At 41.3% G+C, this 144,179-nt stretch overlaps 1 protein-coding gene across 2 annotated transcripts; it reads left to right on the forward strand.

Annotated features, from left to right (window-relative positions):
- Positions 1-20,098: 20,098 nt before the first annotated feature.
- On the forward strand, positions 20,099-105,178 carry TFEC (transcription factor EC). 2 transcript variants are annotated; one of them, XM_088456287.1, is made up of 9 exons: positions 20,099-20,131; positions 20,983-21,234; positions 25,349-25,444; positions 66,495-66,615; positions 74,103-74,105; positions 97,132-97,182; positions 98,346-98,421; positions 100,208-100,355; positions 104,592-105,178. In XM_088456287.1, the coding sequence occupies exons 1-9, from the start codon at positions 20,099-20,101 to the stop codon at positions 104,946-104,948; spliced, it is 1,137 nt and encodes a 378-aa protein (XP_088312413.1). In that variant the 3' UTR covers positions 104,949-105,178. The 2 variants fall into 2 exon arrangements, with proteins under 2 accessions (XP_088312413.1, XP_088312405.1); XM_088456279.1 differs by lacking the exon at positions 74,103-74,105 and having other exon boundaries at positions 97,126-97,182.
- The last annotated feature ends 39,001 nt before the right edge of the window (positions 105,179-144,179 follow it).

The raw sequence follows: 144,179 nt of genomic DNA on the forward strand, positions 1-144,179 counted from the left end.
TGAACGGAAAAACGTTTTATTTACAGATCTGGCGTTGTTTTTTTTTTATCAAGCATTAGCTGTACTTCGGTTATTTTTACATCATATACCTAACATTCATGTCTATTATTATAATGATTTACTTAACATTTTTAGTGTTCTGAATTATTTATGCCAAATGCATTTTAACGTGTACTCCTTCTTTATACACATAAGATGGCTCCATTTTATATACTTACAACTCTGCATTGTCCTCAATGAACCTAAAGGATCTCAGAGATGCCAGTGCTATATTTATTGATATATACTGTATGAAGAAGATAACCCATATCCCATCCAAGTTAATAGTCATCCAAACTGTTTGTGGCTGTCTAGTTCAAAGGAGAGACATTAGTTTAATATATCTAGGCTACCTTGTTGAATAAAGATACAGCATCACAGAAAGGTGTGAACATTACAAAGATTAATATTTTATTCAACCAACCTTCAGTCACAGTGAAACCTTGATAACAATTAGTGTGTGTCATTGTCATAGCTATAGAGGATGCAGGGGGTGTAATTGTTATGGGGCCAGAGGCTTATATAATATAGTTGCATACCAATTTCCCGGATTTGCCTCTTAAACAATTTAGTCTGACCCATTGCCCAGCTTAAATGGGGAGACATTCCATTTTCAGTGGCAGTGTGTGTAGTGGATGTTATAAAGGTGAAATGGCACTATAATTTGTCATAATGTGAATTGAGCACTGTAATGTGGCATAATTTGACCTGCTCATATTGCAATGCAGTCAGGGCTATTTTCCAGGAAAAATAGGTTCCGGAACTGTGGGTGAAGCAACTATGGGGGAGGTATAGAAAAACAATAATATATATATATATATATATATATATATATTTATATTATTTATAAAAGAAGGCACTCGGAAGGGATTTTAAAAATAAAACTTATCTTATGTAAAATACATTTTGGACCAGGACTTTACATCAAAGTTAATGAAAGGTTTAGGAACTGAGTTACTGCTTGTTCCTGCTCAAAAATACCACTGAATGTGGCATAATGTGAACTGGAGGGCACAATAAGGATACATAATATGAACTGGGGCACTCTAATGTGGCACAATAGGAAGTGGAGACACTATAGTGTAAGATTATATGAACTGGGGACACTGTATGTCATTATGTGAATCAGGGTACTGTGTGGCATAATGTATACTGGCAACCCTACAATGTGACATAATGTGGATTAGGAAACTTTTATGGTTCATAAAATAAACTGCAGTAGTGCACCACTGTGGGGCATACCATTAACTAGGGCACTACTACAGTCCAGAAAATGAACTATGGCACTGTTATGGGGCATAAAAAGAACAACTGTTGTTGAGAAGTGTCTCTCTTGAAATATTAGGACAGGGGCACCTTCAATATGTTGCTATAGGGCGCACAAATTTTGGGCTACGACCCTGCTGTTTGTCAAAATACATACATTTTTGTGTATGTATGTAATTTTTCCCCCACCTTATTTCTAACTTTTCTTGCATTTTAAAATGTTCCTTGGTGTGTAAAGCAATCCTGACTAAAAGCTCATTCTATTAAACACTGCAGAAATAAGAATTAAGTTCAGCTTAAAATTAATTTCTAGTTAAGACATTGTCTCAACAACTGAACTACCTGGTAGATAAAAGACATTCTTTTAGATGTGAAATGCCGGTGACAAGGATTTAGACTAATTCAAAATTTCAATGATATGGGATGACTGGACAGCCTGAGACAGCTAATTTACTGCCCACACTTGAAACAAAAGAATGTTAGAAATGTAGTTTCTAGACAGAGTTTCTTTATATAAGAATGAGGTCTAAACTTTTGATGTGACAACTTCTCTTTTTTACAATAATTATGTATCTATTCTTGTATATATTTGTTTATTTTTACTTAATCCTGTAACTTTTTGGATGTTATTACCTTTAAACAATTGGAACTGTTTTATTGTACTACTATTCATTATAAATTGTTTAAATCCATTCATATGAAGATATTCCATCTATGAATATAAAACAGATTAACCCAGTGCAAAATGTCAAGATAAGCAGGGTCTATATGTCATTAATGGAAAGCCAACTATTCTTCTAGTAAGACAGAGGGGTAAATAATAGAAATGGTAATTGCTCAACTTTAATTATTCAGAATGTAAGCCATGGTTGTTTTTTGTCACATGAGGTCCCCATCTGCAAACTAGACTAAAGGTAGGCTTACTATACTATCCCTTTAAACCGGGACACTCATGAATTACAGAGATTCTGTGGCTGGCTGACTTCAAGTCTGCATTTCACCTGTTTTAATCAGCTACATAACCTGTGTAATTCATGAGTGTCCCAGTTTAAAGGGATAGTATGGTAAGCCTACTAAAGGTACCCTCACTTGTCCAAAAACATAATCCCTTTATATGGCCCTGGGATCAAATCTACATTGGCTGTGACCTGTTTCCCAATGTAGTGTTCACTGTCACCACATGATTAACTGGCAATCTATACTGAGGCAAGAAAGGTTTTTGAAGATACATGTAAAGGATATTAAAATATTTTCTCATTCAGGATAACTTCAGACTCCAAAAATGTAAAACACTCTGAGCCAGATGGAGGTAGAAAAACTTACCAACACATCTGGTAAACCTGGTTAGTTATCAAGGTACTTAGCAGATACTTTAAATACTTGTCATTAAGTTGGTCATAGGACCCATGTTCTTAAAGTAGAACAGACAGGGTAGACTAAGAACGCTCTCAATAAGACAACTGTTCTGTAGATATTTGAACACAGGAATTCAAAAGTTCCACCTCATATAGTACTGATCCAACAAGAGGCAGAACAGTTAATCGCCAGGCCCCAGATCAAAAGTAGGATATATCTGCTCTCGGTATAGAGCTTGTGGCCACTGTGCATGCACAAGACAGATGAGGCTCTTTGGTCTTTTTAAAGCAGAGTGAGGGCCTGAACCAGCAACCTGGGGTATCAGCCAGGGAGCAGGGAACATTGAGGAAGATAGTGACTCACCATTGCTGAGTCCCTCTCCCCCTGTTAAACCAGATAGTTAATTCACTGTATCCTCCTGCTCATTTATGTGTACTTCACTTTTCCTAGTACTGCTCCTAGTACTGTACTTATTCTAGTACTCCTTAAACATTGTTTCTAAGGAGTTATTTAGAAATGCACACTAGGTAGAGGTGGGATTTACAGTAATGTTTTGCTAGAGGGGTATTTATGTATCAAAATATTTTAACTAAACACTTTATACCCAACTTTAGTAATTCATTTTACAGCAAATAATATGAATATAAATTAGTGAAGTCATATTATACAAGTACTAATATACAGTGCATCTGGAAAGTATTCACAGTGCTTAATTTTTTCCACATTTTGTTATGTTACAGCCTTATTCCATAATGGAATAAATTCATTTTTGTCCTCAAAATTCTACACACAATACCCCATAATGACAACATGTAAAAAGTTTTTTTTGAGATTTTTGCAAATGAAATAAAAAAATAAATAAATAAGAAATCACATGTACATAAATATTTAGAGTCTTTGCCATGAAGCTCAAAATTGAGCTCAGGTGTATCCTGTTTTCACTGATCATCCTTGAGATATTCCTACAGCTTAATTGGAGTCTACCTGTGGTAAATTCAGTTGATTGGATATGATTTTGAAAGGCATACACCTGTCTATATAAGGCCCCACATTTGACAGTGCATGTCAGAGCACAAAACAAGCATGAAGTCCAAGGAATTGTCAGTAGACCCACGAGACAGGATGATCTCGAGGCACAAATCTGGGGAAGGGTACAGAAAAATATCTGCTGCTTTGAAGGTCCAAATGAGCACAGTGGCCTCCACCATCCGTAAATGGAAGAAGTTCAGAACCACCAGGACTCTCCCTAGAGTTGGCCGGCCATTTAAACTGAGCGATTGGGGGAGAAGGGCCCTAGTCAGGGAGGTGACCAAGAGCCCGATGGTCACTCTATCAGAGCTACAGATTTCCTCTGTGGAGAGAGGAGAACCTTCCAGAAGCACAACCATCTCTGCAGCAATCCACCAAACAGGCCTGTATGGTAGAGTGGCCAGACGGAAACCACTCCTTAGTGAAAATCACATGGCAGTCCAACTGGAGATTGGCAAAATGCACCTGAAGGACTCTCAGACCATGAGAAATAAAATTCTCTGGTCTGATGAGACAAAGATTGAACTCTTTGGTGTGAATGCCAGGTGTTATGTTTGGAGGAAAACAGGCACCAATCATCACCAGGCCAATACCATCCCTACAGTGCAGCATGGTGGTGGCAACATCATGCTGTGGGCATGTTTTTCAGTGGCAGGAACTGGGAGCCTAGTCAGGATAGAGGGAAAGAAGAATGCAGCAATGTACAGAGACATTCTGGATGAAAACCTGCTCCAGGAAGCTCTTGACCTCAGACTGGGGCGACGGTTCATTTTTCAGCAGCACAACGACCCTAAGCACACAGCCAAGATATCAAAGGAGTGGCTTCAGGACAACTCTGTGAATGTCCTTGACTGGCCCAGCCAGAGCCCAGACTTGAATCCGATTGAACATCTCTGGAGAGATGTGAAAATGGCTGTACATCGACGCTTCCCATCCAACCTGATGGAGCTTGAGAGGTGCTGCAAAGAGGAATGGGCAAAACTGCCCAAAGATAGGTGTGCCAAGCTTGTGGCATCATATTCAAAAAGACTTGAGGCTGTAATTGCTGCCAAAGGTGCATCAACAAAGTATTGAGCAAAGGCTGTGAATACTTATATACATGTGATTTCGTAGTTTTTTTTTTAATTAAGTTTGTTTTACCAACACTTGAACTTCTTTTTGGAATCAAAAGCTGGTAATTATACTCTGGTTTCTTTATTTAGGGATAACATATTGCACATGTGGCTCATACTTGTATTATATTATGCATAAGATAAATGTTTATAAATTCCCAAGAATAAAACTGGTAGCTATTTGAAAATCAGTATTAGAAGACTGTAAAATATTACTTGTGTAAGCTTGGATGCCATGTGCAAGAACTTTGTTCACTTATATTTTTATATTATACATGTAAAACTAGGTATCTAGGTCCTATGTAACAAAAGAAAGTAACTTGTCCTCGCCCTATTGCATACATATTCTGCTGTCAGTAGCACACCATGTACTCTTGAGGCTCCTACATTGACAACTGAAAGAGATTATGTAGACATAATCTGAATTGTCAGCAGTCGGTGCTGCAGAGGTCTGAGAACCTGACTAAGCAAGACAGGACTCATTATATTTATCACACTATTGTCTTGCAGACTCAGCTTTATCAGTGCTACTATGTAGAAACACAGTTGTCCTAACTGTTAGAACACTTTCACAAGACCTGACAGTGAAAGTTCTTTATATTGATTTGAGTGTAATATAATCTGTTGCTATGATATAATTGCTTTCAAGATTTAAGTAGATTGTTATTTGTTTTTAGACTTTGTTTAAATATATAGTTCACTGCAAAATTAAATATTATCAAGAAAAATTAATTTATCCTCATTTAATAAAAAAAAATCTAACTGGTATAGAAAACTGCAAAGCATACATATGATTGGAGAAATTATGGCTCAAATCCTTTAAAATCTGTGTAAGTGGCACATTTGTTGGAATTATATTTGCTAAAAGATGAATAATAGAATAATAAAGCATTGCCTACAGTATAAGTAAACATAGGTAATAAACTTTGATTCATGGATATTCATGAATACTAACCGATCTTTGTTTTATATATTTGCTGCAAAGTTAAAGGAAACACAAGGTTAGATGCATGCTTTGTGTGGTTGGTGGAAGTTATGCTATGCTATCCACTTCATGTTCAGGAAGTGCTCTATCTGCCATGTTTGTTATGCAGTCCTTTAAATAAAAACACATTTTATGCAGCTCTCTGATGTCCTGGCGTATCATACCCAGAGAACTTTACATGGTGTCAGATTGAAGTTGGCAGTAATGGTCCAGGGCCCCAGATGCATTCAGGAAGGAATGGCACATGTACTGCTGTGCCGGGCTGTCTGATATATTGAAAAAGATACAGACTTGCACTATTTTAAACCTTGCTGTAGTGGAGGCAGTCGATAAGTCTGATACATTTGTCTATGCAGTAGGAAAGGATAATGAGGATCTAAAGACATTTATTTGATGAGATATGCTTACCCTTAAAAACCTCTTTATGAACAGGAATACTTTCAGCTCTGCAGAGAGCATTCAATTTTATGCTGCCAGCCTTAAATTGTTAGCCAAGAAATGTGATTATGATGCTCTCACAAGTGAGTTCATCAGAGACAGGATTGTTTGTGGGACATACAGTGATGCAACAAGCGCTCACCTACTGCATGAGACGTGTTTAACACTAGAGACTACCATACATATCTGCATGCTGCATGAACAGTCTGACAAAAGTATCCAAGACTTTGAAAGAGATTCTGATGATGCACCCTCCAGCATCAGACTCAGCAACTGGTGTGCTGTGCAAAATGTAGTGGTTGCCATTCTTTTGAGTGTCATAAATAAAAGGCTGCATTTCTTGTGGCAAATGAACCACATTGCCCACGGTGCAGGTCAAAGCTTAGAAATGGAAACAGGCAGTCTCATGTCACCATGGGATGCAGTTTATCTACCAGCGTCCAGAATGCCGGACATCGGAATCCTGACACTGGAAGCTCGACTCTATACTAAAGATAGGCGTCTAAATAGCAACACCTATCTTTAGCCAGATGCAGAAATCCTGATGCCTGGCATCCCAAACCACAGTAAGCAGGGACTGTTAGCTGTTAGCCACAGGGGGGAGGATTAGTTTTAGGCACCCCCAGGGGGACTTAGGGTTAGGCACCCCCTGGGGAGGGTTTTGGTCAGGCTAGAGGAAGGGGGTGTTAGGGTTAGGCACTCCCCCTGGGAGGGTTAAGATTAGGATGCAGGAAGGGGGGTTTAGGGTTAGGCATCACCGGAGGGAGGTTAAGGTTAGGCACCACCAGGGGAAGGTTAGGGTTAGGCACCACTGAGGGAGGGTTAGGGGGGGGAGGGGAGGGTTGGGGTACTACCCAGCCCCAGTCGGGATCCTGATGGTTCAGGCTTCCAGCGTTGGTATTTAGACCGCCGGCAATACATCCAGCGGCATTACATACTGATTCTGTCACCACACAGAGTCCAATAGAGCAGTTCTTCGAGGGGTACCTATGTGAAATCATTGTGGATAATATGCTGATCTGGGTGCATGATATTCACCTCAGAAAAGTGTAAGGGCCTGATTCTGAGTTTCATGCAAGTTGCAATGTGCATGGATCTTGCAGATGGTGGCATACTGCACACAAGAAATAAATCAGCTCGGCTCAGATCCAGCAATTTATGCTCAAACTCCGGAGGTACCACATTGACGTGGTGTACAAATATGGTAAGGAGATCCATGTTTCTTATGCACTCTCCCATGATCAACTTCCCAATTCTGGGGCTCCTGATGATGATGACATCAATGTTGTGGAGTTTTATGTTCTGTCATCCAGTCATTTGGAGGAGCCTAATGATGTACTGTGCCAACTCCTATCTCATTTTGTCCTGACTAGCTGGCCTTTCTCTTCCATGGATTTATCTTGTGATCTGAAATAGTTCTTGGTAATGCTCACCTTCTCTGATGTAGTTATACGTATTGGTCAATGGTTTGTTATTCGTCATCCCTTCCAAGTTTTATTTTCTGTGTTCTGGCCCTCTATGTCTGCTGATATTGAGTGTGCTGTTACTACTTGTTCCCCTTGTAATGATATCTAGGTCCACCATGCCTACCCCTTAGCCTGTATGATGTGTCTGCTCTTCCCTGATCTATAGTGGCCACTGACATTTTCAATTGGAGGAGGAAAGAGCAGTTGGTAATTGTTTACTCAATCTCTGGGTGTTACTAAATGCACTATAAATCCAATCTCACAAGTACCACAGTCATCAACAAGATGCAGCAGCCCTTGCTTCCCCCAATGCAATGATAGAGCAGGTCATTTTGCAAAACACATCTTAGAAAAATGTTCCAGAGATGAATCTGATGTGTTCATGGTGCTTCTCAATTTAAGAAACACTCCAAGGGATGGGCTACCTTCTTCTACACCAGAGGTTCCCAAACTCAGTCCTCAAGGCACCCTAACAGTCCAGGCTTTAAGGATATCCATGCATGATCACAAATGACCTACTTAGTACCTCAGTAAATTTGATTTAACCACCTGTGCTTAAACATGGATTTGTAAAACCTGAAGTGTTTCGGTGCCTTGAGGACCTCATTTGGGAATCGCTGACCTACACGATGCCTCCATTCAAGGTATACTTGCACCATAATCCATACCAGCATACCCAAGCTCAAGCCACATTTTAGCACCAATTTACAGAATACTGTATGCTACAGAATTCCAGGTTGAATCATAAATCCAGTTATAACAGGTTAGAACACAGGATCTCATTCAGAGCCGGTCGCACAGAGCGTGCAGTCGGTCTGAATGAGGGGAGGACCTCTTGAATTTTCAAGACGTCCTCCTTTGCGGTGGTAAGGCTGTGGGTTAACACCCACAGCCTTATGACTGCCTAAGGTGATGGTCACGATGGTCAAGACCATCGCGACCATCGGGGCTTACGACGAGACCCTAGGGTAGGGTCTCCCTTGTCGTAAGCCCCGGAGAGCTTTCGGCTCTGTCTGAGCCAGAAGCTCTTCACTGACATCACTAGTGATGTCAGTGGGGCCACCCCCAAATGGTAGGTGTTCCCATGGGAATGCCCCCATTTGGGCTGCCACCCACCCGGCCCGCCTTCCAAACGGGGCGAGCTGTCAGTCAACATCGACAGCTCGCCCCCTTTGGATTGAGACCCGCTACGACCCGTGCTGTTGGTCATGCGGGTCTCACGCATGTGCACAACGGTGCCAGCGCCGTCGTGCGCATGCTCTGTGGGGGCCCATCGACCCGGTCCAAGCGCATCAGCGCTAACAACCGGGTCTGAATGACCCCCACAGTTTGAGTCCTCTGGGCAAACAATTTACATCCAGACCCCAGTCGGATTTGACAAAGTAGGAACTGTGCAGAGACTTGCCAATAAGCCCAACCGCCCAACTGCAATGTTGTGGAAGCAGACAGGGTTTTGTATGACAGTAACAGAAATAGTCTATTGGGGGTGTTGCAATCTTCTAATCCACAATTCTCAACACCCTTTGATAGTGCAGGAGCACCCACTGTCATGGATAGAGACTTTGTTGAGAGATCAACTTTCTGAGCCCAGGTCACTCCTCTGTCCAATAGTTAGCTATCTCAAGAGGAGCTCACACCAAATGTTGCTTTCTTCATCACTGCTGCAGATATGGTAGAATTAGCAAAGCAAATCCCAAATTCCTAGACTTTGGTAATGTCATGCCATCCACTTCATGTCTAGGAAGTACCTTGTTGGACATGTTCATTATACAGCTCTTCATGTAATGCATCTTTCTAGTATCCTGTCATATATCACACACAGAACACTTTACAATATGTTTGGGATGTTTGTTGCTGGATGATCTGCAGGTTGTGGCCCTTTGTGTTGCTCCATGGTGTGACAAGCTGGTGATTTGCCTCAAAAGACCTTACAATCGATATTCCTTATCACATGGAAACACATATACACTTCAGGCCTGGAAACATCAGTTGTGATCTGATTTTAGAAAAATTGTATTATATATTATATCAAAAGAAGTTTAGAAAGATCTTAGGCATGTGGTGGTTTTAAGTGATTCAAGTAGGATACTGTATTCCAGATATGATGAGCTCTGTAAGGGATGAAGTTGAGCCAAATTGTTTATTCATCTTAGCGAAGTAATTGCTGTACACAGACTGCAGAGTTATGCTGGGTACACACTGACAGATACATTGGGCGGTCAATTGATCGGCCAATATATCTGTTGCGAGTCGGCCAGTGTGTACCTGCGATATGTCTGTGAACATTGTCGTTCACCGACATACCGCATTGGCTGTGCTGCATAGCCGATGGACAGATATGTCTACCAGACATATCTGTCCATCGTCAGGTGTGTACGGGCGGTTGGCAGACCACCTGTACACACACAGCAGTAGCTGCGAGGAGGGGACGGGACATGCCACCGGGCCCCGAGGGCACAAGCAGATGATGGCCGTTTAGTGTGTATTAACGACCATCATCTGCAGATATATCTGTCAGTTGTGTACCCACCTTAAGGTCAGTTCTAATATTTGGATCATTTGTCAAAAAATATTTTGAGGAATAAGCCTGCAGTTCTTTCTATAAGCATGATTCAGATGTGGATGCAGTGCCAATATTCATGCAGTAGAGCGATTATTGGACGACTGCGCATGTTATAAGGTCACACTGCGCATGCACCAAGGTACTTTGTGATTTTGCTCACAGTAAGGATTTAATGGTAGAGAGCGATTAATATTCAGGAACCATTTGGGGAGTGGAGACAAAAATGCATGCATGTCATGGCCATGTTCATGGCACTTACCTGCGATCCTGTATGTGGAAAATATGGCACCAGCATGTCAGTTCCATCATCCATTCTGCATGACCATAGAGTTACTCAGATGATCCATTATCAAAGGATCTGTGATGGCTGCTGCATATTTCTACGCAGGTGCATGGATCTGCAGAGCTGCTGGTGGGCGTCTCAATACATTTCCAGGTGGCTGCACTCATTAACATATTTTCACACACCAACTGCATATGGGACAGCAGCTGCGATTGCATTAGTGTCCACAGCTGAATCAGAACCAATGTGAGAGACAACCTAGATCTGATAACATGTGATTTTTTGTAGTCACACACAAGTATAAAGTTCATCATTGATATCAAGGTAGATTTTAGAAGGCTCTACCATAAAATACAATTCTGAAGGATTTGTTTATATGGACCACACCCAGTTTGTAATACATTTTGGATGTCAGACTGTCTATATACAAATCAAATGAAAGGCAAGAATCAAGTCAAAAATCTAAATATTTAGATTTGGACCCTGTGTTACATTAGCATAGGAGTTTGTTGTAATTAGTAAATTAAGTTTAATACAATTTGCAAGTATAGCCTTTGTCTTAGTCTGGCAAGATCAAGATAAGGGTGCCAACTCCTAGAGTAAATCTTTGCACTTGTCATGCAGCAGCCAAGTAGTAGTACATCAGTCCAGGGCCTTGGTATTACTATCTGCAGCTAGTTTTATTAGCAGCACAAATAAACAAACATAAAATTAAATCCTGGCCTGTCTGGCTCTGACTAAACAAAATGATTCACTCTCTCAGAGTGGAGGGACCAAACATCCATCTTACAAAATAGAAATCTTTAGCACAGCACTTACGTTAAGTAATCACAGTGTACAGTATTTCAACAGGCCTCTGACCTGTTCCCCAGGCAGTGAGGGAGTAACTGCAAAGACTGACACAACATTTATCAGCCTCTCACAGGTGGTCTGGCAATCAAGGCTGCTAAATTGCTTCATGCTACCAAACAGAAACTAAAAGCCTGGGACATATATATCTGCTCTTGACAACCTTTACAGGGATAACAGGAGTAATGTTTTTTACAGTGTTGAACCTGCATTAAATCAGACTGAAAAACCTTTTTATGCTCAGAAATATTTGAGCTGTGTGTGTGGGTTGGGTATGGGATGTCAGCGCTCAGGATCCCAGCAGTCAAAATACCGACACTGGTATCCCGACAGGGTTAGGATCCCTAACTCTTCTTCTCTCTCTATCTCTAAACCTCCCTCCCCGGTGCCTAAACCTAACCTCCCCCATAGTGTCTAAACCTCCCCCTCCCCACACACTAAACCTAACCCTCCCCCCTATTGCCTAACCATCCCCCTAGAGCCTAGCCCTATCCCCTAACTCTAACCCTCCCCCTAACCCCACTACTTACCTTCAAGATGCTGGCAGTTGGGATGCAGGCACCAGGATTCTGACAGGTATCAGGATTCTGGCACCAGTATTCTAAGATCCGGCATCCCACTTGCTGGGATTATGACCACATGCTGGGTGTGTATTACAGCAGATCTGTGTACATATGTATACAAAGTGATTTTCAGACAGAGGGTAGTATCTGATTTTTTCTTCATTCAGCTTTTTCAGCAACATTTTTATTTATTTGCTTAAAATCCACCAAACTTCGGATAATGATTACAATTTGATAGGGAAACATGACCACCTTACTTCAATGAACCACTTGCTCTATGATGGAATTATAATTTGTATAATTTTAATGAATTCTTAAACATGAAGTTGTGAGTCTAACACAATTTAGCCCTTTCATAAGTTTATGAGATGTCTATAATCTATATAATTAGCGAGAAAGTGTGTCTGTCAGTCAGGTTTTTTGTCCTTTATGCACGACCAGAGTTTTGGACCTAGCTCTTCCAAAATTGACATGGTGGTGTAACTTGACCAGGATTAGGGTTTTGCCTAGGTTTGAACTTTGTCAGAGTCACACACAGGGCCTGATTCAGAGCCGGACGCTCTTTCAGAGCACTCACTCTGAATAAGTGCCCGCCTATTGTATGTTTAGAGCGGCCTCCTGGCCACTCGCAAAGCTGTGGGCGACCACCCACAGGTAGTGCAAGCAGTCAGGATCATGGTCACGATGGTCAAGACCATCGCGACCATCGGACTTGCGATGAGACCCTTGTGGTAGGGTCTCATTGCCGCAAGTCCCATTGGACATCTTGCTCTTACAGAGCAAAAAGTCCACCCACTGCATCTGGTCAGAGCGTTCAGCTCTGAATCAGGCCCTTAAATCCTAATGTTGGCAATTGTTGGTATAACATATTGGTTAGCCATCAATGTCACTAACTCTTCTCATTTTCAATAGAAACTACATGAAAGCAAAGTTGTAACCATTCTGTGTTCACTCATAACCATATTGGGTTCAGTGTTGCATTGTTTAGATGATTATTCTAAATTTGTCCATTAAGAACCCTCCTAGGTCACAATGTTACAGTAATTAAAGCAAACATATAAATTAGTATAAGGGTTCATTTTTCCAAACCTGTATATTTTTTTAATAGATTTGACTTTTAGACATTTCATATGCTTAAGGACATCATTTTTTTTCTATCCATACTCATAATTATTGTATGCATTTGCACTACATTGTATTTGGACTGCCTGTGTTTGCCAACTAAGCATAGGTCAAGTTTGGTGATTTGGTCACTTTTATTGGGAAATGCCATATATATATATATATATATATATATATATACATATAAAACAACTTTATGTCAGAGGTCAAAGGTATATATAGTTTCTGTGAATTTCTTAGTGGTAAACCAGCTAGTCTATATATATATGATACATGAGTGGTCTAAAACAGTAACAGTGGCATAACTACAGGGTGGCTAGACTGGAAAATATCCAGGGGTCCACAAGGTCAAGGGGGCCCACCGCAATGCATCCTGCAGGCTGTACAGTCACTCTGAGAATCCTTAGGACACTTGGAACTGTGCAGTAATGATCCGGAGTCGGTAGTCCCCAAACTCACCTGGGAATGTGCACCCGACACTCACTACACACCTGCTGCTGTGAGTGACCAGAATGCAATAGTGCACACCGCTGCTGGGAACACACTGGGACAAGCAGTGTGCACAGAGAGAGGTGATTGGCCAGCCGCCGCATGCTTGGCAAAGTGAGGAGGAGATGAGCCCAGACATGCAGGGCGCTGCTGCTACTGCTGCTGACCATTCCTGTCACAACTGCCGGTGCAGAGCATTCTTTTTCAAAGCATCAAATCATAAAAAACTATCTGAGAAGCACCATGAGTCAGGAAAGATTGAAAGGTTTAGCAGTTCTAGCCTTTGAGCAGTATGTGGCTGGATTTTGAACAAGTTATATATAGCTTTGCTGAAGTCAAAGCCAGAAGGAAGGAAGGAAGGAAGTATGAAAAAGCTAAATAGTAATAAAATGTAACAAGTAATCAGTTCTGAATATTATTTATTTTGCATATACAGTAAAACTCCTATGTCCTTGGCTGAATGGGTTTACATATATTGGGGCCCATTTATCAGTGTGTTTTTATCATACGCAACAAGTTTTAAAACTATTTGCATATGATAATGGTGCTCCAGCCAACCAGCTCCTGTCATATGTTTGAAAATACAGTTGGGAGATGATTGGCTTGAGCACCATTTATCAAATGCAATGAGTTTTAAAACTTTTTGCATATGATAGCTGATAAATAGGCCCCATTGTGTTGAATGTGAATTGGATTTCCACTGTGAATTATATTTAGAGTTGTTACATATTTCTAATATGAAGTTATTCGAATATGGTAATACATGTAGACCTAAGGGCTTATAGAAAGCAAATAGGAGGCCCACTTTGAGAGTTTGGCAGGCAGTGCAAAGAATAATATTGGCATTTTAATTCTTTGGCTGCCAGTGGGGTACGAGAAAATGTGTTTATTTGCTTAAAAGACATGAAGCCACATAAGAAATATAAAACCATTTATATTCTCCACCAATTTCCCCAAAGGTTACCAAACAAAATTGTGTTTACAGCTTTCAGATTTCTATTTTATAAACTCCTTGTTGGCTGATGTCAGCCTACTTTTCCCTGACAGTTGACAAACATAAACTTATCTAAAATAATGAATCAGGCAAACATTGGTAGGGATAAGGATCATCTTTATTTAATTTTAAATTGCTTTTACTTAACTTGGAATAGTATGGTGGTGAAGAAAGAATGGCCGTACTCACAGCATAACCATCTGCACACCAGGCCTAGATGGTGGGCCTTCTACCATCGCATCATACTATATTTAAGGTAACCAACTCCCCTCCCAATGACACAAACCCATAGGGCTCTTCTGGACCAGTGGTGCCACTAATCAAGGTAGGATAGAATCAGCTTCACCCATGTATTGGCGTAGAGAGCACCTCAAGATCTTTAGGTTCTTAAACATAAGCCTCTGCCATACAAGATCCAATTCCACAAACTAAATATTCTAAAAATGAAAATGTGTCCTCCAGAGTAAGGTGGATCCCATGAGGCCTGAACAAATGAACATTCCTGAACAGGATCATTGGGTGACTCACCACAGTACCACCTAATGACTCCATGCATGGACTTACTACCACATTAAGTCTCCCCCAAGCCATATCTAAGCCACCATACTGTGGTGACATCATCACACAAATTGAGGAATCACATGAGACCAATTCAGTGTACAAGAGACAAACTAGCTATGTCTTTTGTAACTGCTTGTTGCAAATCCAGAGAAGTTCGGTCTGCCACATTATTTCCACCTAAATAAAAGAATCAACAATGGGAAAAACAAAATTCTTCATGGAACCCCACCAAAAGTGCAGAGTAGCTAAGTCTCAAGTTAGGACACTAGGGCTAGCAAAATCTAATTTATCATTTGTAGACATCAGATTTCTAGTGACTTTTGTCTTTGAGGCTGACAAACCCACCAAAGCTACACCAATTTGGAAGCAATGGGTGCCAAAATCCTCCAGAGATAGGCCTAAGACGATGATAGGCCTAAGAAGATGATTCATTGTTCAAAGATTCAATTGAACTGGTATTTGGTGATCGGGGAGCCATCTGCATGAATCCTCCAAGCTTTATTGACCTGAGGTTGATTTTAGACCAGCGCAACCGGACATATTGTGACATCAACACAAACAGCTAGAGATACCCAATGTCCTTTACCTAATTGTTCTATCTTGCAACAAGGAGTCCTACATTATAGTAAACAAGTGCTAAACATAACATTATAAAAGGCAAAGAAGGAGAAGCCTTCTTTGCAGGGGGGCAATAACTCACAAAAAAATTACCTTTCCACATGATACAGCCAGGGTAATCATGAAACCCTGCCTTAAAAAATACCAACTGCCCTATCAGGATACCAGGACAACCAATTGTCCTTGGCATCCACCCAGACTGCAGTAGGTGCTCTATTTAGAGCTTCTGGATGGAAGTGTTCGAGCTCCCGATCCACCTCCTACATTTCTGCCTGAGAGTCAACCACAGGCCTTGGCTAGGGCAGCTCTGGGTTTGCAAAATAATTAGTGTCAGGAAGATGTTATGGAGTTTATTTTTTTTATAAAAGAAAGGAGCTTATTTACCCTGTGAACTGTCTAACGAATATTAGTGGCAAGTGGTAAATATATATCAGCCATTTACCTATAGGTCCACCAGCTACGATAATCATGTCTCTGTCACCTAGAATAAACAGTTTCTTAAACTTATTTCATTCTGTTGCTAGCGCTGGCAGATGATGTTGAAGCCATTTTTGTCTCCTAATGTCAAAATTGTCAACATTGCACCTTTTTAATCCCCAAATGCCTCTCTGCCATCCATGTAAATATTCAGTCTAATTCTTAGACCAATATACATATAACGCTGACAATTTGTATGAGACAAATCCTCCTTTTTTTATTAGTAATAACACATAAGCATAATCAGAACACAGATGCCCCGATAGAGCACATGTAACATGCAAAATCTCTCCCAATAAAATCTAATTGCAAACTCTCCAGAGGAGGATGATTGCTAGCTTTCATCAAGCAAAATAAACAACCAATTCCGAGTAGGCCAGGTGCAGTCAATGCCCTACTTTATAGTATCATTTCTATAAATTCCTAAGTACTGGAACATGGCTAGACTTTCCAATCCCTGAAAGTGGTAACAGAAGCATAACTAAATTACAACTACTAACAACTACTGTATTTCAATAACAATCATTTTTGTGTTATATAGATAAGGTAGTAGTTCTCTGTAATCAATCTTAAAAAAATGTCGTTTGTCTGTTTTATAAATTTGCAATCCCTGTGTACACAAGTCCACATTATCACCACTATATTTTTGTCCAGCAATTAGATCTCACTTGGTAATATCTCTTGTTCTATTTATTTAATTAGCTTGGCTCACACTACCTAGGCTGCAGGCAGTAGTATTATCTAAGAATTAGTCACAATCCAGAAAAGAGACGATACAGTGATACATTAGTTGGCATTGGTGTGGTCATAGGTTTACATTCAACCAGGGCACTATATGTGTGATATTTGTATGCTCCTCATTTGTATTTGTATGCATGAGTTTCCTCTGGCTGCTCCAGTTTCCTCCCACAGTCCAAAGACGTATTGTACTGATAAGTTAAGGCAGGAACTATTGTGAATGATTATATAACTCTGCAAATTGCTGAGTTATATATACATAAGCACGATATAATTATCTGTTAATAACTAATTTGCAGCATAGCAAAAACAGATAAACTCATAAGACTGATGTAGAAACTTCTGCTGCCTCCAATAATAAAACATTGAACATAATTTTATCCTCATTATTGCTAATAAAAAAGTTTCTATTAGGTCAGGGGTTCCCAAAGAAAAGGATATCCATGCTTGTGCATAGATGATATAATGAAACTGATTTACAGGTAGGCAGGGGAGTAGTGAAGGTGGTTCCAGTGGAGCATGTACTCTGGGCGCCAAAAAGGACAGAGGGCACCATCCAGGGTTCCGGAATTCGTGGAGCGCTACACAGTATGATGGCTGCCTGTTAGTTTTATCTCGGTTTGTTTGCTCTATATCCTAAATAAGTTACGGATCTGAGATCTGTTTCTACATTTCATGGTCCTCAAGCTGCTCAGATTGTTTCCCCTCCGGCCCACTCTCTTCTGTTATCATCTTCTGTCACCTCCCCTTTCCTGTTAGATTGATTACATTCACTTCTCACCTCTTTAATTCACTCCCCTTGACCCTGTGATCGGCTCTTTGTCCCTCCACACTCCTTTCTTATTGGTTTCTGTCACCACCCCTCTCTACCCTGTGATCGGCTCTTTGCCTCTCCCCACTCCTTTCTTATTGGCTTCTGTCACCTCCCCTCTCTTATTGGCACTTTCCTCTCACCTCTCCTTTTTGATGCCCTCCCTCCTTCTCTCCTCATTCATTCATTGTGCTTATATGGACTTAAAAGTGACACATCTGAGGTAAAGTCCTAAACTTCAATCATAAGGTATTAGATTAAACAAAGTCACTGATTTGCTATTTAATGAGGTGTTACCAGGCATGACCACACATTGTTATTTGAAAGGTCTTTTAAAAAAATATTAACAGACCTGATATAATAATAATGGTGGCAGACAGAACATGATCACATTACTATAGGTGCAATGTATATTTGCGAAGTAGGAGCATAGCTGAGAAAGGAGCTTCCCATAGGTGTCCCCACTCCAGTGAAAGCTGCTTGGGGCAGTAATTGCAGTCATAAGCTGTGCACTGTGAAGCATTTCAATCTTGCACATATACTTTGTCAATTTAAGTTAATTGATCAGAATATATAATACAAGCTCCTCTATTGGCTAATAACAATGATTCAAAGGAGATAAAAGTCAGATCCTAGGTGCTATACATAAATAAAGCAGTGCCAAAGGAGCAACCCCTTGATTCAGATTCCCCCAATGGGTCCTCCATGCCTCAGCGTGATACTGCCACTGTTTTCTCTTTTCCTCTTCACTTCAGTATTCCCCCACAAGCTGGCTATACCCCACTGGCACAGTTCAGTACAGGGAGGAGGAAAGGGGGGGAAGGGCCTGTATGACATGCAATTTCTCAGGGCGCCATGGTTCCACTCTACTCCTCTACAGGTAGGTGCTAATTAAGTCACCTGTGTTTAAGTATGGATATCTTGAAAACCTGGACTGTTAAGGTGCCTTGAGAACCGAGTTTGGGAACCACTGTATTAGGAAATAAACGTTTTGCAGCTATATTACATTATAATCTGAGAACCTATTTGGTTTAACTCTTTATCTACATATTCAAAGGTCATCAGTTTTAAAGTTCACAGATATAGAGGATCCTATATGCATTCAGGTAATCATTTTGGGATTCAATAAGTTTTACCTTGAACCTTATAGGGGTATGCAGGAAAACTTGCAATGCTGGTGTGTCCATGACTGCCTAATATGCTTGCAGGCAGATATTGTGTTGATGCCTGGTGGAAATATTTAATTCCCCCCTTATTGTCACTGCAGCATAGAGTATTTCAGGAGATAAACATGAGAAACTGGAAACAGTTACCTGTGGTGCTTGCGTGAATATGTTAGTGAGGGCAGGGCGGCAGGAGCAATGTCAGGATATAAGGACATGAATGGAGGCAATTAGGAAGTCAGAGAGTGAGCATGGGATAGTACAAGGAACAGCTTTCCCCAACAGTGCAGAATAGTGATGTTATTAATCTGGCAAGTGATAACTGTGGCGTCAACAAGTTATTTTACCAATAAGAAGTGCTACATTATAAAAAAATATAATTGCTGAAAGAAAAGAAATGTTTTTGTATTATTGAAAAATACATATAAGCCAAAAAATATTTTCTAGAACATTCATTTTTTTTATTGTCCCCATATGTTTATAGTCATGTAATAAGCAACATACATAATGTTTATTAGGAAGCTTAGCTTTTTTCTTATTTCAATTTTCTTCATTAGGAAATGTAAAGTAGTAGTAAAAATGTCAAATGACTAGATGTAAATAGCTAAACAACTAGTACATAATGATGACAAAATGTACTTAATTTAAATGCAAAATACTTCAAGTGGATTACTTATGCATGTTAATGTCTGTTAGGGGAATTATAAATAGATTGTGTAAATGGGGCACAGCAGAGAGATAAATATGTGTCGTAAATCAAGCATTACTTACTACTGATGATCATTAAGAGCATATTAAAAATACTTACATATGGGGCACTTGAGAAGAATTTATTACTACAAGTTTGCAATTAACCATCGGAAAACCCACTGGACTAAAGATGCAAGACTCAATTAACAATACAGTTTATGTTGTATCTAGTATTCCTGTCGTGGTTAAATTAAAGGAATGTGACATCTACAAGAAACAGAGCTATTTGAAGTAACTGTCAGTCTTTACAATCAAAGGATGGCCTCCTTGTAACCAATTAGATCCTTTATCATGCTTAGTAAGATTATAAAGTCCTACTGAGTTCAAACATTGTCCCTATTGAACTGCAACCTCCAGAGGACTGTGTGGTTGGTACCTCAGTCGCTAGGACAGAACGGAGACATTTCCTTTTGTAACTATTGAAAAATGCCTCATTTAACTGACTGTTCATACTATGAGGTAAGGAATATAGATGTTATATATATATATTTTTTTTTCTTTATTATGTTTGTATTTTTTTTTTCATTTTTTTTAATTTAGTGATTCTATAAGTTTACCAAAAGTGAATTTGTTTATACTGTATTTATTACAGTTGGTGGCTTTTGTAGCAGTAATAATTTGTGTACAAAGGAAAATTTTCCATAAACATTGCTTCCATTTCTTATCCAATATATTTGACTTATTTAATTTAATTTAATTTGTTAATATTTTATTTTCCATGTATCACTCTGAAATTGACTACATAAAGCAGACATACTTTAGTATACTGGAACTGTTGTTCCATGATATGTTTGTGTAGTGCTCAACTGACCAGATCCACGTTCTGTTGTAGCTTTGAAAAAAAAATAAACAAATCATCCCACCTATTTATTTACTAAACATGTATGTTTATATTTTTCCTTGTAGTATATACTGTGTACACATAAACCTGTTTATTTAACCTCTATCAATGTGAACTTTTTGTATTCATTTTATCTCATACTAAATGATTATATAGCATTTACACATAATGATGCTAAACAGTTTAATAACTGAACTTGCATTTTTTTTTATACCAATATCACTTCACAGTACTGGATATTGTATTTTGTTATGTTCTGTAAAATATTCTGTACCCTTTATATATCTATATTATCCTCATCAAATACATGCAATACAGTTGACTTACTACTGTAAATATTAAAGTGTAAATTTAAACTACTTGCTTCATACTGTACAATATAATAATGTGATAAACGTTTGCAAGGGCTTATGAACCTTTATGGACCATTGTGCAGAAGTTTCAAAGATGTATTTATTTTTTGCTGCAGGTTCAAGCACACCTGGAAAACCCAACAAAGTACCACTTGCAACAATCACAAAGACAGCAAGTAAAACAGTACTTAACACTTGGAACCAAATTTTCAACACAGTCTCTTTCATACTCACATTCACATACTGCCCTGCCTGCAGGAGTAACCCCATCACTAAGGAATGGACATGTGTCTCCTGCGGAAGAAAGCTGTACAGCAAATAACACTGTGACAAAATTATCACATTTGGAAACCGGACAGAAAAATGAGGTATTATGTATATAATTGATTATCAGATGGATAAAATTAAAGTAATAAAGTCATACAATCTGATTTGTGATATCAAATAAAATATAATGGTAATGACATACATTTTACAACCAGCACTTATTACTGCATTGCTATAACTGACTCTGTATTAGCATGCTCAGATCTTTTAGACAGTTATTTTTTTGGAAATAAAGTTTATTAATGCATGAGATAACTAGACACAGTACATTTTATATAACTGGGCAGTGAACTGTGCTATGTAAAAATGTAAGATCATTATCTTACTTAGTTGTCATATAACAAAAAAGTGTTTACTGCTGTACAAAAGAGGAGAAATGTAAAGGTTATAAAGAGGTGCAATTGAATGTCTTATTAGCTTAAGAAAAAATTATATTACAGTCCATATACTGATTTAATATGTATCTTGAAAAACACTGTATTTAGACGTTTAGATTGCTACAGTCCCCACTGACACCCTCTATCTGGTACTATTCTTCCCACGTTCAGGTGCTTCCACAACTACAATCTAATATGGGGGAGACACCATCATCATCATTACTTCATGGAGTTTGCTTCCAGGTCAGCTTTGTAGCGTGTTGTGTAATATCCTGCAGAGTTAGAAGCTCAGCAAACATGCATTCATGCAGTAATTAACTAATTATACACTTACATTTCAGCTAGAAATGGAGGAATTTTGCAGTGAAATTGGCATTTCACAGAAGTGCTAATTTCCGGCTAAATAATCCTTGAGTGCCATTTGTGCCTCTCCATTCCACAGAATACCCATTCCGCTCTGTATTTAGAATTTCTGCATTCCAGATTTTAGTTTATAAAAAGAGCTGGGGGGGAGGGTAATGGTGTTAAATACATTTGATCTGTTTGTGTGATTGGGGTAGAAGTAGGCAAATCCACGTGGGAAACACACAAAATTATGTGCCAAAATGCAGAAAGCCGCAAATATGCAATTTAGCTCATATCTGTTTAAAACAATCATGATATCAACTTTATGATACAGGTCTACTCCTGTAGTACATTCTTTACTCACTGATATTTGTGAACAATTAAAATAATTGATTGCTCCCATTCTGTACATGTAATTGTACACATGCATCTTCACAATATTTTTTAGTAAATACAAAATAATATGCACAATAGTAAAGATATTGCAATTTTTTTTATTTACACATCTATCTACAAACCCCCATACATCTGTGGATCGTCGCAATGTAGCGATGGGATTGCAGAACCACCAGTCAGAAATGCCAACCGCCGGCCATCGATGTTCCGCGATCTGTCGCAGGATCGGTGAAATTCTACATGTTAAATTTCACCAATCTGCCAATCACGATAATTTTTTGATCGTGATCGGCATATCTGTGAAGTCCAACATGTTGGATTTCAGTGATCCTGCAATGCAGGGTAGCAGGATCGCTACATTGCGATGATCCATCGCAGCTGTATGGGGCCTTCACCTATTAAGATGTGTTGTATATAGGTTTATCACTACCTTTTTGCATTTTATGTCAACATTCATAAGTTAAGTTTTGACATCTCAATAGTGGGGTGACATACAAACAATTAGAAAGATAAAGTAGTAGATAGAATTTTTAGACAGCTTTTCAAGTGGGTCATCACAAAAACATAGATTAACCTACACTGGTTTCCATGGGGGGACTCTAGGGATAGCATACTTTTATATACAGACTGGTTTGTTGAGACTTTGTACTGGTAATGTTACAGTAATCTCTGTATAATCTCTGTATAAGCAACAATGGCATACACTCCATGTTATTCCCATTATGCGGTTGTGATATATGTCGACAGTCATAATGTTGACATTCATCATGCTGACATGAGAATGAGAATATCAACATGGCATAATGTAAACATTGACCATGTTGACATTAATCATGTAGACAGTGATGAAATGTCGACTTTTTATAATGTCGACATTTCATCACTGTCTACATGATGAATGTCAGTATGGTCAGTGGTGGCCAAGTGGTGACTTATCCCCTCCTGATGGCTTCCGCGGCTCCAGAGCATCTTCTGGGTACAGATGGTCAAGTGACCATCACTTCTGGGGCAGACCTGTGATCTTGCAGCGTTACATTAAGTATTTTTCTCTTGTACCTAACCCTAGTCTCTATACCTAACCCTTCCCTCTACTGCCTAACTCTAACCTCCCCAACCCACAGCCTAACCTTAACCTCTCACCCACAGTCTAACCCTAATGTCGTCATTCTGACAATGTCGACTTTTCACATGTCAACATTCTGAGAATGGTGGCATGTTGCCTGTTGACATTTTAACAATGTAAACATTACAACGGTCGACATTGTGGTGTCAACATTATGACTGTCGACATTGTAAATATCGACCTAATGTGTATATCCCCCATGCATGATTATGGCATCTTGGTACCTTACCTCTCTTAAAGATCACAAATGCAGCAGCATGGACTGTATCACAGTTATAAGACACTTTCTAAATCAGAAGTGCTATGCAATTATGTAACTACACAGCCCTCTCATGGCAATTCAAAGCCAGAAAGGTTTTAATATTACTAAACAGGCTGCACATAGCTTTTACAGTCACAGGGATTCAGTGGAAGAGGTAGGTGTGGCATGTATTGTATTGTGTTTGTGTGTATAGTGTATGGTAGAAGATGTAAATGGGGGAGATGGGGTCCGGTGTGCAGTTAGTAAACATATATGGAAATAGAAAAGTTTATTTTTTTTGCTTTACATTCGACCAAATTCAGAAGTTACAAATACTAATATGCTCTGTAAGCTCATTATATCAGAGGTGCACATCCTTTGCATCAGGACTCCATTAGGTGTCCCTGAATATGGGGTACTCTTATACACTATAAATTTTAATTAGGGACCACCTCATTTGGAGTAACAGAAAATGGAACTTAGAAATCTGGTGCTCAAACTATAAATAGGTTGATCATAACTGGGTCAAATATAGACAGTCAGCAGTATCAGATTACAATGTCATGGCACATGGTAATCCATTTATGCTGTTGGATACGGGATGCCGTCACTCGGGATCCTGGCAGTCAGAATCCTGGTGTCGGCATCCCGACAGGGTTAGGATACCGACACCTGTCAGTCAGTATCCTAACCCTGTCCCTACCCTAACCCCAACCCTCCCTCCCCGCTGCTTAAACCTAACCTACCCCCTAATGCCTAGACCTTAGTGCCTAACCCTAACCCTAATCATAACCCTCCCCCTAACTCCAGTACTTACAGTCGGGATGTCGGTGATCAGGATGCCGGCACCAGGATTCTCACAGGTGTCGGGATTCCGGCTCCGGCATTCTAAGCGTCGGCATCCCGACTGTATGTATTAAGACCGTATCCCCTACTCATGAGCCCTTTAGGCTATTACGTTTATCTGTTTAGTTCTTGTACTATCCCAACATAATTATCAACTTCTCATATTTGTAGGATCTTATTGTTTAGCTTTTAGTAAAGTTATATTTGTATACAGTAGAAGAGGAAGTAGGGGGCTGGTGGAACAGTATTATTTTTGCTTTGATCAAATGAGATTCTTTAAGTGGCTTTCACAATTTCTGGCCAAGATCTTCTTTCAATCTATGCTGTAGTAATTTTAGACTCTGCACAATTTTTTTTTCGTTTGTTTAACCATTTAAACACTTAAATTACAGTAATGAAGCATGCACATCATAGTGATCTGTGCAGTATTTCATTCAAACTCACCTGCCACAGATAGCTCTATTGTTTGGGAAGGTTTTTCCTGTCATTTTAGGGTCAGTTTTAAAAACAATGTTGAGTAAATCTCCAATTTGTATACTTGTCTGTGTAAAATAATCGATAGTTGCTCCAAGTAGTCTAAAGTCTGTATTTTGGTCATTTTGCTATCAATTTATAGTAAATGGTTGGTTTGCAAAACTATTGAAAAAAACAACCAAAATACCAAGTTTGACCTTTAGTAAATATATCCCATAGTGTTCTCGAAACTGTGACAGTGGAAATAGTAACTTTAACATAATCCCACTTAGGGGAGTACTTGTTTCATGTACAGTAGTTGTATATATAGTATAAATGCCCACTTTTAATGTATTATATTTACTTTTCAACAGATGGAAGAAGTTATTGATGACATAATTAGTCTGGAATCAAGTTTCAATGATGATGGGCTCAGCTGCACAGAACCTACATTGCTAATGCCAAATAATGTAAGCTTATAAATATACAGAACTGAGATATTAGTTTACGTTTTAATATGTCATATAGTACTAAATTTCCCTTATACAGTAGTTATAGCAATTTAACATCTGAAAAATACATAGTACCTATTTTTATTGCTAAAACCTATGTTCAAAATAAAAATACATATATGGTATAACTGATATCTCTATATGTAATATGACCTATTTTATGTTTGACATTGTATATTGTGTGTATACTGTTTTGCTAGGAATACAATTCTTAGCTGGTGAAACTTTGTTCAACAAGGCAAATAGACAGCATAGATCTATAGGTTAGATAGTTTAACACAAAATGCACATAGTGATATTTGAATGTGCCTTGCTGCTCTGGCTTCCATGACTATGTGTATCTTATGTCTGGTGACAGACAATTCAATTGGCTCCCACTTATCAGAAAATAACTCTTTACCATGTGATATGGGAATTCAAGCACTGTATTATAAGTAGTCCCTGAGCAGTGAGGATTTATAGGCCTAGTCGAAACACTGGAACTGAAGATTAAAGAGGTGTTTCCTTGATATTGAAAGAGTCTGAGTGCTGCCATCCTTTGTTTGTATGTGTATATATAAATATATATATATATATATATATATAAATATATATATATATATATATATATATATATAAAGTCCAATGCTCTGCATATGAAAGGTGTAAGAACCCCCAGGGGTAGAACAAACAGAGGAGGCACTCCCTTGAGAAATGAAAAATAATTGTAATATACTTATAACATGTTGAATTGTGGTACAGAAATTCGTCAACGTTTCAAGGTCCGCAGACCTTTTCGTCAGGACTGTACATCAGGCATTAAACAGGCTGTGATAAGTGCTTACCTTAAATACTCATATATGTATGTGCTGGATGGTGCTGAAGGGAAAGGAAGGCAGCAGCGTGTGTCCCAGCCGCGAGGTCCGGGCTAGCATCCGGCGGAAGCAGGGGATTCCACAGAGGGTTGCCCAGCAACGCAGACGCGTGTCCAGTGACGTCATCGGGGGACCCGGCTGCCGCAATAGACAATGAAAAGAGAGAGTGTGTTTCTTGTATGTAGACAGTAGCGCTGTCCGGCTGTGAACATAGAGGAGCAAGTGAAGTGAGATAAGACTGTGAAACCTGTGAACATAAAGCAGTGCATAAATAAAAAAGTGAAAAAGTCAAAAAGACTGCTGATTGGCAAAAGGTAGAGCTGGATGTAAGATGTTAAAAACAAAGCAAAACAGATATGGTGAAATATGAAAAAAATTAGTTAGGCATACGTAAATACATAAAAATAAATCAAGTGGTCATAATTATATATCGCACAGAAATGCGAGCGGGGGAACAATGCATAGAGGGCAAGGCTCCATAGAATTGCCAAAAATAATCTCACTTCGTTAGGAAAAAAATTAATCAAACAGAAGGGAGACATCCGAAAGCGGAACTGAAATACAATAAAAGGACAAGAGTGGGGGAAAAAAAAAAGGGGGGGGGAAAGGGGAAGGGAGAGAAGGGGTGGTGGGGGGAAGGGGAGATGTGGAAAGGGGAAGGGAGGGGGGTGGGTAATGAAAAGGAAAAGGGGGGAAAAAAAAGAAGAAAAAAGGGAAGAGACAAAGGGGGAAGGAGTAGCTGCATAAGCAGGAAAGGAACTGTAAGAGAACATGAGTGAGGAAAAGAATGGGAGCAAAGAAAGAAAAGGGAGGGTAAAGAATGACAAAAGAAATAGAAAAGAGAAAAAGGGACCACGAAGCCAAGACATGAAAAAAAAATATATAGAAGTCAAAAAAAGGAAAGAGGGTTAGGTCATAAAAAAATGTTCCAAGAAAATTTTTCGTTTAAACCCCGTGGAGAAATAGTATCCAAGCGATATATCCATCTTGCTTCCAATTGGCTCAGGCGTTTAGCACGGTCACCACCACGAATGTCCATTGGGATATGGTCTATAATCTTGTAACGTAGAGATGATAGCTGATGTCTAGCATGTTTAAAGTGTCTGGCCACAAGCTGTTCCATTTCTTTGCCCGAAAGGGCCGCTCTGATTGCCGACCTATGTAGAGCCATACGTTCTCGGAACGTACGTGTGGTCTGGCCCACGTACATTAGACCACAGGGGCACATGATGATGTATATGATGAATTGAGACATGCAAGACAAAACATGTCGAATGAGAAATTTGTGACCTGTATGGGGATGTTTAAAATAATGGCCACTCTCCATGTAGTTGCAAGTAGTGCATGATATGCATTTATAGCAGCCAGGTTTTTTCTTCTGTGTTAAAAAAGAAGATGAAGGGGTCAGACTGGAGGGGAGACTGGAGATATTTGTTTTGACTAAAATGTCTCTCAAATTCTTACCTCTGCGATATGCAGGCATCAGTCTCTTGTTTCTAAAGATTGGTAAATCCTTATCCCCAGCTACAATGGGCCACAAACCCTTAGCAGCCCTGGGTAATACTGGGCAGGCTAGATCATATTCCGTAATGAGAGGAATCTTCTGATCCTGGGATAAAATCCTTGTAGATGGTAAGAGTAGCCGATCACGTGGGGTGTGCAGTATTTCGTTTTTAATTTTATGAAGATCAGAAGATAAATAACCTCTTTGCAGGAATTTGGAAGTCATAGAGTTTAGAGTACTTTCCAGGGTATTGGGGTCGCTGGTAATACGTGCGGCCCTCAACATCTGGGATTTTGGAAGCGACTTCTTAAGGGCGGGTGGGTGGCAACTACTATAGTGAAGGAGAGTGTTCCGATCCGTGGCTTTATTATACAGTGAGGTCATAATTTTACCTTGATGAAGTTGCATTGTGACATCCAAGAAATTAATCTTGGTGTCACTAATCTGACAGGTAAATTTCACAGGGTTGTCTTGTTGGTTAATATTCTCAATTAAACTCAATAGTTCATGTTTGGAGCCAGACCAAATAAGAAATAGATCGTCTATGTATCTTGTATAGAAATTTTTTTTTTTGGATATCTCCTCGTTGTCAAAGAAAAAGAGTTGTTCCTGTGTAAACATAAATACATTGGCAAAGGACGGAGTGACGTTAGAACCCATGGCACATCCAGTGCACTGTAGATAGAACTTGCCGTTATGGAGAAAATAATTGTGTGTTAAAGTAATGTTTAAGAGGGACAACAACAAATTTACATCAAGGGTGTCAAAAATTTTTTTGGTCAGAAATGTTTCCATTTCATTAAGTCCACCCACATGTGGAATGATGGTGTAAAGACTCTTTACATCCAATGTGCACAGTAAGCTTCCGACAGGAATATCTGGAAGTGCTTGTAATTTCATCAATAGTTGCGTGGTATCCTTCAAAAATGTTTTTTCTTGCATGATGAGGGGTTGAATCAAAAAATCAAGGAAGATAGCCAGTGGTTGCATAAGGGAATCACGGATGGAAATTATTGGCCTCCCTGGTGGGTTAAGTGCATCTTTGTGGATTTTTGGGAGGGTGTAGAGAATGGGTACCATGGTGTGCAGCTGAATCAGGGATACCATAAGTTTTTTGGTGATTAAACCCTCCTCAAAAGCAGTGTTAAGAAGGGACATAAGTTCTCTTATATATATATCAGTGGGGTCAGCGGGTAATTTGCTATAGGTGGCGGTGTCCATAAGCTGCTGATCAATTTCATTGAGATATTTATGAACATTCATCACCACAATGCCACCTCCTTTGTCTGCTGGACGGATAACTATGTCTTTATATCCAGAGAGGTCTTTGAGGGCAGCCCGTTGAGTTTTGTTCAAATTGTGGTAAGTTTTATGTGGAGTATTGTTGAATTTGGTTATTGATTCATCCAGAAGTCTAGAAAATGTCTTTATTGATGCATTAGATGAAGGCGGATCAAAATTGGACAAAGATTGTTTTTTGTAGAAGTCATTGAATGGGTCTACATTTAATGCAGGCTTATCTTGAAAGTATTCCTTAATTCTTAGGGATCGATTAAATCGATGTAAGTTGATTTTCCACCTAAAATCATCATGTGGGTTGGTGGGAACAAAAGACAGTCCTTTACAGAGCACACTGGTTTCAGTGGGAGTTAATGTTCTAGAGGAAAGATTAAAGATTAGGTCCTCTTCCTTACTACAGGTGGCTTGGTTGTTTCTTTGGTTTTGGCCGCCACGCCGCGTGGGCTTGGTCATGGGCTGTCTACTCTTGAGCGGGTGACCCTGCCTAAAGGGCCTGATATATTGGTATCACCTTCATCTGAGTCTTTAATTGTGAAATCGCTATCACTGTTGGACTTAAATGAATCACCATATCCTTGTCTTTGCCGCCAGGGTTGTCGCCCCCGATTACTAAATCGAGAGGGTCTAGTCCCTGTACCTGTGAGCCAGCCATAGACCCGATTGTCATCATAATCAGCCTGTACCGTTTGAAGTTTATTTCTTTTGAATTTCAACAGGTCGGTTCGATGTTGTTCAATCTGTTGTTACAATTTGTCCCAAGTTTGTTTGTATTTTTTATCATCAAATACAGGTTTGTGTAATAATTTGTAGTCCGCTATTTTGTTCTTGGTGATCTGTAGTTCTTTGTTAGCCTCCTGAATAACAAGGAGCATGAGATCGAAGCTGCATTTGTTCAATATAGCAATCCAATTTCTGCAGAACTCGGCATTGTTATGGCCGATGGTAGGAGTATTTTTAATTCTAAATCCCCTTGGGATAAGTTTGGACCAGTAGTAATCTGATAGTGATGTGCCATGCAGAATAAAATCGATCTCGCGTTTTCTCCATTTAAGTATTTGATAATAAATATCGTCAGTACTAGAGATGTCCTGCGTAGATTCTAGAGTTGATTGAAACAAAATAGCAGATGCCTGTTCATCAGTGAAGCTTTTAACCTCACCTTTGAGTTGATGTAATGTCATAAAAGAGACAGGGTCCTGGCTTTGCACGGTAGGCTCCATGTAGCAAAACAAATATAATTAGACAAGCTAGAAAAAATTAATGAGTTGCACTGCAATAGACCAGCATAAGTATTCGATAAGGTCACTTGAGAAAAAATGAACAAAAAAAATGTTTCAAAAAAAATTAATTGAGTAAAGATGAAAAAGACGAGGTGCCTTAACACTATGGACAATCTTCATGGGAAGGTGTCCAAAAAATTATAACATGCAGAGGTTCGGCACTCAGACAAAATATGCAAAATAGCGGGGTGCCATCCTAAAAAGTAATATAAAGTCCAAATGCTCTGCCTATGAAAGGTGTAAGAACCCCCAGGGGTAGAACAAACAGAGGAGGCACTCCCTTGAGAAATGAAAAATAATTATAATATACTTATAACATGTTGAATTGTGGTACAGAAATTCGTCAATGTTTCAAGGTCCGCAGACCTTTTCGTCAGGACTGTACGTCAGGCATTAAACAGGCTGTGATAAGTGCTTACCTTAAATACTCGTGTATGTATGTGCTGGAAGGTGCTGAAGGGAAAGGAAGGCAGCAGCATGTGTCCCAGCCGCGAGGTCCGGGCTAGCATCCGGCGGAAGCAGGGGATTCCACAGAGGGTTGCCCAGCAACGCAGACGCGTGTCCAGTGACGTCATCGGGGGACCCGGCTGCCGCAATAGACAATGAAAAGAGAGAGTGTGTTTCTTGTATGTAGACAGTAGCGCTGTCCGGCTGTGAACATAGAGGAGCAAGTGAAGTGAGATAAGACTGTGAAACCTGTGAACATAAAGCAGTGCATAAATAAAAAAGTGAAAAAGTCAAAAAGACTGCTGATTGGCAAAAGGTAGAGCTGGATGTAAGATGTTAAAAACAAAGAAAAACAGATATGGTGAAATATGAAAAAAATGAGTTAGGCATACGTAAATACATAAAAATAAATCAAGTGGTCATAATTATATATCGCACAGAAATGCGAGCGGGGGAACAATGCATAGAGGGCAAGGCTCCATAGAATTGCCAAAAATAATCTCACTTCGTTAGGAAAAAAATAAATCAAACAGAAGGGAGACATCCGAAAGTGGAACTGAAATACAATAAAAGGACAAGAGTGGGGAAAAAAAAGGGGGGGGGGGAAGGGGAAGGGAGAGAAGGGGTGGTGGGGGGAAGGGGAGATGTGGAAAGGGGAAGGGAGGGGGGTGGGTAATGAAAAGGAAAAGGGGGGAAAAAAAAGAAGAAAAAAGGGAAGAGACAAAGGGGGAAGGAGTAGCTGCATAAGCAGGAAAGGAACTGTAAGAGAACATGAGTGAGGAAAAGAATGGGAGCAAAGAAAGAAAAGGGAGGGAAAAGAATGACAAAAGAAATAGAAAAGAGAAAAAGGGACCACGAAGCCAAGACATGAAAAAAAAATATATAGAAGTCAAAAAAAGGAAAGAGGGTTAGGTCATAAAAAAATGTTCCAAGAAAATTTTTCGTTTAAACCCCATGGAGAAATAGTATCCAAGCGATATATCCATCTTGCTTCCAATTGGCTCAGGCGTTTAGCACGGTCACCACCACGAATGTCCATTGGGATATGGTCTATAATCTTGTAACGTAGAGATGATAGCTGATGTCTAGCATGTTTAAAGTGTCTGGCCACAAGCTGTTCCATTTCTTTGCCCGAAAGGGCCGCTCTGATTGCCGACCTATGTAGAGCCATACGTTCTCGGAACGTACGTGTGGTCTGGCCCACGTACATCAGACCACAGGGGCACATGATGATGTATATGATGAATTGAGACATGCAAGACAAAACATGTCGAATGAGAAATTTGTGACCTGTATGGGGATGTTTAAAATAATGGCCACTCTCCATGTAGTTGCAAGTAGTGCATGATATGCACTTATAGCAGCCAGGTTTTTTCTTCTGTGTTAAAAAAGAAGATGAAGGGGTCAGACTGGAGGGGAGACTGGAGATATTTGTTTTGACTAAAATGTCTCTCAAATTCTTACCTCTGCGATATGCAGGCATCAGTCTCTTGTTTCTAAAGATTGGTAAATCCTTATCCCCAGCTACAATGGGCCACAAACCCTTAGCAGCCCTGGGTAATACTGGGCAGGCTAGATCATATTCCGTAATGAGAGGAATCTTCTGATCCTGGGATAAAATCCTTGTAGATGGTAAGAGTAGCTGATCACGTGGGGTGTGCAGTATTTCGTTTTTAATTTTATGAAGATCAGAAGATAAATAACCTCTTTGCAGGAATTTGGAAGTCATAGAGTTTAGAGTACTTTCCAGGGTATTGGGGTCGCTGGTAATACGTGCGGCCCTCAACATCTGGGATTTTGGAAGCGACTTCTTAAGGGCGGGTGGGTGGCAACTACTATGGTGAAGGAGAGTGTTCCGATCCGTGGCTTTATTATACAGTGAGGTCATAATTTTACCTTGATGAAGTTGCATTGTGACATCCAAGAAATTAATCTTGGTGTCACTAATCTGACAGGTAAATTTCACAGGGTTGTCTTGTTGGTTAATATTCTCAATTAAACTCAATAGTTCATGTTTGGAGCCAGACCAAATAAGAAATAGATCGTCTATGTATCTTGTATAGAAAATTTTTTTTTTGGATATCTCCTCGTTGTCAAAGAAAAAGAGTTGTTCCTGTGTAAACATAAATACATTGGCAAAGGACGGAGCGACGTTAGAACCCATGGCACATCCAGTGCACTGTAGATAGAACTTGCCGTTATGGAGAAAATAATTGTGTGTTAAAGTAATGTTTAAGAGGGACAACAACAAATTTACATCAAGGGTGTCAAAAATTTTTTTGGTCAGAAATGTTTCCATTGCATTAAGTCCACCCACATGTGGAATGATGGTGTAAAGACTCTTTACATCCAATGTGCACAGTAAGCTTCCGACAGGAATATCTGGAAGTGCTTGTAATTTCATCAATAGTTGCGTGGTATCCTTCAAAAATGTTTTTTCACGCATGATGAGGGGTTGAATCAAAAAATCAAGGAAGATAGCCAGTGGTTGCATAAGGGAATCACGGACGGAAATTATTGGCCTCCCTGGTGGGTTAAGTGCATCTTTGTGGATTTTTGGGAGGGTGTAGAGAATGGGTACCCTGGTGTGCAGCTGAATCCGGGATACCATAAGTTTTTTGGTGATTAAACCCTCCTCAAAGGCAGTGTTAAGAAGGGACATAAATTCTCTTTGATATATATCAGTGGGGTCAGCGGGTAATTTGCTATAGGTGGCGGTGTCCATAAGCTGCTGATCAATTTCATTGAGATATTTATGAACATTCATCACCACAATGCCACCTCCTTTGTCTGCTGGACGGATAACTATGTCTTTATATCCAGAGAGGTCTTTGAGGGCAGCCCGTTGAGTTTTGTTCAAATTGTGGTAAGTTTTATGTGGAGTATTGTTGAATTTGGTTATTGATTCATCCAGAAGTCTAGAAAATGTCTTTATTGATGCATTAGATGAAGGCGGATCAAAATTGGACAAAGATTGTTTTTTGTAGAAGTCATTGAATGGGTCTACATTTAATGCAGGCTTATCTTGAAAGTATTCCTTAATTCTTAGGGATCGATTAAATCGATGTAAGTCGATTTTCCACCTAAAATCATCATGTGGGTTGGTGGGAACAAAAGACAGTCCTTTACAGAGCACACTGGTTTCAGTGGGAGTTAATGTTCTAGAGGAAAGATTAAAGATTAGGTCCTCTTCCTTACTACAGGTGGCTTGGTTGTTTCTTTGGTTTTGGCCGCCACGCCGCGTGGGCTTGGTCCTGGGCTGTCTACTCTTGAGCGGGTGACCCTGCCTAAAGGGCCTGATATATTGGTATCACCTTCATCTGAGTCATTAATGGCGAAATCGCTATCACTGTTGGACTTAAATGAATCACCATATCCTTGTCTTTGCCGCCAGGGTTGTCGCCCCCGATTACTAAATCGAGAGGGTCTAGTCCCTGTACCTGTGAGCCAGCCATAGACCCGATTGTCATCATAATCGGCCTGTACCGTTTGAAGTTTATTTCTTTTGAATTTCAACAGGTCGGTTCGATGTTGTTCAATCTGTTGTTCCAATTTGTCCCAAGTTTGTTTGTATTTTTTATCATCAAATACAGGTTTGTGTAATAATTTGTAGTCCGCTATTTTGTTCTTGGTGATCTGTAGTTCTTTGTTAGCCTCCTGAATAACAAGGAGCATGAGATCGAAGCTGCATTTGTTCAATATAGCAATCCAATTTCTGCAGAACTCGGCATTGTTATGGCCGATGGTAGGAGTATTTTTAATTCTAAATCCCCTTGGGATAAGTTTGGACCAGTAGTAATCTGATAGTGATGTGCCATGCAGAATAAAATCGATCTCGCGTTTTCTCCATTTAAGTATTTGATAATAAATATCGTCAGTACTAGAGATGTCCTGCGTAGATTCTGGAGTTGATTGAAACAAAATAGCAGACGCCTGTTCATCAGTGAAGCTTTTAACCTCACCTTTGAGTTGATGTAATGTCATAAAAGAGACAGGGTCCTGGCTTTACACGGTAGGCTCCATGTTGCAAAACAAATATAATTAGACAAGCTAGAAAAAATTAATGAGTTGCACTGCAATAGACCAGCATAAGTATTCGATAAGGTCACTTGAGAAAAAATGAACAAAAAAAATGTTTAAAAAAAAATTAATTGAGTAAAGATGAAAAAGACGAGGTGCCTTAACACTATGGACAATCTTCATGGGAAGGTGTCCAAAAAATTATAACATGCAGAGGTTCGGCACTAAGACAAAATATGCAAAATAGCGGGGTGCCATCCTAAAAAGTAATATAAAGTCCAATGCTCTGCCTATGAAAGGTGTAAGAACCCCCAGGGGTAGAACAAACAGAGGAGGCACTCCCTTGAGAAATGAAAAATAATTATAATATACTTATAACATGTTGAATTGTGGTACAGAAATTCGTCAACGTTTCAAGGTCCGCAGACCTTTTCGTCAGGACTGTACATCAGGCATTAAACAGGCTGTGATAAGTGCTTACCTTAAATACTCGTGTATGTATGTGCTGGAAGGTGCTGAATCAGAAGATTCCTCTCATTTCGGAATATGATCTAGCCTGCCCAGTATTACCCAGGGCTGCTAAGGGTTTGTGGCCCATTGTAGTTGGGGATAAGGATTTACCAATCTTTAGAAACAAGAGACTGATGCCTGCATATCGCAGAGGTAAGAATTTGAGAGACATTTTAGTCAAAACAAATATCTCCAGTCTCCCCTCCAGTCTGACCCCTTCATCTTCTTTTTTAACACAGAAGAAAAAACCTGGCTGCTATAAATGCATATCATGCACTACTTGCAACTACATGGAGAGTGGCCATTATTTTAAAAATCCCCATACAGGTCACAAATTTCTCATTCGACATGTTTTGTCTTGCATGTCTCAATTCATCATATACATCATCATGTGCCCCTGTGGTCTGATGTACGTGGGCCAGACCACACGTACGTTCCGAGAACGTATGGCTCTACATAGGTCGGCAATCAGAGCGGCCCTTTCGGGCAAAGAAATGGAACAGCCTGTGGCCAGACACTTTAAACATGCTAGACATTAGCTATCATCTCTACGTTACAAGATTATAGACCATATCCCAATGGACATTCGTGGTGGTGACCGTGCTAAACGCCTGAGCCAATTGGAAGCAAGATGGATATATCGCTTGGATACTATTTCTCCACGGGGTTTAAACGAAAAATTTTCTTGGAACATTTTTTTATGACCTAACCCTCTTTCCTTTTTTTGACTTCTATATATTCTTTTTTCATGTCTTGGCTTCGTGGTCCCTTTTTCTCTTTTCTATTTCTTTTGTCATTCTTTACCCTCCCTTTTCTTTCTTTGCTCGCATTCTTTTCCTCACTCATGTTCTCTTACAGTTCTTTTTCTGCTTATGCAGCTACTCCTTCCCCCTTTGTCTCTTCCCTTTTTTCTTCTTTTTTTCCCCCCCTTTTCCTTTTCAATACCCACCCCCCTCCCTTCCCCTTTTCACATATCCCCTTCCCCCCACCACCCCTTCTCTCCCTTCCCCTTTCCCCCCCCTTTTTTTTCCCCCAACTCTTGTCCTTTTATTGTATTTCAGTTCCGCTTTGGGATGTCTCACTTCTGTCTGATTTATTTTTTTCCTAACGAAGTGAGATTATTTTTGGCAATTCTATGGAGCCTTGCCCTCTATGCATTGTTCCCCCGCTTGCATTTCTGTGCGATATATAATTATGACCACTTGATTTATTTTTATGTATTTACGTATGCCTAACTCATTTTTTTCATATTTCACCAAATCTGTTTTGCTTTGCTTTTAACATCTTACATCCAGCTCTACCTTTTGCCAATCAGCAGTCTTTTTTACTTTTTCACTTTTTTATATATGCACTGCTTTATGTTCACAGGTTTCACAGTCTTATCTCACTTCACTTGCTCCTCTATGTTCACAGCCGGACAGCGCTACTGTCTACATACAGGAAACACACTCTCTTTTTTCATTGTCTATTCCGGTAGCCGGGTCCCCCGATGACGTCACTGGACATGCGTCTGCGTTGCTGGGCAACCCTCTGTGGAATCCCCTGCTTCCGCCGGATGCTAGCCCGGACCTCGCGGCTGGGACACACGCTGCTGCCTTCCTTTCCCTTCAGCACCTTCCAGCACATACATATATGAGTATTTAAGGTAAGCACTTATCACAGCCTGTTTAATGCCTGATGTACAGTCCTGACGAAAAGGTCTGCGGACCTTGAAACGTTGACGAATTTCTGTACCACAATTCAACATGTTATAAGTATATTATAATTATTTTTCATTTCTCAAGGGAGTGCCTCCTCTGTTTGTTCTACCCCTGGGGGTTCTTACACCTTTCATAGGCAGAGCATTGGACTTTATATTACTTTTTAGGATGGGACCCCGCTATTTTGCATATTTTGTCTGAGTGCCGAACCTCTGCATGTTTTGTATATATATATATATATATATATATATATATATATGGGAAAAAAACTGCGGCACTCCAAAATGCTGTAAAAAAGGATATATATTTGGCAATATGCTTTCCGACATTTCAGAGCTAAGCTCTTTTATCAAGGCAGCCAAATATGTAATAAGCACATCAATAATGACAAACACGGTGAAAGGACAACACTCACCTTATATAGGAGGTGAGAGACACTGGTCTGGAGCAGACCGGGGAAAACGCGCCCACGCTGCAGCCGTGTCCCTCCGCGATGACGTCAGCCTGCCACGTCGAGGTTGCTAAGCAACTGAACCTAGCTCCGCGGGCCAGGTCTCATCGCGATGGCATCAGTCCACTGCGGCAAGGTAACCAGGCAACAGCTACAGGATGCTAAGATGTCTCCCCGGTCTGCTACACAGACCCTGGTGATCACAGCTATAAACAATAAACAATATACAATATCATATTACTATTGGTGGAGAATGTCCTGCATACATAGAACATAGAAGGAAAAGGGTAGTGAAAGGTGCAGCTGTGATGCAGGTCATGCAACTGTGCACCGCTGAATGCATAAATGCCAAAGCTCTAAGAATACAGATAAATAAAGTAGTACCAATGGAAAATCTCCAATCCAGTGCATATAACGATATACCCAATAGAATCATGATATTGTCTAAATGTATACACTCAAGAATGTACAGCTGATAAAGACTAAGCTGCATAAATCAAAGAAAGTAACATATGGAATACTATGCAATATTGTGGACATAGGTCCAAAGACTTAAAGTCATAATCGGAGAATACGAGGAATGATTATAAGGAATTCCAGTTAATCTTTTTGTTAAGTCCCTGTGGTGCAATAGTTCCCAGATGGTAAATCCACCGTGCCTCCAGACGCAAAAGCTTATTTTCTCGGTCGCCTCCTCTAATGGATCCAGGTACATGGTCTATTACCATGTGTTTAAGGGAAGATAATGTATGGCCAGCTTCCAGGAAGTGTTGGGCTACAGGTTGGTTTGTGGAGCCCCTATTCAACGCAAGTTTGATGGCAGAGCGATGCAGAGCAATCCTTTCTCTGATGGTTCTGATCATTTTACCGATGTAATAGAGTCCGCATGGACACATAATCACATAGATGGCAAAAGACGACAGGCAGTTCAACACAAAGCAGATGGAATACTTTTTGTCTTTATGTGGATGTTTAAAACAGGTGCCTGTTAGCATATTCTGGCATGTGGTACAGTGAAGACATTTATAGCAACCTGGTTGCCTCTGTAGTTAAGTGGTCGGTGGTCTATCTGGGTTGGTAAATCCAGTGATGTCTGTGTGTACCACTATGTCACGTATATTGCGTCCCCTGGTGTAACATGCCATCGGTCTTTTATTACGGAGGCTAGGTAAATCTTTATCCGTTGATATAATGGGCCACAATGCTCGACATGCAAGTTGAACTACAGGGCTGGAAGTCTGGAATCGTTGTTTCCAGGGAATAATATCCCTTTGGGATTTGGTCGATGGATGTAGTAGTTCATCTCTGGGAATCTGAAGTACCTCATCCTTTAGGCACTTTAACATTCCCAAGTTGTATCCTCTACTGGCAAATTTGTCTATAATTTTGTCGAGCTCCATACGAGTGTTTAAAGGATTACTTGAGATCCTAGAGACCCTGAGCATCTGTGATTTTGGGAGACCCTGTTTGAGTGGTTTAGGATGTGGCTGCTAGCCAGGAGTAATGTGTTGTGATCAGTAGGTTTGCTAAACACACTTGTATGGATTTGTCCATGATCAACTGTCACTTGAACGTCAAGGTAACTAATGGTGTTTCTACTATATTGGTAGGTTAACTTAATTGGAGAGTTCCGACTGTTGATATAAACCATCAGATCTTTAAAAGCTTCTTCTCCTCCCATCCATAACAGAAACAGATCGTCGATGTATCTACAATACATCAAAATATCTCCCAAAATGGCGCTGTCATCGAAGAACATATGCTGTTCTTCTTCAAACATATAAATGTTTGCATAAGAGGGGGCCACGTTACTGCCCATGGCACAGCCACGGAGCTGTTGGTAAAATGCTCCGTCATGCAGGAAGTAGTTACGGGTGAATGTGAGTTACAGGAGAGTCATGAAAAGATCAATATCGATGTTCGGAACTTGTTCCTTAAGTAAAAAGTTATGAGTTGCTGCCAAGCCTTCAAGGTGGGGAATCGACGTATATAGACTGTTGATATCCATCACACACAACAGGGTGTCCTCTGGAATCTCTCTGATCGATTTTAATGCCACAAGGAAACTGGTGGTATCCTTAATAAATGTCGGCTGTTTCATCACCAAAGGCTGCAGAATGGAATCCAGGAACATAGATACTGGCTGATAGATTGAATTCCTGGCCGAGATGATAGGCCTACCAGGAGTACGCAAGGGATCCTTGTGGATTTTCGGTACAAGGTAAAATACAGGTACAGTTGGATGCTCTTGGCTTAATGCTTTCCTAAGTTTTTCTGTTATTTGCCCTGTCAGGGTAGCTGAGGAAAAAATGGTGTCAAGTTCTTTTTTAAATTCCAAGGTTGGATCTTTGGACAAACAACGGTATGTACAATCATCTGATAGTTGACGCATGCATTCCTGTTGGTACATAGATAAGTCCTGTATCACGATTGCCCCCCCTTTGTCCGCGGGATGGATCAGAATATCGCCGTAACTCCCTAAGTTTTTAAGGGCCAATTGTTCGGATTTGGATACATTTGGATGTTGTTTAGTTGGGGTGCGATTGTACCTGGATACTGCTTCATCAACTAATCTGGAGAAAGTTTTTAATGAGGAATTAGAGGATTGGGGATCAAAGTTGGAACTGCTCCGTGAGGAAATGAAGGTGTTGTGAGGCTCCAAGGAATTATTGTGTGGCTTGTCTCGAAAAAATTCCTGTAGGCGTAGTTTATGGGAAAATTGATGGGCATCTGATTGCCAAGTAAATTCGTCAAGGTAAGATGTAGGGACAAATGATAAGCCTTTATTTAGAACTTGTGTCTCCTCTGGTGATAAAATACGTGAGGATAGATTATAAATCAGACTTTCTTTCTGGAGGGCTGCCCTTTTCTTCCTTTGAGTTTGGTGTCCCCTGCGGGTGGGCGGCCTCTTGTAACGGATGTTATCGGAGGGTTGATAGCCTCATCTAAAGGGACCGGTGTGGGCTCTGAAGTGTCGTCAGAATCTCTAATGGCGAAATCGCTGTCACTGTTAGAGGTATGAGCGTCTCGCGTTTGATTTTCTCAACGCTGTCTCCAACCTGCCCTCTGACGGAAAGGCCCCTGGGTACCTGGTCGAACATCGGACCCCATCAGCCACCGATATTCGCGGTTTTCTTCATAATCGTTAATTACCAGATATTGTTTGTATTTCTTAAACTTAATTAAGTCACGCCGATAGTTGTAGCACTGTTGTTGAATTTTGTGGATCCAATCTCTACTGCCCTCTTGTTCCAGCATGTCCTTATGTTGCAGATCAAACACCATGATCTTATCCTTAGTGAGTTTAAGTTCCCTACTGGCTTCGGCAAATACTAAGAGCATTAGGTCCATACTACATTTGTTGAGTATGCCTATCCATTTCTGACAAAATTCTGGGTTGTACCTCCCAATAGTGGGCATGTTGCAGACCCTAAAACTGCGAGGGATCATTTGGTCTGTGAAATATTCTGATAAAGAGATCCCATGGAGAAGGAAATCTATTTCACGTTTCTTTAATTTCAAGTAAGGTTGTGTTAGTTCATCCAAACCTTGGGTTTTATCATCAACCGGCCACTGATCCTTAAATAGAATGGCTTGGGCTTCCGCATCAGAATAGTTATGCACGTTGCCCTTTGTTAAAAAAATGCCCCTGCATCCCGCGGGATTGCCAGCTGAATCCGAAGGTAGGGATTGATCCATGTTATGGATCGCTGTGATCACTATAGGTGTAGTCACTCCCTGTCAAGGGAAGAGTGTCATCCAATGTATTAGAATTAGGTGGTGCCTCGTCCCGGGTGGGAACAGGTCCCGGTTGTATAGGATTCTGGGAAGGACCGGCACTCGTAGCTATAAACAGGAGAAGGGTTGGGTGCCCTCAGCGCACATGAAATACACCAAAGGGAAAAAAACTGCGGCACTCCAAAATGCTGTAAAAAAGGATATATATTTGGCAATATGCTTTCCGACGTTTCAGAGCTAAGCTCTTTTATCAATGCAACCAAATATGTAATAAGCACATCAATAATGACAAACATGGTGAAAGGACAAAACTCACCTTATATAGGAGGTGAGAGACACTGGTCTGGAGCAGACCGGGGAAAACGCGCCCACGCTGCAGCCGTGTCCCTCCGCGATGACGTCAGCCCACCACGTCGAGGTTGCTAAGCAACTGAACCTAGCTCCGGGGGCCAGGTCTCATCGCGATGGTGTCAGTCCACTGCGGCAAGGTAACCAGGCAACAGCTACGGGACGCTAAGATGTCTCCCCGGTCTGCTACACAGACCCTGGTGATCACAGCCATAAACAAAAAACAATATACAATATTATATTACTATCAGTGGAGCATGTCCTGCATACATAGAATATAGAAGGAAAAGGGTAGTGAAAGGTGCAGCTGTGATGCAGGTCATGCAACTATGCACCGCTGAATGCATAAATGCCAAAGCTCTAAGAATACAGATAAATAAAGTAGTACCAATGGAAAATCTCCAATCCAGTGCATATAACGATATACCCAATAGAATCATGATATTGTCTAAATGTATACACTCAAGAATGTACAGCTGATAAAGACTAAGCTGCATAAATCAAATAATGTAACATATGGAATGCTATGCAATATTGTGGACATAGGTCCAAAGACTTAAAGTCATAATCGGAGAATACGAGGAATGATTATAAGGAATTCCAGTTAATCTTTTCGTTAAGTCCCTGCGGTGCAATAGTTCCCAGATGGTAAATCCACCGTGCCTCCAGACGCAAAAGCTTATTTTCTCGGTCGCCTCCTCTAATGGAACCAGGTACATGGTCTATTACCATGTGTTTAAGGGAAGATAATGTATGGCCAGCTTCCAGGAAGTGTTGGGCTACAGGTTGGTTTGTGGAGCCCCTATTCAACGCAAGTTTGATGGCAGAGCGATGCAGAGCAATCCTTTCTCTGATGGTTCTGATATTTTTACCGATGTAATAGAGTCCGCATGGACACATAATCACATAGATGGCAAAAGACGACAGGCAGTTCAACACAAAGCGGATGGAATACTTTTTGTCTTTATGTGGATGTTTAAAACAGGTGCCTGTTAGCATATTCTGGCATGTGGTACAGTGAAGACATTTATAGCAACCTGGTTGCCTCTGTAGTTAAGTGGTCGGTGGTCTATCTGGGTTGGTAAATCCAGTGATGTCTGTGTGTACCACTATGTCGCGTATATTGCGTCCCCTGGTGTAACATGCCATTGGTCTTTTATTACGGAGGCTAGGTAAATCTTTATCCGTTGATATAATGGGCCACAATGCTCGACATGCAAGTTGAACTACAGGGCTGGAAGTCTGGAATCATTGTTTCCAGGGAATAATATCCCTTTGGGATTTGGTCGATGGATGTAGTAGTTCATCTCTGGGAATCTGAAGTACCTCATCCTTTAGGCGCTTTAACATTCCCAAGTTGTATCCTCTACTGGCAAATTTATCTATAATTTTGTCGAGCTCCATATGAGTGTTTTTAAGGATTACTTGAGATCCTAGAGACCCTGAGCATCTGTGATTTTGGGAGACCCTGTTTGAGTGGTTTAGGATGTGGCTGCTAGCCAGGAGTAATGTGTTGTGATCAGTAGGTTTGCTAAACACACTTGTATGGATTTGTCCATGATCAACTGTCACTTGAACGTCAAGGTAACTAATGGTGTTTCTACTATATTGGTAGGTTAACTTAATTGGAGAGTCCCCACTGTTGATATAAACCATCAGATCTTTAAAAGATTCTTCTCCTCCCATCCATAACAGAAACAGATCGTCGATGTATCTACAATACATCAAAATATCACCCGAAATGGCACTGTCATCGAAGAACATATGCTGTTCTTCTTCAAACATATAAATGTTTGCATAAGAGGGGGCTACGTTACTGCCCATGGCACAGCCACGGAGCTGTTGGTAAAATGCTCCGTCATGCAGGAAGTAGTTACGGGTGAGTGTGAGTTACAGGAGAGTCATGAAAAGATCAATATCGATGTTCGGAACTTGTTCCTTAAGTAAAAAGTTATGAGTTGCTGCCAAGCCTTCAAGGTGGGGAATCGACGTATATAGACTGTTGATATCCATCACACACAACAGGGTGTCCTCTGGAATCTCTCTGATCGATTGTAATGCCACAAGGAAACTGGTGGTACCCTTAATAAATGTCGGCTGTTTCATCACCAAAGGCTGCAGAATGGAATCCAGGAACATAGATACTGGCTGATAGATTGAATTCCTGGCCGAGATGATAGGCCTACCAGGAGTACGCAAGGGATCCTTGTGGATTTTTGGTACAAGGTAAAATACAGGTACAGTTGGATGCTCTTGGCTTAATGCTTTCCTAAGTTTTTCTGTTATTTGCCCTGTCAGGGTAGCTGAGGAAAGAATGGTGTCAAGTTCTTTTTTAAATTCCAAGGTTGGATCTTTGGACAAACAACGGTATGTACAATCATCTGATAGTTGACGCATGCATTCCTGTTGGTACATAGATAAGTCCTGTATCACGATTGCCCCCCCTTTGTCCGTGGGATGGATCAGAATATCGCCGTAACTCCCTAAGTTTTTAAGGGCCAATTGTTCGGATTTGGATACATTTGGATGTTGTTTAGTTGGGGTGCGAATGTACCTGGATACCGCTTCATGAACTAATCTGGAGAAAGTTTTTAATGAGGAATTAGAGGATTGGGGATCAAAGTTGGAACTGCTCCGTGAGGAAATGAAGGTGTTGTGAGGCTCCAAGGAATTATTGTGTGGCTTGTCTTGAAAAAATTCCTGTAGGCATAGTTTATGGGAAAATTGATGGGCATCTGATTGCCAAGTAAATTCGTCATGGTAAGATGTAGGGACGAATGATAAGACTTTATTTAGAACTTGAGTCTCCTCTGGTGATAAAATACGTGAGGATAGATTATAAATCAGACTTTCTTTCTGGAGGGCTGCCCTTTTCTTCCTTTGATTTTGGTGTCCCCTGCGGGTGGGCGGCCTCTTGTAACGGATGTTATCGGAGGGTTGATAGCCTCGTCTAAAGAAACCGGTGTGGGCTCTGAAGTGTCATCAGAATCTCTAATGGCGAAATCGCTGTCACTGTTAGAGGTATGAGCGTCTCGCGTTTGATTTTCTCTACGCTGTCTCCAACCTGCCCTCTGACGGAAAGGCCCCTGGGTACCTGGTCAAACATCGGACCCCATCAGCCACCGATATTCGCGGTTTTCTTCATAATCGTTAATTACCAGATATTGTTTGTATTTCTTAAACTTAATTAAGTCACGGTGATAGTTGTCGCACTGTTGTTGAATTTTTTGGATCCAATCTCTACTGCCCTCTTGTTCCAGCATGTCCTTATGTTGCAGATCAAACGCCATGATCTTATCCTTAGTGAGTTTAAGTTCCCTACTGGCTTCGGCAATTACTAAGAGCATTAGGTCCATACTGCATTTGTTGAGTATGCCTATCCATTTCTGACAAAATTCTGGGTTGTACCTCCCAATAGTGGGCATGTTGCGGACCCTAAAACTGCGAGGGATCATTTGGTCTGTGAAATATTCTGATAAAGAGATCCCATGGAGAAGGAAATCTATTTCACGTTTCTTTAATTTCAAGTAAGGTTGTGTTAGTTCATCCAAACCTTGGGTTTTATCATCAACCGGCCACTGATCCTTAAATAGAATGGCTTGGGCTTCCGCATCAGAATAGTTATGCACGTTGCCCTTTGTTAAAAAAATGCCCCTGCATCCCGCGGGATTGCCAGCTGAATCCGAAGGTAGGGATTGATCCATGTTATGGATCGCTGTGATCACTATAGGTGTAGTCACTCCCTGTCAAGGGAAGAGTGTCATCCAATGTATTAGAATTAGGTGGTGCCTCGTCCCGGGTGGGAACAGGTCCCGGTTGTATAGGATTCTGGGAAGGACTGGCACTCGTAGCTATAAACAGGAGAAGGGTTGGGTGCCCTCAGCGCACATGAAATACACCAAAGGGAAAAAATCTGCGGCAGTCCAAAATGCTGTAAAACAGGATATATATTTGGCAATATGCTTTCCGATGTTTCACAGCTAAGCTCTTTTATCAAGGCAGCCAAATATGTAATAAGCACATCAATAATGACAAACATGGTGAAAGGACAACACTCACCTTATATAGGAGGTGAGAGACACTGGTCTGGAGCAGACCGGGGAAAACGCGCCCACGCTGCAGCCGTGTCCCTCCGCAATGATGTCAGCCCGCCGCGTCGAGGTTGCTAAGCAACTGAACCTAGCTCCGGGGGCCAGGTCTCATCGCGATGGCTTCAGTCCACTGCGGCAAGGTAACCAGGCAACAGCTATGGGATGCTAAGATGTCTCCCCGGTCTGCTACACAGACCCTGGTGATCACAGCCATAAACAATAAACAATATACAATATCATATTACTATCAGTGGAGCATGTCCTGCATACATAGAATATAGAAGGAAAAGGGTAGTGAAAGGTGCAGCTGTGATGCAGGTCATGCAACTATGCACCGCTGAATGCATAAATGCCAAAGCTCTAAGAATACAGATAAATAAAGTAATACCAATGGAAAATCTCCAATCCAGTGCATATAACAATATACCCAATAGAATCATGATATTGTTTAAATGTATACACTCAAGAATGTACAGCTGATAAAGACTAAGCTGCATAAATCAAATAATGTAACATATGGAATGCTATGCAATATTGTGGACATAGGTCCAAAGACTTAAAGTCATAATCGGAGAATACGAGGAATGATTATAAGGAATTCCAGTTAATCTTTTCGTTAAGTCCCTGCGGTGCAATAGTTCCCAGATGGTAAATCCACCGTGCCTCCAGACGCAACAGCTTATTTTCTCGGTCGCCTCCTCTAATGGAACCAGGTACATGGTCTATTATCATTTGTTTAAGGGAAGATAATGTATGGCCAGCTTCCAGGAAGTGTTGGGCTACAGGTTGGTCTGTGGAGCCCCTATTCAACGCAAGTTTGATGGCAGAGCGATGCAGAGCCATCCTTTCTCTGATGGTTCTGATCGTTTTACCGATGTAATAGAGTCAGCATGGACACATAATCACATAGATGGCAAAAGACGACCGGCAGTTCAACACAAAGCGGATGGAATACTTTTTGTCTTTAGGTGGATGCTTAAAACAGGTGCCTGTTAGCATATTCTGGCATGTGGTACAGTGAAGACATTTATAGCAACCTGGTTGCCTCTGTAGGTGAGTGGTCGGTGGTCTATCTGGGTTGGTAAATCCAGTGATGTCTGTGTGTACCACTATGTCACGTATATTGCGTCCCCTGGTGTAACATGCCATCGGTCTTTTATTACGGAGGCTAGGTAAATCTTTATCCGTTGATATAATGGGCCACAATGCTCGACATGCAAGTTGAACTACAGGGCTGGAAGTCTGGAATCGTTGTTTCCAGGGAATAATATCCCTTTGGGATTTGGTCGATGGATGTAGTAGTTCATCTCTGGGAATCTGAAGTACCTCATCCTTTAGGCGCTTTAACATTCCCAAGTTGTATCCTCTACTGGCAAATTTATCTATAATTTTGTCGAGCTCCATACGAGTGTTTAAAGGATTACTTGAGATCCTAGAGACCCTGAGCATCTGTGATTTTGGGAGACCCTGTTTGAGTGGTTTAGGATGTGGCTGCTAGCCAGGAGTAATGTGTTGTGATCAGTAGGTTTGCTAAACACACTTGTATGGATTTGTCCATGATCAACTGTCACTTGAACGTCAAGGTAACTAATGGTGTTTCTACTATATTGGTAGGTTAACTTAATTGGAGAGTCCCCACTGTTGATATAAACCATCAGATCTTTAAAAGATTCTTCTCCTCCCATCCATAACAGAAACAGATCGTCGATGTATCTACAATACATCAAAATATCTCCCGAAATGGCGCTGTCATCGAAGAACATATGCTGTTCTTCTTCAAACATATAAATGTTTGCATAAGAGGGGGCCACGTTACTGCCCATGGCACAGCCACGGAGCTGTTGGTAAAATGCTCCGTCATGCAGGAAGTAGTTACGGGTGCGTGTGAGTTACAGGAGAGTCATGAAAAGATCAATATCGATGTTCGGAACTTGTTCCTTAAGTAAAAAGTTATGAGTTGCTGCCAAGCCTTCAAGGTGGGGAATCGACGTATATAGACTGTTGATATCCATCACACACAACAGGGTGTCCTCTGGAATCTCTCTGATCGATTGTAATTCCACAAGGAAACTGGTGGTACCCTTAATAAATGTCGGCTGTTTCATCACCAAAGGCTGCAGAATGGAATCCAGGAACATAGATACTGGCTGATAGATTGAATTCCTGGCCGAGATGATAGGCCTACCAGGAGTATGCAAGGGATCCTTGTGGATTTTTGGTACAAGGTAAAATACAGGTACAGTTGGATGCTCTTGGCTTAATGCTTTCCTAAGTTTTTCTGTTATTTGCCCTGTCAGGGTAGCTGAGGAAAGAATGGTGTCAAGTTCTTTTTTAAATTCCAAGGTTGGATCTTTGGACAAACAACGGTATGTACAATCATCTGATAGTTGACGCATGCATTCCTGTTGGTACATAGATAAGTCCTGTATCACGATTGCCCCCCCTTTGTCCGTGGGATGGATCAGAATATCGCCGTAACTCCCTAAGTTTTTAAGGGCCAATTGTTCGGATTTGGATACATTTGGATGTTGTTTAGTTGGGGTGCGAATGTACCTGGATACCGCTTCATCAACTAATCTGGAGAAAGTTTTTAATGAGGAATTAGAGGATTGGGGATCAAAGTTGGAACTGCTCCGTGAGGAAATGAAGGTGTTGTGAGGCTCCAAGGAATTATTGTGTGGCTTGTCTTGAAAAAATTCCTGTAGGCGTAGTTTATGGGAAAATTGATGGGCATCTGATTGCCAAGTAAATTCGTCATGGTAAGATGTAGGGACGAATGATAAGCCTTTATTTAGAACTTGTGTCTCCTCTGGTGATAAAATACGTGAGGATAGATTATAAATCAGACTTTCTTTCTGGAGGGCTGCCCTTTTCTTCCTTTGATTTTGGTGTCCCCTGCGGGTGGGCGGCCTCTTGTAACGGATGTTATCGGAGGGTTGATAGCCTCGTCTAAAGGGACCGGTGTGGGCTCTGAAGTGTCGTCAGAATCTCTAATGGCGAAATCGCTGTCACTGTTAGAGGTATGAGCATCTCGCGTTTGATTTTCTCTACGCTGTCTCCAACCTGCCCTCTGACGGAAAGGCCCCTGGGTACCTGGTCGAACATCGGACCCCATCAGCCACCGATATTCGCGGTTTTCATCATAATCGTTAATTACCAGATATTGTTTGTTTTTCTTAATCTTAATTAAGTCACGCCGATAGTTGTCGCACTGTTGTTGAATTTTGTGGATCCAATCTCTACTGCCCTCTTGTTCCAGCATGTCCTTATGTTGCAGATCAAACGCCATGATCTTATCCTTAGTGAGTTTAAGTTCCCTACTGGCTTCGGCAATTACTAAGAGCATTAGGTCCATACTACATTTGTTGAGTATGCCTATCCATTTCTGACAAAATTCTGGGTTGTACCTCCCAATAGTGGGCATGTTGTGGACCCTAAAACCGCGAGGGATCATTTGGTCTGTGAAATATTCTGATAAAGAGATCCCATGGAGAAGGAAATCTATTTCACGTTTCTTTAATTTCAAGTAAGGTTGTGTTAGTTCATCCAAACCTTGGGTTTTATCATCAACCGGCCACTGATCCTTAAATAGAATGGCTTGGGCTTCCGCATCAGAATAGCTCTGCACATTGCCCTTTGTTAAAAAAATGCCCCTGCATCCCGCGGGATTGCCCGCTGAATCCGAAGGTAGGGATTGATCCATGTTATGGATCGCTGTGATCACTATAGGTGTAGTCTCTCCCTGTCAAGGGAAGAGTGTCATCCAATGTATTAGAATTAGGTGGTGCCACGTCCCGGGTGGGAACAGGTCCCGGTTGTATAGGATTCTGGGAAGGACCGGCACTCGTAGCTATTAAAGGAGAAGGGTTGGGTGCCCTCAGCGCACATGAAATACACCAAAGGGAAAAAAACTGCGGCACTCTAAAATGCTGTAAAAAAGGATATATATTTGGCAATATGCTTTCCGACGTTTCAGAGCTAAGCTCTTTTATCAAGGCAGCCAAATATGTAATAAGCACATCAATAATGACAAACACGGTGAAAGGACAACACTCACCTTATATAGGAGGTGAGAGACACTGGTCTGGAGCAGACTGGGGAAAACACGCCCACGCTGCAGCCGGGTCCCTCCGCGATGACGTCAGCCCGCCGCGTCGAGGTTGCTAAGCAACTGAACCTAGCTCCAGGGGACAGGTCTCATCGCTATGGCGTCAGTCCACCACGGCGAGGTGACCAGGCAACAGCTACGGGATGCTAAGATGTCTCACTACATCTACTACACCCGGGTCTGTGTAGCAGATGTCTGCTACACAGACCCGGGTGATCACAGCCATAAACAATAAACAATATACAATATCATATTACTATCAGTGGAGCATTGTCTAAATGTATACACTCAAGAATGTACAGCTGATAAAGACTAAGCTGCAAAAATTGGTAAAATGATCAGAACCATTAGAGAAAGGATGGCTCTGCATTGCTCTGCCTTCAAACTTGCGTTGAATAGGGGCTCCACAGACCAACCTGTAGCCCGACACTTCCTGGAAGCTGGCCATACATTATCTTCCCTTAAACACATGGTAATAGACCATGTACCTGGTTCCATTAGAGGAGGCGACCGAGAAAATAAGCTTTTGCGTCTGGAGGCACTGTTGATTTACCATCTGGGAACTATTGCACTGCAGGGACTTAACAAAAAGATTAACTGGAATTCCTTATAATCATTCCTCGTATTCTCCGATTATGACTTTAAGTCTTTGGACCTATGTCCACAATATTGCATATCATTCCATATGTTACTTTATTTGATTTATGCAGCTTAGTCTTTATCAGCTGTACATTCTTGAGTGTATACATTTAGACAATATCATGATTCTATTGGGTATATCGTTATATGCACTGGATTTGAGATTTTCCATTGGTACTACTTTATTTATCTGTATTCTTAGAGCTTTGGCATTTATGCATTCAGCGGTGCATAGTTGCATGACCTGCATCACAGCTGCACCTTTCACTACCCTTTTCCTTCTATGTTCTATGTATGCAGGACATGCTCCACTGATAGTAATATGATATTGTATATTGTTTATTGTTTATGGCTGTGATCACCAGGGTCTGTGTAGCAGACCGGGGAGACATCTTAGCATCCCGTAGCTGTTGCCTGGTTACCTCACCGCAGTGGACTAACGCCATCGCGATGAGACCTGGCCCCCGGAGCTAGGTTCAGTTGCTTAGCAACCTCGACGCGGTGGGCTGACATCATCGCGGTGGGACCAGGCTGCAGCGTGGGCGCGTTTTCCCCGGTCTGCTCCAGACCAGTGTCTCTCACCTCCTATATAAGGTGAGTGTTGTCCTTTCACCGTGTTTGTCATTATTGATGTGCTTATTACATATTTGGCTGCCTTGATAAAAGAGCTTAGCTCTGAAACGTCGGAAAGCATATTGCCAAATATATATCCTTTTTTACAGCATTTTGGAGTGCCGCAGTTTTTTTCCCTTTGGTGTATTTCATGTGCGCTGAGGGCACCCAACCCTTCTCCTGTTTCTAGCTACGAGTGCCGGTCCTTCCCAGAATCCTATATATATATATATCTATATATATACACAGGATGTGTTGTTGGACACAGTTTCAGAGAAGCTCACTAAGGGAGCTTATATAGTAGCCCTTGGAGAGAGAAAAAGTGGATGGTGATAAAGTACCAACCATTCAGCTCCTAACTGTCACAGACTGTGGGGTATGAAGGGTTGTAGTTGTAAAAATGGTAACTGCGCATGTTATGTGCTGCAGTTATGCTTCCCTGCATGTAGTAATGCAGGAAAGTGATTGCTATGCACCCCTGTCATTATCGGCGCCACTATTCCTAGATAAGACGGGGGAGGCAATGTATGAGCGGTCAATGGCACTGACCGTTTCCGAAAACTGCAGCTATAGATTTTGGCAGCTGTCATTTCCTCACCACAGAGCACTGACCCTGGAGGTCGATTCTGACAGCCAGGTATTGTGCATACAAAAAACAATAAATATATATTTTAAACAAAGCCCCGGGTGCCGCTGGAAGAAAATGACCGGCGTGAATGTGCAGAAAGGATGCAAGTGGCAGTTACACAGCCAGAAGAGGGACAGCACAATTCGCCGGACAGGTGAATCTGCACTCTCTATCATCGACAAAACACATTATAATACGTGCACAAGGTGTCTGGACCTGCTTTGCCTTGATATTGGGCGCAGCAAGTCCAGGCTTAACCGTCCTTTAGCCGCCCCCTTCATCCATTCCCCCCTGTGTTTGAAAAATAACAGTTAGTAGCTGATTGGTTGGTACTTTATCTCCGTCTGCTTAAATTTGAAATCAGCTCTTCAAAAAGTTTCTTAGTGTCAGCCAGCATCTTCAGCCCCTGAGCCAACCCATAGCAACATGTAATAAATAATATTTACTGTAATTAGCATCCTTTACAATGCAGAAGTTAAAGACAGTGCCCAAATGTAATAGCTGGTTATTTGTGGGCACCATGTGCAGAATGGATTTCCTCTTTTATGGCTGGGGGATGTCGTGGATGACACTGTTGCATAGGAAATGACCATGTCAGTAAAGCACCCCCGGAAGTGTAGGCAGAGCTCCCGCATCTTGCCCACTTCAAAGTGAAGCAGGCTGGATGCAGTGGCAAACACAGGATTTCTAGAGGGGGGTTACCAAATGCTTGATTTTAGAGTGAGTGTAGGGAGTCCATTAAGAGGACATAATTGGCATTTAACCAGCTTTGATATGCGTCATACAAAGTATATTGTTTGTCATAATTCCAGCATATAGAGGACCAGCAATCACAGTAAGCCATTGTGGGCTCTATTTACTACAATCCGCATTTGTAATGCAGATAGTAGTGTGATATTACCGACTGAATTCACATTGCGAATTCAGGCAATATCACAGGGATTTACTACAATCCCTTGTAGAGACAGAGCTTGCGATAAAGCTCTGTCCTTGCGAATGCCCTCTTCACACTATTCATGGTATTTTCAGAAAAAATACCGTGACAAAGTGCCCGCGCATGCACCGACTGGCCGCCACTGCTAACCCCCCCGATGCTAAGCCATGCCCCCTGCGATTGCGGACCCCACCTCCATTAATTATACTTACCTGCATGATCCGGGCCTCCGGTGATGTCTTCCATGTCCTCCGGTCAGGTGATATCGCATACTGCACTGGGACCCGATCACCTGATGACCGGGCCACAAGGCAGCATGGGAGACCAGCTGTCCAGAGGGGAGACATCACCCGAGCCCCGACCACCAGTCCATGGAGTCAGGTAAGTAAATTTTTTTTTTTTAACTATATATATATATTTTTTTGCAGTGATCAGCTTGCGGTCTGTTGATCACTGGGGCTGGCTCTCGGCTCTGCTCTGCTTTTTAGAGCAGAGCAGGTGTCCGGTAACCTCCAGATGGCGTTATTATCACAGGGCCTCCCTAGGTATTTTTTTCACTATTTATTTTTAGTAACTACCAGGCAGATCACGTTTCCCATTACAATTATAGGAAATGCGATCTGCTTACTAAAAATAAGTGATACTTAGGGGTTGGAGTAGAATTTTTTACGAATTCTACTCCAATTGCCCTATAGTAACTGTAGGTGAAACTAAAATAATGTGAAAAGGTTGTCAAAACACCCTTTTTCACTTTATTTTAGTAAAAATAATGTTAATAAATAGAGCCCTAAATGTGGCAGTAAGGCCATCCTGCCTGAGCTGAATGTTTTTATTTTAGATGTAGGCACCATTCCAGAGCATTAGAGCAAGTCTGGGGGTCAGGGGGAGCAGCAGAATAATCTCACGCTACCCTGGACATATATGTACATATTGGGCTTTATAGCAGCACATCTCTAACAGTGAATGTTTTCCAGATCTCCTAGTTGGTGCAAGGTTATATATTACTGACTGATACATGTTAAAAGATCCACATGTGGTGCTAATTATTTCATTTGTGATACTGTGAAGAACATTCAGCACTAGTAAAATTACCTTACTATTCTATTGTGGTCTGGGGAGGGGGGTTTCCAGGCAGACGGAACCCCCCCTGCGTTTGCCTATGGGATGGGAAGATTTAATGGAGAATTTGCAGGTCCATAGGGAGGGAGCAGGGCTAAATGACAAATCACGTAGTTTAGCCCCGCCCCCTCCTCGTGGACCTGCGAATCATGGACTTTTCTAGGAAAGAGACGGGGCCTAATTATTTCAATAGTCTGGCCTCCCCCTCAACCAGCCAGCAGCAGTAGCTCTTCAGGGCTGCTCCCGGAAAGGATTTATACAAAGTCCATAAGTATGCTACAGGGTTTTGCCAAAATCGCCCCAGTGCCTGAAAAATAGCAGGTTATTACATTTGTCCTATATGCTGGGGTGTTTTTATGGGGCAATTTTAACTATTTGAAAAACTAAAAAAAGATGAACAATGATAACTGTAGACTTTCTTTTATTACTGTTAGTTTTTTCTCAATCAAATTACAATGGATTTATTCCAATATACTACCTCAGAAAACCATACTAGCAAAATAAAACAAATAAAACAATATTAAATTCACAACTGTAGACTAGGTACATACAAATGAAAAGTTGTTCTCGTGTAAGGATTGATGGGTTATGTTTTGTCTGTTCATAAAGAGGCAAATGCTTTTGCATATTAAGAAATTAAATAGATTTAAACAATAAGCAAGTCATTAGCCTTTTGTTTTATGTATGTTTAGAAATATATACTAAAAAAAGGTATTAAAAGTAATTATTGAATTGTTTGAATGTTATATTAATTTGGGAATTGATAAAGGCATACACTTTAGTTTACCATGTATTAAGACCATCCTAAGTTTTATATTGCTGAATAAAACTGTTGTAACTTTTCTTCCTTTAATGTAGATTCTTTTATAAAAGTAAAAGTAATACCGGTGCACTGAGGTGTGATGAGACAATTCTCTCACTGGAAACAACTTATCTCGTGCTTCCTACATTGGCATTTAGTTTTAGTATAGATATTTCTACATTGTCATATTAATTCCAATAAATTTAGAACCCTTTCTGTAGGTATTCATGCCACCAGAAAATTACATTTGCTCTTCATGAGATTTCTACATGAACAGTCCAAACTTCCAAAATTATGAGCAACTCTGAAACATTAAAGCATATTTCCTACTGTATCATATAAAATGTGTATTTACCAACCCTACCTCGTCTAGCAGATCCCAGCGGTTTGTGAAATAGTGTTTTGCAATAAGTGAAAGAGGAGGTGCACACAGTGCTGTGTTGGTTCCTTAGGGTGCTGAGTGTGCAGGGCTGTGGTTCTGTCCATTCAGCACCTGTGTTCTAACCCAACACAGTAAAGTCTTTGCAATCTGCACATTGTTAAAGTGAAGGGAAGACCCCAGCTTGGTGCTGATAAATACTACAGAAATGTCCTGCATAGTAGAAGGAGAGAACCTGTTGATTATTAATGTACTTTGCAAAGTATGTCAAAAGATCCTTTATCCAAGCACAGAGAACAAAATACTGCATGTTTAAAAATAGCAAAAAAAGAAAAGGATTCATATTGTCTTTTATTTTAATATAGTCCCAGAAATACACAAACCAAAGTGAATGATGATTTCTATGAAAATGCTTATTGTGTAGCAAATGTACAATGATCAGGAATTTGTCAATGTTTGGGGCACAGTCTTATGAAATTGGGGCATACCACATCCGTGGGGGTGTGCTTAGCACTTCTGAAGCTATAGGCCATAGCCATCCCACCTTCTTTAAAACACCCCACCCCACAGTGAGCAAGACACACCTCACAACATTCAAGACAGTCAAGTTGATTGCAGGGCTGGTGGGATAGTCCCCTAAACTTGGGACTGTCCTGCCTAAATTGGGACAGTTAGGTGTGCATGAGTTATCTAAAAGCGTGCTAAATGATTTTAGATTACATGTAGGGCCCGATTCTAAGTCGCATTTACTACCAATGTCAGATGTAACGAGCTGGTTTTTGTTTACAGCACATGCTTTTAATGTCACACTGTGCACATGCACTGATTGTGTTTGTACAGAGTCGCAGTTGCGATTTCAGAGGCATGCACACAGAAATGAAATGAAAAAAATATTAAGCACTAGCTGGAGTACCCGCCGTTGCCCGGGATTTTAAGAATGTTTGTTTACACATCATCCTCCAACCAACCTCTCATTAGGCAGGCCTCACAAAAAGTGTGACAAACCTCCCCATCAACAGTCCTAAGGTCTTCGAAGGAAGTAGGACCTGTAATGGAGAGAGAAGCATTCAAAATTTGTAGGATGTACAAATTTTGCTCGGATACCAGGATGACCATCTACAGCGACTCCCTGTTTTCTGCGCAGAAAAACTTTAGAAGCATTCCATGTGTAATATTTTGCCAGCTCACAGTACAGCAGGGTCCTTGCAAAGTCATCATTTTGACACTGTTGAAAGAAAGAAGTAAATGTTGTTGCATAATTTGGTATATAGTCAGAGAACTGAGAATGCTGGCAAAGCCTGCTAAAGCTCTCTTCGATAATAAACAGTAAGATCATGACAAAACATGACAACACAAAACGCTTGCTTCGAGGCCCTACCCATATGCCGTGAGGCCCCACAATGAGCGTCCAGCAAAAATTGCGGTTTGAAATTAATTAAAAATTAACAGTAATGAATTTCGATTAAAATATTTTTTAGTTGCCTCCACCGTGTTTTAGTATGCTCGTATGTAAAATGTCATGATCTTTGTTTGTAAACTGTGGATTTGTATAGAAAGACAGAAGTACAGAAGGACAAATTTTTGCTTTGCTATAGTAGAGAAGATAGAAAAGAAAAAATAGTAGTTAAGCTAAATCCTTTTGTAATTCCATACCTGACCTGTAGAGGGCGAATGCTATGCAAAAATTGTGGCTTCTAATTAATTAAAAAGTAACATTAATTAATTTTGATTTAGTAGAGAAGAAAGAAAATAAAAAAATAGTAGATAAGCTAAATCCTTTTGTAATTCTGTACCTGACCTGTAGAGGGTGAATGCTATGCAAAAAATTTGTTTTTTCATTAATTAAAATGTAACAGTAATTAAATTCGATTTCAATTTTTTTTAGTTGCCTCCGCTGTGTTTTAATACTCTCGTATGTAAAATTTCACAATCATGGCTTGTAAACTGTGGATTTGTATAGAAAGACAGAAGGACAAGTTTTTGTTTTTATATAGAAGATGGCAGTGACAGGGTGCTGATTTAGGGGCTAGTTAAGCATTGCATGTAAGTGCAATGCTGAACGCAGATTCCCGATTATCAGGAATGTGCAGAGCAGGTCCTGCGTGATCACATGCAGCCCCTGCTATGCCTCTGCCTGATTGACAGGCAGAGGCATTTAAGGGGCGTGTGGAAGTGGGGATGGCTGGCTTTCCTGGAAAAGGGGGTGTGTCTGTCTCACTTTCTGGGAGTGGCAAGGCAAGTTGCTGCATCCACAGACACAGTTCCTGTCCTCGTAAGTAAGCTGGCCAGCCTGTGTAGAATGACGCTACTCAGCTGTCCAGTGTCCACCGCTGTCCACCATCGTGACCATCGCCTGTGACCCCGGTTGCAGTGCTGGGATCACAAATGCACTAGCGTGTGTACACCTCCTGCTGAATTTGCATATTTGCATGGATGGAATTGCTGAGCTGCTTGTGTGCAGCTTTGTAATTCCGTCCTAAGCTGAGTCACCACCTTAATGTACACACAGAGATAGTCCGCCCTATGGGTGTGTTATTGGAGTGTCGTGGGCATGTCACTGAAAGTGTTTGCATACCACAGCTCATAAAGAAAGCCATACTCTGACTGAGATGGACTGGTGCAAGTTTAGATGGTACGACCGATGGAGCCTTTAAAGACAACCAATTGGTATTTCAGCATCTATGACAGTGGGCATCACATTTGGACAGACAGATGTACACCAAGGAAGGATTTTATAGCAGCATTTCCATAACGTCGCAGATGTACTGTACAACTGGCAAAAGACGCAGCCACAGACACAGGTGCAGCCGTCTCAGAATCAGCACCATAGAGTAGAGAAAATAGCAGACATAAAGAACTAACCTGCAATAGTAGTCTGGAATAACTAGTATTCCCCCTCTAAGATTATTTCTGTACAGGACTTCCATGACAAAACCCGTGTGAGTTCTGCAATATTAGTGTATAAGAAAAAGCTTTAGTTGCATATTCTGCCGATATGTCAAGGAGATTTGTGTATTGCGGGAGTCTTCCTAGACTCCCAATACAGCAAGCTATTCTCTCACAGGGGTTTATAGGTGCCTGCAAAATGTGTTGTGACATTAAACTCAGCCCACCTCAGTGATCGCTGAATGGACAGGGGCATTATTATACTATTAGCGTCCTCATACATAGTTTACGAGGTTCAAATGGAAGATTCTTAAAAAAAAAAAAAATTGTTAGGCGCAAGACTTCTGTAATTAGGCTGTGCAAATGCAAAAGAGCTCATTTACTAACATTGCATTTAGGTACACAATTAGATACTTGGGGGTATGTATACTAAAGGCTGCTTTTAATCCATTTTGATCTATTTAAAATCGATCAAAATTGATCAACATCGACAATTTTTGATTTGTTTTTTTAAGTATGCTCTCAGTTTAATTTGTACTAGACAGACTGAAGCTTATTACTGATAGCTTGCTTTGGTTCACTGCTAATTTTACACCCAATTACATGTGAATACGTTTTTAGTGGGTGTAAATGACCCTAATTTCTTAGCATCATGCTCCTGTTCTCTGCGGATCTATTGCAAATTAGGGGTCTATTTTCCATTGGTGGCAGTGGTTCAGCAGTAATATAACTATATATCGCTGCATATAGCAGTAACATATAATGATGTATCGCTACAATTTACCATGCTGGTAATTATCTTTGAGGGTCTTTTCCCTGTCACTGGTAGCCTAACACTGCTGACAAAAAGGAAAAAGCTATAGGTGCATGCCCGGCTAATGTCCGCTGATGTGCACACGAATGTGCCTTATCGGCTTCTCTGGTCCCTATTGCCTGGTAAAAATAATGCTATCCTGTGATAAAGGTCTATGGCACAGCAGTAAGCGGGGAAAATAGGTACTGTAGAAGAAATAACTGATTTCTCCACAGTTGACCTTTTAATAAATTGTGTAAAGTGGGAATACAGCCATTTCTACTGCATTTATATATATATATATATATATATATATATATATATAAATATATATATATCTATATCTATATATATATATTAGGGGTGTGCACCGGCCACTTTTCGTGTTTTGGTTTTGGATCTGGATCTTTCTTCGTGTTTTGGATCTGGATTGGTTTTGCCAAAACCACCCTTCGGTGTTTTGGGTTCTGGGTTTTGTGTTTTGGATCTGTATTTTAAAAAAAAAAAAGAATAAAAACAGCTAAAATCATAGAATGTGTTGATTTTTCTGCTCCTATGCTATTATTAACCTCAAAAACCTTAATTTCCACTCATTTCCAGTCTATTCTGAACACCTCACACCTCACAATAGTGTTTTTATGTCCAAAAGGTTGCACCGAGGTAGATGGATGACTATGCTAAGCGTACATGAGTGGGCGGCACAAACACGTGGTCCATCTAGGAGTGACACTGCAGTGGCAGACAGGATGGCAGTTTGAAAAACTAGGCCCCAAACAGTAAATAATGCAAAGAAAAAAAAGAGATGCAAGATGGAATTGTCCTTGGGCCCTCCCACCCACCCTTATGTTGTATAAACAGGATATGCACACTTTAACAAACCAATCATTTCAGCGCCAGGGTCTGCCACATGACTGTGGCTGAAATGATTGGTTCGTTTGGGCCCCCATAAAACAAGCTGGCAATTAATCTGGCCCTGCATAAACTGGCTCTACGGAGGCAAGATGTCATCCTCATCCTCCTCATTCAACGATTCCTCACCCTCTTCAGTGTTGTGTACATCCTCATCCTCACAGAGTATTAATTCGTCCCCACTGGAATCCACCACCACAGGCCCCTCTGGACGTTCTGGAGGCTGGTCTCCCTGGAAGAGTTGATAATTCATTTTTATGAACATCATCTTCTCCACATTTTGTGAAAGCAACCTCCTACGCCTTTTGCTGACATGGTTCCCGGCTGCACTAAACACTCTTTTGGAGTGCACACTGGAGGGGGGGCAACTCAGGTAAAATAGAGCCAGTTTGTACAGGGGCCTCCAAATTGCCTCTTTTTCCTACGAGTACATGTAAGGACTGTCTGACATGCCTACTTGGATGCTGTCACCGATGTAATCCTTTAACAAACAGACGCACGCTTGTCGCTGCTGCTTTGAGGATGCAGGTGAGGCTGCAGCCCACACAATTCACAAAGACAGGAAAAAAAAGAAATTTTTATTTTTTGTGGAGTGCACTTTGAGGGTTACACCACCCTTTAATAGACAGGTGCACGCTTGTCACTGCTGCTTTGAGGATGCAGGTGCGGCTACAGCCCACACAATTCACAAAGACAGAAAAAAAAGAAGAATGTTTTTATTGTTTGTGGAGCGCACTTTGAGGGTTACACCACCCTTTAACAGACAGATGCACGCTTGTCACTGCTACTTTATGGATGCAGGTGCGGCTACAGCCAACACATTTCACAAAGACAGAAAAAAAAAGAATAATTTTTTTATTGTTTGTGGAGCGCACTTTGAGGGTTACACGACCCTTTAACAGACAGACACACGCTTGTCGTTGCTGCTTTAAGGATGCAGGTGCACCTACAGCCCACACATTTCACAAAGACAGAAAAAAAAATAATTTTTTTATTGTTTGTGGAGCGCACTTTGAGGGTTACACCACCCATTAACAGACAGATGCATGCTTGTCGCTGCTGCTTTGAGGACAGTATCATATGCAGTGACAGTAGACTTGTCAGAAATTGTTGGCACGTCCTTCAGTCCAGACCAGATGTCCAAACCGGCCCTTGACTTATGACACAGGGGCACGCTTGGCACTGCTACTGTGTTGATGCACGTGCGGCTGCATCGCACACAAGTCACAAACACATAAAAAAAATAGTTTTTTATTTTTTGGAGCACTTTGAGGGTTACACCACCCTTTAACAGACAGACGCACGCTTGTCACTGCTGCTTTGAGGATGCAGGTGCGGCTACAGCCCACACAATTCACAAAGACAGAAAAAAAAGAAGAATTTTTTTATTGTTTGTGGAGCACACTTTGAGGGTTACACCACCCTTTAACAGACAGACGCACGCTTGTCGCTGCTGCTTTGAGGATGCAGGTGGAATCTAGACGGGATTTGGAACCGGGGACACACTACCTCCATCAATTGTCTAAATCCCACTGCACTAACGGCGGATACCGGACGCACGTCTAACACCAACATAGCAGTCAAGGCTTCAGTTTTACGTTTTGCTTCAGGATGACTGCTGTCGTATTTCATCCTCCTCACTAGGGACTGTTGGAGGGTCAATTGTTTAGTAAAAGTAGTGGTGTTCCTACTTCCTCTCTGGGATGATGAACAATTCCCAGCAGCAGCAACAGCACTAGGAGGAAGTGGTTCTTGATCTTTCCCTATTTTATTTTTATCTGAGAAAGTTTGGTCCTCCATTTATGTTATATTGATATATACGTGCGGCTAAGGTGCACACAAACACAGAAAATATTTTTTATTTTTGCTGGAGAGTAGTACACTTTGTGGGTTACACCACCCTTTAAGAAATGAGCCAGCCGGCTCTTTACTTATGGGACACAGGTGCACGCTTGTTGATGCACGTGCAGCCACAGTGCACACAATTCACAAACACAGAAAATATTTTTTATTTTGTTTGGAGTGCACTTTGGGGGTTAAAGCACCCTTTAACGGTCAAGCCAGACGGCCCTTTACTTATGACACAGGAGCACGCTTGGCACTACTTTGTTGATGCACGTGCGGCTACAGTGCACACAATTCACAAACACAGAAAATATATAGTTTTTTTGTTTGGAGTGTACTTTGGGGGTTACAGCACCCTTTAACAGACAAGCCAGCCAGCCCTTTACTAATGGGACACAGGCGCACGCTTGGCGCTGCTCCTTTGTTGATGCACGTGCAGCCACAGTGCACACAATTCACAAACACAGAAAATATTTTTTATTTTGTTTGGAGTCCACTTTGGGGGTTACCGCACCCTTTAACGGTCAAGCCAGCCGGCCCTTTACTTATGACACAGGCGCACGCTTGGCACTACTTTGCTGATGCACGTGCGGCTACTGTGCACACAATTCACAAACACAGAAAAAAAAAAAATTGCACTTGGGGGGAGCACCCCTGATGGACAGAGCACCCCCTGGACAACACTACAGCACCCCTTTAGGACTGGGACACTGCACAGGACTTTGGAGTGGACACAGCCCCTATGGACAACTGACTGCACAACACAGTCCAGCCAGCCCCTATGGACTTTGGAGGAGTGGACACAGCCCCTATGGACAACAGCAGCACAGCGCAGCACAGCACAGCACAACACTACACTGCACTACACTACACTACACAGCCCAGCCAGCCCTAACTCCCACCCTCCCTCTTCACTGTCCACAGCCGAGTGAGAAAATGGCGCCGACGCGGGTACCTTATATAGAATCCAAAACCCGCAAGACCCGGAAGGCGGGATGATGACGTTTTGCCTCGATTTCAGGTCCGAGTCAGGCGGGAAAAGTCGAGTCTGACTCGGATCGGCCTCGGATCGGGGGGGCTCGGGGGGTCCGGATTTCTGAAATCAGAACCCGCTCACCCCTAATATATATATATATATATATATATATATATATATACCTAATCTCCCCTTCATACATATACCCCTTATTGACTGAGAAATGGGAGAACATTTAAATCTGTTTAGCTAAAGATCAGTCCTTGTTTCTATGTGGTAACATTGCTGCTTAAGACAGGAAAGGGTGTAGCATGCCTGTTTAACTGATTTCTTGACTGGGCTGAGTTAATTATTTGGATTTAAAGGTATTTAACCCAGCCTATTACAACTTAGTGTGAAAAGCACAAATAGTATTGTCTCACTGTGAAAAAGAGTCAGGATAGCAGATATAGATTAAGGGTAAACAGTTCTAGACCAGGATGGGAGAGATATATTCATTTATTCCGTAGTGTTCCTCTGCATTTGGGATACATAGTATTTGCCTGGCAGAATGTACACAACTCCAGCAAGGACACTTGGATACTTTAGACAGACTGGACAAATATTAACAAGACAATTTGCCTAGCAAAGTAAAAAATAGTTGGAAAAACAAGAATCCAAAGTTACGAGAGGAAGCAAAGTTCATCTTCCTGCATGAAACAAAGCACTTTATAGCAATCATTGTAGAGGTTGACGTTACCAATATAACACAGGTTAAAATTCTAAGGTAAGGAAACATTTTCATATTAATCTTTGTAAATATGTGTCACTGTATGTGGTAAATACTGAAAAAGTAACAAACGCCATGCAGCTATTTTTACATAGAGGACTATGTGTGCAACCATCTCTAAAATGGGATGTAAATGTAGCAGAGCATAGCTGCTAAAGCAAGAGAGGGTGAAATAGATGTGTTCAACTAATTGTCATTTTTCCTTTTTTTATATTGTACATACTGTAACTCTTGGGACCACTGATCCTCTTATGTATTAAAAATTTAAGTCAAACCGACACTCCGAAAGGGACAGTATCTGTGGGAGAGAATAGAAAAACATAGTGTGCTCTATGCAAATGCAACAACTTGGCATCACTGAATCTGACGTCAGAATTCTTCTTTCATTGTCTTACTGTAAATGTCACTCCAGGTGTCCCAATCTCTGTAGGTACTGTGCACTGGGCTCTGCAGCCATAGTGCTTCTTATCAAGGGGTTAGTATCCTTTAGGAAGAACTACATGCTGTATTTTTGTTCCCCCTATCATAATTAGGGTAACAGTGCTGTACTGATGAGCTCAGGGCTGTTACTATAGTAGGGGGACTTCACATTCATAATTTTTATGTTATAAAGAAAACCAGTCTATGCTATCTAATACTGCAGCTGGTTTAATATTGAGGGCAAGGAAGTTGTGTCTTTTTTATAATTTATTGCATTTATTTTTTTAATGTTAGGAAGTATTTTATTATAGGTGACCTGTGCACCAGCAATTGGGTCCTATAAAAGGCCTTTTACATTATTTTCTTAGACCGTATCAACACTGCGAAATCAGATACCTGCAAGAGTGGCTTAGTTTTCATTTCTTCATTTTGTTATTTTTGAGCTAAAATATGTCTGAATCATAGGAAATAGAATCTCATACCCTAAAATCATGTATGGAAATACAACTAAGTAACTGAATCAGTATCAGTAACAGGGCCATAGAGACCCGGGTCCCAGGGCATGGTCTAATTGGGGGAGACATGGCCACGCCCCCTTAGAGAAGAAAGAACAAGAATAAAGCTATTTGCTTAGTGCTGGACGCTGCGCAATGATGTTACAGATGAACAAATCTGGAGCGGCTCTGTGCTGTTTTGCACATAGGACTTTTTAGAGCTGGACGCTATTGATTGGTAACTGCATTCACACTCGCAATGTTTGCAAAAATATGCGAATGTCTGCCAACAGACTCCCCACCTGATATAGTGTGTGATGGACTGAGCAATGTTGCTACACCCACTTCCCCTATCTGCGCCGTGCGCAGATCCACCGGTGATTGGGAACACACCACCATCGACATAACATTGAATGCACATTGACTCCTTGTAAGTCCTGGGCTGCAGCCTGCACTTATTTCTGGTCAACTGTTTCTCTGAAAATGGCCTCTGACAGCCTCATTTATCAACGAGTTTATCACTCAAAACTAGTGATAAATTTTACTTTTTATTATAAATGGTGCTCCAGCCAATCAGCTCCCAACTGTCATTTTTCGAACAGATGACAGTTGGGAGCTGATTGGCCGGAGCACCATTTATCATAAAAAGTGAAATTTATCACTAGTTTTGAGTGATAAACTCGTTGATAAATGAGAGACTCTGATTCTGCAGTTGGGAACACAGCAGTAGCACAGACATACCCCTGGAACTTCTATAACATGGAACACTTCCGGCCACCTCCCGACTTTACCCAGGAACACCCATTGATCGTAGTGGTCTGCTCAGGACCTTGCAATCATGGAGACATTGAGAATGCCATCTCAAACATTATTTCAAGCACATGCAGAGGGACTTCCCACCTCGTTTCGCAAATGCATTAGCAAAAAAATTGCTCAACTGTGCGTACATTGACGTATCGTACAACTCTGAATCAGGCCCAAAATAAATTAATGTATGTTTCTCATTCAGTCATATTGTTTTATCTTTATTGTATTGCTGCCTCAAACTTTACAGCACAGACAATATGTACAGTACTGCCACCTACTGCTTACTTGGAATATATACTTTAATGTGTTCTTTACAGCTTTGGTGGTGGCTAAAATATAACAGCCCCTCCATCAAACATTAATACCACCACAATACTTAGGAGGTAAAGAGAGCCCATATCATCTTCTATCTATGAGTTATATGTGCAATAAATATACATTTTTCTGTTAGGACATAAACATTTAACCCTAAAGTACCAGTGAAGTGAAAGTATTCCCTCATACCAAATCATGCAGTAATTCATATTAGCTACAAGAGTTATTTTCAAATCAATATACAACTTAAACGTTTCTGTTTCTGTACACAAATTTCTATTTCACAAGTGCTAATTGCACTGTGTTATTTGTTGCTAGTGTTAATATAATGATCATATAACTTTAATAAACTCTTTTAAGTCATAATTACAATACCAAGCTATCACACTGCTTTATTATTCACTAAAAAACACTTGTGTTTTATACTATTAACCTTGATTGTAAACTTAATAGCCTGCATCCAAATTCTTTTTTAAGCTGTTTCAGTTTTAATAATTCCAAAACATCAATTAATAAGGTAAAAATTAATAAGCATATTTTTAATCAGATGTAAGTATATCTAAAAATGTATGACAGTATTAAAATTCAGGTTAAAATATAGAAATACATTTTAGTCCTTGTGTCTAGACATCATCATTGTGCAGTCATATAAAAAGACTTTGTTATTCTAGTTCTCCCCATCCAGTGTGACAATCAAATACTTGAGATGTACAGTATAAGTGACATTTTATACCAGTATTTATTATCAGTTACTTATATAGCGTACACATATTCAGCAGCGCTTTACAGAGAATATTAGTCCATTCACATCAGTCCCTGCCCCATTGTAGCTTACAGTCTATATTCCCTACCGCATGTACATACATACATACTAGGGTTAATTTTTGTTGGGAGCCAATTAACCTACCAGTATATTTTTTGGAGTGTGAGAGGAAACCGGAGCACCCGGAGGAAACCCATGCAAGCACAGGGAGAATATACAAACTCCGCACAGGTAGGGCCGTGGTGGGAATCTAAACCACAACCTCAATGCTGTGAGGCAGTAATGCTAACCATTACACCATCTGTGCTGCTGACCTCACCATGACTTTATTCTAGTGGGCAGGTGTGAGTCAATTGATCTTAAAGATCTCTTGACTGCCTTGGTCCAGATTCAGATTCCAATATATAAACATTACATGTGTGAAAAAGTCGCATAAGGATAAGGATGGCAGAATCTTACAGAAATATTCAGTTAATTTAACTTTATCTGCAATTCACACTAGAATGTACAACACTCCACATATGGTTTCACAATGTACTTAATCCATGATATTTTTTTTCTCCTTTAGCTTCCACTGACCAGTAGCATTCTGGATGTTTACAATACTGACCAAAGCATTTCGGCTTCTAGTATGGGACTTTCTAATGCATCTTGCACAGCTGGTGTTGGTGTAAAGAGAGAAGTTGCAGGTAATGTAACCTGAATCTATAATCTGTATGCATCGAATCATCAATGCAAAGCATACACATTAAAATGTAACATTTTCTAGTACTCTACGGGCAGGAAAAATATATTTTTATGGTCATTTGTGTTTAAATAGGTAATGGTTTGTATGACCTCTTTAAAGGTTTGTTATATTACAAATATTTATGAATTTATTTTTATTTAAATTTCATGCATGGACAACAAGTACTGTAGATGTCAGCCTTATCCTTATAAAATAACTGCTTGGAAAATGTTCTCAGTATGGAATATGTACTCTTTAGTGGCTGAGTACAGACAATGTAATTACTGGATTTATAACCAGTCACTTATCACGTATTACTTAATATTTGTGATTATTTTAAAGCAATTACAATGCTGAAATTAGAATGAACACATTAGCATGAGAGTAAAAAAAGACCTTACAGTATATATGAAGTAACCCATATGGACATTATTAATATAGATTTTGTAGAAATAAACTGTCAATGTGGTGATCCCATCACATCTGCAAAGGCTGCAATTCCTGCTAATGTCAGATCATGAAAATGCAATTGGCCTAGGCTTGTTAGTGCAAAAGACATGTTAGGGTTCATACAAAAAGGTTGCTTTTCATGAGGCTATCCACTCCACTGCACGGTTTACAGTATCTCAGTGCCAAATATATCATTGGGTTAATTGATCCCTTTGATAAGTGTTAAATCAAAAACATGCAAGTGGTTTTTCATGATGGCCTATACTGTATATGCTGCTTTCTGCCTACTTATAGGTCTATGTACTAAGCCTTGGAGAGAGATAAAGTGGATGGAGATTATTAGTTCAAGTTGTGTTCACCATCTAATACAGTACATCCCGCAGTGTATTTAATTATTAACAGTTATTTATAAAGTGCACACATATTCTGCAGCGCTTTACAGAAAGTATTTGAACATTCACATAAGTTCCTGCCCCAGTGGAGCTTACAATCAATATTTCCTATTTACACACATATACCCTTGGGTTATTTTTTTGTCAGAATCCTGTTAACCTACAGTACCAGTTTGTTTTTGGATTCTGGGAGGAAACTGGAGTACCTGGAGAAGACCCACGCAAACACAGGGAGAACATGAAAGCTCCACACAGTCAGACATAGTGGGAATTGAACCCAAGACCTTCATGCTGTGAGGCAGTAATGCTAACCATTGCACCAACTGGGCTGCCCATACATACATACATATATACAGAAATACATATGTAATGCTGTTCATCTTGTAAAGGTGAAAATACTGCTTCTGATGTGACAGATGTACAATGAGAGTTATCTAATATAGATCTCTCAAATTGATCAGGTGCAGCTACTTCTGTGACAACATTATGAGACAGAGACAATATATTTATTACAGTGAGTCCTTTCATACTACTGCAATTATATGTCTATATGAAGAAATTATGGAACATAATTATTGTTCAAGCACAAAGTGACAGTAGACAATAATACCTCTTTTCCACCAAAAATCCAAAAACCCAGGTCCGACATGGTTCCAATCCAGGTGAGACCCAGGTCAGACCCCATTTACACTGCACCTTCGATCTGGGTTACTCCCAGGTCAGCCCTATTCACACTGAACTCAGGACCTCATTCAGAGCCGCTCGCAAAATGAGGGTGGCCGCTTCTCTTTTGATAGGCGGCCTCCTGGCCACTCGCTAAGCTGTGGATTACCACCCACAGCTTTAGCGAGTGACTAGGTGATGGTCGCGATGGTTGAGACCATCGCGACCATTGGGGCTTGCGACAAGACCCTTGCGGTAGGGTCTCATCTACCGCAAGCGACAGACAGCTTCCTGTTCTAACAGAGCAGGAAGCACCCTACTGACATCACTGGTGATGTCTGTAGGGCCACCTACAAATGGCAGGCGTTCCTTCCATTTGTCTGGCCAACCCCCTACCACGACTACAAAACAGGGCGAGCTGTCGATCAACATCGACAGCCGCCCCTTTTGTAGTGAGCCCCAGAGTGAGAGAAATTCTCTCTCGCTCCGGGGCTTGCGCACGCGCCGTGCGCACGTGGCGTGTGCAGAGTGCCCCACCATCGACCCGCTTGCGAGCGCATAGGCACTTGCGAGCGGGTCTGATTGAGGTCCTCAGGTCTGCCCTGCTAAACCTGTGAGGTCATAAAAAGTGGGAGGTGAATGCTCCACAACCACCAATCAGCTCATTTTAGGCATGACCCAGGTCAGATAACCCGGGTTGCACCGTTTACACTGCACCATTACCCGGGTCCATCTTGGGTCCAACCCTGTTAGCTACCTGGGTTGGATTGCTGGGTCACTTGACCCAGGTTATTTTTCAGGGACCCTTTTACACTAAGCTGCGCACCCAGGTAGACCCAGCAAAACCCCTGGTTTTTGCCCTGGTGTAAAAGGGGTATAAGTTTAATTGATCAGGGTCATATTATTTCAATCACTAAATAAGCAGGACATTTTCCATTCTCTACTAAATTACTGAAAAATAATAGAATGCTGATCACTAAGACAAACATACAGTATGAACCTTGAGCGATTTAAGCTTACTGTACAGAGAGTAGCGAAAGCATTCTCTTCCAACTATATTAAAGAAAAGCATACTACTTATAAGTACATCTGCAGTTTTAATTCTAGACACCTCAGTGTGTATAATTGAGCTGTATGACACCTACTATATTAATTGTTATTTACAAATGAGCAAAATACAAAACAAAAATATATATACTTTTCTTTACAGTAATATATTTATTATATTTGTTAAATTGATTTATTTAAACAACTCACATTATAGTTTCCCTTTGAAAAGCACATTTGTTAATAGGTCATATCCTAAAAATAATCTTTAGAAAATATATACAGTAGCTAAAATTAAACTAGTATAATAAAAAAGTTCTTACAGCGCTAGAATAATGCTTTCTACACAGGAAAATGCTAACAATCTTAGAATCACAGCTGCACGTGTTTTAAGAAAAATACTATTTTAGTAAAGACAGAGCAAAGATCAATAAGCATGTTTACTCTGTGCTCTTAGTTTAGAAGCTCGCAAACAATGCTGACCTTGTGATCAATATGGACATCATGCCTTTTTAAATCAAATTATTTTGGGAAACACAAGATTCTTTCAAAGACTGGCTTGAGATCAACTGCATAAATTAATTATCTCCCATTTAATGTGTTTCATGATAGAACAAATGGCTTATTGAGAGCGTACAGAAAATCCATTCAATAAGTATCTATATTAACGGATTAACAGCTTGAAAAGTTACATTCAATTAGTACTCAACATTCTAAAACCTTTTACTGTTTATTAATGTCATGGAAATGAAACACAGCGTTCTTTCAGTGGAACTATTTAAGAAATCTGATTAGAGTTGAACTTGGGAATGAAAGAAGCCAGAGCTACTGTGGAATGGTTAAATACTCTTTTTGTATGGGAAAGTACTATGAATCTTGACATTATGATTAGCTGCATAGAAAAACAATGTTTTTATGTACAATTATTTTCACACATTAAAGGAAAAATTTTTTTATTCAATTTGGGGGTGGAGTTGTATATTTTTTAAAGAAATGAATGGTATAAAGCTAAATTATTTTATCGCATTTTTAGGTGCATCTTATAACTGTTGAAATGGCGTTGCTTAAGTGAGAAATATTAGAAGATATATACTGATGTGCCCAGCTATAGCGTGGCATCACAGCGCTATCTCTCACGCCACGCAAGGCGCGCCACACACCACGCCATGAGTCAAGCCACAAAGAAAGTTTATTAGTGAAAAAAGTCATTACGTGTAATACAACATTTTGCCCACCAGGTGTCACTTTTCCTAAACTACATAGCGCATGCATGTGATTTCATTACGTGTAATACAACATTTTGCCCACCAGGTGTCACTTTCCAATGTACCGTACGGTATGTTCTGTATCACCGGCTGATGATTGTTTGACAGAAGCTTAGACATTAGACTTTGCAAACTACAGAACTCTATTAATGGGTGAAGCGTGTGGCCTAGCGGTCTAATGCCTAGTCTCACTGCTTCTCCTCTCTTCTTGTTCCGTGGGTTCGAGACCTTGAAAATACAGTATGTTTTTTTAATTTATTTTTAAAATCTTCACTTAAAATATTCAGAATTCAATACAGTACATGTGGAGCGCATGTCTGCCCAGTGCTTCGGGAGTCAAACAGCGAAACTAGGATTTTTATTAATGTACATACAGTACTGTACCTTAGAACGCAAACTTGCGTCAATGCCGGCGCTGACATGAATGCGGACATTATAGTGATTTATTATGACCATCAAGTGGCAATGGGCCCTGTTAAAGAGACTGGTTTCTGTATATCAAACTGACTGCGCGTTTAAACCGCAAAATTGCATCAATGTCTGCGCGTGCCCAGTGGTCGGATTTTAATCACAATGGAATATGTGCCCCATGTCCAGTGGAGCCAAGCCATACATTAAGTAGCGCTATTTTATGGCGCATGCCCAGTTGTCTGTATTGCTAACAGTACTGTTGAATTTTCACACTAGTGCCATTCTGCACTGTCCAAGACTTGCAGTACCGCACAGTATACACAATAGTAAATTCATTACTACAGTACATAAGGTGCTACAGTAGTGGACTAACAGCAGTTTGAAGGGCAGATGCAGAGCGCAAACTTGCGTCAATGAAAATGCTGTCTTAGACTTGGTAACATTAGTAATTTAATATGTTTAGTAACTGATAGTTGACTGTGTATAAGAGAGGGGTCTCTATAGTACAAACTGACTCGGCGTTTAAACTGCAAAATTGCGTCAATTTCAGCACAGTTTGCGTTGTGGTAACTTATAGCCAGTTCTGATGGGTTACGGTACAAATAGGATCTCTGGCTTGTGCCCAGTGGCGGGGTTGCAATGCATTGCCAGTGGTGCTGCGCCATAGCCATACCCTTGTAGCGCTATGGCTATGTACTGTACGCCATGGCGTACAGTATGGAATATCATACTGTACAGTACCAGGTCATGATTCACACACAGTGAAAGTGTGTTATTATTACACTGACTGTGTAATAATAATATTAAAAATAAAAAGTGTAACCTTGACTGTCTAATAATAATGAAAAGCTTCATTATTAAGCTTCCTGGTTTCGAACCTGGGTTGTACAGACGTCTGCAATGTAGAAGTTCGATTTCTTACCTATACGCTACAGACGCCTGAGTACTGTACTTCATCGTATGGTACTGTAGATGTCACATAAAGTACTGTAGAGGACTAGGAGAGACTTGTGAGCAAGGGCTTAGGTGATCCGTCTTGCTTACACTTCTCTCCTTATGTTCGAGACCTTTATAATTTAATGTATTTTTTTAATGTTCACTATAGTACTGTAGTTCAGTCTTGTTATCCAACCCTTACAAAACTCAATCTATTGTACTGTATATGTGCCCAGCTACAGTACTGTAGTTTGTTGCTCCATACGGTACGCCATACAGTATACCGCATTGTTGCGCGCTACACTGTGGCGTATTGAGTCTCATAGCACTGCGCATGCCCAGTTGTCTGTATTATACGGTACTTATAACTGTAGTTGTAAGTACAATATGGTAGACATTGTAGTGATTCCCTGACTCTAGGAACTACAGTACAGTAGATGCAGTAGTCTAGGGGGCTAATGCCTAGCCCTACTGCATCTACCATTTTCTTGTCCCGCTGGTTTGAGACCTTTAAAGTACATACTTTATACGGTAATTTTATTTTGTTTTAAATCTTCACTAATACAGTACATTATCCAGAAATTCTGGTATTTCTATGCCACAGTACTTTGACCAAAAAGTCTAACCTTGTTAATAAAAAATAAAAAGTGTAACCTTTCAAGCTTCGAACCCGCAAAAGGGTTGTACAGGCAGCGTAATGTATTGGTTTGATTATTTACCATTACAAGAGACAGAGAGAGAAAAATAGAGAGAGAGAGAAAAAGAGAGAGAGAGAACAATGTACTGTAGTGTACAGTACTGTACTTATGCAGACTCTCGCTGGGGGCGGCTGGGGGTACTGTCTCTGGCACTGTGGGAAAAAAACATGTAAAGAGAGAGAAAGAGAGAGAGAAAGAGAAAAAAGAGAGAGACAGGGAGAGAGAGAAAGAGAGAGAGATAGGGGGAGAGGGCGAGAGAGAAAGACAGAGGGAGAGAGAAAGAGATATAGAAAGAGAGGGAGAGAGAGAGGGAGAGACAGAGAGAGAGGGAGAGGGAGGGAGAGAAAGAAATAGAGGGAGGGAGAGAAAGAAAGAGAGAGGGAGAAAGAGAGAGAGAAAGAGAGAAAAAAATAGAGAGAGAGAGAAACAAAGGAAAGGGAGAGAGAGAAATATAGAGGGGGAGAGAGGTATAGAGAAAGGGAGAGAGAAAGAGAGAAAGGGAGAGAAAGAAAGAGAGGGAGAGAAAGAAAGAGAGGGAGGGAGAGAAAGAGAGAGAGAAAGCGAGAGAAAAAAAGATAGAGTAAAAGAGAGAGAGAGGGGGGGAGAGAGAGGGAGGGAGAGAAGGAGAGAGAGAAAGAGAGAGAAAAAGAGAGAGAGAGAAAGAGAGAGAAACAAAGGAGAGGGAGAGAGAGAGAGAAAGATAGAGGTGGAGAGAGGGATAGAGAAAGAGAGAAAGATAAAGAAAGGGAGAGAGAAAAAGAGAGAGAGGAAAAAAAAGAGAGAAAGAGACAGAGAGAGAGACAGAGAGAGAGAGAGAGAGAGAGAGAAAGGAGAGGGAGAGAGAGAAAGAGAAAGATAGAGGGGGAGAGAGGGATAGAGAAAGAGAGAAATGGAGAGATAATGAGAGAAAGAGAGGGAGGGAAAGAAAGAAAGAGAGGGAGGGAGAGAAAGAGAGAGAGAAAGAGAGAGAGAAAAAGATAGAGAAAAAGAGAGAGAGAGAGGGGGGGAGAGAGGGGGGGAGAGATAGGGACCTGATGCACTGTGTATTACTCTCGGCCCACTGGGCATGCGCCAGACATCCCATCGCAACCCTTCTACTGGGTATGCGCCCGCCAGAGATGGAAATGCAACAGAATACAATACTGTACCGACTGCAGTAATATAGCCAACTGCGCATGCTCAGTGATAGCATAGCGCTACATGGCGTATGGCTTGGTGCCACAGATCCCATTGTACCCCCCTCCATTTCTAATCCATCACAGATGGCTGACAGCCACCATAGCGCCAACTGTGTAATACAGAGAGCTCTCTCTCATACAGATCCCACTACTACCGTACTTAGTGTGCAAGGTTGGAGCAGCATCACCAATGTCATCAGTTTGGAATGCAAAGCTATTTTACGCATCGAACGCACAGTCAGCTTTGAACACAGAGCACTCTCTCACAGACGGAAACCACTCTCAGACACAGTCCAAGGGACGTAGCCATAGTGCACAAGGCTGAGACCGCATATGCGTTGTCGCATGTTTGCGTTTTGCGGTTTCTGGGCGCACAGTTTGTGATGCAGAGGCCTATCTCACATTCTAGACAGTAGTTTCACTAACAGTTCCTGCAGTTATGAAATCACTATTCTGTGGTGCTAAATTGTACGGCACCGTCAGTTTTGAATATTCAGTACAAGGCGCATTCATAGCGGCACACTAGTTGTCCTAGCAGACGGGGGATGGTGTCTTTGGCAATAGTGACAATTCGTAGCATTTTTCAGGACACTAGGGCAGAGCTGACTGCTTACAGTAAATGGATTAACAAAGCTTCCTTTATTATGGTAATGTGAGGCTCTTGGCTTGCTTTGGGGGAAGGGACCTGATGCACTGTGTATGACTCTCGGCCCACTGGGCATGCGCCAGAAATCCCATCGCAACCCTCCTACTGGGCATGCGCCCGCCAGAGATGGAAATGCAACAGAATACAATACTGTACCGACTGCAGTAATACAGCCAACTGCGCATGCTCAGTGATAGCATAGCGCTACATGGCGTATGGCTTGGCACCACAGATCCCATTGTACCCCCCTCCATTGACAGCCACCATAGCACCAACCATGTAATACAGAGAGCTCTCTCTCATACAGATCCCACTACTACCGTACTTAGTGTGCAAGGTTGGAGCAGCATCACCAATGTCATCAGTTTGGGATGCAACGCTATTTTGCGCATCAAACGCACAGTCAGCTTTGAACACAGAGCGCTCTCTCACAGACGGAAACCACTCTCAGACACACTCCAAGGGACGTAGCCATAGTGCACAAGGCTGAGACCGCATATACGTTGTCACATGTTTGCGTTTTGCGGTTTCTGGGCACACAGTTTGTGATGCAGAGGCAGTAGATTCACTAACAGTTTCTGCAGTTACTGTATGAAATCACTATTCTGTGGTGCTAAATTGTACGGCACCGTCAGTTTGCAGATGCAGAGCCCTGTCAGCCACCATAGCCACAGTATGAAATCACTATTCAGTGAAATACAGTACAGTACAGAGCCCTCTCTGGGCACTATAGTGTCCAGAGCAGACAGTGACAAAAAAAAATATATACAGTACGGTATATTCTTTTCCAGGGATCGGACCCCGGACCATAATTCTACCAAAGTGATCACCTAACCACTAGCCCAAACGACAGCTACAGTGAACCACAGAGAGTGGCCTCATCCTTGTGCACTCCTCCCGCTGCTGTTTTTTTAATTAAAAAAATTTGTCATACTGTAATGCATCCCATATCAGTGAAAGCTGTGCGTGCATCTAATTATTCTACAGTATCGGTTATACCGTGACAACAACTCCGGCAACTTCTCTACTATTCAGTTTCTGCACCGTACAGTATGTACAATACAGTATGTGCAGTGATTTGCATCCTGTTATAAGATGTTGCGTACAGTACGGTACAGTACTATATACTGTATATGTATATTATGCGACATTAAAAATACAGTATGGGTTGTGCGTTCATGCAAATGCTGTAAATATGATAGACATTCAGTACAGTGGAGCACTCGCCACCCAGCAGTTAAGCACTGTATTACATGCCGTAGCATATCCTTCGTTGAAGAATACCACGGTATTCCACAAGTCCATGGCGCGACTCAGAGGCCTGCACACCACGCCACAAGTCCATGGCGCAACTCACGCCACGCCATGAGCAACAAAATAGCTGGGCAGATCTGTATATTTTAATGTTTTGTGCAAAATTAAATATGACTGAAATTTGACATTATGATTAGCTGCATGGAAAAACAATGTTTTTATGTACAATTATTTTCACACATAAAAGGAATGAAAATGTTATCCAATTTGGGGGGGAGGTTCTATATTTTGTGCCCACTTTTAAGAAATGAATAGTATAAAGCTAAATTATTTTATCACATTTTTATGTGCATCCTATAACTACTGAAATAGCGTTTCAGTTCTTATTCCGTTTGACTTATCATTATGTCATATTCAATCGTAATCAGATACCAATATGTAGGAGTGAGACATTTTAGAAAATATATATATTTTAAAGTTTTGTGCAAAATTAAATTTGACTGAAATTTTACACCCAAATATAAGTACATTGACTTTATTACATGTATTGTTTAGTCCAGTATTTCCTAAACCCAGTACACATAGCCACTCACAATCCAGGTGACTAAAGCTGGGAACACACTACACGATGTGTGTCCAGTGACGTCACGATGCGATATATTGCACCGTCCATACACACTGCATTATACAGTGGATGCTGACCGATGACGTGATATGGTTCCATGATGTGTTAAGCAGCATAGCATAATTCATCGCATTGTCCTATCTGCTGTGCTGCACAGCAGATGGTACTATACGATTAATGACCAGTGGGCACACGCGATCCAGCATACACACTACGCGATCCGCACAATATATTGTTCCAATATGTGTCAGAATTATACATTATGCAATGGATCACATAGTGTGTACCCAGCTTAAGGCTATCCATGCATGAACACAGGTGGCTTAATTATTATCTCAGTCCGTTTAATTTACCCACCCTTGCTTAAGCAGAGATATCCCTAATGTCCGGACTGTGAGTAGGACATGAGGACGGGGTTTGGGAAACACTGAATTAGTCATATCACTCTTCCTCTTTTGTGAAAAATTTATTAAGTGGCTTTTGAAACCAATGGAACCCACCGTTGATCGATGGTGGGATTTAAGCCCAAAATAAAGCGTTTACTAAAGACTGGTTTAACCTTCTAAAAAACCCTTCCATCGATCCCCTGGTTTCAAAACCCCTATCCCATTTCTAATCAGCCACAAACCTGTCACAAACCTGTCATAGTTTAAAAGCACTGCACAGATTACAAAGATGGGTGCTGCCTTGTATATATTTAAAATTGTACCAAAAATTAAAAACAAAATTGTGGTGTACCCCCCCCAATTGATAACCAACTCTAGTCATTTAAACCTAGGCTGGCAATGAAAAAAAAAAAAGATTGACAAAGAGATTGGGTTTCCCACAGTTTTTCACTAACCAGCACTAGGCTTTACCAGTCAGCTGGTGAAACTAGAGCACTTTTTAATTGTAGAAATACTGGCAAATGGTAAAATAATAAAATGTTCTTTCAATGTTCAATTGTATTCTAAAGAGTGGTATCTCAGTGAAAACCACAGCAAACCTCCAGGGATTTCAAAGCCACTGCTAGTTAATTCCCAATTAGTATGTTAGGTCCTTGAGTTAGTTTAGTTTTTGACTAAAAGCACTCTTTCTTATGAATAATTCTTGTGAGTAAGTGACAAGACCTTTAGAACCACTAATGGAGCTCTTTACCTATAGCAGTCATCTTTACCTAAAAGTTAAACAAATTTATCAGGACTTCAACTCTAGGTAATAAAGGCTTCTCACCGATAAGGTAATATTTGAGTTTATAAGATGACAGAACACCAACCAATTCAAAATAGATGTTCAAGTTTTTTAGCTCAAATTGGTCAAGAAGATAGAGACACAAAGAGATGGGGAAAAGGGGATGGACATGGAAAGGGGGAAAAATGACAACGTCAGCCACAACAGCTAGAGCCCGGCGAATGATGGTTCTCTAAAACTAGTTAAGTTTGGAAATTGGATCTAAAAAAATAGATTTCATGTGTTTTGAATTGTATGTAAGTCCGTCACTTGTGGTTTTAGGTGTCATTTCACACAGGGGAGTGCATGGAGAGGATGTGAACTGTAGTTCATACTGTAATGGTACATACTTGCTATTAGGTAGAGTTGTAGGTAGATGGAGTGAAAGGGAAGCATGTAAAAGACCTCAGGCATCTTTGTTACTATGTATGCTTGTTTGCAAGACACCAGCTAGCACCTGCAATCCAGTGCAAACAGGTACTTGAGTACTATAGTTCTGATTCAGAGCTGGGAATAGTGTAAAAAGAGCAAGCAACTGTGCATCTTGGTAAAACCATGCTGCACTGCAGGTGGGGCAGATATAAAATGTGCAGAGAGTTAGATTTGGGAGGGGTGTGTCCAAACTGACATCTAAATTGCTGTGTAATAAGTAAGGTGTCCAGCATTTGTGGGCTACGTGCAAAAGCAGCCAGTATTTACATGTATTTGTACCCCTTGCATTGCAACATGGTATATCCAGGAACACAGGGTCTGATTCAGAGCCGCTCGTAAGCGGCCGCTCGTTCGCTCCGAGCGATGTTCGCACATCTGCGCATGCATATGGGTCATAATGCGCACGCGCCAACCAGTCAATGTGGTTGGAAAACGTGTGTTCGCAAAATTGCGAGTGCCTGCTAATTTGAGTGACAGGATGAGGCGTTTGTGGGTGGTAACAGGGGAAGGTGCTTGAAAATGGGGAGTGGAGATCCGAATGCAGGCATGCCAAACGGTCAAAACGGGCGTTTTAAGGGTGTGCATAATTAACAAAGCAGCGTCATCGACCACGTCACTTGGTTGTTTCTTAGCCTGAACTGTTCGCATGATTGCGGTAGGAAAATCCAACCACAAGCACTGCGAGCAGTTCAGACGCCTTTCGGTGTACTCGATTAATCTAATAAATAGCAGAGATGACGTATGATGCGAGCGGCCAGGGGGCGTCTTTACAAAATAGCGAGTGCATATTTCCTTCGCTCACTCAGACATAGAGGCATCAACAGACCGCAAAGAGCGAGCGCTCAATTTAAATAGCCGGCCCCTTTTTCTGAACGAGCGAGCGCAAATAGCGTCTGGCTCTGAATCAGGCCCACAGTTACTTGCTATGTCTTAGTTAATTCCAAACGCTGAGTAAGGCACTATGGGCCTGATTTGTTACCATATGCAACTGTAAATAAGCACGCAATTGGCCAATTGTTGCATTCTGCGCATGTGTATGCATCGAAGTTCGCGAACTAGCTATTGCGATTGGGACTGTGATTGCAGAGGTTATGCAGACCTCTCGCAGATTGATTGACTGGAAGCACCGTTTGTGGTTGATGATGGGGGGGTGGAAGGGGAAACACAGGCATGTCAGTGCGTATGCACAGCGTTGCAGGGGCGTGCATAAATTATCCACTGCGATAGCCTACGTAGTGTGAGGTCTCATAGAGTGCATTGTTGTTAGCAATTTCTGAGTAAGGTCAAGGCTTGTGCAAGTGTGCATGAGGCTGCGATGGTACTCGTTTGTACCAATGTTTTCGCTATTCTGCTAAATATTACAGATGTCTGCAATGTAAAATGAGCGTCCTTATGTAGTGCTGATTTTTCATTGATTAGCATGCTATCGCAGTTAACCTGCATGCGTACGCAATATGTGAATCAGGCCCTATGTTTGTTAAATATGAACTTGAAGTGAGCTGCACTTACTTATAATTCATTTTCATAGATGTGCTATATTCTTTTAAACTGCAATGTGTTTGTGCCGCTGCTCAGTCACTTAGTTTAGCTAGCAGCTCACTGCAGCCTCTGACTAATGTTTGTGAAAACAGTATTGTGAGCTCTGAGGTGGTCAAAATTGACTGGAAATTAATGTTAATAATACTGTAGCAACAAAAAACAGGTCCACGTTACATGATTTTATCAGTTTTCTTAAATCAATTTTTAAAGAAATCCAGATTGACAAACCAAAATTAAAACACATTAATGATTTAGATCCAAAACCAAAACATGGGATTCTGGCCTTGATTGAGAGCCGGACGCTCTGACAGAGCGCTCGCTCTGAATCAGGGCCGTCCTTCTGGATTTTTAGAGCGGCCTCCTGGCCACTTGCATAGCTGTGGGTGACCACCCACAGCTATAGCGAGCGGCCAGGAAGATGGTCATGATGGTCAAGACCATCATGACCATCGGGCTTGCGATGAGACCCTTGTGGTAGGGTCTCGTTGCCGCAAGCCCCGGAGAGATTTCGGCTCTGACAGAGCCGAAATCTCTCCCACTGACATCACTGATGATGTCAGTGGGGCCGCCCCCAAACGGAGGCATTCACATGGGAATGCCTCCGTTTGGGCAGCCACTCCCCCGGGCCCGCCCACCAAAGGGGGCGTGCTGTCACTCAACATCGACAGCACGCCCCCTTTGGTACGAGACCCGGAGTGACGGTTTGCCCGTCGCTATCCGGGTCTCGTGCATGCGCACGATGGAGCCGGCTCCATCATGCGCATGTGCACTGGGCCACTATTGACCTGCTGGCGAGCGCATAGCGCTCGCCAGCGGGTCTGAATCAGGCCCTCTGTGCATTTGTCTACTTTTTACCCACTTGCGGATCTCCCAAGGGAAGGAGTGCTCCTCGGTTAATCCGTGGATGCCAAAAAGAGTACGATTAAATGGAGTGGGAGGTCATGCCGTGTTCTGGAATGGGCCCTGTATTTTTTAAATGGGTTCAATTTACTGAATTCTGCGACATGTTCCTGGGTCTCCATTAATGGGTTTGTTTCCTTCTCGTTTCCCCTGTCTAAATTTATGAGACGGGGTGTCCTTTGTCCTCAGGACCCTTTGCATTAGCTGTATCTGTAGCATTTACGATGCACTCATCCAGATATTGTGGGGCTTTAGCTAGGTTGTAGGACAGACATATACTGATGATCTTCTACTATTTTCATCAGATTATACAGTGTCTTTACCTACTGTCCTTCAGTTGATCAATGAGTTTGGCACATATTCTAGTCTCACCATAAATTGGGATAAATCTTACATTATTCCTCTTTGGGGTTCCTGTTCTATAATTCCATTATTACCTCTTTCACTTCATTGGGATAGCTGCTTCAAATAATTGAATAACCAATTCCCCACAGGACCTTATAGCTGTGAATGTACAACCACAATGTACTTATCTTAGGGATAAAATGCGTTCTTAGTGTAGGCTCCCCATAACCTTACCTGTCAAGTTAACTTGGTCAAAATGTTGGTCCAGCCCAAATTCCTTTATGTTTTTCAACAATCCCCTATTTTCCTCCCATTATCATTGTTTCTGAAAGCTGATAGTCTTGTTTCTCCTCTGGTGCATATGGACCATCAAGCCCATATTCAGCTCAATGTTCTTACTAGATGCAGGAAAATGGAGGCTTGGCATTTGTGGCACAATTGGCACATTTGTGGCTTTGGTTACAGGATACTTTTTTGATGCTTTACACACTTTATTAGTTGCTCAGGCAACCTCTGCAAACACACCCCTGCATGTCCTACTTAGTGATAAAGAGTTTCATATGGGACCCTCTATGGTTACACAAGAAATTCAAATGAGGGCTACAGTCACCAAGCTGCTAAACTTTCAGGGTTTAGAAAGCTAAACAATTGTCTAAAATCTCCTTTCAGACTAGGGTGGTGTGGGGTGACTGGGGGTGTCTACAATGAGGCAATCATATACTAAAATCCTTTAATCAACCTTGCAGTGAACATCAACTCCCTTCTACTCACTTTTATCAACTCGCTTCCACTCACTTTTATCAACTCCCTTCCACTCACTTTTATAGATATCTGCCGGACTGGCATGCCTTAGCTGCCCAATTTTCAGACAAACTTCCCCTATAAAAAACTCCTCACTTATATGTTTCTTCCTTCTCTCAGATCCCTTAGAATTCTCTACTGCCTCTACTTCTTCCTTATGACTGTTTACCACTCAATAGATTTATGACATCTCAGACTATGCTTGAAGTCTGATGTGGGTCCTCTGCATGCTAGCTAATGTTTGTGTGGCTTGTTCCTGGATGACCACCTTTGGGTCCTGACTTTAGTGCTTGGGACTCCCTGGTCAATGTTATCATCACCTATCAAAAATACATCTATATTAATTGAAATGCAAGCATCCAAATTTGACCATATCTGGGTATCTGGCATAAATGGCTGCAATCTAAGTGTGCTAATGCTTTGACTTGGGCCCCACTTCCTCTCCGCTCTCATCACCATCATAGTGATGGTGATGGTTTAGGGTACTGCTCTGTTATTACTGAGACTGCATAATAGGCTGTTGATTTTCTACTCTGAGGGCTGCTGTGCTACTGGGTCTCCTTCCTTCGCTTTGTCTTTCATTTCATATGCTGTTGACACTGCATATTTAAGCTGTTTATGTATTCAGCTTCTGATTACTCTATGCTTTTGTTTGTCAGATGGACCTTAACACTGTGTATACAGAGCTGTTAACCCCGTTGAGATATTTTTTTTCTATGCGATTGTAACATGTCTGTTCTCTATGCCTGTTTCATGTTGTTTATTTGTTCTTTTCCATTTTGAAAACCAATGAAAATTGCCCAATTTAGTAAAATGCAAACCATCAAGCAACATGTTTTGAAAACTTCAAATTGCTACCTGCAATGCCAGCATCGTGATCCAAGATCCACACAAATGGAACATGTATCCAGGGCCAAATTAGCAATGGAGCAGATGGGACTATAGCCTCAGGCCTCCACATAAAAATAGGTCCATCACCATGACAGCATTATGATGACCAGCCAGCTTGCTAAAATACAGTTGGGCATGAATCATGAGTATTAAAAATTTATTTCTACTTTCCTCACAAAATCATGCAATTTTTCTACTTTTTACATATTTAAGAAGACATTGGGGCTGATCAAGTAAGGGTATACACACTAACAAAGCACTAGTCACAACTCATCTGTGTCCAACAATAGAACCTTGATAATTTTCAAACCTAGGTCCATCTGTACCTTAATCTGGACTGTATTATCCATTGGTTTGCCAAACCAAATAACAAAACGCACAAAAATGCACAAACTTATTACAAATAGCTTTCGTGGTCAGTAAGGTCGATCAATTTGCATGTGTTTGCATGTATTTTGAGTAGGATGTCTAAATAAAGATATGTAGTTGATAATTAAAGACTTTTCCCTCTTATCCTTTCCTTGAACTATTTCTACAACAAGTGCTCCTTGTCTCTCATCTCCTTCTCCTTCTCCCCTTCACCAACTCTGCTCACCCTTATGATGATCATTGAAAGCTGTTGTTTCTTAACCTGTCACTCAGTGGTGTCCCTCCCTGTGGTGACACCCTGTGCGGTGAGGAATGCAATGCGTGCTGCCAAAATGGGGATGTGACCTCTTGGAAGGGGGCATGGCCTCACAGCCCGAACCCCGGCCTGTGGTTATCACTGGGGTGGTGGGGGGTGTCGGAGGTGAGGGCAGTGCCGGCTCCCTCACTGTCACAGGAGCTGAGTGCTGCACTTAATGCTACAGTGCAGCATCCGGCTCCTGTCACTGAGGGGGAGCCTGCACCTTGGTGTCACCCCTCAGCGGATGACACCTCGGTGCTTCCCACACCCCCCTTGTGATACCACTGCTGTCACTAATTATTGACGGATTACTATAGCTACAGACGAGATGTAGTCACAATAAGTGTAAGTATTAGAGTTAGGGGGAGAGTTAGGTTTAGGCTGTGGGGGGACAGTTAGTGTTAGGCTATGGGGGAGGGTTAGGGATAGCCTGCGCGAGGGGAGGGTTAGGCTGCGGGAAAGTTGGGCTAGGGTTAGGGGTGGGTTAGGACACTTATCTAATTATGTTGAGATTTTGACTGTCGAGATGCCGCTCTCAGTATTCTGACAGCTGGCATCCCGGCCGCCAGGATCCCATACCCAACCTCTACAGAGAGTTGCTCTACCCTTCTCTTGTATATGTCACTCTCTGATTATGGTTCTACCATAATTTTGTGTTTAGGCGTTGTACTCACTGCTGTACATTGTATGTATGCCTTGTTCTTATGTACACCTATTGTATGGCTCTGGGTGCACCTTGTGGTGCCTAAGAAATACAATATAATAATAATGATTATAATAATAAAAATAATAAAAAATAATAAAAAAAACAAAGTTGCTGCAAATATACACTTAGACACATCCTTTCTAAAATATACAACTTTAAAATCATATAGTTAACTACACTTTATTCATACATAATAATAGTGTGCAGAGTGAGTGACTATGGAGAACCTTGACTTCATAGACTGCATTAGCACTTTATGCTGGGTAAACACCTGTTGATATATTTCTTGTTCGATCATTGAACAATATATCATCACAACTGCATTGGCGGCTATGTACACCCGATATGTCTGTGAATTACGTCATTCACAGACATATCAGGTCGGCTCTGCAGCACAGTCAATACCGATATATCTGAAAGATGGGATACTTTCAGCATACCGACATATGGGATGCTGGTGCTTAGATTACTGATGCCAGAATCACGGCCCATGTTGGAATTACGGTGCCAGCATCCTGACTGCCGGCATCCTGAAGGTAAGTAGCAGGGTTGGGGGGAGGGTTAGGGTTAGGGACTAGGGAGAATGTTAGGGTTAGGCACTATGGGGGAGGGTTTGGGTTAGAGTGCGGGGAGGAGGAGGTTAGGTTTAGGCACTATGGGGGAGGTTAGGTTCAGGCACTGGGAAGAGAAGGTTAGGGTAGATGGGATGATGGAATCAGGATTTTTACTTCTGGGATCCCGAGTGCTGGCATCCCGTACCCATCCCCTGAAAGATATATTGGTGCATCTGCATGTGTGTACGGACGACCTGCTCACCGCTCATACACTGGCTGCAGGGACCTCCAAAGCTGACATCACAACTAGGCGGGCAAATTTAAATGCCTGCCCAGTTGGGATGTCAGCCCAGACACATCAAGTGGCCAATTGGTAAGTGTGTGTATACTGTAGCTTACAATTCAACCGATCTGACGATGGATCGGTCTACTGACCGATCCACCGCCCTAGTGTGTACCCAGCATTAAGAAGAAGGCCTAGGCTTATCTGGCCATCCAATGTACCTACAGAAAAAGTCATGTTTCGCTTATGTGACATCATGGTTAGGTTTTGAAATGATCATAAAATGTGTACTCTAATGCTGCCACCTGTGCTCAGCAAAATATTTTCAGACTTTTGACATATTTGTACACTTAGATGATAACTTGTCTGTCCCTATACCATACTGGTTTGATTTAGCAAGAATTAAGCTGTTAATATAAAAATGCATGCTAAGCCGGGCCCTGTGTAAAGTTGCTGAAAATGAGCATACAAGATTCATGACATCACCAAAGGGAAAAAAGGTCTTTAGTGCTGCACATTCACATTGTGCAGCGTTGTCAATAATTTTGTCTCCTGAATGTGTTTTTATTGGGCAATTTTTATTTCCCCAGATTAAAAAGTCCTTCATTTGTCCTTATGGCAATATGCAGTTATGTACACGTCATTTCAGGAACCTTAGCTTAAAGCAAATAAGGGGTGGCAAACAATGCTTATTCAAAGAATGCACAACGATGTGTTTACTTTGTGTAGTATAATCTAATAGCCCAGCTTTCATTGCTTTACATGGATTATGTAGTATTTGTCTTCTTTATGTGCTCCTAAATAATGAATCAAATGAATGTATTACCAGATTAATAATTAAACATGTGATTCATCTGCAAGATATTAGCATCTTGTTTAGAGGTTTCCCCAAAATATTGCTTAATTAGTTCAGTTATAAAATGTGTTCTAAATATAATAACATACTCTTTCAAACATGGACAAAAAATAATGGCAACAATTATACGGAGAACATGCTACTAGCTCGGCATATGTTTAGTTTTTATAAAGTAGAGGATTTTTATTCTTTTCTCCTTCCCACATCACAGCTCCTGACTTTAGACAAGTAAGGAGTGTTGAGAGTAGTGACAGTCAGAAGGGGCTGCAAAGCTGGAGAGATACTGTACAATGCTGAGCCTGATTCATAGATGTTCAGCGACAGCCGCTGCGTCTTTTTTTTGCGCAGCAGCTGTGCCAAAATATGTAAAAGTAGCAGGAAGCATCTTGTGTTAAAAGACGCCCACTGCTGCCTTCCTGAGATCCTCTGTTGCGTCCAAAGATGCAGCATCGGATCCACTGCGAGAACATCACACCGGCATCGGACATCTGAGTAACAATATTAAAGTTGTTCTATGGCTAAGATCTATGTGCCAATAGCCCTGAATCAGAGGTGGATGCAAATGGCTTCTCGGCTGCGATCCTGCAAATGTCGCAGCTGCCTAGCTGTTTATTGAGACGCCCATTGACTGCCACTTGCATACAGAGACGCATATCATTAACCATCTGAGAAACCCTATGGTCGTGTAGATTCACTGTGTGAAAAGAGACGGCGGAAATAATTTTACTGCAGACGGGATCACAATCGCAGTCTGTGACATGCCCCTGAAATGGTCTCAACATGCCTGCATTTGAGCTGCCAGTCTTCCTTTACCTCCCACAAATGCTGCCTGTCTGTCAATCACACTGCTCCCAAATCCTCGCTGTGACCGCCGATGCATGCGTAGTGCAACTCATACCCACGATCAAACCTCCGATAATCGCTCAATTGTAAATCCACCTCTGAATCAGTCCCAATGTTCCTAGCAAATCTTAATGGTTTAGGGTATGTGCAGGAGGGGGACTGGCACTCGCCATTACCATACATATAGCATTTGCTGCTGGTGTCTCTGTGATGCTAAATCATTGGGAAGGGGTATTTTTGGGGAAAATATATAAAAAAATAGTGATCTTATTTCTAGCCACTAGGTCTTTCGATTGGAAATTTATTTTTTAAGACATTGCTTTATTCAGGGCTATTTTTCTGGAAAAATAATGTTCAGGAACTGTGCATGGAGCTATAGAAAAACAATTCTATATAGATTATATTTACATATATATTATGTATATACTGTGTATATATATATATATATATATATATATACACAATCCACAGCAGATAAAGCAGCACTCAGGAGACTTCACGATGGGGTGAAACAACGTGTTTTAATTTGATGTTTTGGGATACAGAGACCCCGTCTTCAGGAACACACAGAGGGCACCTGGAGCAAGGTATTTGCCCAGCTTGGGGCTTATGGAGTGCCGGGACTATTATATGCATATATATATATATATATATATATATATATACACACATATATATTAATTAGAAAAGAAGGCACTCAATATAAAACTTATCTTATGAAAAATAAATTTTGGCCCAGGACATTACGTCATAGTCAATGAGAGTTCCTGCTTGTTCATGCAGAAAAATAACACTGGCTTTATTTTGGGCAACTGTCCCCTTCTCTAAACGAAACACCAATATGTATCAATAAATAGTTCTCCCTGGACTTTGTAATCAACACAGTAATGATATAGTAGGAGGAAGTGAGTAAAGTAGTTGTTATGTTTCATTAATGCATTAGAATTTTATATTTAAATATATTCCAAAATGTATGTGTTTAACTCTTAAGCCGCGTATCCACTTGCCGAATGAGGAATGTTTGAACAATTACGACATCGTAATCGTTCAGTCGTTCCTCATCCTGTAGGTGCCCACACTGAGCGATATGTCATTCTGTGCAGGCACCCTCCCTCATCCCCGAACATGCCAAATTTGTCATTATAGGCAGATTGACCGGCATGTTCAGGCGATGATTGATATCGGAAACGACCAGTGGGAGTGCGCATCGCTGGTTGTTTCCGACATTAAACTGCCCGCTTTATGCATGATTAATGAGCGATTGAACGATTACGATGATTTAAACGCTCAATCGCTCTGTTTAATCGGCAAGTGGATACGCAGCTTTAGAGGCATATTTACTAAAGCTTCTAAAACAGACAAGTGGTGATGTTGCCCATAGCAACCAATCAGATTCTGTGTATCATTTTCTACAATGCAATAGGAAAATGATAGTTATGATCTTATTGGTTGCTATGGGCAATATCACCACTTGTCTATTTTAGAAGCTTTAGTAAATATACCCCATAATCTTTGAAAAATTGCATGACTCAGTATTTCAGTAATGGGGAATAAACACAGCCTTTCCCAAGTACAACACTATAGAAAGAAACTGGTATGGCAGTATTGTTTTTAGACCTTGAATGGTCAGCATTTTCCTAACACTCTTGCATCGCTAACGCACTAGCAACCAGGTCTCAGATTTTGCATGGACAGTCATTAATGCAAAGATCCCAGTCAGGTCTATACTACCATATGCTAAATTGTATGATTGTACCCTTCCTGAAACACAGCCAGAAAGATGGGGATGATGACTGAAGGCATGAAAATTGGTTACAGTGAAAAAGGAGGACTCATCTAATCAAAGTTGGACTGTAGAAACTAACACTAATCAACACCATAACAAAAGAATAGTATAAGGCTAACTTATATAGTCTTATCTTAAAATGGTGCTATCTAATCCACCATAATTTAGTGAAGGCAATATAACCTATTCTTATAGCAAGGCACACAGTCTATGTCCCCCACATGTTGTATCTCTGTACTATAGCTACACTGTGCTCAATATTAGGAGCCCACTAAGAGGGGGATTCATTTATTTCTGTCACTGTATGGGCCATGCAGTTCACACCCAACACCTTTTAACGGGCTCAGATGGGACTCTCTTTTTCTGCACCATGTGCCACATGCTGCTTATTACAATAGAGTAGGCAGCACATGGCTGCTTAGTTTACAGAGCATAGACCCTGTCGCCACTTCTCAATTGAAGTAGATTTGTTTTGTAAGGGGTATATTTACTAAAGTGCGGGTTTTTAGAAGTGGAGATGTTGCTCATAACAACCAATCAGATTCTAGCTATTATCTTCTAGAAGGTGCTAAATAAATGTTAAGTAGAATCTGATTGGTTGCTATGGGTAACAGCTCCACTTCTAAAAACCTGCACTTTAGTAAATATACCCCTATGTGTATATTTCCCCCTTTCTTCCATGTATGCCTCTGCACCCACTTTATGTGTGGGTATATCTCTCTGCCTTTGTGTTATTCAGCCCATTTCTTTCTCTCTTTGTTTGTCTCTCCCTCTGCACCACTTATGTGTTTTTTTCTCCCTCCTCTTTATGTTTGCGTGTCTCTGTATGAAGGGTGTCTGCTCCTTCCTTTCTCCCTCTTTTTATGTATGTCTGTCTACTTGAGTCCACTCATACCATCTGTACCCCCGCACATGTTCGGTTGAGCTTCCAGTTTCCCAGAACATCTCTTGCACTTAAATCATCCCCTTCTGATAACAGCAACTGGATAGGTTTGGATTAAATTGATTTTAAAACATTTAGAAACCTTAATTAAAAATTATTCAAAGAATTGAGCACTTTTTAATTCTAATAATATGTTACCACATGACCACATACCTGAGATGGTGATTACAGAACAGGTTTTGTGGTTGTACAAGTTATATAGTCTTCCCCATCTAAGCGTTTGGAAAATCCCTTTAGAAATCCTGCTTTTCTTACTTCATGATAGTTATCTAAATGTTGCTCTTCCACAGGAAATATGCACTAATATAGGGCTTGACACATTTTTTTAAAATCTATGACCAGCGTATTTAAGAGCCAGACTTTTGTCCACAACCAAAATACTGTATTTGAAAACTTCTCTAGAACTCGACTCATGCCCCTTCAATGCCCCTTAAGTCTTCATGCCCGTCTCTGGTACTCAATTCATAGAATAACACCAATTCATAGTATGGTATAGCACAGAGGCCCCAGTCAGTGGCGTAACTAGGGCAGGGCGAGTGGGGTACGTGCCCTGGGCGCCGTGGGACCAGCGGCGTGGGGGGGCGCCGCCGGCCACGGTACCGGCCCATCCTAGTTAGCCAGTGTAGTGCCAACCGCAGTGAGTGCGGTCATCACTACACATTTACACAGGATTTGTGCTAGGCTTCCCAGCACTGGTCCTGTGTTGCACAGCTGAGCCCCTTCCCTCCCCCTGAGCGCTTGCCCAATAGCACCAGGAGGAGGGTGGCAGGTGGGCTCATGCTTTGCATAACACACACATTGCCGCCAGCGCTGGCGGTGATGTGTGTGTTAATCAGCAGTCAATGAGAGTCAGACAGACTCTCATTGGCTGCTGCTGCACACACATCTCCGCCAGCGCTGTTGGCGATGTGTGTGTTAAACTGCAGCCAATGAGAGTCAGATAGACTCTCATTGACTGCTGCAGCGCCCACTGCAAGAGCTGGTTCCCTTCCGGCTTCTGCAGTGGGTAATGGGAGAGATGTCATGACGTCATGATGTCTCTCCCATAATGCAGAGTGTGCCAGCCCAGGAGGACTGACATGCAGACGGCGGCGGGAGCCAAAGCGTGGATTCAGGTAAGTATTTTTCTTTTATTTATTGTTTCAGTTAAATGTGTATTTTTCGGGGGGGACACTTACACTGGGGTACTGCTTCGGAGGGGAACTATTACTAAGGAGGGGACTACTACTGGCAGCACTGCTTCGGGGGGGACCACTACTGGGGATACTACTGGGGGGGATACTACTGGGGGCACTGCATTGGGGGGGATCACTACTAGGGACACTGCATCATGGGGGACCACTACTGGGGACTACTACAGGGGGTATTGCATCAAGGGGGCATCCTACTGGGGGCACTATATAAAGGGCACTGTATAGGGGGGACTACTACTGGGGGCACACCATTGGTGGGGACCACTACTGGGGGGAGGACTACTACTGGGGGCACTGCATCAAGGGGGACTCCTACTGGGGCACTATATAAGGGGCTTACTACAGTGGGCACTGCACAGTGGGGACAACTACAGGGAGCACTGAAAAGGGAGAACCACTACAGGGGGCACTGCATAGGGGGGATAACTACTGGGGGCCTGCATAAGGGGGACAACTACTCAGGGCACTGTATAAGGGGCACTACTGGGAGCCTACATAAGGGGGGATCACACCTGGGGCACTGTATAAAGGGCACTGCAAATGGGGGATCACTACTGGAGGACTGCATATGGGGGATCACTACTGGGGGCACTGTATAAGGGGAACTAATGGCAGGCTGCATAAGGGGGACTACTACAGGGGGAACTGTGTAAGGGGAACTTCATAAGGGGGATCACTACTGGGGGCATTACTGGGGGCCTGAATAAGGGGGATCACTCCTGGGGGCACTGTTTAAGGGGCACTGCATATGGGGGATCACTACTGAGGGCCTGCATATGGGGGATCACTACTGGGGGCACTGTATAAGTGGAACTAATGGGGGCTGCATAAGTGGGACCACTACAGGGGGCACTGTGTAAGGGGCACTGCATATGGGGGACCACTACTGGGGGCCTGTATAACAGGAATTAATTGTGGGCTGCATAAGGGGGGGCACTACTGGGGATGCTGTATAAGGGGTACTACTGGGGTCCTGCATAAGGGGGACCACTACTAGGGACACTGCATAGGGGGGACTGTATAAGGAGCACTGCATTAAGGTGCAAATGGAAAGAAATGTTCCCAGTGACAAGAAAGGGGTGTGTGTCATGTTGACATGCCCCATTTTTCAGTGGCCATGCCCCTTATGACCACGCCCATTTTTTGCTGCTGCGCGCTGCAGGTGCGTGCACATAGTGGGTGGGCTCCATTTTAAAATTTGCCCTGGGCTCCAAGTACCCTAGTTACGCCACTGGCCCAAGTGCATAGTATGCCACACTGTAGTGCCTCCAAAACATAATATGCAATACCACAATGCCTCCGATACATAGTGTGCCATACCATAGTGCCTACAATACATAGTATGCCACACTGTAGTTCCCCCAATACATAGTATGCCAGAACACAAAGCATCATATATATATATATGTATATATATATATTTATATATATATATATATATATATATATATATATATAATTTGCTTAGTCCCTTTCTCTGGAATGCTCTTTGAATTTGAATATCTCAAAGACTTATTAAGACATTCATGTAATTATTTTGCAATGGATTTCAATCAGCAATAAATTACAGAATTTAATAATACTGTATAAAATTTGATGAAAAAAAAATCAACAAAAACCATAATAAATGCTTTGGTTTAGCTAACCTTAAAATAACAAGAAAACTACCAGAACACAGAGCCGTCACAGTTACTCGGGGAAGCGGGATAGGGTGACTGCCGCTGGCTGCTGTTCTCATGCACTACTGGTGGTCTGTGCTCTCACATGGACCCAGCGCCCTAGCCATGTGCGGACACTGTTTATGTTCTGCCCAGTTTGGCTGCTGATTGGCAACCTGGCTGTGTGACATCACAATTACATAATGAGGGAAGGTGCGCGGAGGGCACAAAATGTGAGGCTGCTGCCGTAGGGGGTACCCTTCCCTCACCGACTTTCTCCAACACGTCAATTCCAGGCTCACAACTCCCAGCCAATCAGCACCGGCTTTGCGACTCGAAAGCAATGCCTCTTTCTCTACCTCGCATGAGAACTGCCGGCAGCCACTAATTGGCTAGTCCAATACATAGTATGCCACACCACAGTGCATTCAATACATAGTATGCCACACCACAGTGCATCTAATGCATAATATGCCACATCACAGTGCCTCCAAAACATAGTATGCCAAACCACTGTGCATCAAATACATAGTATGCCAGACCACAGTACATTCAATATATTTTATTCCACCCCACAGTGCCGCCAATACATAGCATGTCACACCACAGTGCATCCAATACAAAGTATGCCACACTATAGTTCCTCCAATAGATAGTATGCCACACCACAGTGCCTCCAATACATAGTATGCCACAGCACAGTGCCTCCAATACATAGCATGCCATGCCACAGTGTACCCAATGCATAGTATGCCACAACACATTGCATATAATAATAATAATAATAATAATAATAATAATAATAATAATAATAATAATGTTATTTATATAGCATTTTCTCTTAATAGGACTCAAAGTGCTTTACATGTGCCTTTATAACACAAAATACAGAGCAAGCTTAACAAGGGACATAGTGAAATGCTTGGGTGAACAGATATGTCTTGGGTATATTATTGAAGGATTCTAGAGAGAAGGCTTGTCAAACTGTGCAAGAAAGTGTTCCATAGAGTCAAAACCACAAAGCTGAAAACTCGACCCCCAAATGAATTCCAGGAGATTCTAGGTACTGTTAATAGTCCTTTGTCAATGGATCACAGTAATCGAATGGGACAGTAAGGAATCAGAAGCTGCTTCAAGTACCTTGGGCCCTGACCATGTAGGGCTTTGAAAGTCAGTAAACCAATCTTGATAATGATCCGCCATCTTACAGGCAGCCAATGAAGGGAGTAGAGAATGGATGTGATGTGGCTGGAACAAGGCTGGTTGGTTAATAGCCTGGCAGCTATCCAGGCCGGAATCCAGACACCAGTTAGAATCCTGGTGCTGGCATCCTGACCACCGGCATCCCGACAGTAAGTATTGGGGTTTGGGGGACTGTTATGGTTAGGCACTAGGGGGAGGCTTAGGTTTAGGCTGTGGGGGGAGGGTTAGGTTTAGGCTTTGGGGGGATGGTTAGGTTTAGGCTGTGGGGGGAGGGTTAGGTTTAGGCTGTGGGGTGGAGTGTTAGGTTTAGGCTGTGGGGCGAGGGTTAGGTTTAGGCTGTGGGGCGAGGGTTAGGTTTAGGCTGTGGGGTGGAGGGTTAGGTTTAGGCTGTGGGGGTGGAGGATTAGGTTTAGGCTGTGAGGGGAGGGTTAGGTTTAGGTTGTGGGGTGGAGGGTTAGGTTTAGGCTGCAGGGATGGAGGGTTAGATTTAAGGGTAGGGGAAGGGTTAGGATACTTACCTGAAGTTGTCTGTATCCTAACCCTGCCAGGATTCTGACATCGGGATTATGATCACCAGGATCCTGAGCGCCGGCATCCCATACCCATCCTGTAGTCTAGGTGTGATTATATAAATGCATGTATGACTTTAGGCAGATCTTCTGAGGGAATTAAGTGCTGGCTATGTTCTGCAGATTAAAGAATGAGGATTTGATTATGGCTGATACCTGATGTTTAAGTGTCAAGCCTCTATCCAGGACAACACCAACATTCCACACATGTTCAGTGTTTTGTAGTTCTGAACCCCCAAGTGTAAGTCCTGTTGGTTAGCTATGCTGCAGTCATTTAGGAAATCTGTTTTATCAGAGTTCAGTCGCAGCCAACTGGTACTCATCCACTCCTGGAGCTCAGCTAGAAAGCCATTTAAAGGTGTTATTGGATTCTCAGTACCTAAAGACATAATATGCAACACCACGGTGCCTCAGATAAATAGCATGCTATACAGTGCCCCCAATACATAGTATGCCATACCACAGTGCACCCAATACATAATGTTCCACACCACAGTGCCTCCAATACATAGTATGCCAGACCACAGTGCATCAAATATATAGATCGTCACACCACAGTGCATCCAATAAAAAGTATACCACGCTGTAGTTCTCCCAATAAATAGTATGCCACACCACCCTGCACCCAATACATAGTATTCCACACTACAGTACATCCAATACATAATATTGCACACAACAATGCATCCAATATGTATTATGTCACACCACAGTGCCTCAAATATTTGTCAATTTGTTTAATTTAAATTCATGTGTTTAGGGTTACAAGGCTGCTGTCCTTCATCTTCTGTCTAGGCTGAGATCTGAGACACCAGAATAATGACTTAGCTGGGTCTCATTGACTCTTCAAAGGTGGCCAAGTAACTGACTTACTTTTAGCTGTAGGAACACCAAGGAGGAGATATTTTAAAACTCATCCTTGTGAAGGTGTATATCAAGGATTCCTGGGAGTTGGTCTCATTCAGCTGTTCTAGTACATTCTGTCCCTGTTGTTGCTTGCAAATATATAATTGTGCTCTCCAGGAAGAGCACCTACAGTATGAGCAGCCCCTTCCTGGAAGCCCAGTCCCATCCTCCAGGAACTCAGGAGCTAGCCTTGCTTGCAATGGCAGAATGGAGTGCAGGACAGCTAGGGACATCATCAAAAAGGCACAAAAGCCATGAGGAGAGCAAGGCCAATACTCTTGTTGGCATCACAGCATATCCTGCAGGATCTGTACAAATTTTGAAACATACTGTTAACCAGTTCAGCCTATAACACCTTCATTTTCAAAACAGGGGTGGGTCCTCATTTGCATGACTACCACTGGATGCGATAGTCATGCAGTGTACAGTGACAAAGGAGAGTTTGGTTTCTTCACTCTCGTCACTGATGGACCAGGGTCTCTGTAAATTTGGTCACCAGGTCCTTAATTTGTTTCCCTGCACTATTGGGAGATATAAAGGGGTTGATGCAAAGTTGAACATATTGTTGTTTGTGTTATATATTTGTGTAATTTACACTGAGCATGCAGAGGAAATGAGTGTGCGCAAATACGAGAATTTAAAGTCAAACACATTCTGACCATATCTACACTTGTAACCAGGATTGGACTGGCACACAGGGGTACAGGGGAATCCCCCGGGGGCCTCACTGCCTGTAGGCCCACCCCCTCCTCTAGGGATCAGGTTCAAGACTTGCACTTGAACCATACATTATACATATGTTACATTATACTGCACAGAAATATGGTGTATTTTCTACAAACTATTGCTGTTAATAATCTGGTACATTATCATGCATACACTAGCAGTATTCACTATATATACATTTTTAAGGAGCCCAGTCCATGCACTCTCTAATGGTTAGCCAAGCATCCTTTAGAGGCCGATCACACCCCTAAATATGGGCCCCTATCACTGCATTCCCCCGGTGGGCCCTTCATGTCCCAGTCTGACACTGCTTGCAACGAAAGTGGTGGAAAGGGGTTTGGGATTCTCATGTAGACATATTTCAGTGATAGAGTGTTCATGCAGTTCCCAGAACATAAGTATATGTATGCATGTTAGGAGGTGTATCTTATTCCCTAGAATAGGGTAGGTGCAAGTACACTTTGATAGTTATGACCAGGTGCATATACTTCTGAAGGAAATGGAAGAATGAGGAGGAAAGAAGGCTGTAGACACAACAAGTCATTTATTAATGTACATGTATTACCATTTAAGCCTTGCTGTTCTGCACACATGTATTTTTGTTTAAGATTTAAGTCTCTCCTACATCACTCCAACTAAGACTGATTCTTCATCTCAGTATGGTCTGCTATGTGAAAGATTCTGCATCTCTGTAAGCAATCACTATCCGCAACATGCCCACAACACTCCCAAACTGACAATCACCATATTTCCGCTAAGCCGCCTCCCTGTCACTGCCCAGGAATGCCCAATACTCGTTAAAAATTTTTTTGATACTATGTGACTCCCATTCGTCTCATTCACATACAGAATCTGAACACATGTGCAGTGAGACTTAGACCAGAAATAGCTCCACTGCATCCGACGGACATCATTGCTGCAGAATCAGGCCCACTAACTCAAACATTCCCTACCAACAGAAGGCGGCAGTGTACATGAACCACACGGATGTAGTTGGCATTCCGGCTGTTGGGATGCCAACGCTCAGAATGTCGTCACCGGAATCCTGACACCAGTCACATCCTGGTGCCAGTATCCTGACTGCTGACATCTTGATGGCAAATATGAGGGCTGGGTTAGGTTTAGTGCTAGGATTAAGCACTAGGGGGGTGTTAGGGCTAGTATGTGGGGGAGGGGTTAGGGCTAGGCTGCTGGGGAGGTTAGGGCTAGGCTGCTGGGAGGGGGTGAGGGTTAGAGTTAGGCTGCGGGAGGGGGGAGGGTTAGGTTTAGGGGTAGGGTTAGTGTTGGGATACTTAACTCCTGGTGTTGGCATTCTCACCTAGTCGGGATTCCGGCATCTGGATTTTGAGCACCGGGATCCTGAGTGCCCAACCCTGAACACTGCAGAATTCACTGTCTGTCCTCTGCCATGCAATTTTAGATTAAAACACAATCATTGAGCTCACATGCAAAGAGTGACCATGTTCCCAAGCTTGTATCATTATTATTATAAGATAAAATATTACCAAACATGCAGCAATGAAAACTGTGTTTGTGTTACCGTACTAGGGGCCTGATTTACAGTTGTACGCAGTTCACACAGCAGCTTCGTCTTTGTGCTGTGCAAAAATATATTAAAGCTATATGAAAGCAGCAGGAGGCATATGTAGTAGAAAGACGCCCACTGCATGTTTTTGTGATCCTCTGCTGCGTCCGCAGACACAGCATCAGATCAACTGCATGACCATTGGTCATCTGAGTAGCCCTGAGTAAATATTACAACCAATAAGCTATTTGTAAGCTTGTAAACAAACAAAATACATAAAGCAAATGCTATTGTATTGTACATCTTTGTTATCTTGCAGTATCTGTAATAACACATTCATATTCCCAGAGTTAATGTAGACATTTTTGTTAGATACAGATACAAGAGCAATGGCCAAAGAGAGGCAGAAGAAAGACAATCATAACCTTAGTAAGTATATATACATACTACAATAATAGATTAATCGTCATTGTTGCTTGTGTGAAAATAGATAAATGAGCAGATTATTTGTTCCACAATATCTGCTGCAACTGTACCTATGCTTGGTCTCAAAATAAAATCCTTATAGATTTGTTCTTCCAAAGGAATATCATGATCTGTTTTATGGAAGCGCTTGTCTAGAGAATAGCATCTATATTTCAAGCAATCACCATAGCCTTATGTATACTTGTATGTGTACTTGTTTATTTAGTGTGAGTGCAGGTGAGTGAGTGAGTGTATATAATGTGTAATAAAAGTATGAGTCTTGTCTTTGTTTAATATTTATTTTGCAGATGAACTAGAGGTACCAGTGGGCCCTTAATGCCCCACATGCTGATACTTGAGGTTCTCCAAATACCAGCATACAGGGGAGGCTTGTTGGGACCTTTAGTTCCCCTGTAAAGGACAATAATATTTTAACTATTTTTTACACTATTAACTCGGCACCCACAAACCAGGGGTGCCAGGATAGCCTCAAGCTTCAGCCCAGGACTTGGGTGCCCTGGAGAGGGGTGACCCCTTTATTGGGGATGTCCCCACTTCCCCAGGGATCCCCAGCCTAGGCTGACTAGTTAAGGGGGATGAATGTTACGGCCGGGCATTACTCCCCTGCTAGTGGAGCCGTTGCTGATTCTAAATATATGAGGGACCCCTACTTGTTTTTTTATCCCATATTTTTAGAATGCAGGGGAACCCTACACATTTTTTCCCCTGTATTTTTTGAACCAGGGCTGGCTCAAAGAGCCCAGGGCTGGTTATGCTTTTGGGGAAGGGACCCCACGCCGATTACTTTTATTTAACGTTTACATACAGAAACATGCACAGTTCTTGCTGATCTGTGCATGCTTCTGTCAATTTTTGCACCTTGTAATGAAACTTGCATTACAAGGTGTGAGTTTATCCGCAGTTTACCAGTCAAACTCACACCCAAAAAATGGGACCCTATTACATTTAGCCCTGTAATTCCAAGTTTTTTAATACAAACTAGTGTTGTTTTAAGATTCCACTGACATATATATATATATATTTCTAAACATACAAAGAATATCTAGTTATGTCTTTTCACGTAGCTTGGAATAGAGCGTTATGAAATATTAATTTCTCTTTTACAGTTGAACGTCGGAGACGATATAATATTAACTACAGGATTAAAGAACTTGGAACAATGATCCCAAAGTCTAATGATCCGTGAGTTTATATGCATGTTTTAATGTTAAAACAGTAATATAATATTTATATTAATTGTTTTGCCTGTTTTATATAGTCCAGTAATGAAAACACTTGTGGTGACTGTCTAAGGCTATTTACAAACCAACGTTTACAATACATTTTTATTGTATGTTAAAATGCAAGTTTATACATTTAATGCATTTCAATAAACTTTTACAAGCGCATTCAACATGAATCTATTAAACGCCCATTTGTGGCAAAACAGGAAGGTGTTATCTTGTTCAAGTGAATTACATATGGAAACATATCACACATAACATTTACATAGACAGTGTGCTCCTGCAACTCATCCCAAACTCACATGAAGATTTATAAGTACAGTATTTTTCCCACTTCCATATACATGCAATTAACTTGCATTAGAAGCATATTTTATGCTGGGCATACACTATGCAATTATGCAAATATGTCAGATATCTATCCAATCTGGCTGGTTGGAATGAGAACCTGGTAATGTATGGAAGCAAATTACAATCGACCATATGGTCTTAAACACTGGAAAACTTACCAAAACAATTGTTCAAATTGGTTAAATTCATTTTATTTAACCAGTATGTCTGAACGACCATTTATATTTTGTTTTCCAGTTTTTGTGAGCCAATAGTTGACTTTCATTTGCTCCCATACATTACCAGATTTTCATGCCAACCAGCCAGATTGGATAGATATCTGACAGATAATTGTAGAGTGTATGCCCAGCATAAGACATAGACTTGTAAACCCAGTGTGTACATATTTTGATGAAGTGCCCAATGATTTGTGTGCCACTGTGCACTTTCTCAAATTGTCACTTCATAAAGTAGTCTTTGGAGGGAGAAGAGATATTTAGGGTAGATGTAGTACTAAATATGAGTATGTGAATTGTTATGAATTAAGCACATTTGCATAAAATATATACAGTATATGTAGATAAAACACTTTTTTAAAACTAATTTGCATAATTGCCATAACTATATATGCATGGACCATCAGTATCTTGACTGAGTCATACAAACTATTAATTTCATGGTATAATACGCAAGGACCAGTTGACCTATGGCATGTATCAAGAGCAATTCATACAGTAATTTCTCCTAATGTATTAGAAGGTATATATTGTCTATTTACACTAGCTTTTGAATGTGTTTTACAGGTAAGATTAGATTTAGCCCAATATATTTGATAATCTCAGATTAGAAAAGAAATAAACATCTGAATAGTTTTCTATGTATATTATACTTTCCTATTACGCACAGTTTTGAATAAGAATCACTATTCAGAGCATAGTTTATTTAACTTTTTACAATGAGCCCCTCTCTCTTTCCTGAAAAGAGTTACATATAAAGAATATTATGCTTAAAATGATCTTTAAAAATGTAATCTGAATTCTCTGGCAATGTACATTTTCTTCTCTATTAATGTATAAATACTGCACATAGATTTTAATCTGAGAGTTAATAATAAAAGCAATTTTCACTTAAAATATAAAAACTGTAATGGTGGAATCATGATAATACATTTAGCGCTCTCACAAAAAAGTCTCTCTATTAGTTTCTTTTGACACATATTTTCATTCCAGGATCAATTTTACTATATAAGGACTTCTTAACTATTCTATTAAAATTTCCATTCAGAAGCAATAATATCTAACAGTGAATAATAGTCATGTAAATCATTATTTCAGGTTAATGTAAAAGATTTTGTAAGTTCTTATAAATTCTGCTGATGCGCACAATTGTGAAAAGGTTATTTCTCCATTTTGCAGTGATATGCGCTGGAACAAAGGAACTATTTTAAAAGCTTCAGTAGAATACATCAAGTGGCTACAAAGAGAACAACAAAGAGGTAGAGAATTAGAACACAGACAAAAAAAATTAGAACAAGCCAACAGAAGATTGCTGCTTCGTATTCAGGTTGGTTAAATATGCACAAAAATATCCTAAAGTCCTGAAATTCTTCTGCATCAGTTCTGTCAGAATGTATCATTTATTTATCATTCTTCTTACCATTGTGGTCATTTGTAACTCCAAAACGTACTTAATCTTTCAGAGAAACTATATTATTTTTATTATCCTTTATTTATATGGCGCCACAAGTGTTCCGCAGCGCCTTACATAGTACATAAAACTAATAAGTGGACAAGAAACTTACAGTACATTACAGTTCAGGACAAGGACACAATTTATATACATTGCTGCAATAGCGATTAAAGCACTCACAATAAGCAGCCGGGAGTTGGCAGTCACGTGTTAGGTGCCCTTATGGGGAGTAAAGAGTAGAAGAAAATGTAAAGAGAAGCACATGAGGGAAGAGGGCCCTGCTCGTGAGAGCTTATATTCTAAATGGGAGGGGCAGACAGACAGGCGTGATATAATATCTCTCTCTCTCTATATATATATATATATATACAGTATATATATGTATGTATATATGTATATATATATATATATAAATTCAATCTGATATGATTAAATTAACATTTCATTGGTTTGAACAGTGTAGTTTGAAAACTTGCAGCACTTACAATCAAGTATATTTGTGTTTGACTTGCAGTAGAACCGTTCAGCACTCAGTATTAAACAAGTTTTCTCACTCCTTTAAAGCCATCTCTTTAGTACTTGCCAGGGGCATATCTATAACGGGTGCAGGGTGTGCGGTGCACACGGGCCCACATTGCACACCCTGCACCCATACTTTCTAATTCTTACATCTCCAAAGTCCCATGTCGGCTGGAGAGGTGCTATACAAAACGCCTGGAAAATAGCCATTTTTCTGGTGTTCTGTGCATGCACAGTAGGGAAATCCCTGGGGAAATGGCTGCCATGCCATCTCACAGGATAAAAAGGTATATTCTGAAAAATACACTCAAAATCTTTTGTCGCACCAGCATCACAAGGGAACAACAGGGTTCAACTGGACATATTTATAAAACAAGATATATACTATGAAAAGTGCAGAAACTCACAGCAACCAAGTAGATTCTTAAGAAGAACAGAAGGCATTTTCTAAGCATGGGGAGTTTAACCCACAAGGCAGCATGCAGGGTTATAGTAAGGTTCACTTAGAGGTTTTGGGGGCCATTCATCATCCGTTAATGCTCCATTACACATGCAAAAATGCTATCATCCGCATATATAGGGTAACGGACCATTCATCATCAGGGGTCCGATGGGAGAACATGATACTCACCAAACTCCTAAAAGTTTACGTTTTCAAAGTTTACCTGCAGGAACATATGCCATCTTCAGATGGCACTAGTTCTCGGTGTCCCATTGGAAGGAGTTCCAGGGATGCGAAGAGCAGAACCCTCCGCTGCCTCCTCACTGCCTCCAAGCCAGCGATGGGGACAGGTAAGTAGTGCTGCTACAGAAGTGGCAGTGTTACTGATCATAGGGAAAGCTGCTTTTCAGAGCAGCTGTCCCTGCACTTGAGCAATGCTGAATTGCTCCAGTGATTAGTATCCCCTGCATCAAGGTGAATACTTCATATGGCCCCTGATGATGAATAGACTACTTTGCCATGCTAACAGTAGTTCAGCTGTAATGTTAGGGTCTATTAGATTGTTTGTTTGGGTGGGTTTTATATTAATTGAGTGTATTCAGATAGATCTCTTGCTAGGTTTGACCTGAATGTGGTGTTTTTTGTCAGCTTTATTTGTTGGTGGGAAAGAATGGCAGAATTGGTCATCTTCCTATACTGTAGGTCTTTAAATGCTCTCCCACACTAATACACGAGTTCGGCTGATTCTACCCTACTGGGGTCAGATACACCACCAGTCCAGGTGGGTCTTTGTCTGTGTATAATTGCTAGAGAAGTTTGGCTACATTGAGTGGTTGTGTGATGGGCTGGCAGTTGGTCCCCATCTAGTCCTTGTTTGATTTAATGGAGCAGATGGTGATATGGTTAGGTAGGACCATTCTTTCTTTGACACCATACTTTTTCTTAAATAATATATATAACTTATCAAATAAAGCTGCCCCCTTTCCCCAGAAAATACATATCTCTGTCTCTTTATTTTAGATACATTTTATTATGTTAAATGCTGTGGAAAACGCAGGATGACGTTAGCCCAAAGATTGTTTATATTATTTTTCTAGAAAATAAAATGACATTGAAAGTCTGGTTGATATGGCAACAGCACCAATTTTGAGATTACATGTGCAACACTATATTTTACACTTTAATTCATGCTCTATCACCCTGTTTTCAAGTCTTTAATATACATATGAAGGCAATTAAAAAAGTGGTAGTGTAAATGATGATATTAAAGTCGTTGCAACCTAAATCTGACACATTCATAGGAAAAAAATTATTAATGTGCATTTTATTTGGGCGAGTGGGAATTGACGGTTGAAATTTCCCCACATTGCTGCACATTGCCAGTGATTTTGTTCTGCAATCTGCTGGGGTAGGAGAGAACATAGTGCAACCAATCATATATTTTGGGAGCTACAATAAATATTATAAAAATAATGGAGGCCATGAGATATAAAATGAATGGGGGCGCATACTAAATATTATAAAAATAAAGGGGGCTATAATAGATATTATAAATGAATGGGGGCACATAATAAGTACTTTATCTATACAGCAATTTAGTTCTATCGGTTTTAATATCCAGTGGTTTGGATGATCAAAAGTAAAATTGGCGGTGATGTATAGTGGTTTTGAAACCCTTAAGTTGCATGAAAAAATTAGTGACTGCCCCTGATTGACTAGCCATTTATTAAGTAGGTGGGAACCCTCATTGTGTGCTCTGTCTTAGTGTCCATTTACTTTCAGTGGGTTTCTTATTAATGCACAGATTATGTTGGATAAATAGAGAGAGTGTAGGTAAGAACATAGTACAACCAACCGGTGCTACAATTAATATTATAAAAATAAAAGAGGCCATAAGAGACATTATAAAATTAAGGGGGGGACATAATACATAATTTATCTTTACTGAGGGACATAAGAAATATTACATTTTGCAAATTGCTGGTGCACATATTTTATTTAAAAAAAAATGCAGTGGCAATATGAAGGGAAGGGAAGAGTAGGTTTAATTTTTTTGTAACACTTTCGATTAGGCAGTATAGGGCCTGATTCGGAGTCCTACGCTATGCTAATGTTTTTGCAGCTGAGCGATTATCAATCATCTGCGCATGCATCTGAGTCATACTGCACAAGTATCATGGTACATTACCATAGTCACTCACAGCAAGTACTTATTTGCAGTGTGATTGACAGTCAGGGAGCATTTAGGGGTGGTAATAGGAAGTGTTGCCTAAAAACGCCAGCGTGTCGCTACCGTTTCGGGATGAGTCACATCCTGTGTCTTTGATTCTGTATGCAAAAAATATGGCTACAATGCTAATATTGAATGATCTGCAACATTCGCAGATGTTTGGATTTGCAAAGATGCCAGTGGGCTTCTCAATATATATCCTGACAGCTGCGACATTTGCATATTTTCACACAGCAGCTGCGTACAGGATCACAGCTGTGGTGGAAATAGTGCACAACTCTGAATCAGAGCCATAGTTGAAACTGTTGCAAGCATTACCACAGCTTTCTGGAAGTTCTTCCGACACACATTTCACAAACCAGAAATTTGTATCGTTGACCTCTAAAAAATGTGGATGGTGATTCACGGCATATCAGTTGTGGGGCATTTTATTGCTATGGTTTTCCTCTACTAAATCTGGTGGTTTGTAACCAGTCCAATAAAACACCAAAAAGCATTCATTATTCAAAATGGCTGCTTGATAATTTTACCCAATTCAGTAGATTAATTAGCATCATATTCATGCAAGAACGTTTAAGTCTGACACTTATGTAATGCTTACCCAAAGTAACAATATCTGTTCTCTCTTTGTTAATGTAGATAGTATTGATATGGCTTTTTAGTGGTATTGTTTGTTGCAACAATAAAAATACATGTAGAGTTTATGTTTAGAATACTGGAAAAAATACAACAACAATAATGAGTCTGTAGGTACAGTAGATACAGTGCAACTGCAAACTAAAAATGAATGTCAGTTTTCATGTGTCAGATATTATTTAATGACATTTGTTTTAGAAATAGAATGTAATATGTGTCATTTAAATGAATTGTCTTTTTCCTAGTGTCCAAAACTTAATTCTTCACCATTATATCATTTTAGGAACTTGAAATACAAGCCCGAGCTCATGGTCTGCCGATTCCGGCAATGTGCACAGTAGAACTAACTTCCCAGGTTATCAAGCAGCAAACATACGGAGAAAATATTTCAGAAGATTATGCTCATCAGCTTCCCCTGTCTATTGGACAAACGACTGAGTTGTGTGATGGATCGACTGGATTTTCTGATCCCCTCTCACATTTTACAGATTTATCATTCAGTGCTGCTCTAAAGGAACAGATCTTAGAGGAAATGTCTCCTTATGGAACAGACCCCTTCCTGTCTACAACATCACCAGACCTTTCCAAAGGCAGCAGCAGAAGGAGCAGCTTCACTTCTGATGATGGTGATGATCTTTGAAACAAAGGCCATTTTCCTACAGACAATAACCAGAGATTACCAGCCCTTTTATTGCAAAGAATAAGTACTGAATGAACAGCTTCACTTTCTAAAGCATGTATTTCAAAGTGACAAGTTTGGAGGAATATATTATTTGCCCATTCAATTACATGGAGCCTAAGTGATTTTCCACTGTTACAGCTCTAATTAGTAAATACTGGTCACAATTTTTACCTTGAGGCTAAAATCATCTAATGGCTGGGAAAAATATGTTAAATCATATTTTAATTTGAATGTGCCACTCATAATTAATTTTCCATTTTGCTACTATGGTAAATGGATCACTCAGTTGACAATTAAAATTAATTTTCTTTAAACGGCCATGAAAGTAGAATATATTTACAATAAAAAATGTACCGTTCCTACATGCAAAACATAATGAAACTATTGTGGCATTGTAAATGTGAAGGACTGATTTCCATTTTTTCTCATTTCATTATTGACTATCCATGTCTGGCAATACTCTTTCTGCAGTACTATATTGAATGGTCACATCATTTCTTTTAAACTACTTTCATATTTTGTAATACTGTATTTGTCAATACAACATTGAGCATCTGAGCAATGGTGCATACACACGGGACGACTGTCAGCGATAACGATATCTCTGAAAGATCTCCTGGGTGTGCTGGATGATCAATATCGATCATCCAGCACACCACCAACCCACCAACGACCTGCGATCAATGATAGCGGGTCCCTATAGTAACCTGGTCAATATCGACCAGGTTGGTCTGCATGCACGGGCGATGGATGATATCGTGATCGTCCATGCGTGCCATCGCAGGTCGTTGGTGGGTTGGAAGGGACCAGAAAATGCATGCTATGAACGATAACGAAATGATCGATATCGTTATCGTTCATATCAAGCATTTTAATCGTCCCATGTGTACGCATCATAAGACACAGCACTGCTTTTTGCTAGATAATCCTCTATATTTGGTTTCTTTATTTAAGAGACATACAGTAATTGGGTTGAGGCAGAGTAGGCAAGCATGTAGGCAAAGTTTAGCAAGGCCGTGCATATGCATAAATATGCCTATTTCTGGACAGATCTCTTGTATCACGGATAAACAATACACATCTCTTATACACAACGCAGGTGTAATTGTGGCCAACTTGCATTCTACTCTGCCTCAACCCCTGCATGCCTTACTTTACATTTGTCATATTCTCTTAACTTGACAAATATCTTTCTTTATATCTTCTTATATTTTTTCTCATGTCTTAAAGTTGCATATCATACAATGGATGGCAAGAAAGGTAGTTTATTGCCACAATCATAGCCTAGTATTGTGGTATAAGTGTGGCCTGCTCCCCCATCCCCACACCTCCAAGACAGTATTTAAAAAAATGACAAAGCCAGGAAACTGTTACTGCTACAATACATATGTATAGAGTCACAAAACTAAAAATAAAAACTCAGACATACACAAAGACTTAGAGACTATGGGCTTGATGCAGAGTAGCACACTAGTTTGATGTAATTGCACACACAAAACTATATAGGCAGATTCTACACATATTTGCAGATAGACCACCACTATGTGCACACTTATAGGGGTATTCAATATGGGAGCGAAAACATTGTTTTTGCGTTAATATCGCACTTATGACGTCATTATCGCAGGTTTTAGTTTTACACCGTATTCAATTTCAAAGACTTTTCGCAGGTTCGAAAAGTCTTTGATAAAAAACGGGGATAACGTTTCACCATTGAATAGGTGTCGAAAAAAAAGTGCAGAATTGGGGTTTAGGGGTGCAGGCTTAAAAAAAATAGCCTGCACCCCTGGGAATGACATTTAAAAAAGAACTGTGTCAAAAAAACTTAAAAAAAAAATAGGGACACCCCAAAAAATTTAATAAAAAATTGGGATGAAAAAAAAAAATGGGAAAAAATTGTTTAACAATAGGGAAATAGGTTCAGGGCTCTTCTGCAAGTATGTGGCAGATGTTTTCTAGAATAGATTTATAGCGGCAGGTGCACAATTGCAGAATTTTTAAAAACTTACTTCAGGGACATCAAAATATGCTAGTACCCATTTTCATGTGCCCCAAATATGATGGGACCACTTAAAAAAACGAAAAAAATAACATAAGTGCTCTTCTGCATCACTTCTTCAATGTCGGGAAAAACACCTGCTGCGGCTATTTAAATCCCAGACTTTCATTTAAAGGCTAAAATGGGGGTACCCATAGTGATCCCCCATGTTTTAACAACTTTAGGGGGGTCCTACAATTTTTTTTACGAAAAATTCGTAACTTTACGCAAATCCAACTTCTCAGGATCCCGTTTTCGTTAATTTCATATTGAATACGGGGATAAGCAGGCGCGCGCCCGATACTTTAATGCAGGTAAAAGCTCCGATGTGAAACGTAAACTTCGACAGCGAAGTTTACGTTTCATATTGAATACCCCTCTAAAGGCCTCATTTACTAATGAGTTTTATCACCAAAACGAGTGATACATTTCACTGTGTATGATAAATGGTGCTCCAGCCAATCAGCTCCTAATTGTCAACTGTTAGAAAAATGACAGTTGGGAGCTGTTTGGCTGGAGCCCCATTTATCATACACAGTGAAATTTATCACTCGTTTTGGTGATAAAACTTGTTAGTAAATGGGGGCCTTAGTTTCATATCCATCATCATTATTATCATCATGGTGCCCTTGCAATAGTGTTTGCCAAGCAATAATGATACACCTAGAAATGCTTCCATCCAACTCTGCATAACCTGCATTTCTCTGTACTTTGCCTACAGCCTAGATACAGACCACTACTGTCTTTCAGTTGTAAGTGGATATGTGACTTTAGTACATTCAGTCAGCTTAATTAAAATAATATTTTTTAAGCATTTTTGCTGAATAACAAATATTACTGTAATACTCCAAACAATAGATTTCAATTAAATTGTTTGCTCTGATTTATCATGTTGAAGGTATAAATAAACATAGTTTTCATGGACAGAACAATACTACAAATGGGAAGCCAAAGAGTCATGTTATTTTTCAATAAAGAACATTAGAATAGTTTCTTATAAGCTATCTTAATAGTTATATTGATTTAATAAAAATTATACCTCTTTTCTGAAGCATATCACTCCACAAAGACTACATTTATTAGTGGTTTTCTCATGGGCAACTACAGTACATAATAGCACTGCATAGTATGCAAAGATATTAATTCCTTAGCCAACAGCATTTTCATACAGTACAACATTAGAATTTTGAATACACAGTAAAATACTCCATGTCTTGTAATTTTGCTGTTTTTGTTTCACCATACCTACAGTATTACTATCAATACCATTTCACATTGCCCAGTATTGAAAATAATTAGTATATGTGCTTGCTGTTACTTTATTTATCTGTTATCAGAAATTGGTATGTACAGTACCAATTTTAAAAAAAGAGCACTGGATTAGTATTACACTGTCTGATAACTTTTGTAAGGGGCTTTTATATACTGGAGGCTACACTTAAACTAAACCAGTGAAAAAAAATATTTTCCAAATATATTCTTTGGCTTGGTTCACATTTGTTATGCAATTTATAGACATAGATCTTTCCACAAGAAAAAACCCTTACGGCATATTCATTTTATATGCCCTAAGGTGTGTGGCAGACATGCAAGGTACCTTGCGGAAGATGCTCCTTAGCTACTAAAATCCTTGCGAAGCTAAGTAAATAGATAGTGAGCTCTCAGTAGACAATTTTGGAAATAATGGTGTTACATATGTTTTAAACAATTGGTGTGTGTGGTATCCTGTCATAATGTCAATAACTAATTTATATAAAACATTATTGTAGAATGTAGATAACTTAATTTAAAATGTATATGTTTGTTATTTTAATAACATAAAAACACATATCTCTCAAAAATCATTTGTACAAAGAAAAATGTATGTACAAAACACTGGAAACCATTATTATGTACGGTGCATCTATTCACCCACATCTATGGGGCGTTAGCATGCCAGCTATTAGTGTTTATTGGATGGCTTGTGGATGTAATTGTTTGCTCTCATAGCAAATGTCAAATTTAACAAAAATTATATTTAACAGAATTTGGAAACTATATCAATATCTATTGTTTTTTTAAATAAATCGTCTTGCTCAGAATAAATTGTAGTGATTCAATAATGTTTTTATTAAGTCACTTTAAATACAATCTGGAAAAATGAAAATTAGTACAGTGTGATTTTGACTTACGCTGTATGCAGCAATAGCTTTACTGTACACCAAAAATGTTTAAATGCTTCTTTTCTATGATTATGAAGGTTTAGTTAGTTTCTTGTATACTAATATATAAGTCTGACATCTGTACAATTTGGGGGAATTCTCATCCACCCTTAAGTTTACCAAATTACATCAAACTATTTTATTACCATCTAAATGATTTTAAACTGTTTTTGTTATCATGTGTCAATATCCCTTTTATTTCTAATTTCCAATGCATAACAATTCACTTCTTGTCAGGCCAATGAATTATCAGTTTATAAATCATCAACATTTGTAGAATATCCCACTAGTACATTCCTTGTAGCTCTAATACAAGGATACTTTTTCTGTGCTTGTTTTGGAATATGAATCTCAAAAAAGCAAGTGATAATGGTTATTGTATATCCCTTATAAAAATGAAAATAAAAGTAATGTCAAACAAGCAAGGTCAATGATAGAACAGCAAGAGTCAATTAGCACAAAACATTGGAAAATGAACCACTACAGTTATTTATTACATTTTCTAGGGATTAGGATGTTTGCACAGTGTTTTTATGCTTCAGATTTATATTGACTATTAAAATGTAAATTTTTATAAAACGATATCAAACTATTTTATACTGCAGTACCTGTGTTTGTAAACGAATGATATGACAATGTACTATTCAGAAATATTTGTATTAAAGAGACTTCTAGGGAAACATTTTGTTGTTTATTGTCACAATTTATATCACAAATCACTTTTTGAATCAGGTTTACTACTTTTGTTTTATTAAAGGCAAGAAATAGCTATTGTGGTTATCTGGTAAATCTGACAATCTATATACATTGGAGTCTTTATCCTTTATTCTCCTGACTAATCTCTATTTGCTTTCATTTGCTCTAGCAGCAGATACAGTAACACAATATGGGGAGTGAAAGTTAGGAAGTGTGCTAAGAAGATACAATTTAGGCAGGGTGTTCGTGTAAGTGTGTGAATTGGGACCTCTTTGTCTGGAGAATAAATGAGACTAGTTACTGCCATCTGAGATGCTGACATACCGCTTGGTGTGTTTTTAGACACACCATCAGTCGCACCATGGAAACTTCTATCTGCCATATGGCAGGTGCAGATTTTCCATCTCAATATGCCTCCTACATTATGTGAACAATTCTGCATCTGTGAACCCAATTACTATCCGTGACATACCCTCTACACTCCCATAACATGTCTATAAGAAAGACCGTCTCTGCAACTACTTCTCTGTCACCTCTGTCTGCCCAGAAATGCTCAAAAAATTTTTAAACCATTTCTGAGACCGTACATCTTTCATGTGCCTCAACTGCAACTACGACTCTGTGTGGATGATATCTAGACGCACATGCAAAAAATTGCATCCGACATTGAAGTTGTATCGTAACTCAGAATCAGGCCATATATGTTTTACTAATGCACATTTATGGAGAGTATTCTAGGGCAGTGGCATCACTTTGAGGGTGCGGGCCGCCCCGGGTGTCATCCTCAGAGGGGGTGATACCAAAATGTCATCTTCTCCTCAGTGACAGGAACCGAGTGCTGCAGTCTGACATTCTCCTGCAGCATGATGTCCCTGTCACAGAGGAGGTACCGGCAATGCAGGCACAGTCTGTGGCGACAGCCCAGCATCTCTGGGGATGCTGGGCATGCCCCTGGAGTGACGTGATTGGTAGTTCTCACAAGGCTATGCCCCTTTATGGTAGGCCAGCACAGGGTGTCACCAGACCTGCTGACTCCTCTGCTCTAGGGTGTCTTGCTGTACTGTACTTTCACTGTCAGAGGTGTAGTGAGGAGGCATGGCACCTAGAACATGTACTTTACATGCTTCATCACTCCCCCATTCCAGCATGCTTCTCTGACAAAATGGAAATGTAACTGACTGAAAGCCACCCACCCTACAGCTTGTAGTCTGATCAGTCAGTGTCACCTCTATTGCTTCTCTGGAGGAGGGCAGGGGAGTGGAATTAATCCAAGTAGGAAATTTGAATCACTCTATGACATAAATAAGCTATGATATTTGAATGTTTTTCTTCTATACTAAAAGAACAATCCGTCACGAGGATTAGATTTAAAATAACATATTGATTTATCCAAACATTATCACTGATACTAAAACAAAGCTTGACAATTTTTTTTTTTAAGAGAAAAATATTTTAAACATCTATACATTAATATAGTAGGAATAAAGCATTTTTTTTAAAATAAAGAATATTAAATTATTTTAATCTGTTATCTATTATCAGAATGGGTATCGTGGCAGTAAAAGTGCTGCCATAATACTTCTGCAATTTGCTTATGGAATCCTTTGCTGAGGAAAGCAGTGAATCTGCCATCAGGGTTATCGCTGGCAGTAAAATTCTTAGGTTCTAATGGAAAAAAATAATAAAATATGATTATTGTGCTAACCTCGAGCATGACGTTTATCAATGTTGCTTCTGATCTGCAGTCAGCAGCAGGGCCGTAACTAGGGTGATACGACCAGTGCCATGGCACAGGGCACCGCAGGGCAGGGGGTGCTGTTTGGCCCTGTCAATTTTCCTGTTTATAATCATTCTCACTCGTAGATTCCTCTTCTTTTATCCCCAGCATTTCCTGGCCTCCCTATCTCTTCCCCATGAGGCCATGGTCCTTTTTCAGGTGCACTATCTTATGTCCCTATTTAAAAAATGGGGGGGGGCACTGCTCTCTCTGGCACAAGGCACCAAAAAGTTTAGTAACGGCTCTGGTCAGCAGTACTCCAGCTGCATCAGCAATTGAGGAGGAGGAAGGTAAGGGGTGAAGAGAGGGTGGAAGTACAGCAAGCTACAAGATATATATATGAAGCAAGTCATGTCAGTTTCATGTGACAGGTATCTACCCTAACCCATATACTGGTATCTACCCTAACCCATCTTGGTAGTGCCTAACTGTTTAATTGTTACTGCACTACTGCTTTATTCAAACTTGTCTATTTGCAGAGATTATTGTGTACATTTATTGTGCTATTTATTTTCTTTTATACATGTTTTCATGCATTGGTAAGTTTCAGATATTTACTTTTTTCATAATGATGTCATCGTGGATGTTTTTATTGGCACAATTTTTAATGTATAAAATATATACAAATAATGATAGATGTCTGCTGTTTTTTTTCTCCTCTGTCTTTCTTCTTCTCTCTCTTCAGCTTTCTCCCATCTCTTATTTTCCTTCTCTTTCTCCAAATTTCTCTCTTCCACATCATCTGCCTATTGACCTGATGAAGAGTTGGACAGAATGCCAAAGTTTGAACAGTTCAGTGATTTTTTTACACTATACATGCTTCAAGTTTCATTACTGACAGCAGTTGAAATGAGGACTTGGAAGCAGTGTGAGTGAGAGGTGGGAGGTAATGGGGGAACTACTCAAAAGCTGGCATGTTGTGGCCATTTCTTAGGCATCTGTGCCTGTATCTGCAAAATAGTATGCAGTGGTTAATGCTCTGGTGGCTGACATCTGCAGGCATGGAGGCAGGGGGGTACAAAGAAGATACTTGTACCCAGCCCCTCAGGAATCTCAGGAGCCCTGTTCATGTGTCTCACTTGCCTCGGTTGTATTTTGCATGGGTTGAGCACAGAGACAATCACAGTGAGAGAGGGAGGTCACAGCCTGGCACCATAAAGTTTATTTTTGGTGCTGGCATAGTGCACATGTTGTCACTACATGCTGGGACAGAGAGGCTGGAGAGACAGTTGGGGATGAGACAATTGCTGACCTGCATGAACCTACTGAGTGGGGATAGGGAGCCCCAAAAACATGAATGTGCTGGGCCCCAAGATATCTGGTTCTGTTCCTGGACATTTAATGGATATTCTGAGTGACCATAGGGTTGCTCAGAACATCAATGCTGCAAATGATAAGCGACCGATAATGGTTCTGTATATGCAAGCAGCCAGACTTAAGACGGCACATCTGGGCATCTCAATACAAATTACAGCGGCTGAAACATATGCATATTTTCAGACGACCACTGCATACAGGATAACAGCCTCACATGAATTAGTGTCCATCTGTAAATCAGACCTTATGTTTCTTATCAGTACTTGTTTTATTATACAATATGTATAGCTGTTATCCTTAGCATTGCCTTTTTTCATCTTTACTATTATACTTTTATGGACGTCCTTGCAGTTTCTTCTCTGTATGTGGCCTGAGCATCCCTGTGTGCTTTTTTCTCTTCTTCTTTTTCTCTATACTGTTATACATTTTTAGTTGTAGATAATGTTATGATGTCATTGATTGATTTTCAGGAGTGTCTGTGTTTTTATCATAAGGTGGTGTGTGATGAGTAAGTATGAGAAATAAAAGTGCTTGCAGACTGAAAATGTTTTAAATAATTTATTGCACTAGTGAAGCTCTACTTTTTTAGTGGAACCAAGAATTGATTATTACATAAAGTGGTATATGTGCACTGGCTTAAAGGACCAAAGTGAACCACCCTCATTAAGGATTCAGATAAGCACTACAAAATTGCTTTTATACAGTATTACAAGTGTATGTATATTTGGCTTAAGTTATTAGTACCATCTAGTAACATGTTGATAAGGTCCACTATGTGCACTGCCCCCTTATCTTCTTTTTGTATTTAAGACTGGACTCTGAAGTACACCTACAGTTTTTATTTGTTTACATTGTCCTCGCCTATAATTCTATTCCATTGATCCTGAAAAAGAGCCCACAGTTTGCTAACATGCTTGCAACCGTGGGTGCAAGGGGTGTGGCTGCTATGGTGTTTGAGCTGCTTCTGTGGACTGCCACTCCCCCTGCATCCAATCATGCACACAAGGTGGGTCAGTCCAGTCAGGGCCATCAATGGGGGCCCGTGTGTCAGCAATGTTGATTTGGTGTCGGATCACCAGCTGATTACAGCTGATGCACTGGCAGGCAGTCATGGAGACACAGGGCCACCAGTCATGAGGCAATCAGAACTCGCAGAGTTGCAGCCAATCAGCAGTGGTGGCTACTGATTGGTTGATGGTCCACCATCTCTGATTGGCTCACAACTGGAGTCAGTGCTGTCTGTCCATATCTGTCTGTCCATATTGTGCCGGTGCTGTCTGTCCATATCTTCCACTGTCTGCCAGTGCACCAATTGTAATTAGCTGGAAGCCCGACCGCAAATCCACACCTGCTGGCTGGTGATGGCACATGGGGGAGGAGAGAGGCTGATGGAGGGACATGGGGAGGTGAGTTGCTGGGGGATGGTATAATGTGTAAAGGGAAAGAAATTCTAGGTGCTTTCAACACACTGTTTAATCAAAACATGTACCTGCAGCAGTTAATGGCAAAAGGGGAATATTGCAACCCCACATAAATATGAAAAAGAAGAAAAACCGCGCTGGTCAGTGAACCAAAGGCAAGAGAGGTGGGAATATTTGTAGTAATAAAAAATTTCATATTTAAAATTTAGAACATATAAAGGACATGCAAGACAATATAATTCAAAAGCATAAAAACATAAATCAGACAATTATATAATCAAATAGAATAAATAAAATAAGCTGCTGAAATGCTGACTAAATGTATTAAGCTGTAGCTCTAGAGCCAAATAGTCTGTATACCTGTATAAATGAAAAGCACAGTTCGCAGATGATCGGCATCAATAAAAACAAAAGTACTTGATATATGGCAACATTGTAATCACTGAGTGGCTATCTTGTATCCGTCTAGCTGATCCGAATATAGGAGTAGCGTGAGGCTTTTGTATTAAATGTCACAGTAACCATTAGTGCATGTGTCTATGTCTCACCCCGTCAGGCACCACGGAAGGGAGTGTGAGGGACGTGAAAGTACTGACCAGTGTAAGGAACTCAGGCTTCTCAGGATGCTCCAGTGCAGCAGCCAAATAGGCGGCTGGAGTGGACAAGGAACCGGCTGGGTGGTGAGAGCCGGGAAGGTGGTTGAAGGGTCCAGGTAAACAGGGACTGAGGGCCTGATTTAGACCCGCTTGCGAGTGCTGAGCGCTTGCAAGAGGGTCGATAGTGCCCTAGTGCACATGCACATGAAGGAGGCTGCTCCGTCGTGCGCATGCGCGAGACCCGGCGAGCGACGGGGAAGCCGTCGCTCCAGGTCTCGCACCAAAGGGGGCATGCTGTCGATGTTGATTGACAGCACGCCCCCAATGGTGGGTGTGCCGGGGGCGTGGCTGCCAGACGGAGGCATTCCCATGGGAACGCCTACAGTCTGGGTCCGGCACCACTGACATCACTAGTGATGTCAGTAGGAGTGATTTTGGCTCTGATAGAGCCAAAATCACTCCAGGGCTTGTGGTCACCGAGACCCTACTGCAGGGTCTCATTGCAAGCCCAATGGTCGCGATGGTCTTGACCATCGCGACTATCTTTTTGGCCGCTCGCATATGCTGTGGGTGGTCACCCACAGCTATGCGAGCGGCCAGGAGGCCGCTCAAAGTTTAGGTAGGAGGGCCCAGATTCAGAGCGAGCACTCTGGTCAGAGCGTCCGGCTCTGAATCGGGCCCTGAGCACGGCCGCAGCTCGGTCAATAGCCTCGCACCAAGACGGACAACGGAATGAGCCAAGATCTGCAGTGACTTGTTGTGAGCAGTGGATACCAGCAGACAGCGGCTAGTGTGCTACAAATATTCCCACCTCTCTTGACTTTGGTTCACTGACAAGCGCAGTTTTTCCTCTTTTTCATAATGTGTAAGGGGCACTACTATTGTGTGGAATAATGTGTTATATGGGGCACTACTACTATGTGGCATGATCTGTAAAGGGAATTACTTTGTGGTATAATGTGTAAAGGGCATTAATGTGTAGAGTGTGGGGCATTACTGTACGGCATAATGTATAAGGAGAGGAGGCACTACTACTAAGTGGCATAATGTGTATAAAGGGTATTACCATGTAGCATAACCTGAATGGGGTCTGTGTGGCATAACATGAATGGGCACTGTGTGGGGGCAAATGTATGTGCTTTTTTACCTGAGGGGCACTTTTAAGATTTTGCTATGTGGCCCACAAAGTTGTAGTTACACCCAGGGTCGGTGAGAGGGGGGGAGTGGGTACTAATTACTTGCACCCCATGCTTGTTGGAGTATCCCAGTGGGGGCCCAGGTCCACTGCTGCCTCCCTCCCTCTTATCTGTGAGCAGCCCAAAACATGCTGCTGTGTGCTGGGCTGCAATGGGAGACTGCTTGCTGCTGCAGAGCAGCAGTCTCCTTTGCCTTTACAGGGGAGTGATCACACAGATCGTGCCTACCCCTGGATTTGTGCTGGGCTGAGGGGCTTACATTGTCCACCTCCCCAGTGCGTAGCTCTGCAGAAGGTTTTCTTTTCTAAGGGGGTGTGGCCACACCATACAGCAATTAGGCCATGCCCCCACCCCAGGGTGCGAGATGGCTCTCTAAACCCCTGGTTAAGCCCTTGCATGCAAACACAGAGGCTCTGGATTTATTATGAACTTGCATGAGTCATCAAGTATGCTCAGAGGTGAAAAGGATGCTTGAACCTGTGTAATTTAAGAGCATCCCCATTTTTGGTGACTGTGTGACAGTGTGTGGCACTGACGAAGTTCAAACCTAGGCAAAAACCTAATCCTGGTCAAGCTACACCACCATGCCAAATTTGGTGGAGCTAGGTCCAAAACTCTGGCTGTGCATACAGTACAAAAAGATGGACAGACAGACATAAAATAAAATTGTTGCACTTTAATTTTTGTCATTTACATTATAGCATCTAAATACATCCAACTAAAAATGCATATATTATGGGACTGTCCCGCCATTTTAATAGTGAATACTTTTGTCCCAGCTGCTGGGTTCTATAACATGCTCCTGTAAGTGGGTGCTTCTCACATGCTAGACCTACCCACAAAGAGTTGCAGCCGCACCCAACATGCTGTTTCCAGCTTATTAGTGTCTTTGCATAAGTGGTGAAGAATGGCATAAAGCAGTATTTTTTGGTGGAAACAAGTACTCCAGTCAAATTTGGGGTACTTGAAAATGGGTGCTAGCATATTTTTATGTCTCTAAAGTGAACTTTTAAAAAACTTAAAAACGCACCTGCAGCATGCACCGGCACTCCTAAAAACACCTGTCCCCAATTGCCAGATTTTCCTTTGAGGGACTGTTCCAAGGGTTCTGGGTCATTTCCCCACATTTGCACCCCAAAATAAAGATTTTGCACTTCTTCTGCTACAGTATTCTTAGGAGAAACTTTTTCGCCTATTACATTGCATTGAGTTTCCGCTTAGGCGAATTCCGGGTGGAATTGAATTTGGAGAGAAGTTCTGACCAGGCAAAAAGTGGGAAAACGCAAAACTTTTTCACCAATTATGGCTTTTCGCCTCTAAGTGAATACGGCCCTTAGTTATCAAATTATATTACACTTATAATCTAACACTTTGGGCTAAATGTAATAGGGTGAGAGTTTTCTCACACTTTTTAAACTTGGCCAATGTAATAGAGTCCGAGAACAAAGCAATAGAGCAAACTCACATGTTTTTCAGACTCAAAACTCACAATTTAAAATTTCATTCAGATTTTTTGCTCATTTTGAAGATAAAACTTGAGAGTTTACTGCTTAATTCACACTTTTTCTAAACTCTCACTCTCTTACATTTGGCTCTTTGATTCTTACACTGACTATAGCAGCCTTCCTGATCACTTGTAAGTATAGCTACAAACATGTGTGTTCACTGATTGGCACCCCATCCCCAGTACTAAACGCACACTAGAAGAGGATGCAATAAAGTCTAACATAAACAAATGGTGAGAGGGGAGTAGAACATCACAGATTCAAAATAAATTCCTAACTTCGTTTATAGTTATGTAAAAGTGCTAATGTAAAAGTAGTGTCAAATTACCTACAACAATTTTTCCAAGCTGTGCTATTGTAATCAACGTAGCAGCATCTGATGGGAACAGTAGTGGCAAATGACCTGTATTTGATAGAAACAGAGAAGTCACATCAGTCTTTGCATGGTGTGCATATGGCTAATAAGAACTCCGTCTTAAATGATCAAATTGTAATTTCACTTATAATCATGCAGCCTTCCTGATCCAGCTGAGCAATCCTATTATTATGGGGCATATTCAATTGGGAGCGAGAAAAGCAAAAAACACGCACCTGCGAGCTTTTCCTGCAGGTGCGGGTTTTTTGCTATTCAATTATGTGCAGATTCTTTCTTTTTTTGTGCTCCAGGAGCTTTTTATTCTCGCACCTCCTGAACAAGTGTGATTTTTCCTAAAATCATTAATTTTAGGCAAAATCAGCAGGATTTGCTCTGGGACCCCGGTGGCACCCCCCCTGAGGGACTAATTGAGTGTTGTGTGTGTGTGTGCCTCCCCAGAATGAATGCTGGGAAAAAAACATCTCCCAGCAGCCCTTGTCCCTCCCGCCAGCCCATGGAGCCTCCCAGCAGCCCCTCTCCAGTGAGAAGATAAAAGGGAGGCCACCGGGAGCCGCGGAGACCCCTGGGCAGGTAAGTGCTGAATTTTTTTTTTTCAGTGGCACAGGGTTTTCGGAGCTGGAAACCCTGCGACCACTTTGTTTTATTTGGATTCCGCGAGCATCAGGAGCGGACATACCCGCGGTATTCCAAACTTGGGCACAAGGATTTTACCTCACTAAACCTCATGCCCAATTGATTATGCCCCTATTAGTGGCAGCCTCAGAATCTCCAGGGCAAACTGTTGTTCAAAAAGTCCCAAAAGTAAATGTTTAACAATAGTGAGATAGCAGCACCATCTAGTTTATCAGAAATGTAAAATTTTCTAAATAATCGTACTTGTTCCAAAGACCTTTTTTCTCTTAAACTCAAGATATTTTCAGTGATCAACAGTGTATATGAAATATAATAAAAAAAATTATACAATTATCTCAATAGTTATTTCACACAATATTCTTTTGTGAATTAAACCACTTCACACAAGTGTATATAACAAAGCTAATCCAAAAAAGGGCAATAGTGCTTTCAATAAATTGCAAAAAAGTGTGCTTACTCACATACTCACAGCAATTCATTCAGTGCACTGTGCACAACTCTATAGGCACCCAAAAATTATTATCCCATAACCACAATTTATAAAGTGCATGTGCTCATACCAATGGACGAATATGGCTCTATCCTGATGTCCACACTGTCACTCAGAGAGGTTTTTGTGGGTAAAATAAGGAAAAAAGGTACCAATGAGGAATATAATAAAAACACATGTAATAAATAATATCAAAAATGTATATCTAGAACATTATGTAAAGCTCATCTGGTTCAGGTCACTGATAGTCAAGAGCGGACCACAGTCACCAAGTCTCCTTAACATGTTTTGTCTATGTGCCCATTGGCTGGACTTCTTTAGGAGGATCACACCTACATATCACCCAGAGTCCCTTTTATATCCATACTAATTGAATCAATGATTACAATTAGAAAAAACATGGCATCTATAGCGCTACTGCACATGTGCACTTTCTTAGGATCATGGAAAAAAGGTCATGCATATGTCCAAATAGGTGTACTGCACACGCACCAAATATCAGAGCCTCAGGGACCTGAGGTCTCCATTGGCACTTGTGACATCAGTACGTTCCCGCATCTACACCTGGAAAGAAGGTCAAGATATCATCCATTACTATGCATCGTGGGTGTGTCTAAACATGCTGCATCATGGGAATAAGGTCGCTATCCAGCATTACAAGGTTGCTATCCAGCGACCTTGTAATGTTCTTCCATAAACTTGACTATATTATATTAGGAAGGAGAGATGGACCGCAGGGTCCTCTGTATCTCCATTGGTACGGTATAAATATATAAAAATTGTCTATATATTTGGAAGAATAACTATAATAGAAACTTCCAGCTCTCATCCTAACCCACCTCATGCTCTTTCCTCACTATCCTCCCCTTCTGTGTCACGCTGTCTGTCTGCCCTCCCCTTTAGAATGTAAGCTCTCACGAGCAGGGACCTCTTCCCTCATATGCTTCTCTTTACATTTTCTTTGACTCTTTTCTCCCCATTAGGGCACCAAACACGTGACTGCCAACTCCCTGCTGCTTATTGTGAGTGTCTAACTGCTATTGCAGCAATGTATATACTGTAAATTGTGTCCTTGTCCTGCACTGTAATATACTGTAAGTTACTTTTTTCTTGTTCACTTGTTAGTTCTATGTACTATGTAAGGCGCAGCAGAACACTTGTTGAGCCATATAAATAAAGGATAATATATATATATATATATATATATATATACATACATATATATACATACACACACACGCACACACAAAATAAACTGAATCATTGTCATGTTTAGTCTTGTATTTCTTTAAAAATTGTTAACAACACCTACAATCATGTAAATTGGACCTGTTTTTGTTCCTACATTATTATTATCATCAGTAACATTAATTTCCAGTAATTTCCAGTCACATTTGACCATCTCACAGCTCACAAAATTGTTTTCACCAATTTTAGTCAAAGTCTGCAGCGAGTTGGCTGGCTTTACTAAGAAACAGAGCAGTGGCACAAACACATGACATTTTAAAAGAATATAGCACAACTATGAAACCTAGTGGCACAGCAATGGCAGACAGGATGACAGTTGAATAAACTATATGACCCTATATATAGAACTAGTAGCATAAAAGTGAAAGCATAGTTGAAAATTATATATTACCAACACACCTACCCAAACATCAAATCACAGGCATCAGGCCAATACAGACGATTCAAGACAGAGTAACAGCCTAGTAGAAAAGATAACACATTCTAAGTTAATTAATTAATATTAAACTTCTCAAATCAGCAAATCACATGCCTCAGGCCAATACAGGTGATTGGAGGTGGAGGGAATTAATAAATTATTAAATTAGCAGGGAATATAAAAGAAAGTCTCATTACCAAAGGGCACCTACAATCTTAGGCCTGTATTCAATTTGAGGCGAAAAGTACAGACCTTCGCCTCCAGGTGGAAAAGTATCATGCGCGTGCCCGCTATTCCCCGGATTCAATGCCAAAATAGGCGAAATCGGGAACAGGCGAAACTTGGATCAGCGAAAAAGTATGGGAATTTTCGGGAAATAATTGTAGGACCCCCCTAAAGATGTCCAGACATCGGAGATCACTAAGGGTATGTGTCAGGTGGTTTATTTCCTGACATTGAAGAAGTGATGCAGAAGAGCACTTAGGTTTTTTTTTTTGTTTCTAAAAGTGGTCCCATCAAATTTGAGGTACATGAAATTGCAGTTAAGCATATTTTTAAGTCCCTAAAGGTAATTTTAAAAATTCTTCAAAAATACAGCAGCCGCTACTCTGCGCAGTGAAAAAAACACTGCCACATACTTGGGGATCCCACCAGAATTAATTTTGTTAGTTTGGCATTTTGTTTCCCTATTTTTTTTTTCACCCCAAAATTTTGACATTTTTTAAGGGGGCATTCCCAATGGTGCAGGCTATTTTTTTTAAGCCCGCACCTCTAAACCCCAAATCTGCACTTTTTTTCACCTGCTATAGGAAATTGAAAATTATCCCTGTTTTTTAAAATGACCCTTCACCCCATTTAAGAAAAAAAATGGGAATTTTTGGGAAATATGCCTGGGACCCCCTAAAGATGACCAGACATGGGGGATCACTATGGGTACCCCCATTTTTGCCTGCTGAAGGAAGTTCGGGTTTGTAATAGCTGCACAAGGTGCAATTTTGCAGCTATGAAGAAGTGGTAAACAATAGTGCTTAGATTTATTTTGGGGGGGAAATAACTATTCCCATCAAATTTGGGGTACATGAAAATGGGGGTAAACATATTTTTAAGTCCCTAAACTAATTTTAAAAATCTGCAAAATTGCACCTGCCGCTTGTCCCCGCAATAAAGAAAACACCTGCTGCATACATGGGGACCTGACCTGAATTAATTTAGATAGTTTGGCACTTTGTTCCCCTTTTTTTTTTTACCCCCAAAATTAAACATATTTTTTTGGGGTGTCCTCAATATTTTTAAACTATTTTTGACACAGTTTACCTTTAGGGGACTGTCTTAAGGCTGCACGAGGGTTCCCGCAATGTTGTACCCCAAAACCGCAATTGTGCACTTTTTTCCACCTGCTATTCATAGGCAAAACTTTTTCGCCTATTACATTGCATTGACTTTCCGCCTAGGCGAAAAGTCTTCCAAATTGAATACGGAGGAAACTCAAAATAGGCGAAAATGACATCATCGGCGAAAAAGTATAGCGGATCCGGACTTTTCACCTCAAATTGAAAATGGGCCTTAGTATTTCCATAAATGTGGTTTGGCTGAGATATTCCTTTGAGTTCTTTATTTTCCATAATAGTTTACACCTATTCATACTGTTGCCATCACTATTCACATTCATTGTACAGGAGCATAGTAGTAAGAATTGTGTGGAGAATCTTGTCTTCACATGGTCAGAATTTTGTTTTGTATTAATATAAATTTGATTCTGGGCTAAAACCCTCAGTAAAGTACAGTAATACATACTGCCTTTCAAACACATAAAATCTTGGAAAAGCCCATAATGAAAAGTGGTGAATGATGGAATTGTCCTATGGCCTTCCCATCGACCCTTATGCTGTATATTAAAAAGGGCATGCACAGTTTTACAAACCAAGCACTTCAGGGACTGTCACTTTTGAGGCTGTAGTGCATGGTTTGTTTGGCCAAAAAAAAGATACATCTTGGTGGTTTGATTAAGCAATGCTACCAATTGGCTTAAAAGGTCTTCCTCATAGCATTTGTACTTAATTTTTAAGAACACCAGTTTTTCACATTTTTGGAGTATCCTCCTTACACCAATCGCACACAAGGTTCCTGGCTGTGTTAAACACTTTATCCAGGGACACACTGGAGGGTGGGCAGCTTAAGTACACCATTTTGTAGCTAGCCACCAAATAACATTTATTTCCTTCCAGTATTCAAAGGAACTATGTGAGATGCTTATTTTTACATTATCATTAAAGTAGACCTCCACCATTTTATTGATTCCTATTGTAACAGATCGAGTCATGGTTGAGGTGTCAATATATATGGGCAATTCTTTTATACCTGACCAGATGTTATAATGTTTCATTCTGGTGTGCACAGTTGACTCATCATCATCATCACCACTTGGTATCTTGGAAAGGGTCCTTTTTTTCCTGAAAGCAGCATTATCAGGAGAATCTAAAGCAGTAGACGTGTTATGTGCCACTTGATCTGACAAATTGCTTGCAAGGAGCACTTTGCATCTTTTAAGATCTGTGCAAGTTGGAAAGAAGATACATCACATAGGTCGATGCGACCCTTGGGTCCTGCTGAAGTAAATAAAGAACTTGATTTACAAGTCCAACACACTTAGTGGAATTACTTCATTTAATCTCCTCCTTCAGTTTTTAAAGCTGCTTTTCAGTAGTTTAAGTAAGGGTATGACCTGACTCTGGCTGGTAGTGTCTGAACTCACTTCATTGGTTACAATTTTAAAAAGTTTTAGTAGCTTCATAAAACTGAGAGTATTCTCCATGTGCTGCAGTAAGGTCATGACTTGATGTGTACCATTGGATGGCTCATTGTTTTCCTACAGTCATTGAAGTAAATAAAAGGTGGAATTACACTTGGGGCCTGATTCAGACCTGGACACTTAGAAGCGTTTGCTCGTAGCTGCTGATGGTTCACATTGTGTGCATGCATATGCATCGCAGTGCGCATGCACACACCAGTCACTGTGATCAGGATTTGTGCGCTTATAGCACAAAGACTGAGTGCTACCTTGAGTGACAGATAGTACCATTTGTGGGTGGTAACAGGGGAAGGTGCTTGTGGAGTGGTGGTGCCAATGCAGGCATGTCTGGCCATCAAAACGGCATTTAAAGGGCATGCATAATTAGCATGGAGGCATCATTGTACACATCACCTGGTTGTATTTTGGTAAGCACTGATCACAGTGCTTGCAGCGGGGTAGGGGCAACTTCAAGCACTGCATGCATCTCCGATGATTCTCAATGTTACCAATTAATCATACACTTCCTGGAGATGATGTGTGTTAAGAAAGGAAAGTGGGCATCTGTATACACCTGCGTTCGCTCACTGCCATTGCTCTCTAAGACATAGAGGGCGTCCTTACACCACACTGTGCAATCACAGAATTTGCATATCCAGCCCCTTTTGGCAGTGAGCGATCGTGGCTTAGCATCTGAGTCTGAATCAGGCCCTTGGTTACTATGGCATCTACTGCACGGACCCTGTAATTTATTAAGATATTCTGATCCACCCAGTATGGTGTGTATGTAAAACATGTGCATGTCCAAATTCACCCAGTTATAATGCTCATACAATGAAAGGACAAATCCTATGCAGGATAAGCCATTTTGCTATCACATCCCTGAGTTTTTCCAACAGATTGACACTGGTATGCCTCTTAGTGAAGCCAATGATACAGGGAGTAGGCTGCCTGTGACTGACCTGGCATTGTGTGTTAGATACTGCTGCTCAGTGGGCTGTCAGTTCTGAAATCTTTAAATTAACCAGAACTACTTGTCCACATATCTATATTTAAGCGGATAGTCAGTATAATTAATTTTTTGGGGTAAAGGATACCTTTTTATTTAACATCCTGGTACTGGTGAGGAATTGCTGGTCTGGTGAAATAGAATCAAGATGGAATTTGGTTGCATGGATACATGACCTCAACTAATCATCTAAAACCAGATGCATTGATGGTGGATACTGGATGCAGAGCTAATGCTATCATAACCTTTATGGCTTCAGTGATCGTTTGTGCAACAGGATGGTGGCTGTCATCCTTGATTCCTATTGGAAATACTTGTTTCATAGTCAATTGTTGTTTGCAACTACTACTCTCTTGGTCTTCTTCTGTTATGAAGAATCACCTAAAACAGCAGCTCTAGCATGTGAGGATTCTTCTTGGGAATCCAGGATAGGGGAGGAGTCAGTTTGAATTTGCAAACTGCATGCAGGACTACTGCCAATCATTAATGAGGAGGTTGATGAACATGTTGGCAGTGGAGATTACATGTGCTGGTACTGTATTTATGTCAGGTTGCGGCCTAGGATTGGGCATTACTCACCTCAGTGCCAGCTTCCTCTGACCTCTCTAGTGGTCAGATGCCAGGTGCGTGGCGAGTGACATGCTAAGGATTATGCCTGGGGTCTGCTAAGGCATCCATGTGCTGCTCCATGATTTGGTTCCTGCGGATTCTGTCATGGGTGAACCCCAGAGTGTTGGGGACCTGCTCAATAAGGTGACCTTGATGCTGGTGGGCAGGACCGGCTCATTGGCCACTGATATGCTAACTACCTTCGAAATTATATTTAATTACAAAACATATTTAAATGTGAACAGTAATGATCACATAGTGCATCTGCAAACTTCTTTTCCTGTGTATATAACTTTTAAATCTCAGAATGATAGCACCTTTCATTACTATTATGGTGTGCAGTCTAGAGCCCCTCCCTATGGATGCAGCCATGACAGTCTACATCACCTGATTAGCCCTTTACCCAATAGTAGCACTTGTTGCTATAAGCTGACACTATCCTCCAATGGACTGCTACCTTCTAGTTATATCTTCCTAGTGTTATCCATGGTGTGTGTGCTCAGTATGTCATCTGAGTACTATCTCCTAAGTGTCAAACTCCTGTGCCAGTTCTGCATCTGAAACCTCAGTAAGTGTACTCAGTACGTCATCTCAGTACAATCTCCTAGTGTTATCCTCCTGTGCCAGTTCTGCAACTGGTACCACAGAGTGTGTACTCAGTATGTCATCTGAGTACAATCTCCTAGTGTCATCCTCCTGTGCCAGTTCTGCATCAGGATCCACAGTGTCTGTACTCAGTACGTCATCCAAGTATCATCTCCTAAGTGTAATTCTCCTGTGCTGGTTCTGCATCTTGATCCACAGTATGTGTACTCAACACATCATCCAAGTACCATCTCCTAAGTGTCAATCTCCTGTGCCAGTTCTTCATCTGCAATCACAGTGTGTACTCAGTACCTCATCCGAGTACTATCTCCCAGTATCATTCTCCTGTGCTTTCCCTGCAGTTGTTTTCTTCCATTTCCCACTTATGCCGGATACCTGACCAAAGGGCTGCAACCTGCTTGCTGGGTGCAGCTTAAACCCAAATCCCAACTGGAGGGATGACTGGTGAACACCTCCCAGTAAGCTAGACCCCATTCCTTGGTCAGGTCTGGCCAAAATCTGGTACTTATGGATGAGGTAGCCATATAACATGGCCACTCGCCTTTGGTTCCTTTTCCAACCTGGGATCCCTCAGTAGAGGATCTCCCTAGTCCAAACATGACAGTTTGTACAGGCCCTCTGAAAACCACAGGATCTCAGGCTGCAGGGGTGTTACAAGATCTCACCTCTTGCATGGTGAATCAGGAGGCAGAACAGCACCAAGTGGCACAATATCTCCAGGAACTCTCCAGTCAATTACTCTCCTTTCAGTTGACTCTGGCCACTATGCTTCCTACTCCCTCTGCATCTGCTCCTGTAAATCCTCCAGTAGCAGTCACACAAAAGTATCATCTGCAGTTGGCCTCTCCTGAGCACTTTGATGGAAATCCTAGATGCTGCAGGGGCTTTATCAATCAGTGTGAGATACAGTTTGAGTGTCTGCCACAGAAATTCCCCACTTCAAGGTTGAAAGTAGCATACATAATCTCCGTACTATCTGGAACCGCCTTCAATTGGGTCTCTCCATTATGGGAGTGAACTTACCCTCTAGTCTCTAATTAAGTGAATTTTATTTGTTCTTTCATTAGAATTTTCAATGAGCCAGGCTGGACTGCTACGGCCTCCTTTGATATCCTTCAAATTCGACAAGGGACATGTATAGTGGTCCAGTACGTGGTTCAATTCCAGATGATCACTTCATAGTTAAAATGGAATAATAAGGTGCTTAGGACAGTATTTATTCACAGATTGTCTGAAAGAATGAAAAATTAGTTAGCCTCCCAGATGTTCCAGAATCTCCACCTGCAGAAATCTCTTTATGTATCAAGATTGACTTGCTCCACAGAGAATGGCAGGCTAGTAAAGGGCATGAAGAAAATTTCAAGGATCGATTTGTGCCACTTTCACATTGTTCCTCTCCTGCACCAACTAAAGAGGAGCCTATGCAGGTCAACAGGTCTCATTTAACTCCGGCTGAGCAGACCCGCCATTTCCAGAACAAGCTTTGCCTCTACTGTGCAGCCCCTGATCATATTCTTAAAGTTTGTCCTCTTCTCTCGGGAAACGAGAGACTCTAACTGGTTTTGGAAGCATGCAGTTGGGGGTGTTAACTAAGCCATCCCATTTGTTGGATAGTCTTCCACAGGTGTCTTTTTGTTTCAAGAATCAAACCAAAATATTAAAGCCTTGGTGGACTCTGGAGCTGCTGGAAATTTTATTTCTAAGTCTCTGACACATGAACTGGGAATTCTGGTTCTTCCTCTCCCAAACAAGCTGGCTCTTTCTTGAGTAGATGGCAATATTATCCTTGGAGATATAATTTCTGTTACTCTACCTGTTTCACTTTATGTTCTACCTAAAACTTTCCATGCTGTAGTCTTAGGTTTGCCTTGGCTTAAAACTCACAACCCCACACTGAACTGGTCCACCGTGCATGTACAGTACTGGCTTAGGGATCCAATTGTTTTCACCAGTGTTTTCATTGTGATGTTCCAGTATGAACCCAAGTCTCTAATGGATCTTCTCCGATGCTTCCAAAGTCTGGTCAATTAATTTCTAAACCAGACTTTCATTTGCCAAAACCATATCAAGATTTTTCTGATATTATTTGTGAACAAGCTGTGGACAACTTGCCTCCCTGTCGCCCTTGAGACTTCGGCATCGATCTAATCCCTGGAATGATGCCACCTTGTGGCTGTATCTACCCTCTTTTGGTTACGGAAACAGCTGCTATGGCCAACTATATAAAGGAGAACCTTGCCAATGGTTTTATAAGACAATCTTCCTCTCCTGCTAGGGCCAGATTCTTTTTTGTCGAGAAGCAAGATGGGGGTCTCGGTCCCTGCATAGACTGCCGTGGGCTGAATTAAATCACCATGAAAAAATAGATATCCTTTGCCACTCATCTCAGAGCTCTTTGACAAAGTTCGTGGAGCATCCCTTTTCGCTAAATTCGACCTCCGGGGAGCCTACAATTTGATCCGTATTAGGACAGGAGATGAGTTGAAAACTGCTTTTAATACTCAAGATGGCCATTATGAGTACTTGGTGATGCCTTTTGGGTTGTGTAACACCCCAGCAGTCTTTCAGAGTTATGTTAATTAAATCTTTTGAGGTGTCCTTTACAAATTTGTTGTAGTAAATCTGGATGACATTTTAATTTTCTCTGAGAACCTACAGTCCCATCGCATATACATTTCAGAGAGCTTTTGTTCCATCTTCAAAACCATCATCTGCATGGGAAAATCTCCAAATGCCTTTTTGAACAGTCCTCTGTGCCATTTTTGGGGCACATAATATCAGGAAGTTCCCTTCAAATTGATCCAGACGAGCTAAAAGCCATCCAAGACTGGCCACAACTGAACTCCTTGAAAGCCATCCAACAGTTCCTTGGCTTCTCTAATTATTATTGGAGATTCATTTTAATAATTCCTACCATTGTTGCCCCCATCACAGCTCACACTAAGAAGGGTGCTAACCCGTCTCATTGGCCTCCTGCAGCAGTGGCTGCCATCCAAACATTTAAAACAGCTTTTTATACAGCACCAATTCTTTGTCAACCACAACTTGAGATACCTTTTACGTTAGAAGTTGATACCTCTTTGGTGGCAGTGGGAGCTGTACTGTCCCAAGTGGCTGAAGATGGAAAGAATCATCCTTGTGGTTCATTATCTCATAAATAAGTTTCCTATTATGATCATCACTGATCATAAAAATGTTATATATCTCAAGACAGCTCATCGTTTGAATGCCAGACAAGCTCGCTGGTCTCTTTTCTTCTCCAGGTTTGATTTCAAGTCCAATTTCATACTGGCATTCAAAATAAAAAAGCTGATGCGCTCTCCCTGTCCTTTCTACCTCTGCAGGAAGAAGATCAACCTCAAGATCGTCCTAATCTGGATCCTCTTGTCTTTACTCAAACCAAACTGCTGTCTCCCCCTCCTGGCAAGATCTTTGTAGCACCTCAGTTATGTAAGAACTTATTAACTTGGGCTCATGCCTCCTCTTTTGATGGCCACTCGGGCATCCTCAAGACTTTTAAGTTTTTACAGCACTCCTACTGGTGGCCCATTATTAAGGAAGACGTCCGGAATTTTATTGTTTCTTGTGCTAAGTGTGTCCAGCATAAATTCTCTCACAACAAAGTTATAGGCCCTTTGCATCCTCTGCCTATTCCTGATGCTCCTTGGACTCATCTGTCAATGGATTTTATTTCTGAGTTACCACCCTCTAAGGGACATAGGGCCGGATTCAGCAAGGAATGCACGGATGCAGATGCACGCACCCGTCCGCTGTTAGAATATGCTAATCAAGAGCGCAGCATGGAGACCGCAGCACAAGTTGCAGATGCCCAGCCTCATACTAACCCACCATTTCCTTTTACTCACAGCATGATCAGCATGCAAGATAGCAAACATCGGTAACATCGAGAACCATTGGATCCATTTGCATAATAGTGGTTGACCTGACCCGCCGCAGGATTTTGCCTGCTTCCTGTGTACAGCTTATGGTATGGCTGTGTATGCATGCTGCACTGCCTTAATTATGCACATCTCTATAATGATGTTATAATGCCTGCATTCGCCTGATCACCACCCTGTCACCACCCACAAACGACACTTCCTGTCAATAAATTTTGGAAGGGCCTGCGTACACACTGCGTGTAGACTGAATACCATAACCCGATCGCACTGGCTAGTTCTCGTATGTACAGTGCAATGCATATGCATTCGCAGTGCAAAAACATTGGCCAAGTGCGTGCATTCTTTCCTTTGTGTTCCTTGCTGAATCAGGCCCATAATATGATCTGGGTGGTAGTAGATCGATTTTCAAAGATGGCCCATTTTATTCCCTTGGTTGCACTTCCTTCTACATCATAGTTGGTGTAAATGTTTACTCGTGACTTCTTCCATCTCCATGGACTACCTAAGGAGAGTGTCTGATCGAGGTGTACAATTTGTGGCCAAATTTTGGAGGGTTTTAAATGCCTCTTGTGGAATTAAACTGAAGTTTTCATCCGCCTATCAGCCGCAGACAAACAGCCAAACAGAAGGGTGAATCAGGAACTGGAGACATTTATTAGGCTCTTCGTGTCCTCATCTCAAGATGACTGGGTCGATTTATTACCTTGGGCAGAGTTTGCCCACATTTACAGGTACCATTCCTCTTCAAATTCTACTCTGTTTTTGCAGTATATGGCAGACATCCATGTGTTCCAGATTTTCATGATTTACCTCCCATGGAAGTACCTGCCATCACAAATCTTGTAAAATAATTTTCTGGTATATGGAAAGATATTCACTCTTCTTAAAAAAAAAGCTTCTAGTAATTACAAGAAGATCATAAACGTCTTGCCATTCCTCTTCTGGGAGTTGGTGATAGGGTGTGATTGTCAACCAAGAACATTTGGTTGAAGGTTCTAAGCATGAAATTTGCTCCACACTTCATTGGACCATATCATATTCTTAAAGTCATCAGTCCAGTTGTGTATAAACTGGAGCTACCTCCTCAGTTTAAAATTTCCAACACATTTCATGTTTCTCTTCTATGACCATTAATTCTTAACCAATTCCACACCTCAAGTTCATACTCAATTGGGAGTTGAATTTGAAATAGAGAAGATCCTTGACTCTTGACACCGCTTGAATCATCTTCAGTATATCATTGATTGGAAGGAGTATGGACCTGAAGGATGGGCATGAATCAAGGTGTTTAATGTCCATGTTCCACAGCTTGTTTGAGCTTTTCACAAAAAAAATTCCTGATAAGCCTTGTAGGTGTCCGGAGTTCACCCTGAAAGGAGGGGATACTGTCAGGTTGCAGCCTAGGGTTAGCCATTACTCACCTCAGTGCCGGCTTCCCCTGACCTCTCGAGCGGTCAGATGCCAGGTGCAGCAGCAAGTGAACTGGGACTTCATTACCTTTTGCAAAAACCCCTGCAAGAGGGGATAAACATGTCAAGGTGTTCTCTGGATTGCTTTTTAAACTCTTGACCAACTACACTGCTGTATTCCATCTTTGGAACCATCGTTTGGTGATTTGCACTACCTGCATATTAATTACCCCCAGTGTTGCTAAGACACACTGACAGACATTGCTGAGCCTGTTTGTGCAGACCATCATTTCTGCTATCTGTTGCCTCCGCTGGATGGGAGGATTCCCCACAGAGGCAGACTGTCCAGTCTTCACTCCTTTTGGCCTGATCAGGAGTCGCTGAGGCACGAATGGCTCACTATCCTGCATGACTTCCCTGCTTGTGAGTCATTGGAGCTATGCGCAGTCACACAGTTAGCCGCCGGAGCGGCACTGGTCACAGACCAACATCACACCTACTTGTTTCTATTTGTCTGGGAGTCGCAGGAGCAGTTGGTTCCTAGGGAGTCTTTGGAGCTTTGAGTCCACTGGACTGCAGGTTTTGGTCGCTATTATATTTACTATACCAAGATTTTGTTAGCTCCATGGCTCCGTAATTTAGGGAGTTACTATACCCTATATCAGGTTTCAACAGAGCGACTATACCTACTTTACAGATTGATATCATTCTGGTTGCCAATAGCAACATATGCTGATTACCATCAGGGCTCTACATAGAGTTTAAAACATCTATCTTTTTTTCCTATGATATATTGGAAACAGTATGTGTTTAGATTATTAATGTAACATTTAATTTCTTTTTTCATTCAGTGTGCAATGTTTATATATGTTTTTAGAGTTGAACTGCAGTTCATTTTTTCATATGTTCAATAAAATAATAATAATATATTTATAATTTTCACAGCCTATGTTTTTTATATAGTGATTAGCGCAGACACTTTATTTGTATTTTTGTTCCTTTTTGAGAGTGATTTGCAGGTATCCCCCTGGTGTTTGCAGCAAGTGTCTATATTAGACAGCACCGGAGTGATTAGTGCATCAGTTTTTCTTTCTCCGTGCTGAAAATTATGCCTGGGGTCTGCTAAGACATCCATGTTCTGGTCCGTGATTTGGTTCATGCAGTTGCCATCATGGACACAGCCATGACAGTCTACATCAACTGATTAGCCCTTTACCCAATGGTAGCATTGGTTGCTCTCAGCTGACACTATCCTCCAATGGACTGCTACCTTAGGGTATTTAGCATGGCTCCGGACAACAGGAAGTTGCCTGTACAATGTAATTACTTAAAGTATATACTTGCTGTTGCAGTGTTCCAGGTTCCAAGCTCCTTTCTTCTATTGATATCTTCCTATAGTTATCCACAATGTATGTGTACTCAGTACGTCATATGAGTACTGTCAAACTCCTGTGCCAGTTATGCTTCTGGAAGCACATTGCGTGTACTCAGTATGTCATCCGAGTACAATCTCCTAGTGTCATCCTCCTGTGCCAGTTCTTCATCTGGAACCACAGTCTGTGTACTCAGTATGTCATCCAACTACAATCTCCAAGTGTCATCCTCCTGTGCCTGTTCTGCATCTGGATCCACAGTGTGTGTACTCAGTACCTCATCCGAGTACTATCTCCCAGTATCATTCTCCAGTGCTTTCCCTGCGATTGTGTTCTTCTATTTCAAACTTGTGCTGGATACCGGACCAAAAGGCTGTGACCTGCTTGCTGAGAGCAGCTTAAACCCAAATCCCAATTGAAGGGGTCACTTGGGAACACCTCCCAGTAATTTAGACTCTGCGCCTTTGGTCAGGTCTAGCCAACATCTGGTACTTGTGGATGAGGAAGGCATATATCCAGACCCCTCACCTCTGGTTCCTTTCCCAACCTGGGACCCAAACTTTCAATTCCTCAGTAAAGGATCTCCATAGTCCAAATGTGACAATTTATCAATGCTACTGACAGCTGATACTGGACTGTTTGTTATTAAAGATTTTCCAGATTTTGATAAATAATTTGAATTAACTCACTGTAAATGACATGACAGAGAGGAGGTGCCTAGATGGTTCCCATCCCTATCTCTATTTAGTTTGGAACTACAAGTGGCAATTTCTTTGTTTATGTTGTCAGGATTTGGGTAAAAGAAATTCCACATGGAGGAGTTGGAGTTTTTTTTAGGCATGACACTGTGCTTCAAGAACTGCTGCCACTGGTGGTTGACTTACTTTGACACAAACATCATCCACCTCCTAATTTTTATACATTTTTATTTTTTCATCAACATCCTCATAGTGTCAGATATACAATTATCCTCCTCACCTTATTGCACTTCCAAAGTAGCTCCCTCAATTTCTATGTCATCATCATTACTTTTACTACTACTTCTCATCCTCATATTTGCAGAGATTTCAATAATGGTGGAAGGAGGCTTCTCTAAGATTAAGTTGTCATAAATGTGAGACTCACACAAAGCACTTGTGGTACTTTAGACTATACTTAGAAATCTATGGAATCGGTTCAGAAATGGTGGCTTCTCTAGGATTGCAGTGTCAGTAATGACAGAGTCAACATAGCACTCATGGACACCCTTAGACTCTCCTCAGGGAGCTGTGAAGTTTCTGAACACACAGTTTGTTCTTAACCTTATTGTTCTATTTGTGTACTTATTTGCCTGTTTTAGTGGTGACACAACAAGACTCAGAGAAAGAAGGTGGTGCATGCGAGGTTACAGAAGATGCCTGTGTTTGGACCTGGTCTTTGCAGTAGGTATTCTAGTGCATGAGAGAGCACTAGCAGGACCACAACTCACAAAGAAAGGCCATGGTCTGAGCCCTTCCTTACCACTGTATGTGGTATAAGGTGTGTTGGCAATTTGCCATTTCTCGGCAGTAACTTTTCCCTTCATTGTTAGAGATGATGTTTTCTGTAAGATTGTGAAACATTTTTTGATTTGGGGTGCCTTTTCTTACACTTTCTTACACCATGACCTTCATCAAAAGTAGATGTTGAAGAAGAACTATGACTGCCAGCACCAATACTGGGTTCCAGACTGATCCATGATTGATTTTATTTCTTACACCAGGTCAGGAGAAAAGCTAGTGTAGTTGAACTTAATTGCTAGCACACCAAGTGAATGTTCAATGAGATGGGGAAACAAAGGGTTTTACTTTTATTAAAATACATGATTTTTTTTAAAACTTGAATTATTTTGGGGTGCAGTTTATGGTGACACCACACCAAGTAATACAGTAATATACACTGCCTCTCAAAAACACACAATCTTGAAAGACGAGAATTTTTTTACACCAGAAAAAAGGCCTTTTTGCACTTGTTATTTTTTGGGTGCTGCTGACAGGGACCAAACCACACCAAGTACATTAATATACGCTGCCTCTCAAAAACACACACTCTTGAAATGGGATTTAAATTGAATTATAAAATACTAATATTAATATTAAATTAAATTAAATTATATAAATATTGATATGTTCTTTTTTTTTGCACTTGTTATTTTTGGGGTGCAACTGCAGAGGACACCACCCCCAGTAATTACAGACCCATTCACTCACTAGCCGGCGATGTTTAAGTACTGTGTATGCATAAAGTACTCAGGGCCTGATTCAGAGCCGGACGCTCTGAACGAGCGCCCGCTCTGAATCAGGGCATTTTTTTTTTGTTTGTTGGTGCGTCCTCCTGGACACTCGCATAGCTGTGGATTACCACCCACTGCTTATGCGAGCGTCCATGATGATGGTCGCAATGGTCAAGACCATCGTGACGATCGGGCTTGCGACGAGACCCTGCGGTAGGGTATCGCTGCCGCAAGCCCTGGAGTGATTTTGGCTCTATCAGAGCCAAAATCACTCCCACTGACATCACTAGTGATGTCAGTGGGGCCGGACCCAGACGGTAGGTGTTCCCATGGGAACGCCTACATCTGGGCAGCCACGCCCCGGCACGCCCACCAAAGGGGGCATGCTGTCACTCACCATTGACAGCATGCCCCCTTTGGTGCGAGACCCCAAGCGACGGCTTCCCCATCACCCACCGGGTCTCGCGCATGCGCACGACGGAGCAGCCTCCATCGTGCGCATGCACATTTGGGTACCGTCGACCAGCTTGTGAGCGTCCTGCGCTCACGAGCGGGTTTGAATGAGACCCTCAGAAGCGATCACTCGTAGCACACAAAAGGTCCTCAAGCTTGAGTGACATTAGATGCCATTAAGAGGTGTTGACAAAGGAGTGGTTGAGTGAATGCAGGCGTGTCAGAGCATCTGAACACCATTTCTAGGACATCCATAATTAACACGCATCATCAGAATTCACGTGACAGGGCTGTATTGAGGTCAGAAGCTCTCACAGTGCTTGCGGTACCCTCAGTATTGCGAATGGGTCTGATGGTGCACGATGGTACCGATGTTCCCCTTCTGTAGTGACGTCTCACCGTTTGCTCGTAGAAGGAAGTGGGTGGACTTTAGTTGCGGATGGGCGTCTGCATGTTTGATCAGCGATTGCCTGTGCGATTGCATATTTGCATACACATGCTACATCATGCACCGAGTGATCACGTGTTAGTGAGCCGGCCTGAACTGCCCCCTCAGGGCACAGTATTTTTAGACAGCTAAGCTTGAAATCACACTGCCTCCGCCCTCATACAGATGTGACAATGCATACTGCAGTGCAGATAGATATACTTGTGAAAGACAATTGTATGTGCAACTAATTTATACAATTAGTTCACATCTTAAACTGGGCATACATGTGCAGATAAAATGCCTGTAAGACTGACAGACATTTTATCTGGCTGCATGGGGGAGGAGACATTTCTGTATTCCTTCCATGGAACACAGGAAATGTCTGTCTGTCGGCCGCGGCTGGGCATACACTGCGCGGTGCTGCCGACAGTTTACCCTTAAATATCGCATCGGACGGGCATGCTGGATAATATTTAACTCTTGGTTGCCTGCACACACGCTACAATTATTGGGGCGACCCGCGGATATTGGGCGGATCGGCCGGATAATTGTATCGTGTATGGCCAGCTTAACAAACATACACAAGAGTCTATTTGCAGTGCATTGAATTGCTGGTGCTACTAAAGTCTGACAAACAAATATACAGTGACAGTAGCCTGTCTGCAATTTGCAGCAGTCATTTGCAGTTGCTAGCTAACATATACATACACAGTGACAAATAAGCTTGCAGTCTTTTTACACCTATTGCATCTACTGTACATTCAACTCTCTAATGACAATTAGTATTGTTGCTTGCAGCACAACTACAGACCATACCCTCTCCTTGCATTCTCTTGTGTGAAATGGTGCCTGATCACTAGGGAGGAACTCTTATACTGTATGTAATCCAAAACATACAAAATCTGAGATTTCTGGAAAAATTAAGATTTTCCTTATTTTGAGACAGAACTTGGCTGGAAGACCAGAGCCAGTACTGTCCAGTAAAAACAGGATATTGGAGCTATAGATAGATGTGCAATCGTTAATGTGCATTTCTATGATTCAATAATAAACTATTTATAGAGGTCCATTACAGTCTATAGAAAATACTTACTGACTTTGTTTTTATCCTTTACGGGAGCAGCCCAGAGAGCTGCTGCTATAGGTCGGTTCCCTTTCTTGGAAAAGTTCATGATTCGTGGGTCCGCGATGAGGGGGCGTGGCTAAATGACGCAATTTGCACTATTTAGCCCCACCCCTCCCAGCGGACCTGCAAATTCCCCATTAAATCTCCCTACCTTGCCCGCTTCACTAGGAATGGGCAGGATGCGGGAGATATGCCTACACTTCCGGGGGTGCAGGGGGCTACCCGAAAAATTGGGAGCCTCCCGTGACTTCTGGGAGTGTTGACGAGAATGCTACAGATATCTAACTCAAATAAGGGGGCACACAATTAAAATACCAAATATGACTTTGTGGTAAGTGACTGCACATATAAAACCTTTTCATTTTTTGTTTAACTTATATTAAAATTTGGAACACTTCATTAACTGTCTATATAATGTAATACACATCAGACTATGTTACAAGAAAAAACTGATGATATTTTAACACTAAAATGGAATATTCAGTCCATAGTAACAGTTAATAGATGTCCAGTAGACACAATTATAAATAACAATATGTAGCTCCTGATTCTAATGATGCAGTTCAGGTTCAGAGTTTTACTACTATTCATAAACTGCTCTAGCAGACCTCTCTTGATTTATGATGCCAATAGATTCCTTTAAATTACCTCTCATATTAGGCTTTGTGCAGTGTATTGTCCTATGAAACAAAATGTGACTGTAAAATGAACATTAAACACTGAATATATAATCCATTGTGAGACAAAAAAGTGAGTGCTGCTTGGAAAGTTTTGTTTTTTTTCCCTCTGAAGGCCAAGGTTAAATGTTACTAGACATTACAGTGGATAATAGCGTACTTTAAAAAACATTTAATATGGTAAATCCAATTCAATCATACAGACATTTTATCTTTCAAGGACATCCACTTTTATGTGAACATGACTCTTCATTTTAATCCTTATTGCTCCCAAAGCATATCTTTGTGTGCTAGCAGAAGCAAGTCTAAAGAATATATTTTTTGTTTTTTTTGTACACACTTATCTACAGTTTGATTACTTATGCTGCTGCAGTGGTACATATATTTTGCATGACAAAAGGTTATAAATATCTCTATATATATAAAATAAAGTCCCCTTTTTAGGGGTCTGTCTGTCTGTTTGGGATAATCTCTTGAACCACTGTGCAGATTTTGATGAGGCTTTCACTAATCTATACAATATTGGTTGAGGAAGGTTTAGGTGTATGAACCATTCATCTGTGACAAAAGGGAGGTGAGCAGTGACGATTTTAGTGAAGTAAAAAATCTTGCACAAAGCTGTTGTATAGGAGCTGGCCAGGGTGCTGAAACAGAAAGATTAAGGTCCTCATTCAGAGGCGGTCGCAAGAAGCGATCGCTCTCTCTGAATGAGGACGGCCGCTTCTTTTTTTAGTCCCGATTCCTGGTCACTAGCTAAGCTTAGCGACCGACCAGGGTGATGGTTGTGATGGTCAAGACCATCGTGACCATTGGGGCTTGCGACAAGACCCTAAGGTTGGGTCTCGGCAGCCGCAAGCCCCAGGGAGCTTCCTGCTCTGATCGAGCAGGAAGCTCCCCACTGACATCACTGCTGATGTCAGTGCAGCCGCCCACAAAATGGCAAGCATTCCATCAGGAGAAACCTCCAAGGGCAGGTGAGAGACTTTAAAAATTGTTTCCATATAGAAGATATTTTGGATTAATTCTGCACATAGAAATCCAAAAATTTGTATTGATACAATATCAATGTGAGAGAATCACCTAACCATAAAAAAGATGGATTCTGCAGAAAATGAAGACACACAAGCTGTACAAGCCTTGCAGATTCAATTAACTACAGTTCAATCCAGTTAGAGGAATTTCAGAGAATTCCAGTACAACAGCCCTGTACAGCACGTGAGTCTGAATCTACAGATACTGTTACAGAGCTCAGTATTCAGTTATCTGAAAACTTTGATGGGTGTCCAGGTCATTAAAGACAATTTATTACTCAGTGTAATTTAGATTTTCAAATGCACTAAAATACTTAACAAAATAATTCTTTATAAGTGAGATGTATTCTTTCCCATATTAAAGGGCCAGCATTAGCTTTTGTTACTCCATTTTTGGAAAAATATCACCCCATGTTAAATTCTTATCCTATGTTTCTGTATGCCTTCACACAAGCCTTTGATATTCCCCTCTGTGCCATGACTGCCGAGTCAAAATTGGTGAATCTATGGCAGAATCCTGCTCTGCTCTTAAGTATGTGGTGGAGTTTCATCTTTGGATTGACAATACAAACTGGAAAATAGCAGCTAAATTGTGGAAGAATCTTGATGATGTTATGAACTTATTATGAACTTGCTACCATAAATCCTTGTATGAGATTAGCATTATGGATTGTTGCATCACTATAGACTCATCTCAGCAAAAGGAGTGAAAAGAAAAGGTTTTCTCATAAAAACACTCCTTGGTCTCCTGTGCACAATGTTACTCCTGCATCTATCAGACTACAGACTTTAGACTCAGAATGTATGCAATTTGGTTGGTGGCTTGGACCATTATCAATACAAGAAAGACAACCTTGTAGAGAAAATAATGTATGCCTATAATATGCTGGTGCAGGACATTTTTTGTTAAACTACCCTCCAAGTAAAATAAAAGGAAAAAATGTAAGCAAATGCCAGGACCCCAGCTCTTTAAAGAGGGGTGAGTGGGGTCATATTCAACATATCTCTTGTCATGTTTATGTTTGTTTGTGAACCCAGACTTGAGTCTGTGGCTGGAATGGGATCTGGGGCGAGTGGTTGAAAGCGAGTGGCTGAAAGCTGGTTGGCATAATGTAATTTCTGCTCATGGACTAGAGCAAGGAAGGGTGTAATATATTGAGAGCGCACTGTGTGTAACTGGTAGCACAAATCTGGCTACTGGTGACTGGAGGCACTGGTGGAACAGCCGGAGTCTTGGTTGGAGCCAGAGTGGAGATACTTGATGCACACAGGTGCAGGTAGACAAAATGAAGGAGAGCTTTGGTAACTTCAACCAGGCTAGAACCAGATGGGAATTGGATTAAGTGAAAACCACAGTAGCCCTGGACTTGACTTTGATCAGAATATACTGGACGAGACTGGGACCGAAATGCTGAGAACCAGAATGGGACTGGATTGTTTGAGATCTGGAATGGAACCGGAATGCTGGAGAACCGGATGGGACCGGAATGCTGGAGACTGGACAAAATTACATGCAGTGCACAGAGAGGTACACAGCGTGTAGAACCCAATGATTACCTCTGGCCCGCAGTGTCCTGAACTGATTTTCAGTGATCCTTTCTCCTGGATTTAAAGTGGTAATTGTTTTGATGGTAAATCCAAGCATTTTATATTGAATATAAATAAAAAATAAACAAAATAAAAATTAAAATAATATATATCTTTATCTATATATATCTATATTAGAGATATGCGAGGACCAGGGCCATAGAGAGCTGGCCCAGGGGAAGAGGGCATGACCTAATCGAGGGAAGGGGTGGCCACTCAGCCTTAGAAAAGAAAAATCAAAGAGAAAATCCTTTTGCAGCGTCGCTGCGCACCAGGAAGGGGGGCGCAATGAGCCCCTCACCCCAGTACAATTTCCAGGGAGGGGGTGCGATCAGTGTGATTGCTCCCCCCACAGGCAGATGAGGCTGCTGCTGCTGCTCAGCAGCAGTGAGCAGTTTCCTACTGCAGTCCAGCACACAGCAGTGTGTGCTGGTCTGCTGAGAGGTAAGAGGGAGGGTGGGCACAGCATCGGACCTGGGTCACTCCAGTAAGCCTGGGCCCGGGTAAATAACACCGACCTCTCGGCACCCTTGGTGAGGATCCCCATGTTTTGGTTTTGGTCCTAATTCATCATCATATTTTGGCTTTGGCAAAACCACTCTCAAGTGTTTTGGCTTGAATTTGGTTTTGGTTCAGTTTTCGATTCCTTAAAAAATTTATAAAACAGCTAAAATCATGTAATTTGGACCTGTTTATATGCAATCCAAAACCTGAGTTTGGTTTTTAAATCCAACCTATGAACTGACTGCAGAACCGAACCGGGACTCAGTTCGACTCGGAGCCCCAAAGTGATTCCAAACTGGGACTCATTTCGACTCGGAATCCCTAAGTTCTGGTGTGGTCGTATTTCATGAAAATCGAACTGCATATCTCTAATTTATTTATATATATGTATACAGGATGGTATATAATATGTGTACAGTGTTTGACCTTTTTTCTGGACTGCCTCTTAATAAAAAGGAGAGGAGTAATAGTTAACCAAGGTAGCACATGTAATCAGTGTTATATGAATACAAATAGTCATAGAAAAAGGTCAAGAGCATTTTTAACCTTGTCACTGTCACAAATCACTGGAGCTCAGCCGGATGATGCCTTACAAAGTCCAGGAAGGCCTGCTGTGGTGGTCCAGGTGGGTGACATTATCTAGGCAGCCAAGGTATTAGTGCTCGGCCTGCAGATTATGTATGGGCACAGCAGCATGGTATTGGTGCTTGACTCACAGATACGGGTTAAAGTGGTTTGCTTCCATGGCAACATGGTGTGCTCCATCTGCCAGTGATGTTATCTATTTTTTCCCTATTTAGAGAAGTTAGCTTTAGGCCTCAGTGCTTGACTATTACAGCAAGATCCTGGTGTTCTGGTGCCCCAATGATTTCTAAATCTTTTTCCATATTCCTACTGTATGTCAGTTCTGTTGTGTACTGAATTCTGCCTGTGTCCTACCCACTTTTTGGATCTCACTTGTACTGTGCATAGACTCATATTAATGTAATTGTGTACCACCTGTCTATGTATTTGACCCACTACTGGATTTCCCTTGGACTGTAATGTGCTTCACCTCAGCTTTACTGTGTGCCGCCCTCTGCCTTTGCATTGACCTGTTTATTGCATTTCCCTTACATTGCCTTGCTACACCTTAGCCTCATTGTGTGTAGACTTTAGTATGTATTCTGACCAGCTCCTGGATTTCCCTTGAACTGTGCCTTGACTCCACGTGTGCCAATTTCTGCTGGTGCCCTGATCTCAGTCTACACAATACACCTTGCTGTAGCACAGTATTCAAACAGTATCACCTGCTGCTAACTTTTGAAATGCTCTCCAATATCACATGAACAAAAGTACATTTAAATGTTACCAGGGCCAGATTAAGACTTGTGGGGGCTCCGGGGCAACTAAGTTGTGGGGGCCCCAACCAATCAAATTGATGTTAACCACCTGTTTTCACTCCTATGAACCTGCATGATAGTACCACACATGGCAGGTGGCATTTGTAAGGAACACTGGTGGCAGTAGAGACAGCAGGGATGGTGGTCTCTGGGCAGGCAGGTGAAATCTTGCAATGCAAGGTTGCCGGCTGGAGCTCCCCATCACAGCTGCAATAGGCAGTGGAGGGCAGAATGAACTCACACACACAAACACACATACAAGGAGAGGACCAGGAACCGGTGCGTTACCTGTCAGGACCCCGGTGGCTGCGAGTGGTGCTCATTGTTCTATCATCAGTCATCTTCTTTCTGCCGGAGGTGCTGTCATGGTAGTGGATAGAGCCCCTTCTGTTTCTGTACCATGACGTCATTAGTAACTGTCCACAGGGCCGGATTAAGGTCTATGGGGACCCCTGGGCAACAAACGTGTAGGGGCCCCTATCAATAAAACATTGCTGCTACTGTTGGTACCTAGCATCAGGCTGCAGCTTTCTCCCTCCCTGGGGCTGACCCAAGTCCTGGGGGCAGTGACACTTGTGGGCCCATATTACCTGGAAAGTAAATGCTGCTATTGTAATCAACATTCTGCATACACAGACACATACACCTGCTTACCTCTCCTGGTTTCAGAGGCAGGAGATGGAACAGCATCTTTCACAGGTCTTTTTAAAAGGGGGCACGGTCAAATGTAGGGAGGGGCAGGGCTTAACCATGGGCCGCAACAGGCGGCTCTGTTAAATAACCAAAAGAACCCCAGTTCATCTGGATGTGCATGGGGGCTGGGGACAGTGTGTGGGGGCCCCCTATGTGTGGTGGCCCCAGGATGACAGCCCCTGTCGACCTGTCTTTAATCTGGCCCCAATTGTCCAGCATCTTTCCTTACCATCCACGTGGGCATAGAGGGGGAATATAATCTTGTGGCGAGAGTAGCGTGCCACCGAGCCCATGAGGGGACAACTGTCTTCTTTTGGTGGACTGTATGGGCAGGAAACTGCACTCTGCCCTCACTGCACGTCACATCCAGGCACAGAAACAGAAGGAGAAATATACACTACTGTGCTGTCACTGGCCCGGCTTTCACAGAGAAGCAGCAGCCTGGGCTGGTAGAGCGGGGAGCCAGGCGAGCAAGCAGAGCACTGAGGAGCACATCCACTCCACCTGAGGGAAAACTGGACTGGACCCTGAACTGGAAGGTGAGTAGGGGGAGGGCCAGACTTTGCAGTGTGTGTCTGTGCGAGTCAGCTATGCTTGCGGAAGCCAGACAGGCAAGGGAGGTGGCAGAGTGGGCCAGGTAGGGGCAATGTGTGGGGGCCCTTGGATGATCATTCTGTTTGCCTCGCCTATAATCCAGCCCAGAATGTTCCTTGTGACAGATTTGGGACTGTCAAGCCTGAGATGGCATTTGTAGAGCAGATCCTTATGGAATTACTTAAAAGGGCCTTTTTCTGGTGACCACATGAAGTGATTGGAGAAGTTAATTTGTGCTTACTCCTGCAGGTACTGTATTAGGAAAGCACCCTTTCCTCATTCTACCAACCAGTGTTGGCTCTGACCAATTTGGTTCCCCCCGGCAAACTTTTAGTTAACGCCTCGTAAATAGCAGTGAATCTCATCATTATGCCTGCAGGGAAGTGGCACCCTAGGCAATCGACTTTATGCCCTTTGCCCTTGGCTTTCTTTTCTGCCAATCAATGCTTTCCTAATACTATGATTCCAGTAGGAAATGCAAGTGATTGGTGTCATGCTTTACTCAATTCTGCAATCAATACCGGGGATGCCATGGTCAGAGGTGGGGAAACAGAAGCAAGCTGTGAGAACTTTGTATCTGTTACACATAGAATTGTGCTGCCTGAAGCAAGAGGATAAAAATATGATGGCCTTTTCAGCAGCCATTATAAATTACCCTAGTGTAACAATATACTGTACACATCAGCATCTCACTGACATTACATCTGCATTTAATCTAGCTGCTCTAATATTGTCTTCATTTTCTTCTAAGGGCCATTATTATTCCTTTACCAAGTTTATCAAAATTTTATAATGAAAATTATACATCTGGGCTAGCAATAATACTTTTCTGCTTTACATTTCACACAATTGA

The sequence above is a fragment of the Taudactylus pleione genome, unplaced genomic scaffold (genome assembly GCF_031769625.1).
Source record: "Taudactylus pleione unplaced genomic scaffold, aTauple2 ptg000041l, whole genome shotgun sequence".
Classification (NCBI taxonomy): domain Eukaryota; kingdom Metazoa; phylum Chordata; class Amphibia; order Anura; family Myobatrachidae; genus Taudactylus; species Taudactylus pleione.

What these genes read in the sequence shown, in the direction of transcription:
- TFEC (XM_088456279.1), top strand. Translation starts at nt 20,099, where the DNA reads ATGCCTCATTTAACTGACTGTTCATACTATGAG. An exon ending in CTGACTGTTCATACTATGAG is followed by an intron (nt 20,132 to 20,982) that starts GTAAGGAATATA and finishes TTTTTGCTGCAG; the next exon opens with GTTCAAGCACACCTGGAAAA. An exon ending in AAACCGGACAGAAAAATGAG is followed by an intron (nt 21,235 to 25,348) that starts GTATTATGTATA and finishes ACTTTTCAACAG; the next exon opens with ATGGAAGAAGTTATTGATGA.